At 43.5% G+C, this 144179-nt stretch overlaps 2 protein-coding genes and 1 non-coding gene across 3 annotated transcripts; 1 reads left to right on the plus strand and 2 right to left on the minus strand.

Annotated features, from left to right (window-relative positions):
- Window positions 1–50726: 50726 nt before the first annotated feature.
- Window positions 50727–50864, plus strand: LOC119937422. The gene has a single exon (XR_005454092.1). It is a non-coding gene; the product is annotated as a small nucleolar RNA SNORA7 (small nucleolar RNA).
- A 3293-nt stretch (window positions 50865–54157) lies between these two features.
- POC1B (POC1 centriolar protein B) lies at window positions 54158–115838 on the minus strand. Its single transcript, XM_038756010.1, has 12 exons — window positions 115765–115838; window positions 107487–107571; window positions 93910–94081; window positions 92629–92808; window positions 89131–89238; window positions 88859–88974; window positions 87423–87556; window positions 85086–85154; window positions 84258–84410; window positions 79518–79604; window positions 59739–59945; window positions 54158–55130 (listed from the first exon to the last, which is right to left on the minus strand). Exons 1-12 carry the CDS (start codon window positions 115777–115779, stop codon window positions 55026–55028), a joined length of 1431 nt encoding a protein of 476 aa, XP_038611938.1. The 5' UTR covers window positions 115780–115838; the 3' UTR covers window positions 54158–55025.
- Window positions 105309–107390, minus strand: GALNT4 (polypeptide N-acetylgalactosaminyltransferase 4). Its single transcript, XM_038756009.1, has one exon. The coding sequence runs from the start codon at window positions 107284–107286 to the stop codon at window positions 105580–105582; it is 1707 nt and encodes a 568-aa protein (XP_038611937.1). The 5' UTR covers window positions 107287–107390; the 3' UTR covers window positions 105309–105579.
- Window positions 115839–144179: the final 28341 nt, after the last annotated feature.

Here is a 144179-nt window from a genome sequence, read left to right on the forward strand (position 1 = left end):
CCCAAGGAAGATGGGACCAATTGTTGGTCCCATCTTGTTGCCAATTTGTACTTCCCAAGCGCTTAGTACAGTGCTCTGCACATAGTAAGCACTCAATAAATACGATTGATGATGATGATGGGACGAGACGAAAACGTTTCGAGTTTCCGAAACGTCACCGTCTAGAAAATGCGGTTTCCCATCCGCCCCCGAGACGGGGACATTTTTTCCTGAGCCATCCCAACGGGAGGCTGTCGGACTGAATGTGTATTTTTTGAAAGCTAGTTACCCATTTCTCAAGCGGTGGTTTGAAGATTTACGGCCCATTGTTAGGTGATTCCGGAAACGCCGCCCCCGCTGTCCCTGGAATAATAATAATGATAATAATGGCATTTATTAAGCGCTTACTATGTGCAAAGCACTGTTCTAAGCGCTGGGGAGGCTACAAGGTGATCAGGTTGTCCCACGGGGGGGGCTCACGGTCTTAATCCCCATCTGACAGATGTGGTAACTGAGGCCCAGAGGAGTGAAGTGACTTGCCCAAAGTCACCTTGCTGATTTGAACCCATGACCTCTCACTCCAAAGCCCGGGCTCTTTTCCACTGAGCCACGCTGCTTCTCTGTAACCCCTTGGCACAGACACACACAAACACACACGTACACACTCTCCCTCTCGTTAATCATTGCTGCCCTGAAAGAGGCGTCCTAAAAGGTTTGGTGGGGAGGGGCTGGGCTGGGGGAACACAACAGCCTCCCATGAAACGAGAGGGCCCAGGGTGCCGCGCACCTAATAACCGGCACGTTCCTCAGAATGACTGCGGTTGCTCGTAGGAGGAGCAGAGAGCCGCTACTTGAGCCAAAACTAGGGCGGTGGGGGCTGGAATCGTGACTGGAAGGAACCCCCCCACTCCCCTTCCTTCCTGCCGTCCCTCCATCTCCTCCTCTTTCTCCCCGCCTTCTCTCCGGGTCCTGCTGCTGTTGCTCTCATCTAGGAGGCTCGACTGCAGCTGCGCCCCCCAAGCCCCCTCCGGACGACCCCCCACACCAGGCTTTTGAGGAAAAGCAGCCCTTTTCCCCCTTCCTGCGTAGCCAACGGGTGGCGCCCCTGAATCCCATTCAGCCTTCCCTCTCTGGGCCCCCTCCTCTCCCTGAGCCCCCTCCTGTCTCCTCCTTCCTTCTCTGTCTTCCTCCCCTCCTCTCTCCCCCCTCTTCCTCCTTCTCCCCTTCCCTCCTCTCTCCTCTCCCCTTCCTCCTCCTCTCTCCGACCTCTTCCTCCAGCTTCCCTCCCCATCCTCTCTGACTGCATCCTCCTCCTCTCCTTCCTCCCTCCTCTCTCCAACCTCCTCCCCGTCCCCTCCTCCTCCTCCCCTCCTCTCTCCCCCTTCCTCCTTCTCCCCTCCCCTCCTCTCTCCTCTCCCCTTCCTCCTCCTCTCTCCGACCTCTTCCTCCAGCTTCCCTCCCCATCCTCTGACTGCATCCTCCTCCTCTCCTTCCTCCCTCCTCTCTCCAACCTCTTCCCCGTCCCCTCCTCCTCCTCCTCCTTCTCCTCCTCCCCTCCTCTCTCCCCCCTCTTCCTCCTTCTCCCCTCCCCTCCTCTCTCCTCTCCCCTTCCTCCTCCTCTCTCCGACCTCTTCCTCCAGCTTCCCTCCCCATCCACTCCGACTGCATCCTCCTCCTCTCCTTCCTCCCTCCTCCTCCTCCTCCTCCCTTCTCCTTGCTCCCTCTTCCCAGCGAGCTGGGGCTCGGAGGGAGGGGTCCTTGCCGGCCGCTGTTGTTATGGAAAAGGGGAAGGGGGAGAGAGGAAGGGTCCGCCGCCCCCCGGCTGCCCTTAGGCGGTAAACCACCTGGGTGGCATTTGGTGTGTGTGTCCAGACCTCCCCACCCCCAGCAACGTGATCATCTCAAAAAAACATAATCATCTTTGGAGCCTAATCTTCCCTCTCCGCAACAGCAAGAAAACCAACGGACTCCTCCTGCTGAGGGGAGCTGGGGACCCGGGGACCCCTCCCTCCCTCCCTCTGCTTTGTCTAGAATCCACGGCGGATACCCTTACATAAATACCCACTGCTCATTTGGGTGGGAGTGGGGAACCGAGCCCACGGGGATAATGATCATAATTCCCCTATCCCTAATCGATTTTCGCGTCTACCTCCCCCGGTAGGCTGGAAACTCCCTGGGATTTTCCTCACTCCCTCCCTCGGTAGGCTAGAAAGAAACTCCATGTGGGCAGAGAACATCAACTCTCTCCTAGTGTAATAATAATAACTGAAGCATTTGCTAAGCTCTTACTATGTGCCGGGCATTGTTCTAAGCGCTGGGGTGGATACAAGCAAATCAGGTTGGATACAGTCCCTGTCCCACCTGGGGCTCACAGTCTCAATCCCCATTTTCCAGATGAGGGAACTGAGGCCCAGAGAAGTGGAGTGACTTGCCCAAGGTCACACAGCAGACAAGTGGTGGAGCCGGGATTAGCACTCATGACCACCTGACCCCAGGCCCCTGCTCTATTCACCCTGCCAGTGTACTTTCCCAACTGGTTAGTACAGTGCTGTGCACACAGTAAGTGCTCAATAAATAGCTCAATTAATACCTTCTAAACTGTGAGCCCACTGTTGGGTAGGGACCATCTCTATATGTTGCCAACTTGTACTTTCCAAGCGCTTAGTACAGTGCTCTGCACACAGTAAGTGCTCAATAGATGCAATTGAATGAATGAATAAATACTACGACTTGATTGTAATTGTGTTATTTGTTGGGCTATTACTCTGTGCCCAGCACTGTATTAAGCACTGGGGCAGATACAAGATAATCAGATGCAACACAGGCTCTGATCCTGATGGGGCTAAATCTAAGAGGGAGGGAGTACACGCATTTCAACCCCATTTTGCAGATGAAGAAACCGAAGCACAGGTAAGTTAAGTGCCTGGCCCAAAGTCACACAGCAGGCAGAAATTAGAACCCTCCCCCTCCTATTAAGATGGTGAGCTCCATGTAGGACGGGGACTCTGTCCGACCTGATTAACTTGAAGCTTCCCTAGAACAAGGCTTGACACACATTAAACACTCAACAGATACTGTTATTGTTATTCTTATTACTATGATTATTATTATTATTATTAGGTGTTCTGACTCTCAGGCCTGTGTTCTTTCCACTAGGCCACGCTACTTCCCAAATGGTCAGCTTCTGCCTTCTGTCCGAAACTGGAGTAAGCAAGGCTAAGCGTCCAGCCAAGAATGCTGGGCACAGAAGAGCAGCTAAGCCTAGTCGATTCGATATAATAATGGTGATATTTGTTAAGCGCTTACTCTATGCAAAGCACTGTTCTAAGCGCTGGGGGGGATACAAGGTGATCAGGTTGTCCCACTTGGGGCTCACAGTCTTACATTTGCTAGATGAGGGAACTGAGGCACAGAGAAGTTAAGTGGCTTGCCTAAGGTCACACAGCTGACAAGTGGAGGAGTCAGGATTTGAACCCAAGACCTCTGATTCCCAAGCCCGCGCTCTTTCAACTGATCCATGCTGCTTCCCCTCCTTCCCCCTTAAACAGGGACTGTGTCCTACCTTATTATCTGCCATCTCCCCCACTGCTTAGTACAGTGACCGGTGTGGCGTAAATGCCTGACAAATACAATATTATTCATTCAATTCATTCAATCGTATTTATTGAGTGCTTACTGTGTGCAGAGCACTGTACTAGTATTAGTAGTAGTACTCAGTATCATTAAAGCAGGAGAGATGATTATTATTACTAACATTGCTAATTATAATAATAAGCCACTGATAGTAATAAAACAGTGATTTTGACCCCACAGATGAAAACTTGGGGGGCAGGGGCTCCGTGAATGGGTACCCAGGAGAGGGAGTGACGTCACTTCTTATTTTGACTTGTTGGTCAGTTGGTCGATTGTATTTATTGAGCGCTAACTGCGTCAGGGCGCTGTACTAAGCGCCTGGGAGAGTACGGTACAATGATTAACAGACACATTCGCTGCCCACGACGAGCTTCCAGTCTTAAAGGGACTTCCCCAGGGATAACCAACGATCCATAAAGTAGAAGGAGGAAAAGTAAATTCTTTCCTTATGGGAAGGTGGTGGGTAATAATGATAATGGCATTTATTAAGCGCTTACTATGTGCAAAGCACTGTTCTAAGCGCTGGGAACTGGGAGGGGGTTGAGGGGAGGGGGTCGCTGCTGGAAGAAGGGCCACAATCCCCATCCCGCAGCCCCCCCGAATGGCCGTGAGGCTCTCGACCTGCAGCCCAGGACAAGGAATGGAAGGACTCTTTTGGCTTCAGCAGGCCGTACCGTGGGCCTAGGGCACAGGCTGGCCAGATGACGGTCGCCAGCGGATCCACCTGCTATCCCGGTGATCCCGGTGTAGTTCCGGATAAGAGAAGCAGTGGGGAGGGCCTGGGACTCGGGAGGTCATGGGCTCTAATTTCGTCTCCTCCACATTCATTCGTTCAATCGTATTTATTGAGCGCTTACTGTGTGCAGAGCACTGTACTAAGCGCTTGGGAAGTACAAGCTGGCAACACATAGAGACGGTCCCTACCCAACAGTGGGCTCACAGTCTAGAAGGGGGAGACAGAGAACAAAACAAAACATATTAACAAAATAAAATAAATAGAATAAATATGTACAAATAAAATGAATAGAGTAATAAATATGTACAAACATATACAGGTGCTATGGGGAGGGGAAGGAGGTAAGGCAGGGGGGATGGAGGGGGAGGAGGGGGCTCAGTGTGGGAAGGCCTCCTGGAGGAGGTGAGCTCTCAGTAGGACCTTGAAGGGAGGAAGAGAGCTAGCTTGGCGGATGTGCGGAGGGAGGGCATTCCAGGCCAGGGGGAGGACATTCCAGGCCAGGGGGAGGACGTGGGCCGGGGGTCGATGGTGGGACAGGCGAGAACGAGGCCTAACGGTGAGGAGATTAGCGGCAGAGGAGCGGAGGGTGCGGGCTGGGCTGGAGAAGGAGAGAAGGGAGGTGAGGTAGGAGGGGGTGAGGTGATGGACAGCCTTGAAGCCGAGGGTGAGGAGTTTTTGCCTGATATCGCCACATGTCTGCTGTGTGACCCCGGGCAAGTCGCTTCGCTTCTCTGTGCCTCGGTTACCTCACCTGGAAAATGGGGATTGGGACTGTGAGCCCTGTGTGGGACAGGGACTTTGTCACTCATTCATTCATTCAATCATATTTATTGAGTGTTTACTATGTGCAGAGCACTGTACTCAGCACTTGGAAAGTCCAATACAGCGATGTCCAACCTGATTAACCTGTATCCACCCCAGGGCCCAGTACAGTGCCTAGAACATTGCACTTCCTAAGCGCTTAGTACAGTGCTCTGCACACAGTAAGTGCTCAATAAATATGATTGAACGAATGAACATAGTAAGTGCTCAACAAATACCACAGTGATTATTGTTATTATTACTGGATGGTCCCAGGGAGGCACAGGGGGCCTTTTCTGAGATGGGGGCGGGGGGTGGGGGCAAAACTGTCCCACCATCCCCACAGCTGAACCCCTTCCCTCCTGTAGGGAGCCAAGATGGGGAGGGGCGGCTGCAGGACCGGGCTTCTAACCCCCCAGTACTGTCCCCTCCTGCAGCCACAGTCTCCCTTACCCCATTGCTTTATTTTGTGGGGGGCAGAGGAGCCCTGAGCCCGAGACTCCTCTCCTACCCTGTCAGGTCATATAGGGCTCACAGTCTAAGGAGGAGGGAGAATGGATATTAAATCGCCATTTTACCGGTGAGGAAACTGAGGCACAGAAAAGTAAGGTGACTTGCCCAAGGTCACACAGCAGGCAGGTGGCCGAGCTGAGGGGTTGGAACCCACGTCCCCTGTCTCCCAAGATGGAGCTCTTTCCACTAGGTCTGAGCAGCGTACTGTGCTATGTCTCTATGTGTTGCCAATTTGTACTTCCCAAGCGCTTAGTACAGTGCTCTGCACATAGTAAGCGCTCAATAAATACGATTGATTGATTGATTGATTGATTGCTAAACACTTGGGAGGGTACGATAGAGTCGGTAGCCAAAAATCCCTGCCCTCAAGAAGTTTACAATCTAGCGGGGGAGAGGGACGCTAAAATGAATTATAACTGGAGGAAGCAATAGAGTGTTATGCCCTAGGAGAGCTTGAAGCCAGCAACTTCTGTAAAATGGCTTTTGTGATGTTATCGCAGCGCACCGTATGCCTCGTGTAACACGTCACAAGTGCGTCTCCGTGTCGGGATGCCGGCTGCTCATCTTTGGCCCCCTACCTCTGGATCCCCATACGCTGTAGGCAACAGAGGACCGACCACTCCAAATTTGTCCTTGATCAGAAATTGAAAGTTTTAAAAACTGAGTTTACAAAAACTTCCTCTCGGGATCACTTTGCTTCTGATCTCCTGCCCGGGCAGCACCACAGGAAAATCTACGCAGGAAATAGAGACTAGAGTGGTAATTACTTCACCTTGGCATTCGAATAAGCGAGCAGTGAAATGGCTGTGTTGCAGGTGCTGTGATTTGCTTTGCTCTCTGCTCCAGAGAAGGAACCTTCCTCCCCAAAGAGAAATCATTTTCCATTTGATTTGTTTTTAACTGCTGCAAGAATATCTGAACACTCCAGTGGTACAGAACAATTGTTCAAATGGAAAACTGGTGAGGGAAACCAGCACTTGAACACTGGATATTTACCCCACCCTTAGTCCTACAGCACTTATGTACACATCCTTACGCCCTATCTGTATTTTATTTTAATGTCTGTCTCTCCCTCTGGAAACTAAGCTCCTTGGAGGCCAAGGACTACATCTAACTCTATTGTATTTCCCCAAGCACTTAGTACAGTTCTCTAGACTGTACGTTCCTTGTGGGCAGGGAATGTGTCTGGTTATTGTTATATTGCATTCTCAAGCGCTGTATGCAGCGCTCTGCCCCCAGTAAGTGATCAATAAAAACGGTTGACTGATTGACTACAGTGCTCTGCACGCAGTCAGAGCTCAATCAATTGAAGAAGGAATTGTAATCATTGTCCAAGAGAAGTTATCTTGGTCCAGTTGGGGCTGCCCCATCACTGAATTATTTGCTGCCCACTATCACTACCGCAAAAACAGCTCAAGGGCACGTCCTGCAGCTGAGAGGATGTTGCTCTTCCCTTTTTTTATGGTGTTTATTATGCACTTACTATGTGACAGACACTGTACTAAGTGCTGGGGTAGCTACAAGGTAATCAGGCTTGACACCATCCCTTGTCCCACCATAGGGCTCAGAGTCTTAATCTCCATTTTACAGATGAGGTAACTGAGGCACAGAGAAGTGAAGTCACTTCCCCAAGGCCACACAGCAGACAACTGGTGGGGTTCTAATCCTGGTTCCGGAGCCCCTGGTTCCCTTTTTTAAAATAATAATAATAATAATAATAATGGCATTTATTAAGCGCTTACTATTTGCAAAGCACTGTTCTAAGCGCTGGGGAGGTTACAAGGTGATCAGGTTATCCCACGGGGGGCTCACAATAAGAATGATAATAATAATAATAATGGCATTTATTAAGCACTTACTATGTGCAAAACACTGTTCTAAGCGCTGGGGAGGTTACAAGGTGATCAGGTTATCCCACGGGGGGCTCACAATAAGAATGATAATAATAATAATAATAATGGCATTAAGCGCTTACTATGTGCAAAGCACTGTTCTAAGCTCTGGGGAGGTTACAAGGTATTTGTTAATCTTTTACTACATGCCAAGCACTGTACTAAGCACTGGGGTAGATAGAAGATAATTGGGTTAAACACAGTCTATGTCCCACATAGTGCTCACAGTCATAATCCCCATTTTCCAGATGAGGGACATGAGGCACAGAGAAGTGAAGTGATTTGCCCAAGGTCACATAGCAGACGAGTGGCAGAGCTGAGATTAGAACCCAGGTCCCCCTGACTCCCAGTCCTGTGGTCTATCCATTTGTCCAAGCCGCTTCCCTTCCCCTCAGCCCCCAAATCCCAGGTGAGGAAACAGGCCCAGATGATAGGATGGTGTCTTGGCTGGAGACAATGCTACCATCTGGCAACACTCTTAGTGTTTAAACTGCCCTAGTTAGCAATGCACTGCTCAATGGGACGCGGTAATGGGCTAGAAAATGGGCCCTGCTGTAGCTGAATGGACACAGTATGGAAGGAAAGGCCATGCCAAGCCTCAGTTGTAATCCTCCAAGCAGAAAAATCATCCTTGAATATAATGGGCCAATGCACGCACACACAAACACACCCACCCACCCACCCACATATACACACAAACTCTTCCCTGAAAATGTACCTTTTTAAATTTTAAATTCACTGGAAAATCACAGGGAAGTAACATGGCCTAGTGGAAAGAGCGGTCTGGGAGTGAGAGAACCTGGGTTCTGATCCCTGCTCCACCACTTTCTGCTGGGCCTCAGTTCCCTCACCTGTAAAATGCGGTTTAAGACTGTAAGCCCTATGTGGGACAGAGACTGTGTCCAACTTGATTATCATGCATGTACCCCAATGCTTATTATCGTGCCTGGCAAGTAGAAAACATTTAACAAACACCCCAAAAAAATTAGATTCTTGCTAACAAAGTATAGGCTTAGCCTCTATGGGCTAGATCACAGGATGTGGTATGTGGAGAGGCATATAACCATTCCTTTTGACACCATGTTGTATGGTGCCTGGGCTGGAGTGCATTGCTGGAAGAAGATGCCTGAATTTTTCCTTCTTCATCTATCCCAAAGGCTCTGGGAAAACCCACATTTGTGGAGAATTGATTGCATTTGGCCCTGGGAGTTTAGAGACCTCGGGTTTTATGAAATGCAGCTGAGACTCTCATTATATTTCACTATTTTTTTAGGGGCATTTGTTAAGCACTTTGTGCCAGGCACTGTACTAAGCTCTGGGGTAGATACAAGATAATCAGGTTGGACACAGTCCCAATCTCACATGGGGAGCACAGTCTAAGTAGGAGGGAGTAGGATTTAATCCCCATTTTATAGTTAAGGTAACTGAGGCAGAGAGAAGTCAAGTGACTTGCCCAAGGTCCCGTAGTAACAAGTGATGGAGACAAGGTTAGAACCCAGATCTTCTGAGTCCCAGTATTCTAAAGGTGATTATGATAACGGCAGCAATAATAATAATAATATTAGTTAAGTGCTTACCACTGTTATAAGATCTGTAGTAAATACGAGGTAATTAGGTTGGAATCAGTCCAGACCCATACAAGGTTTACAGTGTAAATTAGAGAGAGGAGGATTGAATCCTATTTTACAGGTGAAGTAACTAAGGCCCAGAGAAGTTAAGTGACCTGCCCAAGATTACACAGCAGACATGCGGCAAAGCTGGGATTAGTACCCTCTAGACTGTAAACTCGTTTGTGGACAGGGACGGTGTCTGTTTATTGTTATACTTTCCCAAGTGCATAGTACAGTGCTCTGCACACAGTAGCGCTCAATAAATACGATTTAAAGAGAACCCAGGTCCTCTGAGTCCCAGGCCTGGGCCCTTTCCACTAGGCTACACTGCATCCGTCGGTAATTTATTATCTCAGTAGCTACCACGGCAAAAATAAATACAGCCATCAGTCTGAATCCTTAGCCTCCAGTTTTTCAGAGTAAAGTTGGGTGTATACCCATCAGTAAATCAGTCTATCATAATTATTTAGCATTTACTTTGTGCAGAGCACTGTATTAAGGGCTGGGGAGAGTACAATACACCAATAAACAGACACATTTCCTGCCCATAAGAAGCTTACAGTCTAGAGGGGGAAGACAGATGTTAATATAGATAAATAAATTATAGATGTGTACACAAGTGTTGTGGGGCTGGGTTGGAGGGGTGAATAAAGGAAATATAACTGTTACGGAGATTGTATTATTCCTATCAGACCTGAGCAGAAATAGAATCGTTCACTGTGAAGAGACTACTTGGACCCACAGATAGCTGTAGAATCACATTCTTCCAAAGTCCTTTTTCCCTGATTGATGAACGGCCTTTGGTGAATCGATAGCTCTGCCTTATATGGTTTGGAAAGCAATCTACAAAGACGAAGTATTGAAAAAAACCCTATTTCTTTTAAAGTATAACCCATAAACTCAAGCCTTTTAATAACTCAGAATCATGAACGTATCTGCTAATTCTGTTACGTTGTACTTTTCCGAGCGCTTAGTTCAGTGCTCCGCACATAGTAAGCATTCAATAAATACCATTGATTGATCGATTCTGTAATTGCTATGGAAAAGCCATCTTATGTGTCCATTTTATTCTCATAAATGTCGAGTTAGTGTGATTTTGTCACGATGTTGACATTTGTGCGTCACAAAATAGGGATTTGATTGCTACCCATTATTTTAATCAGTTTATCCCCATCACTCCCGATGTTTAAAAACCCCAGTAGTAATCTCCTGTTTTGCATTATGAATGAGCAGTGACCTTCATATTAGATAACGTGATATTAATTCAGCTAGGCATCAGAGCCTGCAAATCTATGCCTCCATCCAGAAGATTCCCAGTTAATGTTCTTCTTTTTCCTTTGGCTCCTATCTTTGCATGCCTACTGGCTGGTGGGAGGGAGAGAGTGGTTCTTTCTATAAGATAGTGTCAGATTAACCAGAGATGAAAGGCCTGTTTGTTTTAATGTACATTAAGCATTGTACATTGTAGGGGTTCTCAGTAGAGATAAAACAATCTGTTAGGCAAATTTTAAAATTATAGCGTTCAATATCTCTGTTAGGCTTGTTCTGTGTGTAATCCTCTAATTGAATTTGCCAGTGTTGATTTGGAAGGTTGTATTTACTGATTTCATATTAAAAAATCCTGCTTGCCCATTGTATTTGAAGGGAGGATGGTTCTGTTTATCAAACATGCATCTTCTCAGAATAAGTCAACATGCTAGGAAAGGGAAAACTAAACAAGGATCAAGACAAAGTTCTGTCTTGTAGGAATGAAGAGATTGAACAAATCATCTAGAGAATGGCAGGTACCAGAGCTAATTGTTAATAACCATATGCTGCTTCCTCATTTCATTTTTTTCAAATGGTATTTGTTAAGCACGTACCAAGTGCCCGGCACTCAATTAAGAACTAGGGTGGAGACAAGCTGGTGAGGTCAGACACAGTCCCTGTCCCACATGGGGGTCACAGTCTTAATCTACATTTTAAAGAGGAGGTAACTGAGGTGCAGGGAAGTGAAATGACTTGCCCAGGGTCACACAGCAGACAAGTGGAGGACCCAGGATTAGATCCCCAAGTCCTTCTGACTTATAGGCCAGTGCTCTATCCACTGGGTCACACTGCTGACCAGACTTGGCTATTTAAGGGGTGACGCTCCCTCCCATGGACTTGTGTTTTCCAAACTTGGAATGCCTTCCCTCCTGTGGTAGTGGGAATGCCACCACTACCACCGTCTGTAAAGAAGAGTGGCCTCTCATCAGAGCCACTGAGAGCAGGGACAGCACTGGCTGGAAGCAGGCATGGCTCCACCCTGGTCTACACAGTGAATTTAGCCACATCTGCGACACTGGTTTGGAGGCGGGGAAGGATGAGGATAAGGATGAGGCCATGGGCAATAATAATAATAATAATTAATCATTATGGCATTCGTTCAGCACATACTACGTGCCAGTCACCGTACTAAGCTCTGGGGTGGATACAAACAAATTGGGTTGGACACAATCCCTGTCCCACATAGGGCTCACGGTCTAAATCTCCATTTGACGGATGAGGTAATTGAGGCACAGAGAAGTGGAATGACTTTCTCAAGGCCACACATCAGATAAGTGGTGGAGTCAGGATTAGAACCCATGACCTTCTGGCTCCCAGGCCTGATTACATCGCACTTTCCCCCATCCCCTCCCTGCGGCTCCGTCGGCATCACCCTCTGCCCAGGTGCTTCATTTGTTCATTAAGTGGTATTTATTGAGCGCTTACTGTGTGCGGAACGCTGTATTGAGTGCTTGGGAGAGTACAATATAAAAATAAACAGACACATTCCTTGCCCACAAGGAGCTTAGGTTCAGAGAAGGGCTCGTCGGAGGTCCGGCACCCTGGGAGGGGACCAGCGACCCTGGAGCAGGTGGGCTTTTCCGAAGGGAAGTCAGAATCTCCCACCTCCACCCCGGCTGGGGCACAACCAAAATAGTTTGGATAGCCCTGCTTCAAGACAGAGTCATTCAACATGTTTCAGTTCCCCAGTTGTAAAATGCAGAATAGATCTTGCTTCCAACCTACCTCAGAGGAAGGTGGTGAAAATAACATCTGCAAGTATGCTGACCTCTTTGGAGGAAAGCCTCTCTGGAAATACGGGGCCCATTTCTCACTCCAGAATGTGATTTCTATTAGGAAAGAGGAAAATTCTAATAAAACACACAGAAAAACAAAATGCAGGACCTAAGGCAGCGGCATCCAGAAATTCATATTAAGTGCGGGGTAGCCTGTTAGCTATCCAAAACTATGGATTTTTTTTTTAGCGATGATAAAAAAAGTTTAAAAGATCGTTAAAGCGGGTTTATGAGACAGACACCCACGTGGAGAAAAACAATTTTATGAGACAGACATTCAGGTGGCGATGCCCCGGAGGAAATAAAGGTTGCAAAATAGAATAACTGGAGAAAGGTTGGGGCTAGCAGGGCATATTTGGTAGTCATCTACCTGGCAGTGATCATTCGAGCCACATCAATCCATCAATCTGTGGTATTTACTGAACACTTACTGTGTAAGCTTACTGTACTAAGCACTTGGGAAAGTACAATATAACAGAGGTGGTACATATTCCCTATCCACAAGGATGAGAGCCTGGGAGAGTGAATATAAATGAAACCATTAGGGGACACGTAATTAAGGCTAAGCAGGGGAAGAGTGGCCAGTGAATCAATCAATCAATGGTATTTACTGTGTGCAGAGCACTGTACTGAGCGCTTGGGAGAGTACAATGCAGCAGAGTTGGTAGCCTCGTTCTCTGCCTGCTGAAACTGAGAAGGCATGGTCAGAGAATCAGGAAGAGAATCAGGTGAGTACTGAAGCGGGAAAATGAAGTTGAGAAGCAGCTTGGCTTAGTGGATAGAGTATGGATGTGGGTGTCAGAAGGACCTGGGTTCTAATCCTGGCTCCACCACAAGTCTGCTGTTTGACCTTGGGCAAGTCACTTAACTTCTTAACATAACTCTAGATTGGTAGCTCATTATGGCCAGGGAACCCATCCACTAATTCTGTTACACTGTACTCTCCCAAGTGCTTAGTACAGGGCTCTGCACGTAGAACATGCTCAATAAATACTCAGTTGTTTCTCTGGGCCTCAGTTACCTCATCTCTAAAATGAGGATTGAGACTCTGAATCCCATATGGGACATGGACTGATTAGCTTGTATCTACCCCAGTGCTTAGAACAGTGCTTGGCACGTAGTAAGTGCTTAACAGATACCATAAAAGAAGGATCTGAAAGTGTTTCAAGAAGGAGGAAGGGGTCCACAGTGTCCAGTGCAGCTAAGAGTCAAGAAGGGTTTGACTGAGTAAAGCTCAGTGATTCCCATTTTTACAGGTGAGAAAACCGAGGTATGAGGAACTTAAAGACTTCCCCAAGGTCACACGGCAGAACTGGGGTAAGAACTCAGTTCTTCTGACTTCCTCTGGCTGTGCCCTTTCCAGTAAGCCACGCTGCTTCTCAACCTGTTGGAGGATTGGAGAGAGAAATGGGATCAGGGAGATAATAATAATAATAATAATAATAATAATAATCATGGCATTTATTAAGTGCTTACTATGTGCAAAGCACTGTTCTGAGCACTGGGGAGGTTACAAGGTGATCAGGTTGTCCCACGGAGGGCTCACACTTTTAATCCCCATTTTCCAGAGGAGGTAACTGAGGCCCAGAGAAGTGAAGTGACTTGCCCAAAGTCACAAAGCTGACAAGTGGCGGAGTCGGGATTTGAACCCATGACCTCTGACTCCAAAGCCCGTGCTCTTTCCACTGAGCCATGCTGGAGATGTGGTATTAGCTAGTGGGAGCGCAGGGAACCAACTCTGTTCTACTGTACTCCCCCAATCACTTTGACACTCACCCCCACCCCCACGGTATTTTTGTACATCTGTTTACACTCTGCTGCTTCCCCTATCTGTAATTTATTCTATTATCTTCATTCATTCATTCGATCATATTTATTGAGAGCTAATTTTGCCTAGAGCACTGTACTAAGTGCTTGGGAGAGTACAATATAACAATAAACGGACACTTTCTCTGTCTCCCTGAATAGATTGTAAACTCCATGAGGATAGGGATCGTTGCCTATCCATTCATTTATTCATTCATTCAATCCTATTTTTTGAGCACTTACTGTGTGCAGAGCACTGTACTAAGCACTTGGGAAGTACTCTTCCTCGCACTTAATATAGTGCCCTGTGCACAGTAATTGCTCAATGGATACCATTGATTGATTGATTTTGGGCAGGGATTGCATCTACCAGCTCTGCTGTATAGTCCTTTGCCAAGAGCTTAGTACAGTGCTCTACACACAATAAGCACTCAGTAAATACCACTGAGGATTATGGCTTCCCAACGCTCAAGTCTGCTGACTTTAAATTAAAAAAAACAAACAGCTTGAGAGAGCATGATCCAGTGACCGTTTGGAAATCTGCCTATATTTGTTCAGGAAAATCACGTCATCGAGGGGCACAAACCAAAGTTTTGATCCAGTGGATTGCTTATGTGCACAACCAGTCAATCAATGGTATTTATTGAGCATGTACTGTGTGAAGAGCACTATACTAAGCAAGTGCTTGGGAGAGTACAGTGTAATAGAGCTCATAGACCAGATGCCTGCCTTTAAGAAACTTACAGTCTACAGGAAGCTTGTAGTCTACAGTGACACAGCCAGAGTGCTTACTCTTTTGGAGGCTATTTCATTTGTATTCCCCGGGAGATCAGGTAATTTTCATCCCCTGCCAGGTATACCCTTTAAAAATCAACACCCAATGAAGGGACATAAGCAGGAGGAAATGAGAAATCATTTGGAAATTCAGAAACAATTCAAAAATTTGGAAATTAATATATTCTTTCAAATGAAAACACCGTCAACCTGCTTCAATTGTTGCCCATGTGGTTGCTCTACTAGTTCATTAAATCAGAAGCAGTTGGGTAGAACTTCCCAAAATCATGAAAAGGATTAAGAGAAGATGATTACTGTGGTTGATTTTTTTATGTTTGGAAAATTAAAAGCCGAAGCAGGGAGATTTCAGTGAGAGTGTACACATCGAAGCATTCGATGACTCATACATGGTGTGGTGGGGTCTATTCCGGTGCGTGGGTGGATACAGAACAATTACATAAGTGTCAGCACAGCTAAGAACTTTTTACATTTGTGGCAGCTTAATGGAGTTCTTTTCATAGTTGAAAATGTCCTAATTGTTTTTCCCCGCGATTTAAAAATGCATGCAAGCAGTGGACTATCTGAAATCAGGGTCTGGATCATTTTTCAAGAATGCTTTGCTCAGTAAGACTCGGAAGAATGTTCGTTTTTGATCCAGTGTGTGATCTGGTGGAGATGAACTTCATCATTTGGTGAACCGACTTCAACAGCTAATGGGCAAACATCACAGGCTATCTGTTTCTGGGGACTGGAAACGTAAGTGACCGCTGATCTCTCAGGAAGTGGCCTGTCGTGGTTTCCGCCGGGACCCACAAAGCCTCTTTCTTCCGGATCTTGTTTACCTAGAAGAGTTTATCCCTGTCACCTGCACTGAGAATTGCCCAACCACACAGCTTGGCAATTGCTGCAGTCTTACAAAAGCCCTCAGCTCCAGGGAAAGTGTCTGTTTATTATTATATTGTACTCTCCCAAGTACTTAGTACAGTGCTCAGCACACAGTAAGCACTCAAGAAGTACGACTGAGTTCATGAGTGATAGAACAGGCTGGCGTTTCATTTAGCAAGTTATGTTGATCCAGGACAGTTGAAGGTTCCTAGGAGCTGAGAATATTTTGCTAATAGATGAGAGAACCCCAAAGGTATCCCCGATCTATAGAATCAGTGATGAGAGAGGTTTTGGTATTTTTGTAAACGGCATTTGTAGTGCTTACAATGTGTCAGGCACTGTTCTAAGCACTGTGGTAGATACAAGCTAATCAGATTGGACACAGTCCATGTCCCACATGGGGCATACAATCTTACGCATGAGGTAACTGAGGCTTAGAGAAGTGAAGTATCTAGTCCGAGGTCACACAGCAAACCAGTGGTGGCAGAGTCAAAATTAGAACCCAGATTCCAGGCCGAGGCTCTATCCACTAGATTATGCTGCTTCTCAACTCCACTCACTTCCTGTTCGATCGCAAGGTGGCCCAGGGGTTTGACTTTTGGGCATTCAGTCAGATGATGACAATTTGTGGCAAACAGCAAACAGGAAAAAATCCCCAGCCACTTGTACAAAACCAAACACAACTGTTCTGAAGGCATTTTTTTTTCCAGGGCAATAGGTTGCAGTTATGAAATGTTACATTATTTATGGGCTGAGAGATGTTCCTCTATGCACAGGCAATCAGATCAAACTCTGTCTTGTGAAACCCTTTGAAAAGACATTACAGTTCACCAAAATGCAACCCAGCTTCTCAGCTCCTGACGTGATTGTTCGAACCATTTACTTCTGTGTCAGAATTGAAGGGACTACTTTGAATGACCCCTGCCAATTACAGTCAGGTGTCTTGGTCAAGGATGCAATGCAACTTTCTCTGTAATGAGACAACTCCAACTGGCATTCCGTCATCACCAAGAGCATCTATCCACCAGTGGCTCTTCGGCTGCTTTCGGTCACTGGCTCAGCCTCAGAAGAGGCATCTCCCGCTCTTCCTTGGCCTAGTGGAAAGAGCACAGGCCTGGAAATCAGAATACCTGAGTTCTAATCCTGACTCCACCATTTGTCTGCTGTGTGAGCTTGGGCAAGTCACTTATCTGTGCCTCAGTTAATAAGGTGGGGATTTGGGACATGCACTCTGTCTAAACCTGATTATCTTGTATCTACCACAGTGCTTAGTACGGTGCCTGCCACACAGTAAGCACTTAACAAATACCATAAAAAAAGCGGAACTGAGGCAAGCAGAGGTTAAGTGGAATGATTGAAGTGCTAGAAAAACAGTAAAAGAAGAATTGGATTCCAGATATTTTGACCTTTTAAATAACCGGACCAGAGCTGGAAGCCAAAAGGAGAGTTATGGATTGAACATTGGCAAGGCTATCTCTTAGGAGCCAACATGCATAAGGAGACGATGTCTCCTGGGTGTTGTAAGTAAGCAAGCTCTACCCCTGTGAACTTCAATTCACTCCTCTCGGTCAGTTCTGTTCTGGTCAGTATTGTGGCAACGGACTGAATGAATGAACAAGCAGTTAAGGCGATAAGACATTGCAGCTGAAATAGCTCTCATTCCTTCTTCCCTCCTCCAGAGATTTAAACACAGTACAGGAGAGTGGAGAGGAAATCAAGCTTTTACTTGTGGAGTGCCCTTGGTCGTCATAGGGCTTCTAGGGTCAAACTACTTCCTTCCGGAGGGGAAAGAAAATTAGAGGGGTGGACTTGTTCCCTGAAGTAGTGTGAGAAAGTAGCCATAGTGGGAACCTTGATTAGTGGCAGGGCTGGAAGTAAGCCACAATGACTGGAATGCCGGTCTGGTATAAGGAAAAGTCCCTGAGCTGCCGTTCCGGTTATGGAATTGTTTGGTGGTGGCAGGAGTGGCACCCCCAGGGTGGGGAGGGGCTGCAGGACAGGTGGAGCCAGACAGGTATTGAGGAGGGTGAGGGTTAGCAATGGTCTGGGTATATAGTCAGGCTCCCCCCCTTTCCTGACCCTTCCCTCCACCCCCGCCATTCAGAGACTGGAGGGAGGTGATGAGAGAGATACTAATAATATTGATGGCATTTGTTAAGCGCTTACTATGTGCAGAGCACTGTTCTAAGTGCTGGGTGGGGGGAAGACACAAGGTGATCAAGTTGTCCCGCGTGGGGCTCACAGTCTTAATCCTCATTTTACAGATGAGGTAACTGAGGTTTAGAGAAGTTAAGTGACTTCCCAAGGTCACACAGCAGACATGTGGCGGAGTCGGGATTCAAACCCATAACCTCTGACTCCAAAGCCCGTGCTCTTTCCACTGAGCCACGCTGCTTCTCTATGCACTAGGGGTGCAGGCTTATGCAGCACCTCTGCAGTGTAATGATAATTATAATTATTATGGTATTTGTCAAGTGCTTATTATGTGCCAAGCACAGTTCTAAGCGCTGGCTTAGATACAAGGTAATCAGTTTGGACACAGTCCCTGTCCCCCATGGGGCTCATGGTCTTAATCCCCATTTTACAGATGAGGTAACTGAGGCCCAGAGAAATGAAAGGGTTTGCCCAAGGTCACACAGCAGACAAGAGGCAGAGCTGGGATTAGAACCCAGGCCCTCTGAGTCCCAAGCCCTTGTGCTTGCCATTAAGCCATGCTGCTTCTAATCCACCCAGTATAGCCCAGTCCAGCCAATTCCGCTCAGTCTAGACAGCCTGGCCCATTTCAGGCAGACTAGCCCAGTCCAGCCACCACACCCCAGGTTAGCCAGCCTGGCCCAGTTTGTTCACTGCTGTGTATATATGTGTATATGGGTATATCCAATTAAATATTCATTTATAATATATATACATATATATTATAATATATATTATATATTTGGTTTCCATTGCTTAGGGACATTTCTACATCCACTCTTTTAGAGTAAAAGCTCTCTGTGGGCAGAGAACAGGCACTTCTAATGTACAACAATCCCTCGGGATTCAATCACTCAATCAACCAATCGGATTTATTGAGTGCTTACTGTGTGCGGAGCGCTGTACTAAGAGCTTGGGAGAGTACAACGTAACAAAGTTGATAGGTGTGTTCAACTTACAGTCTAGAGGGGATTCCCAGGGGGTTGGTCAGCATTTTCAATCCCTCGAGGACAAGGTGAAATGGTGAGTACCACATGTGCTGTACAAGTGCCAGCAGCAGTTGCACTTCAAGAACTCATGGATGTCTGCGCTTCCAGAAGGGTGGCCAGCCAGCTACTGGGGAATAACAACAATAATAATTGTTATTATTATTAGTGGGATATTTGTTCAGCACATACTGTGCGCCAACCATTGGACTAAGCGTTGGTGGAGATACGAGATAATCAGGTTGGGCAAAGTTACGGTCCCCATTTTACGGATGCGGAAACTGAGGCGTAGGGAAGTTAAGTGACTTGCCCAAGGTCATCATGCTTGTATCTCGGAGTCACATTGCTTTGCTCTGGAAGCCTTACTGTCTGTGTCGTTACCACAATGTTCCTAACAGACCATTTGCTATTAAAAATCTCTCCCACATCTTGGCAAAACCCAATTCTGATATAATAATAATAATGGCATTTATTAAGCGCTTACTATGTGCAAAGCACTGTTCTAAGTGCTGGGGAGGTTACAAGATGATCAGGTTGCCCCACAGGGGGCTCACAGTCTTAATCAGCGTGGCTCAGTGGAAAGAGCATGGGCTTTGGAGTCAGAGGTCATGGGTTCAAATCCCGGCTCCGCCAATTGGCAGCTGTGTGATTTTGGGCAAGTCACTTAACTTCTCTGTGCCTCAGTTACCTCATCTGTAAAACAGGGATTAAGACTGTGAGCCCCCGGTGGGACAACCTGATCACCTTGTAACCTCCCCAGTGCTTAAAACAGTGCTTTGCACACAGTAAGTGCTTAATAAATGCTATCATTATTATTATTGTACATGTCTATTCTACTTATTTTATTTTGTTAATATGTTTGGTTTTGTTCTGTCTCCCCCTTCTAGACTGTGAGCCCACTGTTGGGTAGGGACCGTCTCTATATGTTGCCAACTTGTACTTCCCAAGCGCTTAGTACAGTGCTCTGCACACAGTAAGTGCTCAATAAATACGAGTGATTGATTATTATTATTATTATTAATCCCCATTTTACAGATGAGGGAACTGAGGCCCAGAGAAGTGAAGTGACTTGCCCAAAGTCACACGGCTGACAATTGGCATCTGTGTCACAGACACTGCAGGCCCATTCAGGTGGAACAGATTAAAGACCTTATGTGGAACAGCGATCGGCTACACCTACCTCTGGTTGGCTGCTAAGATACGGACGCAGATTCAAAGAGGAAAAGCTGCCCTAGTGCAATACGCCCTTTTATGGAAGTGATTTCGGCTAGGATTTCTGAATTCTTTATTTTTCCAAGTTTGGAACTGACGTTGCATTTTTTCTAAAAGATCACGTCCATTCTTGGATTTTTCTCTCGGTTGCTAAAAACAGCCTCGGGCATCTCTACCCTGCTTGGCTCCCAAGGGGGTGGAGCCCGGAGAATCCTGGTTCTCGTAACTTGCTCCCTTCATCCTTCAACAAACCCCAAGTGCTTTGAATTTCAGGGCACACAGCCCTGAAATGATTCAACTCAATTCAGCTAATAGCATTTACTGAGCACTTACACCGTGCACAGCCCTGGACTGAGCCCCGGGGAGAGGACAGTAAAATAATTCAGTCCACGTCTCCCCACTCCTCAAGAACCTCCAGCAGTTGTGCATCTGCCTTCACATTCATTATTCATTCATTCAATTGTATTTCTTGAGCGCTTACTGTGTGCAGAGCACTGTACTAAGCACTTGGGAGGTACAAATAGGCAACATATAGAGACGGTCCCTATCCAACAATGGGCTCACACATCAAACTTCATCTGCTCTCCACCCCCATTTTACCACACTAATTTCCTAATACAACCCAGTCCACAAGCTTCGTTCCTCTAACACCAAACTGCTCCGTGTACTTCAATCTCACCTATCTCGCCATTGATCCCTTGTCCACATCTACCCTCTGACCTGAAACTCCCTCCAGCTTCATATATGACAGACCACTACTCTCTCCACCTTCAAAGCCTTTTTAAAACCACATCTCCAAGAAGCCTTCCCCGACTAAGCCCTCCTTCCCCTTTCCCCCTTCTGTGTCAATCAATCATATTTATTGAACGTTTACTGTGTGCAGAGCACTGTACTAAGCACTTGGGAGAGTACAGTATAACTGAGTTGGTAGACACAGTCCCCTCACAAGTTTGCAATCTAGAGGGAAAGACAGACCTTAATATAAATAAATAAATAAATTACAGATTATCTATCAATCAGTGACATTTATTGAGTGCTTACTGTGTGAAGAGCACTGTACTAAGCACTTGGGACTTGAGTACTTAAGCACTTGAGTAAGCGCTCAATAAATATGATTGATTGATTTATTGGGAGAGTACAGTATAACAGAGTTGGTAGACACATTCCCCTCTCTCACAAGCTTAAAATCTAGAGGGAGAGACAGACCTTAATATAAATACATAAATTACAGATTATCTATCAATCAGTGACATTTATTGAGGGCTTACTGTATGAAGAGCACTGTGCTAAGCGCTTGGGAGAGTACAACAGGATTAGCGGACACGTTCTCTGCTCATAATGAGCTTACAATCTAGACAATATATATGCAAGTGCTGTGGGGCTGAGGGTGGAGTGAGCAAAGGATGCAAATCCAACTGTAAGGGCAACACAGAAGGGAGTGGGAGAAGAGGAAATAAGGGCTGAATTAGTGAAGATCTCTTGAAGGAGATTTGCTTTTAATAAGGTTTTGAAGGTGGTGAGAATTGATCATGTCGGAGATGAAGAGGAAGAACATTCCAGGCCAGATGTAGGTCGGGGATGAGGGATTGACATCGAGTTAGAAGAAACTGAGGTACGGTGAGTAGGTTGAAATTAGAGGAGTGAAGTGTGAGGGCTGGATTGTAGTCGGAAAGCAGGGAGGTCAGGTAGAAGTGGGTGAAGTGATTGAATGCTTTAAAGCCGATGATCAGCAGTTTCTGTCACCTATAATAATAATAATAATGGCACTTATTAAGCACTTACTATGTGCCAAGCACTGTTCTAAGCGCTGGAGGGGGGGTACAAGGTGATCAGGTTGTTCCACGTGGGGCTCCCAGTCTTAATCCCCATTTTACTGATGAGGTAACTGAAGCACAGAAAAGTTTAGTGACTTACCCAAAGTCACACAGCTGACAAGTGGCGGAGCCGGGATTTGAACCCATGACCTCTGACTTCCAAGCCCATGCTCTTTCCATTGAGCCACGTTGCTTCTCTAGGATCTAGGAACTAGGATCTGTGCCCTTTAAGCATTGGATATTCAACACACCATCAGCCAGCCCCAAAGCATTCATTTCCACTTCGGCTATTTATTTTAATGTCTGTTTTCTTCTCTAGACTGTAAGCTCCTCATAGGCAGGAAAAGGGTCTACCAACCCTGTTGTACTTTCCAGAGTTCTGTCTACAGTAAGTGCTTAATAAATACCATCGACCGATTGATTTGTAAGCACAATCCCTGCCCTCAAGGAGCTTAGAATCTACCAGGAGAGACAGACACTAAAATAAATTACAGGAAGGAGGAAGCAGTGAAGTGTAAATATATGTACGGTGGTGGGGGTTGTGAGTACCCAAGGGCTTAAGTGGTGTGGAAGCACTCAACAGGCAGTTGGAGGTGAAGTAGGGTGTGGAGATGAGCGATTAATCAGGGAAATTCTTCCGGAGATGTGATTTCAGAAGAGCCTTGAAGATAGGGAGACAGGTAGTTTGCTGACTATGAAGGAGGAGGGAGTTCCAAGCAGAAGGGAGGGTGTGGGTGAAGGAATGATTATCAAAGCTTGTCCTTTTTAGGAAATAATAGACTACTGATTGTTGTTTCACCTTGAATCAATCAATCAACTGTATTTATCGAGCACTTCCTGTGTACAGAGCACAGTACTAAGCACTTCGAAGGTACCATGCACTCAGGTAAATACATTCAGACCTTATTTATGCTTCATTGTTATCCTCACCAGTGTTCCATACAGGATTTTACACACAGGAGATGCTCAGTAAATACCATAGAATCAATGAAGCACTTCCAGTAATAGCATGTTATCATATGGCAATGATAAATAGGGATGGGGATTCCAGTTTCCTTAAATTATGGATCTGAATTTGTCTTGTTCGATTAAAACTTGTTATGCCTTAGTAAGAGCAGGGGGAAAATGTTATGCAAGTGATCTGGAGTCGTGAAAATCTGCCTAACACTAGATCAAATTACTGTTATTTCTTTAACAATGCCTAAAGTACAATGCCACAATTTGCGGGGGCTGAAGGAAGAGGAAATTTCATGACAGATGACTCCTCGACTTTCAAATATTTCTTACTGAGGAGTTTAATGGGCTTATGCCGCTTTAAATCACAAGTAATATGAGCAAAATCCAATATTACAACTCCTTTCTCCCATCAGAAATCTTTTGCTCATAACAACATAGGATCTAATCTCCTGTTTTACAGTGAGATTCCAGGTCTTTCAGAGCTTTTGTGCAAAAGAAGTCAACAGTTTTAAACCCTTGTGAGTGCGGGCTTCATTCTTTTTAAGAGTACAGCATCACTGAATGTAACCATCTATTAGTTCTTTGCAAAGCTCACGGACGTACTTCCCGGCAATCCGCTTTCCACCCCAAATGTGCCTGAAGGAATTCGGTAATATCAAACTCTTGGCTTCTAAGAGGGGCTCTGTCTTGGCAGTCTTAACTTTGGTGAGATTAATCGCACTGATCTAAAGCACCTGGGCTTCTGTAAAGTTTGGACATTATCAGTTTTTGGCACAGCCCCAAGAAACCTTGTGGGACTAGCGTTATTTATCCAGCTGGAACTACGACTTTGACTTCGAAGTACAAAGAGGTTAGCTCAGAGATTGCACAACATTTTTCTGGCAATAGGTATTTACTGAAGCCTGAAAGCCTGATTTGGGGATATCTGTGAATGGTTATGTAACATCGAGCAGCACACCGCAGTTCAGACAAAGAACAGTACAATGCTCTGCACACAGTAAGCGCTCAATAAATACGATTGAATGAATGAATGAGACTGGGAGTTTGGAAGTCTGCTGTGTGAGTGTGGGCTCATCTGTAAATGGGGGTAAAATGCCTGCTTTCCCTCGTTCTTAGATTGTGAGACAGGGACAAGTGGCGGTGTCAGGATTAGAACCCACAATCTCTGACTCCCGTGCCCGGGCTCTTTCCACTAAGCCACGCTGCTTCTCTTTAAGCGCCCCAAAATACGATTGAACGTGTCAGGCACTGTAGTAAGGACCGGGGTAACCAAGCAAATCAGGCGGGCACGGACCTTGCCCTACGTGGGGCTCACAGTCGTAATCCCCATTTTGCTGATGAAGTGACTGAGGCAACAGAGAGGGTGAGTGACTTGCCTAAGGTCACACAGCAGTCAAGTTTTTATTTACTTGTGTTGATGTGTCCACACCTCCCACCAGGAAAGACTGTGAGCTTCTTGTGGGCAGGAATTGTCTCTTTATTGCTATATTGTTCTTCCCCAAGCACTTAGTATAGTGCTCTGCACACAGTAAACCCTTGATAAATATTGTACATATTTACTATTCTATTTATTTTATTTTGTTAATATGTTTTGTTTTGTTGTCTGTCTCCCCCTTCTAGACTGTGAGCCCTCTGTTGGGTAGGGACCGTCTCTATATGTTGCCAACTTGTACTTCCCAAGCGCTTAGTACAGTGCTCTGCACACAGTAAGTGCTCAATAAATACGATTGAATGAATGAATGAATGATCATCTTATACCTTCCCCAGTGCCTAGCACAGTCTTTGGCCCGTAGAAAATATTTAATAAATACCATCATTCTCATATGACATTTTAACACTCTGCTCATACTTCACCACAGCCAACCGACTGCATGGAGCCCACAAGAGTTGCCTCAGAAAACATTTTAAGAGGTCCTCGGGACAGTTAAAAGGAAGTACAAGTAAGAGATGATGACGTGAGGGGAACCCACAGAGATGTGAGAAGCACCCACGGTCTTTTCGAATTAGCCTTTGAAGCGGAGAAAGCTTTTCATCTCTACTATCATCACCTCCCTCTTCAGCGAGCTCTATGACAGGAATGTGGGAAAACTATGTGGAGAGGTACCCAGCTCGCTCTCTCCCCAGGCTCGGTGACAACTCTGGGGAGGAAGCACAGCTGCCGTCCCTAGGGGAGAATCAGTCCGGGAGCACGTCCTAAGCCTCACTCTCCAAGGACTCCGGAAACTCACAGACAGCGGGCTTCCTGTGCAAGGGGAGTGAAGCAGGGAGAGTGGGAGAGGCCCATCTCCTCCAAGAGGCCTTCCCTGAGTAAATCAATCAATCAATCATATTTATTGAGCGCTTACTGTGTGCACAGCACTGTACTAAGCACTTGGGAAGTACAAGTTGGCAACAGTGGGCTCACAGTCTAGAAGGGAGTAAACCCTCCTTTCCTCTCCTCCCACTCCCTCCCCCTTTTAGACTGTGAGCCCACTGTTGGGTGGGGACTGTCTCTATGTGTTGCCAACTTGTACTTCCCAAGCTCTTAGTACTGTGCTCTGCACACAGTAAGCGCTCAATAAATACGATCGATGACGATTGATGATCGCTCTGACTTGTTCCCCTTATTCACCCCTCCTCCCAGCCCCACGGCACATTTCATTCATTCAATCGTATTTATTGAGCGCATACTGTGTGCAGAGCACTGTACTAAATGCTTGGGAAGTACAAGTCAGCAACATATAAAGACAGTCCCTACCCAACAACGGGCTCACAGTCTAGAAGGGGGAGACAGACAACGAAACAAAACATGTGGACAGGTGTCAAGTCGTCAGAACAAATAGAATTAAAGCTAAATGCACAGCATTAACAAAATCAATAGAATAGTAAATATGTACAAGTAAAATAAATAGAGTAATAAATCCATACAAACATATATACAGGTGCTGTAGAGAAGGGAAGGAGGTGGGGGGGGGGATGGGGAGGATCTTTAATTTATTTATTTATATTAAGGTCTGCCTCCCCCTCTAGACTGTAAGCTTATTTTGGGCAGGGAACGTATATACCAACTCAATTGTATTGCACTCTCCCAAGGGCTTAGTACAGTTTCTGCTCATAGTAAGTGCTCAATAAGTATGATTGATTGATTGATTGAGCTCTTCCTAGGTGCAGAGCACTGTACTAGGCATTTGGAAGGGTACAATACAATAGAGTTGGTCAACATGATCTCTTCCCTCATAGAGCTTGCAATAAGAATAATAATAATAATGGCATTTACTAAGCACTTACTATGTGCAAAGCACTGTTCTAAGCACTGGGGAGGTTACAAGGTGATCAGGTTGTCCCACGGGGGGGCTCACAGTCTTAATCTCCATTTTACAGATGAGGTAGCTGAGGCCCAGAAGAGTTAAGTGACTTGCCCAAAGTCACACAGCTGACAAGTGGCGGAGCTGGGATTTGAACTCGTGATCTCTGACTCCAAAGCCGGGGCTCTTTCCACTGAGCCATGCAGTTTTTCATCTATTGCAATCTATTGCTAGGATTGATTGAGGCTGTCTCTGCCCTGGTGGGGTGGCAGTGAGCTCTGGGTCCCAACCCTCCATTGTCTGCTATTATTTGGGGTGATGGAGGGCTACCAGAAAAGGTTCTCTCAGCTGTCTGAATGGTGCTAAGGGGGGGGTGTCAAAATAGCGACAACCTTGGGGGTCTCCTGTGGGTCTCCCCTCCAAACTGTAAGATGGTTGTGGGCGGGGAATGTGTCTGTTACATTGTGGTGTTGCACTCTCCCAAGCTCTTGGTACAGTGTTCAGCACACAGTAAGCGCTCAATAAATATGATTGACTGACCGACTGTGGGTCCTGCCCTACAAAATGGCATTGCTAGGGGAGAGGGAAGGGATTTAAGAGCAGAAATGACACCCCTGGCACACCCCCTCAGGGCTCTGCTCCTGCACTGGGAAAAATCCTGCATATTTGCTCCCAAAGTACAATAAAAGAGTCAGACTCCACAGAGCTTTCTCCAAGAAGGTAAATGGGACCTAGTTCTATTAACCAGCTCCCCTCCATGCCCCAATTGTCTTCTCCTCACACTGCTACCCAAACCCGATCTCACTCTCTCTCTGCCTCATCTTCTCACATGGCTGACTAAACTCCATCCCACTCTCCCTCTTGGCTTTTCCCACTGCTACCTGAATCCAGTCTCACTCCCTTTTCTTCTCATACTTTTACCTAAATCCAATCTCCCTCTCTCTCATCTTCTCCTCACACTGCTGGCTGAACCCAATCTCTCTATCTCTCTCCTCTTCCCCCCTCACACTGCTGGCTGAACCCAATCTCTCTATCTCTCTCCTCTTCCCCCCTCACACTGCTACCTAAAGTGGATCTCACCCTCTCTCCCATCTTCCCACTTACCTAAATCCAATCTCGCTCTTTCTCTCATCTTAATGCCACTTAAACCAAATTTTATTCTCTCTCTTTGCTCTTCCTGCAAACTTCAGAGGAGCCTCCTTGAAACCTGTAAGTGGGAACTACATTTTTTTTTCTGTTGTTGTTCATTGTAGTGTGTTTGTCCATGTTCTTGATAAAAGCTTCCATTCCCACGAGATTGTAAGCTCCTTGAGGGCAGGGATTGTGTCTCCTAACTCTATCATACTCTCCAAAGTCCTTAGTTCAGTGCCCTTTACAGAGTAAGCGCTCGATCAATACTGCTGAGTGGTTGATTACTGTTTTAGAAATACAGACTAGAAAATGTAGATGGCCAAACTACACTGTCTAATCTCATTGTGCCTATAAATTAATTGTTAACTCCCACTATACAAAGATTTTGCCATTGAAATCAGATTTCATTCACAGTTGGCACTCGATAAATTATATTGGTTGATGATTATCGTCTAATAGCAATTGAGTGCTCTTCATTAGAATTCCTTTCTTGTTATGGTGTGGCCAAACCTAGTAATTGTAACAGCCTTTTTCTCTAAGGAGGTAAAAATGGTTTATTCATAAAGCACTGCATTAAAACTCATGGCATCCCTTTAGGCAGATAAAAGTTTTATTATAATTATCCTTATTTTAAAATGGGAAAATAAATCCTAAAAGACGTGAGTTTAATAGGACTGAATGCAGAGCAAGTCAATAGTAGAATCGGGAAAGAACTGGGTTGCAAGAAAATTAGCTTTGGCCTCATCCTTAGTAGTAGTTGTAATAGTAGTAGCTGTAGGTTACTGCTACTGTTACTACAGTAGTGCTAGTACTATTACTACTAGAGAAGCAGCGGGAGTCAGAGGTCATGGGTTCAAATCCTGGCTCCTCCACCTGTCAGCTGTGTGACTTTGGGCAAGTCACTTAACTTCTCTGTGCCTCAGTTACTTCATCTGTAAAATGGTGATGAAGACTGTGACCCATACGGAGGACAACCTGATTACCTTGTATCTCCCCCAGTGCTTAGAATGGAGCTTGGCACATAGTAAGTGCTTAACAAATACCATCATTATTACTACTAGTAGCAGAAGTAGCAGCAGCCATAGCAGTAGCAATAATGCTATTTACTGAGCACCCCCCAAGTTCAATGCACATGTACAAAGCATTTGGGGAAATACAGTAGAAGCACGAGACTCATTCCCAGCCCACAGGGAGTTTTATCCTCAAACCTGAGAAATAGATCCAAAATCATCTTACAAATAATGATCAGAATAAATAAATGAGTGTGCAATCAGTTATCCATATATATGTGAGTACTGAAGGAGGGTAGGAATTCAGGCCAAAGCCTAAAAAAACCCCAACATTTGTTAGGAAGGAAGGGGTTGGTAGGGGGAGGGTGTCAGGTAAATAGCTGGTTGAGTAAGGGGAATCTAGGGCTCAAGGCAGCTATTCTCATCTTCCAGAGATGGAGTGAACTCTGGGAACCTCTCACTGTGCTGGACTCCCAAAGTTCAAGAGCCCAGTTCTTTCAGGGGGACCTAGTCTGGCAGGGAAAGGGTCAAAATCCGCACCTCCAATTAGGCCCCATCAATTCAAAGTTTGCAAAAGATGGATGACATTTGGAAAGATCTCTTTAGTCTTTGGCATTATTAAGCTCCTTGGTTGACTACTACGTCTGTTTTATTACAAATTACGGTTCTTCCCCCTGGCAGGTTTTGATGGTTTGCTTTTATAAGGATTAAGGTTAATTCAACAGGGAAACCGGGTAAGGACACTAAAACGGGATTGTTTTTAACAAGACAGGAACTCTGTCTGCAAACAGGATGACCTGCTGTAAAAACGGCCAGGATATCCCTGTAGAATTTTGGAAACAAATAAGCGAGGCGCCGGAGCGGGCTGAAGACAAAAACCCCACACCCAGCAATAAAACCACACGTCGGGTAAACAGGAAAGGAGCCCTCAACCCACAGAGAGGCCTGGAGGTTAAAAGGCAGGGAAGAGTTCCGATCTGAAATCCTGATAGGGGAAACCAAATGGAAAGATTTCTCAACAAGACAGCGTGCGCGAGTCCGTCTCGCCTCCCGGATCATCCTCTGAAGGGACGTTAGCTACCTACGAAAGTTCAATACGTATCTGAAATATTTGACGTTGCATCGCCTGTTGGTACTAGGCCTCAACCGCGAAGTGTATTAAAATGACACTAATAGTAGACTCTCTTTGAACTCACGATCCCGTAAAGAGCACTTATCTGAATGCATGATCACATTTTAAAAAATGAGTTACACTAAGGCTTAGAATTAGCAAAGTGTGAAGGGCCTATTTCCTAAAAGACACATTTTGGACATCCCACAAGCAATCTTTCATAAGCCAGAGCAGATTGAAGGTTATAGTTGTATCCAGAAACAATTATCACATACCTCAGGACTCCTGATGGATAGAGACCATGTCTAACTCCCACTCGCGTATTCACTCCCAGCGCTTATTACAGTGCCCTGCACAAAATGCTTAATAAATGCCTTTACTACTACTATTACTGTCAGTTAATCTGTTATTATTCGAAGTAGTGAAAGAAATTAACTCTTAGGGAACAGAATGCTATGAAACAAAAATGTACAAACCGGAAAAACTCAATGGATAATTATTCAGCAAGGGAATATTCGTGAAATAGTCTAAACTAATTCAATGCACTGATTGGGAAGAGCGCTCAGTGAACCAAAGATTTTCTGAATTTTCTCAAGGGATTTAGTGAGGCTTAGGGGAAAACCATGGAAGGCTTGGATATTAGGAAATAGGAAATTATTTAGCATGGAGAAGAAAGGACAAGGCGACTTAATTGTTTTCACCAGCAGAGAAAGTTCAAAGTTTCTCAGTGGTGGTTTTTTATGGTATTTAAGCACTTGCTATGTTTACTAAGTACTGGAATACATATAAACTAATCAGGTTGGACACAGTTCATGATCTTAATCCCCATTTTAATAATAATGTTGGCATTTATTAAGCACTTACTATGTGCAAAGCACTGTTCTAAGCGCTGGGGAGGTTACAGGGTGATCAGGTTGTCCCACGGGGGGCTCAAAGTCTTAATCCCCAGTTTACAGATGAGGTAACTGAGGCACAGAGAAGTCAAGTGACTTGCCCAAGGTCACACAGCTGACAATTGGCAGAGCCGGGATTTGAACCCATGACCTCTGACTCCAAAGCCCGGGCTCTTTCCACTGAGCCACGCTGCTTCTCAGATGAAGTATCTGGGGCCCAGAGAAGTATTTTACAGATGAAGTATCTGAGGCCCAGAGAAGTTAAGTGACTAGCTCAAGGTCACACAGCAGACACGTGGCAGAGCCGGGATTAGAAACTCCCAGGCCCATGCTTTATCCCCTGGGTCATTTATTGAGTGCTAACTGTGTGCAGAGCACTGTACTATGTACTTGGAAGAATACAGTTCAGTAGAGATGGTAGACCTGATCCCTGATGCGTACGGTGAGGCGTTTAAAACCAAGATTGGGCATTAAGACTGTGAGCCCCACGTGGGACAACCTGATCACCTTGTATCCCCCCCCGCACTTAGAACAGTGCTTTGCACATAGTAAGTGCTTAACAAATTATTATTATTATTATTATTATTATTGTTTAGAACTGTGGTGGGAGATGTTAAGCGAGGGGAGTGAGAGCTGCTCTGTTTCCTTCTGCAGGCTGAGGTGGTGGTGGGGAGCGGCACGGCTCTCTGGGCCTGTCCAAGCCAGACCCCTCATCCTGCCGGATGGAAAAGCGGGATCAGCGGGCTCTCGGGGGCTTTCTCTCTGCTCCCGTTCCCGCCCGGAGCCATCCCGGCTTGTTGTGGAGGAGGCAGGGCAGCCGGAGGTGGCCCGGCTGTTTGGCCTGCTGCGGCCTGGTCCGCGCTATGCCCGGGTCCGGGGGAGGGGGTTATGTGGGGGTTACTCTGCTCCATGGCCCTTCAAGTGACAAAATACCTCCTCCAGGAGGCCTTCCCAGACTGAGCCCCTTCCTTCCTCTCCCCCTCACCCCCCTCTCCATCCCCCTCATCTTACCTCCTTCCCTTCCCCACAGCACCTGTATATATGTATATATGTTTGTACATATTTGTTGCTCTATTTATTTTACTTGTACCTATCTATTCTATTTATTTTATTTTGTTAGTATGTTTGGTTTTGTTCTCTGTCTCCCCCTTTTAGACTGTGAGCCCACTGTTGGGTAGGGACTGTCTCTATATGTTGCCAACTTGGACTTCCCAAGCGCTTAGTACAGTGCTCTGCACACAGTAAGCGCTCAATAAATACGATTGATGATGATGATGATGAAAATAGGTGGGAGCAACTCAACTTCTCCCTGCCTTGGAGACCCCAGTTCAGAACCCTAGCCCATACTTGCCTCTCCACATCACGGATTCCCCAATCCAGAGCCCCAGCCCCCACCCAGTGTTTAGTACAGTGCCTGACACATGGTGGTGCTTACCAAATAGCATTATTATTATAATTATTATTATTACCTGCCTCTCCGCATTATGGATTCCCCAATCCAGAGACTCAGCCCACACCTAGTGTTTAGTACAGTGCCTGACACATAGTAACTGCTTACCAAATACCATTATTATTATAATTATAATTATTATTAATTGCCTCTCCATGTCATGGAGTCCCCAGGCTAGAGCCCCAGCCGACACATGCCTGACCCCTTACTATTTAAGCTGTCCTGGCTATCTTTCACTGCTGGTTTTAATGCGCGGGATTTGAGGCGATGACAAAGAAGATGAGCACCGCCACCAAACAGAAGGCCAACTCCACTTGAATTCATTGTGAAAAGAAGTGACACAGAAACTAGACAGACATCTTTTTTTTCATTCTCTTTCTTGTGGTATTTGCTTACTATGTTCCAGGCACTGTACTAAGTGCTGGGGTAAATACAAACTAATCAGGTTGGACACAGTCCATTTTCCCTCTTGGGGATCACAGTCTTAATCCCCATTTTACAGATGGTGTAATTGAGGCACAGAGATGTGAAGTGCCTTCCCCCAGGTCACACAGCAGGTAAGCGGCTGTTGCAGGATTAGAACCCAGGCCCTTTTGACTCTCAGGCCCGTGCTCTATCCGCTGAGTCTATAGAAAGTGAATGGCACAGGGAGCACAAGAAAACTCAACTTGATTCTCAGCTATCTACTCTTTTTATTGTTAATTTATGATGTTTTGAGTCATTCTCCAGGGATTTTCTTTAAAACCCCTTACAAGACTCTCATGTATATTAATTAATGATAATTATGGCATTTTTTAAGCACTTACTATGTGCCAGGCACTGCATTAAGCACTGGGGTAGATGCAAGCAAATAGGGTTGGACAGAGTCAGTGTCCCACATGGGGCTCACAGTCTCAATCCCCATTTTACAGATGAGGTAACAGAGGCACAGAGAAGTTAAGTGACTTGCCCAGGGACACACAGCAGACAAGTGGTGGAGCCAAGACTCCTAGGCCCCTGTTCTATCCACTACGCCATGCTCCTTCTTATGATATTAGCCTACCTGTTGCCTTATCAGCCAGAATTTCTCAATCCAAGTGTGTGGTGGTTTGCTGCAATCCCTCTAGATTGCAAACTCATATTTCTGTTGCATTGTACTCTCCAAAGAGCTTAGTATAGTGCACTGTACATTGTAAGTGCTCAATAAATACCATCAATTGATTGATCGATCCCAGAATCCTTTTCTGTCTTCTACGTTCCTTAAGGGAGTGGTTTCCAGCTACAGCACCTCAAGATTGTCAGATAAATTCCAGCTACATCACTGCAAGATGGTCAGGACTAATTTTAAACCCCTGAGCTAGAACAAAAATCAGCTAGGGTTCACAACCCAACACTGGGAAAGAATTTGTTTTCTGAAGCCATCACCTGGCTTCCCTTGTTTGTGAGTTTCAGTGTGGATGTGGTATCCAGAATGCAAAACAACTGGCTTTCAAGTACAGCTAAAAGATAAAGAGCATTTTACTAGGGAAAGGCTCAAGCAGTCAATCAAATCATAAACAGGAATCAATATTTAACAAGCTTTCATCACACAAGGCAGCCACAATTGGGCTAGTAATGACAAATATTAAGTGCTTACAGAATGCAGTGCATTGCACTAAGCACGAAGGGCTTCGATTCATTGGGAATCGACTGAATTGGGAGTTATTACTATTAGTAATAATTATTATTATCTGATATAATAATAACAATGGAATTTAAGTACTTATGTGCAAAGCGCTGGGGTAGATTCAAGATAATCAGGTTGGATGTAAACCTTGACTCACAAAGGGCTCACAGGAAATGGAAGGAGAACAGGTATTTTATAGATGAGGAAACTGAAGCACAGAGTCTATGCACTTCAACCTGTGACCTCAGGATATTTGATATTCACCCCACCCCAACCCCACAACACTTATGTACATATTTTTAAACGATATATTATACATTACTTATTTATTCATATTGATGCTTGTCTCCCCTTCTAGACTGTAAGTTTATTTTGGGCATGCCTGCTAATTCTGTTGTAGCATGCTCTTCCAAGTGCTTAGTATAGTGCTCTGCATAATTGTATAAATACGATTGATCTACTGATCAATTGACAGGGAAGTTGTGACAAACATACCGAGAAGACCAACGAAGTAATTCTCCTCGATGTCCCCCTGAGGTTCCTAAAGATTTTCAAAGGTCACAAGCCTCTCTCTTGTTTCTGCCTATTGCTATTCTCTCCATCTGTCCTGATCCCCAGTTCCTCTGAATTTGAGACCACCTTCCCATTTTAGGCAAAGATATCCCACTTCCTGCCCCCCTTCTCTTTTATTCACCCCAGCCCCTAGGCCCAGTTCCAGAACCCCTGCAGTAAGGACTCCAGATTCAAAGGACTTCAACTTTTCCCAATTATCCCCAACACAACCCTGCTCAGCAAGTCCATTTACCAGAGAAAAATTCTTGGAAGCCAGAAATACGCACATTTCTTGGAATTTTCACTGTCATTCTGTTCTCCTTTAAAAGGTCTTTCAGTGTCTATATCCTTGTAGACTGTAAGCTCGTTGTGGGCAGGTAACATGTCTATCAACTGCGTCTGACCTAATTAACTCGTACCTACTTCAGCAGTTAGAACAGTGTTTGACATATAGTAAGTGCTTTCAATACCACAAAAAATCACTATATTGTGCATTCCCAAGCGCTTAGTACAGTGCTCTGCCCACAGGAAGCACTCAATAAATATGATTGATCGGCTTCCCTGGAGCTTTTAGAAAGATAAGCAAAATTCTAGCCCCGAAAGACTCAGCCTTGCCTAACAAAATAATAAGGGGGACCACAAAAATCCCCAACTGTGTAGTATCCTGCAACCAGACTTGTCAGGGATATTAGCTGTGGAGGACCCAATTAATCAGTTAATATTGGACCAGGAACTGTGCCTCACTACGTTTGAGCAAGCCAACCTCCAAGGAGACGGGGAATTATTACAGTGAGGAACCCGAGGCACTCAGAAGTTAAGTGACTCCTCCCCCAAATTAATAGAAACAGAACCAAGATTAGAAGCCAAGGACCATTGACTCCCAACCTCTCGTTAGGGAAGCAGTGTGGTCAAGTGGAAAGACCATAGGCCTGGGAATCAGAGGACTTGGGTTCTAATCCCACTCCACTACTTGCCAGCTGTCGGACTTCGGGCAAGTTGCTTAATGGCTTTGTACTTCACTTTCCTCAACTGTAACATTAGGACATATCATGTCTTTTCTCCCTCCTACTTAGACGGTGAGCCATAGGTGAGACAGAGGCTATGTTCAACATGATTATCCTGTATCTACCCCAGTGCTTGGCACATAGTAAGTGCTTACTTAATAATGCCGCAATTATTATTATTATTTTCAGTCACTTGAGCCATGCAATAGACCAAAAGACACTTTGGTTATTGATGTTATAGAATTGCAGCCACACAATCACTGCAGCCACTACAAAATGTAGCAGTAAAAACTTGACTGGAACTCCATATTCATTCATTCGTTCAATAATATTTATTGAGCTCTTACTGTGTGAAAAGTACCATACTAAGCGTTGGAAGACTACAACAATAAACAGACACATTCCCTGCCCACAGCAAGCTCAGAGTCTAGAGACGAGCTCACAGTCGTGTATTTTCCATATCATGGCTCTGGCTGTCAGTAATATCTTCCCCCATTTGCGTTCTGGGGTAAGATTTCTCAATGTCAAATTTTCACGATTCGCATTTGCAAAGTCCAAAGGACAAAAAGCAGCAAGGAAGAACAAATAAAATGACAGAAAAAGCAGGTAGGACGAGCCATTCAGATATTAGCCTTTTGTAGGAAGGCCAAGTATGAGACAAAAAGCTGATCTGCTTCGCCAGAGATGGCAGATGCACTGGGAATGAAGACCCAGAAATGTGACCTTTTAACTTTGACTCTGAGAAAGCCACCAAATTAAGCCCCTTTGGCTCCGATTCACATTTTCTCCAGGTAGTACTCTTCCCACCCAGCCCTTCCAGAGAGGACTGCTGCAGCCACAGGCTCTTAACAATAGTTAATGTTTAAAAAAGTACAGTGTGTTCCGTTTAACTCCACTGCTCATTTCCTCTTCCTGATAGGGTGGTTGTTATTGCTGGGCTCAGAAGAGAGGGCTCTTCACTCCATTAAATCTAGATATTCTGCTAAAGTCGTGCTAAGGGGTTCTTGAAAGCAAAAAATAGCAGAAGTGGGTGGAATTGGAGTTTCTACCCTCAATTTACTTGCTGCACTGCTTTTGAGGGGAAATATAAAAACGATTTAAATGGAAATAACTAGTTCAGACCGAAAATGAGTGGGAAAACTGCAATCAATGGAAATCTCACAGAAATTTGCTTCGGAGAATTTGATCAAAACCTTGGGGTTGACGACGTATTCCGATTTGTTACAGAAAAAAAAAAACGTAAAACAAAGGTCACTGACTAGAATCACTGCACATTCCAACTCACCGTCTGTGAGTCACCAGACTGATCCAAGCTCATTCAGCTGGAAGGAGCCTTGGCAGGCTTAGATCCATTCTCTTAGGCAGATGAATTATTAAATCATCTGGGACACGTATTTACAATCAATCAATCAATGGTATTTACTAAGCACTTACTATCTGCAGAGCATTGTTCTAAGCATTCAGGAAAGTGCCAAACAACAAAATTGGTAGGCAGGTTCCTGCCCACAAGCCAGTTAATCCTCAATCTATCGTATTTATTGAGCGCTTACCTTGTGCTGAGAAGTGCTTTGGAGAGTACAATATAACATTATAACAGACACAACCCCTGCACACAACTAACTTCATTCAGTTGTATTCACTGAGTGCTTACTGTGAGTAGAGCACTGTACTACGTGCTTGGAAGAGTACAGTATAACAATATTCAGACACATTCTCTACCCACAACAAGCTTACAGTCTAGAGGAGGAGACAGACAAGGAGTTCACAGTCTAAAGGGAGATTACAGTCTTAAAGAGATGGAAAATCCCAAATCTCAGTTGGTAATAATAATCACTATTATTACTGCGGCCTTTTTACGTGCTTATTATATGCCAAACACTGTACTAAGCGCTGGGGTAGAGGCAAGTTCATCACGTTGAACACAATCCCTGTCCCATATGAGCCTCACAGTCTAGGAGTAGTTTGGTAGGTTGGTTTTTTTTTTTCCAGTGCTTTATCCTTGCCTAGTCAGATTTTTTCATCTGTCTAATCCAAGTATCTCATGCTTTCATTTCAGGTTATTTTGATATTTTTTTTTTAGTCCTCTGTGGTTATGGAAATTCCCTGGCCATCATCCATCTGATAAGAGCTTGTCATACTTCCGAAGTCTCATCTTCAAGCTAAACAACCCTCTAATCGGTCCTGCCTCTCTCCTCTGGACTCTCTCCAGTTTTTCCATTTCCTTTTGGAAGTCCAGTGACCTTTTTAAATGTGGTCTGGCCACTGCATTTTTTAACAGGAAGATTATTCCATAGACCTTCCGTGGCATCCTCCTCTTAGTATAGCCACAAAGCACTTGGCATTTTAAATAACAGTCCGACGCTCCTGGAAGATATTCAGTCAATGTATCAATCAATAGGATAGATTGAATGCTAACTCTGTGCATTCATTCATTCATTCAATCATATTTATTGAGTGCTTACTGTGTGCAGAGCACTGTACTAAGCGCTTGGGAAGTACAAGTTGGAAACATACAGAGACGGTCCCTACCCAACAGTGGGCTCACAGTCTAGAAGGGGGAGACAAAGAACAAAACAAAAATATTAGCAAAATAAAATAAGTAGAATAAATATGTACAAGTAAAATAGAGTGCAGAGTTTGGAGGATGATAATTGATACAGATGTGATCCCTGTCTTCAAGGAGCTTACAGCCTAGATAGGATGACAGACGTGAAAATAAATTACGGAGAGAGGTGAGCGATGTAGTATCGAGATAGCATAAAGATAACATGAAGTGTCCAAATACAAGTTAATTAAGTCAGACGCAGTCTCTGTCCCATGTGGGGACTCACAGTCTAAGTAGGAGGGAGAACTGGTATTGACTCTTCATTTTACAGTTGAGGAAACTGAAGCACAGAGAAGTTAAAGTGATTAGAACTCAGATCTTCTGATTCCCAGGCCCCGGTTCTCACCACCAGGCCATGCTGCTGAATCAATCAATTGTGTTTATTGAGCGCTTACTGTGTGCAGAGCACTGTACTAAACGCTTGGAAAGTACAAGTTGGCAACAAAAGAGGTGATTTGGGATTTTCATGGAGTAAGGACATGAAAATCAGGCCACCAAAGCGAAGGGGGCTGGGGGCAGGGGGGGTACTGTCATTACCAGGAAGTCTTAGACCACTCACTAAATATTTAGATCTGTATTCTGAGTCAGAGGTGCACAAGGCTCATCTTGTACTAAGCGTCTCTTTGGTAGTTTAAGAGTGCTGCAGTGGCTCTCACGGAGCCACCCAGAAGCTCTCCAACTCAGCGGAAGGGGGCCCGGGCTGGCCGCCCTGACACTCGGCCAGGGCTGGATGCGCTTGCATCCGGTTCTGACCTTTCCTGTTGGGATTTCACCTCTCCATTCTGGCAGGGCTTTTACTTTTCCTTTCTGAAGGGCAGGCCGGGTCAAGAGTCTCCAGGAGGCAGAGGGTTGACATCATTATACCTTCCGAAAATCCAAACTAGTCAAGACTGTGGCTCATTCAGGCAACAAAATCCCGGGATCGCTAAATGTAGCTGCATTTGGCTTACCTGAACAGACACTAATCCGATTTTGTTCAACTGATCCATCATTTTCATTGGGCATTTTCAGTCCTTTGTTAAGTGCTTTGAACAGTGCTTTGCACATAGTAAGCACTTAGTAAATGCCATTGTTATTATTAGGTGCGGAACACTGTACTAGGTGCATGGGAGAGAACAGTTGAGTCTATAAACACAATCCCTGTCCTTGAATCAATCAATCGTATTTATTGAGCGCTTACTGTGTGCAGAGCACTGTACTAAGCGCTTGGGAAGTACAAGTTGGAAACATATAGAGACAGTCCCTACCCAACAGTGGGCTCACAGTCTAAAAGAGATTACAGTCTCACAGGGGAGACAGCTATTAAACTATAGTAGGAGGAAGAACACTGTACTAGGTGCATGGGAGAGAACAGTTGAGTCCATAAACATGATCCCTGCCCTTGAAGAGATTACAGTCTCACAGGGGAGACAGCAATTAGAGTAAACTATAGCAGAGGAAGAAATTGAGTATATAAAATACAAACATAAGTGCTTCACGGAATAGTGAGAAGTAAGGGAACATAGGGAAGCAGCATGAGTCAATGGATAGAGCACAGGCCTGAGAGTCCCCTGGGTTCTAATCCTGACTCCACCACATGTCTGCGGTGTGACCTTGGGTAAGTCACTTCACTTCGCTGGGCCTCAGTTACTTCATCTGTAAAATGGGGATTAAGACTGTGAGCCCCATGTGAGACAGGGACTGTGTATCTCCCTCCAGCGCTTAGACCGGTGGTTGGTACGTAATAAGCGTTTAACAATGTCCAACATTATTATTATTAACTGAAGTGGTGCGAAAGTGCTCAGGTGGCATCCGGTGGTGATGTGGGATTCGGAGGGGTGATTTCAGAAGGGTTTTGAAGAAGGAGAGAGCTACGGACTGTTGGATATGAAGGGGGAGAGGATTCCAGGTAGGAGGGAGGATGTGAGCGAGAGCTCAGCAGTGGGAGAAGCAAGAAGGATTCACGGTAAGTCAGCTTGAGACAGGCCACTTGGGGATGAAAAAGAAAACCACAGATAAATGCTGGGGAAATTCCGGCTTGATGCAAGTTCAGCGTGAAAGGACCAAGGGGTCACAGGAAACAGAAACTGCATTTGTTCCGTAGTGTGTTGTTGTTATTTTAAAAGTCAACACCGCTCTAGGATATATTAAAAGAAGTGGAACAATGAAGGGTCAGGGGATAAACTTACAGAAACTTAGGGATGCAGAGTGACCTGGTAGAAAGATTTTGGTCCTGGGAGTCAGGGGATCTGGGATCTAATCCCAGCTCTGCCACTTGCTTGCTGTATGACCTTGGACAAGGAAATCACCCACTCTGAACCTCAGTTTCATCATCTGTAAAATGGGGATTGAATACAGGGCCTAGTGGCAAGAGCTTGGGAGCCAGAGGTTGTGGGTTCTAATCGCAGCTCTGCCTCTTGTCTGCTGTGTGAGCTTTGGCAAGTCACATCACTTCTCTGTGCCTCAGTTATCTCATCTGTAGAATGGGGATGGAGATTGTGAGTCCCACGGACGGTGTCCAACTTGATTACCTTGTATCTATCCCAGCATTGAGAACAGTGCTTGGCACAAAATAAGCACTTAACAAATACCATTATTATTATTATTATTATTGTTATTCCCCTTAGACTGTGAGCCCCATGTAATAATAATAATAATTATGATGGCATTTATTAAGTGCTTACTATGTGCAAAGCACTGTTCTAAGAGCTGGAGAGGTTACAAGGTGATCAGGTTGTCCCACTGGGGGCTCACAGTCTTAATCCCCATTATACAGATGAGGTAACTGAGGCACAGAGAGGTTAAGTGACTTGTCCAAAGTCACACAGCTGACAAGTGGCAGAGCTGGGATTTGAACCCATGACCTCTGACTCCAAAGCCCGTGCTCTTTCCATTGAGCCTCACTGCTTCGTGGGTAGCAGGGACTGTGTTTGACATCTTGAATAATAATAAAAAAAAATAATAATATTTGAAAAAGCACTGTTCTAAGCACTGGGGTAGATACAAGGTAATAGGGTTGGACACAGTCCCTGTCCCACGTGGGGCTCCCAGTCTTAATCCCCATTTTACAGGTGAGAGAACTGAGGCACAGAGAAGTTAAGTGTCTTGTCCAAGATCACACAGGAGACATGTGGCGGAGCCAGAATTAGGAACCACCCCCTCTGATTTCCAGGCCCGTGCTCTCTCCACTAGGCCACACTGCTTCTCGCTTGTCATATAGTAACAAATGCTACAATTATTACCATTGAACTCTGCAGTAATCAGATTCTTAGAATGATATTGGGCCCAGTTTTGGTCGCTGCACTTCAAAAAGGATGTAGAAAATCTGGAGACAGTCCAGACAAGTGTGAGAGAAGTGATTAAGGAATCCTACAGGGAATGGGGGCTATTTAGTCTGGAAAAGACAAGGTTAATGGGTGGGACATTCAATAATTCAACTATTTTATGGAGATGATGCTACCTCCTTCATTTCCACTTCCACTGAAGATTAAGTGAAATAGGCTTATTTTGAGGTAGGAAAAAACGTGGCAGGAACTAAGACATTTTTGACTAGGAGGGGGAAAAAAATCACTATTAGAATGGCTGACTAGGAGAGGTCGACACTGATTAGCACTGCACTGAATTACTTTGTTTCCTAAACAGGTTAGATTCCTCAGATCAAGGCTGAGGTGGAGACATCTACATTCTTTCCGTCCACATATCTGGCCTATGGGTAAACAGACCTCCACATTCCAAGGCTGATCATTTGACATCTTTCACGGTTGGCTAAATTCCTGGAAAAAAAAAAAGGGAGCAGTCCAGTAATGAAAAAGAACCAAACTAGTCTGACTAGCTGTGCAACACCAAAGCTGCTATTCAGCCTTGGTAAATACAGAGGCATCTGATTTGACCTCTCCTAATAATTGAAATGGTCAATGCCTTCCCTTATCCCTGGAAATGACAAAGAAGAAGTTTATCACAACGGGGAAGAGCAGGGTTTTCGGCCACTGAACAAGGATATTTTGAAGCTGTCAGATAGCCCTCAGGGTTCTTCGTCATTTGCCGTCCAGGGGCAGGACTTGCTCCGAGACATTTATTAGACCGCACTGACATCTAAAAAAGAAATTAAAGTTTAGTTTCAAGTTACACAACCAGAGATTTCAAACCTTGGACTCTGATGTTGTGCCCTGTGAAGCAAGCACCCAGGTCAGAGGTTCGTGCAAATCGCATTCCGAATTCCGAGATTGGAGGGGAGGGACGTTAGGAAGCACCAGAAGGTCAAAGAGCCAAGGCCTACAGGGGAAGTGGGCCGTGCATAGCTGGGACAAAACTGCTTTACTTTTTTGCATTTTCTTCCCCCAGGGTAACCAGACCCAACCTTTGAGAGGGAAGGAATCTTTATCAAATGTTCAAGTTGAATTTCCCCAGACCCAAATAGGAACAAACAGTACTAGTCTAAGTTCTGTGCTTAGCCCACGAGCAGGTGCTTCCAAAAATAAAACCCACAAAAAACCTGTTGCTAATGTATGCTATGTCATTAAAAATAATCTGCTGGATGGAAGAGAGACATTTCTCAATCGATGTTTGGTACAAGAGAGTAGTAATTAAGCTTTATAAACAAGGCAACTTTCCTAGAGACTGCTTCCTAAGTGGTCATCTTTTTAGATAGTGTGAAATTTAATAATGTCAAAATGTAGCTTCAAGACTAAGAGTGTTTTCTTTAGATAGCTGTAGATGGCTTCACATTTTTATTGCATAATAATTTCCTCCTTTTAAGGCAACATCCTGTCATTTTTACTATTGAATATCTGCAAAGACTAAGTGGAGGTTAGTAAAATGTTTTCAAAGACTTGGATATGCTATGTTATTGAAAACAGAACTAACCGTTAAATCCTGAATTCAAACAGCATATACAAATATATACTTTCTCTTTTTTATTAGCGTGAATAAGTAAACAGATTATGTTGTACCATATGCTAATTACCTCACTATATGCACTGATTCACAGTTTCTTTGTTTTTTTAAAGCTCTGATTTTATACTTAGCAACCATCTCGACAAATTTGAGGTCTGTAGCAGAATTCTTTCATTCTCATTTCTTTCATCCTGGTTTTTCTCCTTCTCAAAGCAATATTCCAAGTGAAATTGCTAAAAGATTTTAATTTGTCCCTAAATAAGACATCAGAATAGGGGATAATTCCTAAGTTTGGGTAAAAAAAAATGCAGATTCAATTAGCTACACCCTCAAGACTTCTCGGATTGATCATCTTGAGTAACCTGGATCATATAATCATGCTTCATGTCCAAACTGGACGAACTGTGCAATTTCCAACAATGCACTGAGGACATACACTAAGTTTTGCTGTAACTCCAGGGCTACATTCTTGACAAACCCTTCCATTAATGGGAACTCGCACTATAGTTCTTGCACCTTAACAGTACGGCTGATTTTTCTGACACCGCATCATGTTCTGTCCAAAAAGATGGACACTGTCAGAAGAACGTTCTCAAGCGTGTTCTAACACTAACTCCTGTACAGATATATTTGAGAAGCACTGTAGCCTAGAGGAAACAACATGGGCCTCAGAGTCAGAAGCATCTGGGTTCTGATTTCGGCTCTGCCACTTGCCGGCTGTGTGATCTCAGGCAAGCCACTTAATTTCCCTACGCCTCAGTTTTCTCAACTGTAAAATGGGGGTTAAATACCTGTTTTCCCTCTTATTTAGATGATGAGCCCTATGTGTGACAGGGACTCTGTGTCCAACCTGATTATCATTTAGCTATCCCAGTACTTAGAGCAGTGCTTGACACATAGTAAATGCTTGATAAAGATCATACTTATTAATAGTGTTCTATCTAAAAAGGGGAAAGGAAGCAAGCATTGTGGAAGTACTGAGTGTACACGGCGTACAGTGTCACCTATGTAATTTTTCGATTCTCGAACTCCTTCGTTTTTCTGTAAACAGAGTAAGACCTTGTTAGATTTAAGTACAAGGGATTGAGATAATCATGTTGCTACAAGCTTCCGACAAACAGAAGCTATCTCCAGCTATCTGCTGGAGAAGCAGCGTGGCTCAGTGGAAAGAGCACGGGCTTTGGAGTCAGAGGTCATGCGTTCGAATCCTGGCTCCGCCACTTGCCAGCTGTGGGGCCTTGGGCAAGCCACTTAACTTCTCTCTGCCTCAGTTACCTCATCTGTAAAATGGGATTAAGACTGTGAGCCCCACGTGGGACAACGTGATCACCTTGTATCCCCCAGCGCTTAGAACAGTGCTTTGCACATAGTAAGCACTTAATAAATGTCATTATTATTATTATTTAGGTCTGCAATTGCCCAAGAAATTGTAGATCAAGTCGGTGCGGAGACATTTTCTTCCCTCCCTTTCCCTTTCTGTTCTCTTTTTAAAAATCGATAGGGTAACTCCCATTCCCAGGAAAGGCCCAGGCAGGATTCCCGGGGATTCCAAGCGCTTAGTACAGTGCTCTGCACACAGTAAGCGCTCAATAAATACAATTGATGATGATTCTGAGGCAGCCTGGCAAAACCACTTGCTGCTCAAGTGATTCTCACTCCTCTCTCCCTGTTGGAGATTTCCCCAGGTAAGCGAGCCAGTCTCCGTCCTCATTTGCCCTGCTCTTTCCATCCCTTGTTCCACTGCTGCAGTTCTCCTGTCCTTTCTCCCTGCACTCCAAACTCTCCGCCCAACCCCCATCCCTATCCCTGCAGTTCATCCCTCTGGTCCTGCATCGGTCCAGCAGTCACGTTTGAAAACCTGCTTCCTTTTTAATTTAGTGGCCACGGCTACCTCCCCAACACTCTCCCTGGCTTGCAGCCCTCCCTCCTGGCCCTAGCCACAGCCAGGAGTTGGGGCAGACCAGGGTAGGAGAGGAGAGGGAGAAGAAGCAGCATGGCATAGTGGATAGAGTTTGGGCCGGGGAATCAGAAGGTCATGGGTTCAAATCCCGGCTTGGCCACTTGTCTGCTGTGTGACCTTGGGCAACTCACTTCACTTCTCTGGGCCTGTTACCTCATCTGTAAAATGAGACTGTGAGCCCCACATGGGACAGGGACTGTGTCCAACCCCATTTGCTTGTATCAACCTCAGCGCTTAGTACAGTGCCCGGCACATAGTTAAGCGCTTAACAAATACCATCATTATTATTATTATGACTGGAGATTGCCACCCAGTCCTCCTGCTCTGATCAGGCTCCAACCTGTGACTTTGTTCAGAGGAGGAAGGAGGGCACTGCACTCCAGGAGAGGAGTAGGGAGGGGGAGAAGACTGGTGGTCACTAAGTTAAAAAAATAAAATAGGGACACCATGGGGGTTAGGGGTGGGGAAGAGGGGCAGAAAAACCATTTTGGAGTTCAAAGAAGGAGGGAGGTTACTAGGAGAAGATGACACTTCTCTACACTGATAGGTATCTCTCCCAGGCCAGATTCACTTTGCTAAGAAAAATCATTCTTCCCCAATTTCCAAATGGCCGGAAAGGTAAGGCAGTCTCAATCTGGCTATTCCTCCGCTCTGCTGAGTGGACTCCATTCCGCCTGTCTTCCACCCACACTGGTGGAAGAGAAAAAGCATCTGAAGCACGAGGCCTCCAAAAAACCTTAGAATGACTGGTGGCTGCTGAAGTGGTCACCGTGGCTCTGGCTGTGCCTTGGACTCAACGCAACAATGAGCCTGAAATTCTGCTCCTCTAGTCACAGCGCCCTATTGATTAGATTTTTATTTTGTGTATTTATCCTTGAGTTTGATCCTGTTTTAGTGTTCCACCGTTCCTGTTGTACCTGACTCCAGTTCCCTTAGAGTCTGAGCACCCCTTCCACTCCTGTGCCCCCTCAAAAGGACAGGGACTGTGTCTAATTCCCACCTCTGTATTCTTTCCCAGTGTTTAGTACAGTGCTCTGCACACAGAAAGTGCTTAATAAATACTATTACTCCAACTACTACTGTTCAGGTCTCAAGTGGGATTCTGTTTATGCAAGATTTGGGCCACTGGTGGCTGAAACAACTATTAGGGTGCAGCCAGAGAGCTCTCTTTACACCAGCCAGGTGTGAAATTTGAAACAAATCAAATCAATGGTATTTATCGAGCACTTACCGTGTGTAGAGCATTGTACTAAACACTTGGAACACCATACAGACAATACAGTACAATTACATGCCCATCACCAGTCCCTCTCCCCGCTTTTATTTTTAGACTGTAAGCCTGAGGGAGGAGGAAAGTGTCTAATTCCCACCTGTGGATTCTTTCCCAGCTCTTAGTGCTCTGCACACAATAAGTGCTTAATAAATACTATTACTGCTAGAGTTGGTAGACACGATCCCCCTCAACAAGGAGTTTACAGTCCAGAGGGATGAGCGGTGAACCTCCTTTGACATGCTTAGGGAATCCCTCTCAACCTCCCGATCCCAAAGCTCAAAAGATTCCCGGGCTTACAGGGCTCTTTCCATCACCAGGACTTAACGGGCAGACCGAGTGAAGCAACGCAACCTCAGAAACCCAAACCACTTTGGCTTGCAAGGGAAGCAGCTTGGTCTAGAGGAAAGAACAAGAAAAGCAGCGTGGCTTAGTGGAAAGAGACGGGCTTGGGAGTCCGAAGATGTGAGTTCTAATTCCGGCTCTGCCACTTGTCTGCTGTGTGACCTTGGGCAAGCTACTTCTCTGTGCCTCAGTTACCTCATCTGTAAAATGGGGATGAAGACTGTGAACCCTACGTGGGATAACCTGATTACCTTGTATCTACCCCAGTGCTCAGAACAGTGCTTGACACATAGTAAGCGCTTAACAAATACCATAATTATTATTAATTATTATTATTATTTAAGACTCAGGAGACCCAGGTTGTTATCCTGGGTCTGCCACTTGCCTGAGGTGTAACTAAGGTCATGTCACAAGGTCTCTGGGCCTCAGTGTCCTCATCTTTAAAACGGGGGTGAGATACCTGTTCCACTTCCCCCTTAGACAGAGAGCTCCAAGTGGTCAGAGACTGGGTCTGATCTGATTGTCTTGTACCTTACACAGCACTTGACATGTAGTAAGTGCTTAACAAATACCACTATTATTTAGGGAGTCACCCAAGAATTCAGATCTCAGCACTGCAGTTTCACCACCTTAGTCTGTCCTGTCCCCAGTAACACAAATCTGGGAGGAAATTGAAGAGAAAGACACAACAGTGCTTTCCCTGACCTGGTCTGCCCCAGTAGCCCATGATCCAGACAAAGGAAAGGCCTGACAATGAAGCCTTTCAAATGGACCCAGAGACATAGATCATCTCCCCATTCTCCCCCCCACCAAACCCCTTGACCCTGAGAGAAGCTGCCTCTGCTTCGTGATTAAATTGAGAGAGGATGGGGGGGGCTCTCTCAAGAGTCATTTCCACAGAGGGAATCTTTCAGTCAAGGGCAACAGCCCCTGGGCCTCTTTCTCCAATAAATCTAAGAAACAAGAACAGAGAGCAATGGGGCACGGAGGTCAGAGGAATTGAATAGTTTGCCTTTTCTCCGGCATTTGTTCCAAATAAAAGCCTGCCTATATAAGTGCATCTTGGTTCAGATGAGCAGATATTATGGAACAGAAAAGACCAAAAGCTATTTTTTGTTGGTGGCTGGTAAAGGCAAGATTGATCCTTCAGTACAGGAGCTAATAACGAAAATAAAAGCTTAAACCCATACCGGTTCTTTATTTCTGTACACCTAAGTATGCTGTTGTAGATTTAGATTGGCCACGTGCTAATTCCACTACTTGTTACTGTTTTTACGCCTGCCTCCTCCACTGAAGTGCCAGCTTGTCGTGGGGAGGAAACACACCAGCAAAACCTTCGTGTAAGGCATTGCACTCACTAGGCATTCCATAAATACCATTACTACTGCTGTCTTTTGCCTTTTGCAAATTACGGTAAAATGCCTCAGCCAAATTGGCATTATTCAAATTTAGATCAGTGAAGGCTAATGCAAACTTTTTTCTAGTGAACCTTAACTACTTCCATAATATTCAGGTTACAGAAGGGTTACAGAAGGCCAAGTGATGGCTGATCATTTTTTAAAATTTAAGGCTAAATGGTGTTGGTTGCACAAAAATGTGCTTCCAGTCCAGTCGTTTGGCAATAAAATTTACAGCTTAAGCACCAGAAAAGGAAATATTGTAAATAACATCACATCCTTTACCGAATAATGTTGTGCTTTTGTAATGTATGTCTCAGACCCTTCAAACTACCACTACATTCTTATGTTCATTTGGAATGATAAAGGAGATTTATTATCTGCGTATGGGAGCTCAGGGACCCTGCATCCCCTTCTCTTCTTTCTGAAGTTCTACCTACTATTGTGGAGGCCAGACCGCTCTGCTTGGGGAAAGCTTAGTACACACAAGTGCATGAATGCGTAACTTTAAAAGTCGGTCAGTTTATTCTTCATCGAATCAGAAGTGCCGGCACGACTGTGCTAACTCCAAAGGCTATCACTACCCAATAATCAGAAGCCAGGAGAACCGATTTCTCATCCCAGTTCTGCTACTGGCCTGTCCTGTGGCTTTCCTAAACTGTCTGCCCTCTCTATCACTTAGATCATAAATCCTGGATGGGGCAGAGACTGTGTTTGATTTAATTCTAGTTAATTCTGCCAAAATGTGCATTTTCATAACGCATTTTTGTTTGAACATCGGAAGGGAATACTTGTTCAAGGAGGGCCTGTTTGGATACGGTGCGCTGTGGTGGTGGAAGAAATGGCTTGCGTGTGTAAGTACGGCATCAAAACAAATGAGTCTAACAGTTGGGTTTCCTATAGCGTGGGGTTTTGCAAGAGCACACACTGTATTCTAGAAGCCTATCTTGCATTTATCTCAGTGCTTAGGACAATGCACGGCACAAAACAAGTGCTTACTAAATACCATATCCAATTAATGAACTATAACCTATAAAGTTGAACTACTGTGTTCATATAGGTCTTTCCCCCAATGGTAAATTCTTTGAGAAACAGATTTATCTGAGTCAAGGATATATTTAATATACTCAGTATAATTAAATGCAACTCACATCCCCCACAGAAAGACTTCTGCTTAGTTTTATGCTCTTACACAGCAGCATGTGTATAGATAGAAAGTCATGGATTCTAATTCCGGCTCTGCCATTTGTCTGCTGTGTGACCTTAGGCAAGTCACTTCACTTCTCTGGGTCTCAGTTACCTCATCTGTAAAATGGGGACTGAGACTGAGAGCCCCATGTGGGACAGGGACTGTGTCCAACTCAATCTGCTTGTATCCACCCCAGCTCTTACTACAGTGTCTGGCACATAGTAAGTGCTAAACAAATACCACAATTATTACTATTATTAATTATTAATATTATTAATAATAACAATTGTTCACATTCCTTCTATACTAGATCCTGAGCAATAAGAGCCCTCTAGCGTGTAAGCATCTCATGGGCAGGGAACGTAACCTTGTTATATTGTACTCTCCCAAGCACTTAGTATGGTGCTCTTCACAGTACAATCTCAATAAATAACATTGATTTGTACTTTGACATACTATTGGGGGTAAAAAGTGAAATGAAACACAAAATCATGAAAGTATGAGACAGGTGTTCTCATGAGGAAGAGCTGCTACCTCAAACATTTGTTTTTTCTCCACTTGCGAACTGCATCTTTAACATTTCATTTTCAGAGTTATGAAAGATCTCTCTGACATAAAACAGCAGGCCTTCTCACAGGCCTATTCTGGCTTTTACCCGCTTTAAGAGCAGCAGATAGAGGATTTAACAACTTTGAACTTTCACATAATTTTCTCTCAAAGCTACTATTAGAGTATGAATAAACAATAGCCCTTTGCAAGCACACCCTCTGCTAAATGATTCATCTTCCCACAGACCTTGATATTCAATACAGGTGTAGGAATAAACACTGTAAGCCCTCAGGTTCCATCACCAGGGCTTGGAAAGGCTTCAGTGAAATTCTATAGCAAAGGGACTAGTGGTTCCTGCTACTTTCTCTTTGTTCTAATGCTTTATCTCTCTGAAAAGCATAGGGATTTCCTCCAGGGATTAAGAGGAGGAAACTATCTGAATTGGAGGTACTATTTCATCAGAAGAGAAATGCACAAAGGGACCAAAACGTTGATTTTGAAACAGGAGGTCTGTTTCCTGACCCTATGCTGCTTTCCTTTCTTGCAACCAAGAAGTAGGACTTAGCTGTAATTGTCCCCCGCGAGTCTACAAATCCCTTGGGCTTCCAAGGCTCTGGATACTCAGCTCTTCAGGACTCACGGAAAAGCAGAAATTGGTGGGTTCTTTTGGGGGAAAGTCAGGACCACACTGCACACCCTGAAGAACTTTTCTCAGAATCTGTTAGTATAAAGTGGGCAAAAAACACACTCTAGTTCGTGATTCAGCTTAAATACTAAAAGGGAGAAAATGAAGAATTTTCTAAAGGTAGACTATTTTGATGTTCTCTATAGATTGTCTTTTAATGGCATTTGTTAAGCACTGTTAACTATTCTAAGTGCTGGGGGAGGTACAATTAGGTTGGACACAGTCCTTGTTCTCCATGGGGCTCACAGTCTAAATAGGAGGGAGAACAGGTATCCTTATTTTACAGTTGAGGTAAATGAGGCACAGAGAAGTGAAGTGACTTGCCCGAGGTCATGCAGCAGACGAGTGGAGGAACCGGACTTAGAAACTTAGAACTCAGGTCCTTCTGACATCCAGGCCTGTGCTCTCTCCGCTAGGTCACACTCCTTTGTATTTGAACAAGACACCACTCGCTGGAAAATCATCTACCAGATACATCACATTTAATCCTATCTAGGTAGGTGCTTCTACTGTAGGCAAAGGCATTATGGTAGAAGGGAAAATATTTGTGATGAAAGACATCCAATAAAACCATCTATTATATTGCCTGACAACATTTAGATGAAAAAGACAACTCATTTCTATCTAAAAAATATACAAGCCACTCCCACATCTGGTGGTGAAATGCTCATTAAAAAGCTAAGTTACCTAGATGGTGTTGGCTCTTTTATTACTTTGAGTCTTTTTGAAACCAACTTCTCCTTGATGTGTTTTATGATGGAGCAGGGTATTTTCATTCATTCATTCGTATTCATTGAGCACTTACTGGGTGCCAGACAAGGAGCCTGTTAGTTCTAGGGGTGACAGGACCATGATGGGCTATTATGGTGGAGAGGGATTTAAGGATGCTAGAAGATTCATAGCCTCTCAGGATCGCACCTGGAGAATTTCCAGTACTCTACCAGTCTCGACTACGAGAGGGAGAGTCAAACAGAGGCACACCTATTCCATTCCTAGCTTGGGCAATGGCTAGCGAGTGGAAGGCAATCTGCTACAAGTCAAAACTCACTTTCCTGTGTGGAAGGAGGTAATGGCAAACCACTTCTATATTTTTTTACCAAGAAAACTCTACGGATACACTACCAGCAGGATTACAGAAGGAGAATGGGGCATTCCAGGAGAGATGTGTCCATGGGGTCGCTATGGATCAGAAACGACTCAACAGCTTAAGACAAGACAAGGAGATTCATCCATAATCATGGGGATGGATCCAGGAAGGATAATCATCACCCAAGGTGATGCAGTGAATTTGACGACAGTCATGTAATGACTGATGGCTGAGAAGCTCCAATATTTTACACATTCTTAATTCACTGCAATTAAGCAATTGATCTTGCTCTAACACGAAATATATCTCAAGAAAAATTGCAAGATTAATATTTATACACCCACAGCATGCGTGAACAGGTAAATATAGCAGTGACAAGATTAACTCTGTTTCCTTCGACAATCACTGAAAAAATTCCACCTAGTTCCTGAGTTCCCTGACCTTGTAGACAAAGTCTTCCTTTTTGCCTCAAACATTATCCCAGCAGAAATATTTTGGCCTTCAGCAGCTAAACTTTTATAATACCAATTTTCTGAGTAAAGTGTTTTATATCTGGACTTCTTCATGAACGGTAGACAGTTTCTCTGCTTTTATGGTGGAATAACTACTTCTGGTCAGTTGTCTGTCACCTGATTTTCCCTCCTAGAATAAAAACTTCTAATGATAGTACAAAGATTCCTTTTTGGACAAATTTCTATATCAATTAGACGTCTAGACTGTGAGCCCACTGTTGGGTAGGGACCGTCTCTATATGTTGCCAACTTGTACTTCCCAAGTGCTTAGTACAGTGCTCTGCACACAGTAAGCGCTCAGTAAATACTATTGATTGATTAATTAATCAATGGTATTTATTGGGCATTCACCCCAGCTCTGTCACTTATCTGCTTGGGCAAGTCACTTCACTTCTCCGTGCCTCAGTTACCTCATCTGTAAAATGGGGGCTGAGACTGTGAGCCCCAAGTGGGACAGAGACTGTGTCTTAGTAAGTGCTTAGTAAGTGTCTTAGTAAGTGTCTTAATAAGTGTCTTAGTAAGTGTCTTAGTAAGATGGTAAGTGCTTAAATACCATCATTATTATTATTTACCTTGTACAGAGGTACTAAAGTGCTTGGGAGAGTATGAGAGTACCACCTTTCTTATATTGTACCCTCCCAAACACTTAGTACAGTGCTCCGCTCGTAGTAAGTACTCAATAAATACAATTGATTGATTACAATGCAATAAAGTTGGTAAACATGATCTCTGCCTGTAAGGGGCTTATAGTCTAGAGGGGAAGACTGACATGAAGCAAAGCATTACCAAAAGAAGCAGAGGTGGATGGGCAATGATTGAGGTTTCTAGAGAAAATGCTATGTTGACTGTGGAAAAGAATCAAGCGTCTCATTTTTACAAGGCAATCCATTTAGTACCTTCCACTGGTAAAATGACTTGCTAGAATAGAAATGATATATTTTCTATCTTCCACCTCTCAAGCCAATCCACTACTAGTCACTCCCCACTTTAGGACGAGACACATTTTCAATATCTTCTTCAATATCAGTGAAGATTCAAATGTTTCTTGAAGCATAAATTGGAAGTGAATGGGACTCTTAAAAGGCAGATACTATATTTAGACACTACAGCGAAGCATAGTGGAACAAGCACAGGCCTGGGAATCGGAGGAACTGGGTTTTATTCCCGGCTCTGCCATGTCTGCTTTGTGACCTGGAACAAGTCACTAAACTGCTCTGGGCCTCGATCACTTCATCTGTAAAAACGGAATTAAGACTGTGAGCCCCGCCTGGGACATAGATTGGGTCCAATCTGATTATCTTTTACCTACCCCAGTGAGTTAGTACAGTACCTGGCACCTAGTAAGCACTTTACACATACCACAAAAATAATGTGAAGATGAATCAATTATTCACTAATTTTTCTATCTTCAACATTTTGTTGGTTCAAAAAACCTGCTTATATGGATCGGCTTTGCCGATGAGTACATTAGCATTACCATAGCATGTCAACCCAATTGTTACCTCCAACCTCGCCACCCAAGACTTCTTGGATAATCAGTGGGCCGATTGTGTTCCTTACACCCAACCCCCCAGTTACAGGTGAACCTTCTAACAACCCTACCTTTCTTTCCACTCTAGTAATCCATCCCGGACAGCTCAACCACGAAATTAATTGGCTGCCTCCTCACAACATCCCTAAAATCCACCCTTTTCTCTCCATACAAACTGCTACCACATCAATCCCAATCACTTTTGTTATCTGACCTTGATCATTGTATCTTCCTCCTTGCTGACTTCCCAGACTCCTGTCTCTCCCCATTCCAGTCCATACTTCACTCTGCTGTCCAGATAATTTTTCTAAAAAATCATTCAGTTCGTGATTCCCTTCTCAAGAGTCTCCAGTAGTTGCCCATTCACCTCCACATCAAACAGAAACTCCTCACCTTGCCTCCTTCTGCCTCACCTTATTACTCTCCTACTATAACCCAGCCTTCACACTTTGCTCCTCCAATGCTAAACTTCTCACTAAACCTCGATCTTATTTACCTCACGGCTGACCTCTTACCCATGTCCTGCCTCTGGTTTGGGACGACCTCCCTCTTCATAGCCCACAATTACTCTCCTCCCCTTCAAAGCCTAATTGAAGGCACGTCTCTTCCTTGATTAAATCCTCCTTTCCAGTTCTCTCACTATCTTCTGAATTGCCCTGACTTGCTCCTTTTATTAATTCCCCCCTCCCAGGCCCACAGCTGTAATTTAATTATTTATATTGATGCCTGACTCCCCCTCTAGACTGTAAGCTCGATGTGGGTAGGGAATGTGTCTGTTATATTTTTATACTGTACTCTCCCAAGTGCTTAGTAAAGTGCTCTGTGTACAGTACACACTCAATAAATAAGATTGACTGGCTGACTCTAGCAAGAACATGCTGTTATTTCATAAAACACATCAAGAAGTTGGTACCCACCTGCTCTATTATAATGGAAGGAAATGGTTGTTTTCTCAAAAGGAGGGGGAAACAGAAATTACGTGTTACTATTTAATCTTTGTATTCAGAAACTTTTAATGATACTTGATAGAAAGCTACTTACACAACTGCATGCAAATTCAGTTCTCGGTACAACTGTAACACAGTTGAGGGACTGTTAACAATATGGTAGTTCCCAAACAAATGACTTCAATTTACTTATGTACCTCTGTCACTGTTACTACAACCTTATCATTAAGGATACTGAAATCACACTAAGGCGATCTTTATCAACTCTTTATTACAAATTTCACTGCACTGGTGTGTTCATATTTCAAAACTTTCAGAAAAAGAATATGCTCTAGTGCTTTGATATGTATTCGTTTTCTTTCATGGCATCTCCTTTTGGAAAGTGAACACATTGGTTAGGCAGAAGACAATGAAAAGAAAAACCTGTGGTTTCATTTGACATTTTCACATGTCTGATCATGTGTAACTAAAAATTGCTTACCCTTTAAAAATCTCAGCTAGCTATAGAAATTCTAAGTGACTTGGAGGTTATTTTTATTTTGTAACTGCACTACGCAATATTTGAAAAAGGAAGTTATACTCAGCTAACCACTTGACTTGAGTGAAAAGAAATATGATGGACCGGATCCCTCCAGGTAAAGTAGTCTAATTCCCTGGAGTTGAGAATCACTTCTGGAAGTGAGTGACATCTTTCAGGTCATCAAAAATTGCTCTTTAAAGAAAAACTCTATATTTTAGCCTATGGTCAGAGAGCTCACCTCTCCAGCAAGTACCTAATTTACATCTCAAGAGTGTTTTACCCTCTTGGAAATAGCTAGACTCTAAAAGTAACTGGAAACAAATGGGGGAAAAAAGAAAAAACCTGTATTCTAATTCCTCATATTCAAATACTTCAACATTATAAACAGAGTTTCTAAATTTTAAATGGTTATATTGGCCTTTGAGTTTAAAAATGTCCTGAATGTGTGAATGGTTGGACTTTTCTTTGTGCTCAAGCATTAAAAAAATTCCAAAATGTTAAGAGTTCGTGAATGTAATGACCAAGCTAAATAACATTTTACTTCTTCCCCTGAGCATGTATATATGCTAATGCAAAAATCAGAACGTTTCTAAACATCTTTTTTACTCTTCTCCTTTGGTCTGAAGTAAAAATTTTTGTTGGAATTCGAGGCAGTCCTTTAGCTTATCTTCAGTCAAAGTCAGTCGCTGCTCCAGGATTGAAACAGTCTGTAAGAAGGAGAGTAATGTTAGCTGCAAACTATTTGATGACCAAAATCACAAAACTGCAAGCACTCGAAAGATTTTTGATAGTTCAGGGAAAAACAGAAAATGCTACCATTCATTCATTCAATCGTATTTATTGAGCGCTTACTGTGTGCAGAGCACTGTGCTAAGTGCTTGGGAAGTACAGGTTGGTAACATATAGAGACGGTCCCTACCCAACAGCGGGCTCACAGTCTAGAAGGGGGAGACGACAACGAAACAACACATATTAACAAAATAAAATAAATAGAATAGTAATACTACCATAACTCTCCTGAGTAAGGGTCTCTACCTTGGGCAATGTTTGGGGGTACACAGCAGACTGGCCCCTTCATGCCAAGTCTGCTCCAGCACTTGAACTTGGAGCGCTGGGACCGGGACAGGAAAAAGGTGGTCTTGCTTCTTATACGTGAGCCCGTTGTTGGGTAGGGACCGTCTCTATATGTTGCCGATTTGTACTTTCTAAGCACTTAGTACAGTGCTCTGCACACAGTGAGAGTTCACCTCCTCCAGGAGGCCTTCCCAGACTGAGCCCCCTCCCTCTCCCCCTCCTCCCCCTCTTCATCCCCCCCACCTTACCTCCTTCCCTTCCCCACAGCACCTGTATATATGTATATATGTATTTATTACTCTATTTATTTACTTATCTTACTTGTACATATCTACTTTATTATTTTGTTAATATGTTTTGTTTTGTTCTCTGTCTCCCCCTTCTAGCCTGTAAGCCCGCTGTTGGGTAGGGACCGTCTCTATATGTTGCCAACTTGTACTTCCCAAGCGCTTAGTACAGTGCTCTGTACACAGTAAGCGCTCAATAAATGCGATTGAATGAATGAATGAATACAATTGAATGAATGAATGAATATACATGATGATTTCAAACGGAAAGAAGGTTTCAAGCTGGCAAGAGATCTTAGGGTCAGATGAGGGTGCACCGTTCTCTCTCTGGGCACTTATTTTATCCTTAAATTAGCAATATCCTTATTGCTAGTTTTACAAATTTCATCTCTGAGCACCTTTACATTTTTGAATAGGTGAGCTTTTTTCAAAGTATTTGTCAATCAATCAATCGTATTTGAGCGCTTACTGTGTGCAGAGCACTGTACTAAGCGCTTGGGAAGTACAAGCGAGCACCTGCATTCCATGAATCAATCAATCGTATTTATTGAGCGCTTACTGTGTGCAGAGCACTGTACTAAGCGCTTGGGAAGTACAAGCTGGCAACATATAGAGACAGTCCCTACCCAACAGTGGGCTCACAGTCTAGAAGAACTGTAATAAGCACTGATGTGAATATAAAAGTAGCAAGATACTTGTTCCCTACCCTCAGGGGCTGAAGACGACAGACAAAAGTTATTCACAAATGGTGAAAGTAGAGGGAAGAAAAAGGATAAAGTAGTAGTACAGGAACATCAATAGGAATCAGCTTAATAACTGAACGTACAAGTACATAAAATAGACAAAAGTATATCTAGGCTTGGAGTGCTGCAACTGGGGTATTCTGAATTGAATTGTGGAAGGTGACTTGGAGAAGGTGGGATTTCAGGAGGGCCCTGAGGATGGGGAGAGTTGTGGTCTGGCAAATTTGGGGGTACAGAGTGCCAGGCTGGAGGGAATAGTATGAGGGAGGGATGTGAGGTAGCATAAATCAACAATGAAATACAGCTTGAGGTTAGTTAGGGAGGAGCCAAGAGTTTTAGCAGGAGAGTAGGGGTGAATAGAGCCAACATGGAGAGTGGTGAGGGTTGGTGGAGAGTGTAATGGATGATTTAAATGAATTTGTCTTGAATTCTTGAAGTTGTTTTTCATCTGAATTCTCGGGGCTTATAATCTCATGGATTCAGAAGCCTTAACCATATATCCATACAGAAACATTTTCCTCAAATGACTTCCTAGTTTGACTCCGTCTCCTTCCACTCACAAGGCTGCTCCAGGTTCTCCAGGTATGGGGGTAAGGTGGCACTTCAAGGTGGACCCAGCCAGAATGGCACTGGTCCCATGAGCGCAGTCGAGGCTAGAGGCCACTTTCCATTTTGACACAGGCCAGATTCATAATTTGGGGCAACTCTAGTTCTGTCGAAACAGCCTAGATTTAAAACAAAGCATCCATGTGACCTGGAATGAGGCTCCTATTAGTCTAAATAGTCTATTAGTCAGTTAAAATGGATAACCACTGCAATTCATTTTACTGGGACATGCCAAAAATAAATAAAAGAATACTTGGGGTAAAAGGCATATACAGCCCCTTCTAGACTGTGAGCCCGTTGTTGGGTAGGGACCGTCTCTATATGTTGCCCACCTGTACTTCCCAAGTGCTTAGTACAGTGCTCTGCACACAGTAAGCACTCAATACATACGACTGAATGAATAAATAGTAAATGATTCATTTTCAGAAGCCCAAGAAAAATAACTTTTTACCAACTGCTCAAATTTTGTTTATTCATGCTTTAGAAAATTTGGTACAGAATTTAGAATGTTGCATTAACATTCTCCAGAGAATCTCCAGTGGCCAGTGCCAGTCAACCTACGCATCAAGCTAAAACTCCTCACTCTCGGCTTCAAGGCTGTCCATCACCTCGCCCCCTCCTACCTCACCTCCCTTCTCTCCTTCTCCAGCTCAGCGCGCACCCTCCGCTCCTCTGCCACTGCTAACCTCCTCACTGTACCTCGTTCTCGCCTGTCCCACCGTCAATCCCTGGCCCACGTCCTCCCCCTGGCCTGGAATGCCCTCCCTCTGCATATCCGCCAAGCTAGCTCTCTTCCTCCCTTCAAAGCCCTACTGAGAGCTCACCTCCTCCAGGAGGCCTTCCCAGACTGAGCCCCTTCCTTCCTCTCCCCCTCCTCCCCCTCCCCACCTTACCTCCTTCCCCTTGCCTGTATATGTGTTTGTACAGATTTATTACTCTATTTATTTTACTTGTACATATTTACTATTCCATTAATTTTGTTAATGATGTGTATCTAGCTTTATTTTTATTTATTCTGGTGACTTGACACCTGTCCACATGTTTTGTTTTGTTGTTTGTCTCCCCCTTCTAGACTGTGAGCCCATTGCTGGGTAGGGATCGTCTCTATATGTTGCCAGCTTGTACTTCCCAAGCGCTTAGTCCAGTGCTCTGCACACACTAAGCGCTCAATAAATACGATTGAATGAATGAATGAAAGAAGGGGAGCTACTGAAAACCATGTTTGTAGGCATGGTGGTCTGCTCTCATCCTTCATTATTCCTGATTCAATCCTACCACCTAGCTAAACTTCCCCCTTTTTCCTCCTTTCTTTCTCACCTCTAGGCCTAAATGCAGATTGTGCCAAAAACAGGTTTATTCCATGTTGCTCAATATGCCACAGGTTCCAAAGTGAAATTGTTGCTTTGGTGAGGAGGCAGAGTTTCTGGAATGATACATCTCTAAGAAGCCAGCAGGACAGGGCCAAAGCAGCCTAATAAAAAGAAGCAATACTATCCTCCTCGAAAGAGTTCCCCCTGTTGTCTTTGGCCTTAAGAAACCAAGAAGAGTGGTCTGGCTTCCACACATCTCAGAAGATGTGCCAACACTATCATAAATAGTGTCTTCAGAGAAGCAGCAGCGTGGCCCAGTGGATAGAGCCCGGGCTTTGGAGTCAGAGGTCATGGGTTCAAACCCCGGCTCCGCCAATTGTCAGCTGTGTGACTTTGGGCAAGTCACTTAACTCCTCTGTGCCTCAGTTACCTCATCTGTAAAGTGGGGATTAAGACTAAGACTGTGAGCCTCTCGTGGGACAACCTGATCACCTTGTAACCTCCCCAGCACTTAGAACAGTGCTTTGCACTTAAGTAAGCGCTTAATAAATGCCATTATTATCAGTATTATTATTATGAGGAAGGTGACCTTCCTCAGCTTGGAAATTTGACGTCATCTAGATTCCGGGATTCCCCACCACCCTAGCAAGCCCTAGACAACACTGTCTTTCTGACTCCTATGCGGCTTCTCTGGGATCCCATACAGCAGAAAGTCAGGCCAGGCTCAGGAAACAATAATCCTTGTCCCCAGGTTGGTCACCCTTGAGCCCTCACGGTGGGTGAAGTGGCAGTCCCCCACCCATACACGATGCCTTTTGCATCTATATACTCCTGCTAAGACCGCACACCTAAAAAGTGTCAAGGCCAACTATGTACAAACTACACCTCCAACTAACTTTTACTTTCAAAGGTAACAGTGACACTGCTATCTTATCCAGGTGCACAGTTGTGGTCACAAAGATCTATCATCCGGAACTCTCTCTTTCACTTTTACTCTTTGTTCACCTAGTTCGGTTTTCTCGCCTCACATAGACACAATAATTACTGATGATTGGGATGACACTATAGCCTAAGGAAAAATCACGGTCCCTGGTACGGAAGCACTTTACGCAGAAATCCTGTTAATCCCCGGCTGTTTATATTGCATCCTACTTAGACTGTGAATTCCATGTGGACAGGGACTCTGCCCAACCTGATTATCTTAGTACACTTAGTCCAGTGCTTGGCACTTAGTAAGTCCTTAACTACCATAATAATTATTTAAAAAGTATCTGCATCGGAAGCATGCTACTCACCATTGTCAAAACGTCTAGTTGTTCTAAAATTTGTTCCAAAGCACTGCTTAGAGCTGGTGGGATACCGCTCTGATTTTCCCCGGGGGCTAAAACTGGTTCAGGGTGGTCCTCTGTTTCTCTGGTTGAGATTGCTGGGATCACAGGGTTCTGGAAATCTCCACTAATGTCTTGAGATCTATCCAGTGAAGCCCCATCAGAAGTTGTCGCCTTTAATGTCAGAGAAAAAGGGTACAACATTTTAGGTATTCCAAAGTCTCTGGGAAATTCACCATCAGTAATGTTATATTTGCAGAAAAGTATAATAATAATCCTTCACATATTTGAAGAACACTGTAAAGTGACTCTTTAGCTTTTTCTCCAGTTTCTCTTTTCTCAAGAATTATATTTTCTAATCCTCAATCTAAGACAATTTCTATACTTTATTACTTATGAAGCTATTATCTTTTCAGACAATAAATTCTACAGGAAAGTGGCCTACGTTTTTAAAAGGTCGGGTGCTAATTAGATAACTAAGAGATGGATGCTTTTCTATAAGGAAGCCTACAAATTATCCTGTAGCTCATTTCCTCAATGCATCATAGCAACTTTTCTAAGATGACAACTTCATGGCAGGTTGAATTAAAGAGGCTTCTTACACTTAGGAAAAAAGGGAAAAAAGGGCAGTCCTGATGGAATTCGTTTCTAGAGGGACAGAACTATACTTTCATGTTCTACCGAGTATCTACTCCATCATGATTTCCAGTAAAAAAAACCAAACTGCTTGATGATAATGATATTTATGAAAATGGCAATGCACCTTTCTAGTGCCTGTTTGCTTCTGGCCAGCAGCCACATATAGCACATCCTTTCTATTAACCAGGTTACAGTCAATTCTTGATAATCAATTTCAATTACCCTGAAACTGGATAATTGAAATCCCCACTGATGGTACAAACCTTCATTTGGCCAACGGCTACGGAATTGTATTCAAAACCTATAAACCAGAGTTACTGACAAATAGCCAAAATGTCTGAGTTTCAGAGGTTTGATTTTCCCTCTACTTATACTGGTACAGGTTCTAATGAGTGGTGAGATGGCTAAAAGGCAGGAAACCAGAGGGAGAAAGAGGAAATGAAAGAACTTGAAGATCTACAAATTAATTAGCACCCTGAAATAATGGGAGTACTCTATTGCAATTTGTTCAAGATTGCTCCTGAATTCCAAAGAACATTCACTTTTTAAAAAATGTTAAAAGACCATCAGAAAGGCTTCCTTTTGTTTTCATAAATCAAGAACTTTTAATGTATTTTTTTCATTCTGAATCAAAGCTTTTTACATACAAATCCCTTTTATCACTGATTTTTCCAGCAACAAACCTGAAAATATCAAGTAGTTTTAAGTGGTGTTACTACAAATGATTTAACGTCTTTTGATCATTTTAAAGAGGCACTGAGCATTTTTCCTCCAAGTTTGAGAATAACTCCCCCTTCTAGCATGGACATATTTACTTTATTCTAAAAACACACAAGAGCCTGTTGTGTGTGTGTATGTGTGTACACATATACATTTAATGGTATTTTTTAAACCCCTATGTTGCACCAGATTAAGCATGGGATAGGCACAAGATAATTGAGTTAGGTGCGCCTGCTAATTCTGTTGTACTGTACTCTCCCAAGTGTTTAGTACAGTGCTCAGAGAAGCAGCGTGGCTCAGTGGGAAGAGCCCGGGCTTTGGAGTCAGAGGTCATGGGTTCAAATCCCGGCTCCGCCAATTATCAGCTGTGTGACTTTGGGCAAGTCACTTAACTTCTCTGTGCCTCAGTAATCTCATCTGTAAAATGGGGATTAAGACTGTGAGCCCCCCGTGGGACAACCTGATCGCCTTGTAACCTCCCTAGCGCTTAGAACAGTGCTTTGCACGTAGTAAGCGCTTAGTAAATGCCATCATCATCAGCATCATCTTCACATAGTAAGTGCTCAATATGACTGATTGACACAGTCCCTGTCCCTGACACAGGGCTCACAGTCTTAATCCCATTTTACAGATGAGGAAACTGAGGCACAGAGAAGTGAAGTGTCCTGTCCAATGTCACACAGCAGACAAGTATCAAATTTGGGATGAGATCACAGGTCCACTGACTCTCAGACACATATGCTTTCTACCAGGCTTCAAGACCTTCAAAACCATTTCTTCACTGATGTAACCATTCAGCAATTCAATGTTCAACATAGACCAATTCAGGTAAATATGGCATCTAAATGTTTAAAACTATAATAGAGACTAGATGTCAAAAACTATTTTATTACAAGCAGGCAGAAGAAATACATTACAAAGACTGAAAAATAAGATATTGGTACAATTGGCAAAAAGCTATCTAGAACATATCTTTTTTCACTTATCCTAAGTGGAGAGAAAGATTAGGCTGAAATGGATTTAGGTTTTTTTTTTTAATCAGCAAAATAACACAGGAGAAAGAGGCAAGGGTCAAAGTCATTAAAGGCTCTGATTTTCCAAAAGGTGAGAAATTCCCCACCAAGTAGCGCTAAATATAACCGCTCAGGAAGGATAACATTCAAACACTTTCATAAATTACGAAAATACTTTCACAGACACCAACAGCTAAAAATAATAATCCGAAAGAAAGGAATGCAATATAGGCCAGTGTTCAATTTATCTGAAAATAGCAGCAAGCAGGAAGCTCCAAAAAAGAGGAAGTCCAACACCACTAAAGTAATTCCCACTATTTGCAATCACACAAACTTATGGATAATTACTTTACTCTCCTTATGCACACATTTCATTCAATCACTTCAGAGTCATAGAATTGATACTGGACCGGGCCATTATTCCAACCAGGACTCAGTCTTGATTGAAATACTGTTAAACTTTATCCTGAAATGAACAGTGCGGTTTCCCAATGTGAAATGGTGAATGAATGAATGAATGAGAAAAGATCAATGGTTCAGTGAAGAGTGCCATATCGTGGCTGACGTTATTATAAAAGAAATGGAACTGGGTAGCTTGAGAAGCAGCGTGGCTTAGTTGAAAGAGCACGGGCTTGGGAGTCCGAGGTCGTGAGTTCCAATCCTAGCTCCGCCACTAGTTAGCTGCGTGACTTTGCGTAAATCACTTAACTTCTCTATGCCTCAATTACCTTATCTGTAAAATGGGGATTAAGACTGTGAACCTCACCTGGGACAACCTGATAACCTTGTATCTCCCCAAGCGCTTAGAACAGTGCTTGACACATAGTAAGCGCTTAACAATAATGAAGGTATTTGTTAAGTCACCCAATGGATCCATCCACTGAATTATTCCTGAATTCATTCAATTGTATTTATTGAACACTTACTGTGTGGAGAGCACTGTACTAAGCGGATGGGAGAGTACAATGTAACAATAAACAGGCACATTCTCTGCTCACAACATGCTTACAGCCTAGAGGATTCTCCCCATCATCCAGATTTTTAGCTATTGCTTCTTGAGGTAGCAAGAAAGAGACCTCCTTCACCAAGCCAGCTCCAAGGTAATCTGTTTCCCTCCCTCCCTCTATATATTTGAAGAGAACCCCATTGTACCAGAACAGGTTGGTGGTTGGGGGTGGAAGGGGAAAGCAATATTTTAGTTGCAGGGCCCCTAATCCACTTTGATATGACAGTTTAAAGCCACACACAAACTCCTCTGGCTGAGATGAGGAAGAGCCTTGGGGTAGAAGGGCTCATTGGAACCGTAAGTGCGGTTTTTCAGCCCAAGAGTTGTTTTTGACAACAAAACAAAACCCTACAAAATCTTTTTAATTTCACAATCGCCTATAATGGGAAGGAAATTTACAGACCACATTTCCAGTTTATAATAAACAGGTTATAATAACTTTGCAATGTATTGAGTAATGTGTGCCAACACAATGCCAACACATGATCATCTGTTTGGACAGAGTCCCTGGTTTTTCCAATCTAAGGGGAAGAGAGAGAAGGTATCTTATCCCCACTTTACAGACGAGGAAACTGAGGTTTTAAGAGATTAGCAGACTATTCCAAAGTCACATAGCAAGACAATGGCAGAGAAGCAGCATGGCACAGTAAATAAAGCATGCGCCTGGGAGTCAGAGGACCTGGGTTCTAATCTTGCCTCTGCCAATTGTCTTTTGTGTGACCTTGATCAAGTCACTTCACTTCTCTGTGTCTCAGTCACCTCAACTGTAAAATGGGGAGTCAATATCTGTTTCCCTCCTACTTGGATTGTGAGTTCCATGTAGTATGGGGGACTATGTCAGGCTTGATTAACTTGTATCTACCCCAGCTCTTAGAACAGTTTCTAGCACATAGCGCTTAATAAATTCTATAATTATTATTATTACACACAGTAGAGTTGGAAGACACAAACCTGGGTCAAAAAGAGCTGGCCAGGGGGAGAAACAGCAAGGTGGCCCAAATAGAGATTTTTAGGGTCTATCATCAGTTCTCCTGCCTCTTCTTCTCTTGCTCTCAGATCACCTCTTTCACTAAGCTTCTGCCTCTCCATCTTCCTGTCCCACTACTGCAACCCCCAGTCATTTGGCACGGTCCACAGACTGATAATTTCTGGATTACCATAAAACCTGGGTTTACAAGAGTTCAATTCTGCTGTCATTTCCAGGGTTTTGTTTTTGCTTGTTTTTTTTTTTTAAGTTTGCTTTGACTTTCAAGCTTATTTCTTTAGTGTAAAACCCACGTTCAAGGAAAGAAAAGACAGGAAACACAACACTAGGTAGTAAAAAGAAGGATGAACAAAACAGCAGCCCAAACACATGATAGTTCCAAACTTTCCATCACAACTGCCTGGAAGAATATCAAAATGCCTGCGGTTAAAACTAAAAATAATAATATGTACCTTGGGATCTATATTTCATGCCTTTTATTTCCCTCAAATTATATATATGTATATATATGAATTTACATAAAACCAATACATTTATTGAGTAAACAGCATTTCAAGATCTACCTAAAATATCTCATCCTAGCAATGAAAGCATTTTCTTCTGAGTTAAAAAAAGAATTTGAAAAGAAAAATGTCCCATTTAAACTGCTTTTGAGTGAATGTCAATAAAAATATTTACGCCATTTCTAAATAAGACATGATTAACCTTCAATGGCAAACTAGTCCTTTTAGTGAATTCTCATTCATCGGAAATGTCTCTTGTGCTAAGGCATTGGTATCAGAAATGCTTGTCTTCCCTGACATCCCTATCGCTTTTCAAACAATGCCTGGAAGAGGAAACAGCAGCATCAAGGCCTTACAAATACATGAAATTAAATAAGAGATTCTTAACAAAACCTCTCACACATTGTTTCATAGATGGATAATTTGTTCACTATTGTACGCTATTAGTTTTCCAGACTGAAAAACTGTTTGTGGTTCTAAATTGTAGTTTAAAACATGTTAATCTCCATAGAAGTAAACATCTAGAGTTAATAAATGCCCTTTTAAAGTACTTCGATGCATAGGGTGCTTTACAGAAAAAAATTCCAAAGTCATCAATTGATGGCATATATTGAGTGCATACTGAGTGCAGAGCACTGTACTTAAGTGCTTGGGAGAGTACACAATACAACAGAGTGGATAGACACGCTCCCTGTCCCCAAGGAGCTTACAGTCCAGAGGGGGAGACGGACATTAAAATAAATTACCAATAGGTACGTAAATTCAGTGTGTGCAGAGCACTGTACTAAGCGCTTAATGCTGTGGGGCTCAGGGTGAGGTGAACAGCAGCAAGTGCTTATAGTAGGGTACAGATCCAAGGACATAGATGCTGCAGAAGGGAGAGGGAGTAGAATAAATGTGGGTTTAGTTGGGGGAGCCCACTTGTAGAGGAAAAATCCTGATCCCTGCCTCCCAGTAGCTTGTATTCTAAAATCACTGACATCTAAAAAATGAAACCCAACATAAAGACACTAAAAGAAACAAAGCCCACTAAATTTGGCCTAATGTATGACGGAGGAGCACCTCAGAGGGCAACTGCTGAAGAGGAACCAAGACCACGGTGACCCAAGCTGGAGAAAACAATGATAAAATTACCTAATAATACAACGCCTGGTACCCACAAACGGAAGATGTTCTGAGGCTCCTAGTCAGCTCTGGAACCGTTTCTTCATTTTGAGAAAGAAAGGGATTTTTACTGACTCACGGGGAAAGTCCAAAGCAACGATGCTCATTTTTTCTGGCTAACGATATTCCCAGTTCCACTTAAATCCCAGGGACGCATATCAAGGCAAAACAAGCCATCATTTTGGGCACTCTGGATCATTCAGGGTCTACATCCTTGGGCAATCCACCCCACCCCTGACTAGCCTAGACCCCCCCCACCACCACCTCATGATCGTCCCAAGCCCAAATGCAGTCTGAAGTGCCAAGGTGCCAGCAGCTAACCTAGCTTTCCCAGATTTGGGGATCCAGGGATGATTCAGAATCAGCCCCAAACCTTTGGGAATACTACTCTCCTGGGGAATTCCAGGCTGGATTTACATCCCAAACACACAAAAGTTTGGCTAGAACTGTATGTTCCTTGGTACTGAAACAAACTGAACACAACTCCCTGAGGCCCAGCTGAAATTTATAGGGCAGCAGGTGGTCTTGGGAAAACAGCATGATTGAATGGATTATGTTAGAAATGATTCTTGAAATTTTGCTTTAAACCTGTCACATATTTAACTGGAACAATGAAATGATTTTTGCTGGGTTTTAATGCTTACAAAGATAGAAAATGCCTAGATGCTTCATTAATCGGTTTTAGATAGGTAAATTGCATAATATCATGGAAAAGTCATGCTGTAATTCAAAATCTCAAAGTATGTAACAGACAAATCACGATGAAGGGTGTCTATTCTACAAGACATATCACTAAGAGAAATAACTACAAAAATCAGGAGAAATGCAGTGGACAGAAATGCAGTAGGATAGGCAAAAAACCTTTGCTTAACTCTTGCAGCTTTGTATACTTTGTATGCAGTTAGAAGCAGCATAAGTCATGGGTTCGAATCCCAGCTCCGCCAGATGTCTGCTGTGTGACCTTGGGCAAGTCACTTAACTTTTTAGAGCCTCAGTTACCTCATCTGTAAAATGGGGATGATGACTGTGAACCCCACGCGGGACAACCTGATCACCTTGTATCCCCCCACAGTGCTAAGAACAGTGCTTTGCACATAGTAAGTGCTTAACAAATGCCATCGTTATTACTATTATTATTATAAGGAATAGCAGTGCAATGTGCTTGTGAACTTTCTGAACAACTCACAGGCCACCTGAATCAGAGGTAGTTAGAAGATAACCAGGTCCCACATAATAATAACAATAATAATAATAATAATAATGATGGCATTTATTAAGCACTTACTATGTGCAAAGCACTGTTCTAAGCGCTGGACACTGTTCTAAGCGCTGGGACTCACAGTTTAAGTAGGAGAGGTAAGGGGCATTAAATTCCCATTTTGCAGCTGAGGGAAGTTATGTGACTTGCCCAAGTTTCCACAGCAGGTAAGTGGCAGAGCTGGAATCAGAATTCAGGCCTCCTGACTCCCATGCCTGTGCTCTTTCCAAGAGGCTACATGCTGCACATGGTATGTATTTTCAACATCTTTGGTTACTCCACTTTACAGAGGATCACAGTTAAGGGGGAGGAAAAGCTAAATTGATTATGAAAGGACCTGTTCATCCTGGCCAGATCCCAAGCAATGGTATTTATTGAGCTCCTACAATGGGCAGAATTCTGTATTAACTGCATGGGAGAATACACTCAATCAATAGTATGTATTGAGTGCTTTCTGTGTGCAGAGCATTGAACTAAGCACTTGGGAGACTACAATACAGAAGAGTCAGGGTCCCTGCCCATAAGGAGCTCACCTGAGTTAAAAGACACGAATGATGTGCTTAAAGTCTATCAAGGGAGAGAAAACACCAATTTACAGAGAATTGAGAAAAGAAAAATGAATATATAGGACACTGCTTAAACCGTAGGGGAAATGGATAATGGTATATACACTAATTCTACAGAGGAGTGCAAGTGTGCGTATCTGGCACATTCATTCATTCAATTGTATTTATTGAGCGCTTACCGTGTGCAGAAGACTGTACTAACAGCTTGGGAGAGTACGATACAATAATAAACCGACACGATTCCCGCCCACAGTGAGCTTACAGCATGGAGGGGGGAGAGATATTAATATTAAAAAAATTACAGATATGTAAATATGTGCTTTGGGTCTAGGAAGGGGAAAGAACAAAGACAGCAAGTCAGGGTGATGCAGAAGGGCATAGAAGTGCTGCTGACGGGGTAAATGATCTAAAGAGAAGAGAAATTAGAGAATTAGAATTAGAGAAGCAGTATGGCTCAGTGGAAAGAGCACGGGTTTGGGAGTCAAAGGTTATGGGTTCTAATTCCATCTCCCCAACATGTCTGCTGTGTGATCTTGGGCAAGTCACTTAACTTCTCTGAGCCTGTTACCTCATCTGTAAAATGGGGAATAAGACTGTGAGCCCCACGTGGAACAATGTCATCCCCTTGTATCCCCCCAGTACTTAGAACAGTGCTTTGCATATAGTAAGCACTTAACAAATGCCATTATTATTATTATTATTACTAATTGGGGAAGGACTTCTAGAAGTGATGCAATTCAAAAGGACTTTGAAGATCTGAAGGAGGAGGGTGTGAGGAAGGAGTCATGGCGAGAAAGATCAGAGCCCTACCTGGGGTGGGAGAAGCCAAGAGGAACAAAGAATGCGTACTAATGTTTGGTGCATGAAGGTGAAGCAGATGGAATTTTTAAAAAAATGGGTGCAGAGGGAGTAATAATAATATTTATTGAACACTTTACTGTGTGGAGAGCACTGTACTAAGCATAGGGAGAGAATACACAGTTCTGGGAATCACACACAGTTCGCTGTCCCTTGTGGATGTCATATTTTAACAGTATTAGTGGGAGAGGGGACTGGAGACCGACACATCAGGAATGATGAAATATTAAAACCCAGCATAGACAAATACGTGGAATAAATGCATTTTCTGACCGAAGTTTTGAATTGGTGTACGCCAACATAAACTTCCACACAATTTTAAGCTTTCGGCCCATCAGAATCTACTGAGGGGTAATCTACGGAGTCCCTAGAGACTAGTGACCTAACTGGCGTGTCACAAAAGGCTGCTTAGTTTTCATCTTTCTGAAAAACAATGAATGACTAGCACGTGTCCCCACCTCTTAAATCTAACCACTTCTAAAACAATAGTTACAACGAAACTAAATGGTTTTTGCAGTCAAAGTCTGTTAGCCTCCTGCAGTAATTGAAAATATCATTGACAAATAAGCACAACTTCAAGAACTGCATTGTGTAGACTATCTTCAGCATAGGGTATATTACAGCCCAGTAACAAAAAAGAAAGAAAAGTCTGCTTAGGTGTGAAAATATATACTTCTACACTAGATACTTGTTCTGTACTTCTTCAGCCGATTCATGCTTTAAAATGTATTTTTTTTCCAAAACAGCCCCTTAGTTGACATTTCTATATCCTGCAACGTATATGGTGATAGCATATAACATACTACACTAATAACTGGCTTTCTCTGTGCATGCAGAATGTGTCTCTGCTGTTTGCTAGAACTATAACCGAGGGCAACATCTCAGCCTTAACAGCTAGTCTCACTAAAACCATTTAACTTTTTTCCTCTCTCTGAGCTTTGCATTGCATTATCATAAAACCCAACGACCTCCCTGATAATTCACATACTTCAAATGATAAAAACGAGCTTGCCACTGCCACTTGGTATAAACACTGCACGTCAAAGCTAAATATGAGTAAAGCCCAACCAGCACTTTTGCAGGCAGAATCAAAAAAATTCAAAACAGGGTGGTTGTAGATTTACCGAGCTGCTGAATGGTAAGTTCTGTATTTTCCATGAAACTCAAAGTCACCCAAAAGGCATTTAGATCAGCTGTAAATCACCATGGGGTGAGCAGGAAGCTCATTATGGGCTGACAGTCCAAGTGACAGAAGCACTTTTCTGTGAGTTGCTCTATGAGCAATTTCCTGTGTGAAAAGCTCCCTGCTGTTTCTGAATTCCTTAGGGTACATTTCTTCTCCGCTCAGAGGATGTACCTCTTCCACAGGAAGAGGAAGGAACCAGTTGTTCCTGGATGTGTGTGGGTTGAGAGCTGTCGGGCATTTTCCACATGCCTCAGTATCAGCTGTGAGAACTTTGGATGCAATTTAGATTCCCGGTGCAGTGAAATTATGACTGCGGCAGACCCGAGGTCATAGTACAGTATCTCAGGAAGTCGAAAGGCTGAAATAATACCTGGAACTCCACGCCCCCGGTTCCCAGAAATACTCTTTTTTTTTCTAAAGGAAACCCTCAAATGAAATTACTCCATCTGGCCCACGAGTTACAGGACTATGAATCCCATTCAGAAATTTGCTCTATGTTTGAAAACGTTTCACTGTGAATCTGCATCTTTAGACAACCTTAAGGAAGTAGCCTGCTGAAAAAAGATACTGCATTTGATTAGTAGCAGTTTTCTATTCAAAAACCTTTAAAATGCTTTCTATACCAAGCGCTTGGTACAGTGCCTTGCACCCAGTAAACACTCAACATGACAACTGAATTAGGAACAGAAGAGAAAGTGAAAGTTATAGTGATGTTAACTTCGTAAAGCACACGAGGCATAGAAATACTACATATGGCCTCTATTAGTTTTTAATTTGTTGCCCCCAAACCTACAATCCACACTACTGCCATTTTAAATAGCAATTATGAGGCATGTTCTTATTCCTGGACAAGGAATGGGCCATTTAGATTGAATTAATGTTTCCCTTATTGCTAGCTTTCCCATTTTTCTTGTATTCCTTTAGAATAACCAAGCTTTCTTTGGAGCAATAAGCAAACAATTTAAAAAAAAAAATCTGCTGCAGGCCTCTTACAGTGACTGGAAACGTAGCATGCGTCATTTTGTAATGACTTCAAGAGTTAAGACCTGGAAGCTTTTCACATTTTTTATACAACTCCAAATGACTATAGGCATTAAACCCACAACATTACGAATATGAAAGATGCGTATTTCCAAGAGAATAGAAACTTGAATAAAATGCATTCTTTCTCCAATGCTTCCTAGATTTATTTCCTTAGTTCTCAGTTGTTTTTATTAGCGTATTTATTCAGTTCAGTTCGGTAGATTTGGGGACAAGCTAGTGTAACTATCCCTCCTTGGCGCCGGTAATGCAGTACCCATGAATATGGCCGCAAGTCTTGTTCTGGTCAAGATGATTGTGAAATAACAGAATTAACACATTTCAAAGGGCAACTGAAGCATAACTTCTCTCTTCCAGCTGAATGTAACAAACGGTTCCCAGGACAAAGGGGAAGAAGGAGCTGAATATGTATCATTTCTTAACAAAAAAATTGTCTTAACCCATTGATTGGATAGTAAAATTAGCAGCTACATTCAAACTCTTCTGCATGTGGACTATCCCTTGAGAACTGGACTAGTGTAAGGGTGAACTACAATCAACAGCGTCACTAACATCAGGATGCTTCATTCTTTCAAATCCTATTTACCTTAGCAAAGTCAGCAAATTAAGAGCAATGTAAAAAAAACCCCACTATTTTTAATTAATTCTAATTATTGTCCTAAACCAACGGCCGTATACCTTCTCATAGTTTAGGAGGTGAACACTGAACATGCAAACTCAGCCAAAGGAGAATGGGGAGCAAAGTTATCCCATTTCCCACCGCCATTCATCGGGAAGGGTGTGACCCCTATTAGCGGATTTCTCATCTTCCCTGACCATCAGTTGCTGATGATCACAATGGACGCACAGTTGTGTGGCAGCTGAGGCTGGATCAGTGGGCCCCAACCTCGGCCTAGGTTCCTCAGCAGTGCAGTTGTCCCTTTAACTAGGCGATGGGCATAGCTGGCATTTGCTTTTGTTGCCCCTCCATGGATTTTTACAAGTGATTATCGTTTTAATCAGAGCTTTGTTCCATCAAGATTTCCTAATCGACCCTGTTAGAGCCCACTGTTGGGTAGGGACCGCCTCTATGTGTTGCCAACTTGTACTTCCCAAGTGCTTAGTACAGTGCTCTGCATGCCGTAAGCGCTCAATAAATACGATTGATTGATTGATTGATTAGAGGGCGGAGGAAGGGGAGGAGGCACAAAGGGAAAACTCTGCTGGCTCAGGATAGATAGGCAGTGGGCAGTCGCTGGTAGCTCCCGTCCCTAAGCCCTGCCATATTGGGGGTGGCAGGAGAGAGGGAGAGGTGTTAGGGAGGGGTGTCAGTTCCACGTTGAACATTCATTCGTGGACTGTGGAGACCAACCAGAAGAATAGGAAAACAAACTCCATTCACTCCATTTGTGGGCAAAGAGGAGACTGAAGCTGTGGGAAGCCGGGATCGGGGCTTGAGGGGATGGGACCAAGGCCTAATACATGGGGATTGTGAAGGGAGAGAGTGGAACTCCAGCCCATTGGGCAGCTTCATCCTGCTGCTTGGGGTCTCCAGCTTGAAACCTGAAGAAGCCCACCAATGTCCTTCCAGCTGCCAGAGCAGGTATTCCCCACCCCTCTTTTCATTCATTCATTCAATCGTATTTATTGAGCACTTACTGTGTGCAGGGCACTGTACTAAGCGCTCGGGAAGTACAAGTTGCTCTTAAAATAAATATGAGCATGAACAACTGCGCAGGGAATGAGCCCACCAACTCTGTATACTGTACTCTCCCAAGCGCTTAGTACGGTGCTCTGCACACAGTTAACTGCTCAATCAACACCAGTGATTGACTCATTGGAAGGACGAAGACTTAAGGAATCGTGGGGTGGGGGCAGGAACATGGACAAGGGGCACTTAATAAACTAGGTTATTACCTAGCTTTTTTACCAGGTGTGACAGACAACTGACAACCCTTCACTGAAGGGGAAATTTGCAGGGCACTTGGACACCTCTCCAGATGTCTCCTAACAACAGACAGAGAGCTTCGCCTGGCTCAACCCCAAGATGCAGAACTAGCGTCAAAACCAGGCCTCCCCCAGAAGCAAAATGGTGCTTTGAAGAAATCAATACAGCAAACTGGGAGAAGTGGGGGTCCCAGAGGGAGGAAGAGCAGAAAATGGAGACCAGGGAGTGGGGGAGGGAGGGGAGAAGGGGCAGAGAGGGTCTGAGGCAGGTAGGAGTGACGCGTCTTTGTATCAGCTCTTTCCCTGCGCTGGGTCTCAGGGTTTAGTGTTTCTCTCATGTCTTATTCTCTACTTCTCTGCCTCCCACCTCTTGACAAATGTTCAAACTCTTAGCCACATTCCTGGACTGGAAAGAAGATTTGCCGACCTGCCTCATGGAGGCAACGCAGCCCCATCCTGTGCTCTCTCTCTACCTCCCTCCCTGCCTCCCAGTTGGCCTTCCCAGGGATAAGCAATAAAACAAGTTTGGGAACTTCTGGTTTACTAAGTGGACATTGTGGTGAGGAGCACATCTACTTTCACACTTCCCAGAAATATTACTCATCCAACGGAAATGACAAACTGAACAGTACTATACAAGTAATTATTTTTGTGAATGGTAGAAAGAACACGCTGTACCCGTTTCTCCTTTAATGCGGGGGTTATGTTCTTGCAGAATCACAGGTTAAGGAAAGCTCACACTGTACTACCCATCATGCCTGATAATAATAATAATAATAATGATGATGGCATTTGTTAAGCGCTTACTATGTGCAAAGCACTTTTCTAAGCACTGGAGAGGGATACAAGGTGATCAGGTTGTCCCACATGGGGCTCACAGTCTTAATCCCCGTTTTACAGATGAGGTAACAGGCTCAGAGAAGTTAAGTTACTTGCCCAAGGTCACACAGCAGATATGTGGTGGAGCCCGGATTCGAACCCATGACCTCTGACTCCAAAGCCCGTGCTCTTTCCACTGAGCCACGCCTGATGCTACACAATCCTATCTTCCGACACCGTATTGCGTTATAGCCAGAAAGGAGCATTTTTAGAAGAACGTTCCCTAACTGCGGCATTGCGTTCCAGCCTAATCGAAGCATGAAAAAGTGTGTTCTATCAGCATTGACTACACGTCTAAATTGAGAGCCATTTTCTTCAGTGGCAAACATGAAATTCTGACGTGTTCAGACTTGCAAATCAAATAACTTTGACTTTAATGGGAAAACAGTTACATGTGTGAAGGAAAGCTGGGAACATTTGAAGACATTAATGAGCAAAAAAGCTTTCACATTTATTTTCAGGAATAGCTATCTCAGTTTGGGGACGTTTCAGTTCCTAAACACTGTGTTCTTTCAATTAAATCTTTCCAAATCTCTGCTTACATAAGCAGTTGAGGCCCAGGACAGTCCTGAATTAGTTACGCAATGTTGTCTAGTAACCAGGATATCCTGTTGCCACAACATCTACTCAAATATTCTCTTTGTATTTTCAAGTTTGCGTTTTGTCTATAGATTTATTTTGTCAATAAATTACAATTCCTTGGGCAACGCAACCACAGGAACAGCTCGCTGAAAATTAGCCTTCCCCTAACAGAACGAGACTACATCTTTGCAAAATTAAAATCAACAGCAAACGGCTGGTATCTCAAAAAAAAAAAATCTAAATAATACGTGTCAAGGCAACTTTAGTTCATGTTTTTCCGCCATGGGAGAAAAAGGAACTATAAGTTAGGATCTACTCTAAGCATCCCTAGCTAAGCACCCTCCAATACTCCCCCAGATTATCTGGCACTGAGCCCAAACGCACCAGACTATGGTTTGGCCTCTGCTGCTAGCCGTGCAACTGGATGTGCAGCAGCTGCAATACTTTGGAAGTGCATAGCTATGGGTGCCAACTCACAGCGGCAAAAAATAGAATCTTTACTAAGACCCAGAGTCCAAATCCAGAATCCAGCTTTATCTTTTACTCTCTGGGGCTGTCAAGCTCTCGACTCAGCTCCTGAGTGGGCCGGCAGGGCCCAGAACCCGTCACAACAAGCAATCAATCAATCAATCGTATTTATTGAGCGCTTACTGTGTGCAGAGCGCTGTACTAAGCGCTTGGGAAGTACAAGTTGGCAACGTATAGAGACGGTCCCAACCCAACAGTGGGCTCACGGTCTAAAAGGACAAGCAGAGAGGCGGGCTGCTAAATTGCCAACCCCAAGTGCCCAGAACAGCCCTGCAACACCAACATCAGGACTCTGCATGTGGAAGGCTCTCAAACATGCCCATCACATGGCTCAGGGTCACTTCTGCGTGACTAATAACCTCCAGAAGTTTCCAGAATATTCCAGAAGTTTCCAGAATATTCCAGAATATTCCTCCAGAATAACTAATAACCTCCAGAAGTTTCCTTTTTTATCCAATAATAAGGCACTGAGCGAACCCCACCGACCGCAGCAGTCCCCAGCAGAGAATTCGGGAACTCTCCGTTGGGGCCGAATCCCTCCCAGTTCAGCAGCAGCCGCAGCTGCCTCTGAAACAGAGAAACGGGGGGATTCGGCTTGGGGTTTTCTGGGCGGGCTTTTGTTAACCTGATATAGACCTCCTAGGCTAAGGAAAAGTCTGGTCCATGAAGGACTATTCCATGGTGGAATAGCTCTAGCTAGCCCTTCTCAGTTTTCCCATCCTGGTCTCGTGTCTTCTTAGGAGTAGTAGACGTAGTACTATTACTACTACAAGAAGCAGCGTGGCCTAGAGTGGGGGCCTGGGTGTCGGAAGAGCTGGGTTCTCATTCTGGCTGTGAGCCCACTGTTGGGTAGGGACCGTCTCTATGTGGTGCCAACTTGTACTTCCCAAGCGCTTAGTACAGTGCTCTGCACACAGTAAGCGCTCAATAAACACGATTGAATGAATGAATGGCTCTGCCACGTATCTGCTGTGTGACCTCGGGCAAGTCAATTCACTTCTCACAGCCTCAATTACCTCATCGGTAAAACAGGGAATAAGACTGAGAGCCCCATGTGTTGTACCTACCACAGCGTTTAATATGGGGCCCGGCATAGAGTAAGCACTTAGCAAATACCATTAAGAAACAATAGCAGAAGAGCATTTACTGGGCGTCCAGATGATGGAGGTACACTGTAAAAGATGCCTGCAAAGAGCAGAATAACAAAGTGACGCACACTCTTTATCTACAGGGGTTTTACAATTTAATGGGAAAGACAAACTGAAAAATGTCACTGAAGTGGTTAAAATAAACGAGTTGCTAAGGCTTATATTGCGAGACAGCTATCTTTATCATATTTAACATCTTAACCATCCATCTCACCATCTCACCCTGTTCCCCCTGCAGTGTGGGCTAGGTGTCAGGAGATCAGGATTCTATACCCAACTTCATCCCTGTATGACTTTGGGTAAGTCACTTTACTCCAGCTTTCTCATCTGCAGAGATGCAGCATGGTATAGTGGATAGACCATGGGCCGGAAAGTCAGAAGGTCATGGGTTCTAATCCCAGCTCCGCCACTTGGCTGCTGTGTGACCTTGGGCAAGTCACTTAACTTCGTGCCTCACTTCCCTCATTTGTACAATGTGGATTAAAACTCTGAGCCCTATGCAGGACAGGGACTGTGTCAACCCGATTGTCTTGTATCTACCCCATTATATAATAATAATAATAATTGTGTCAAGCACTATATGCCAAGTGCTGACTAAGCTCTGGGATGGATACAAGAAAATCAGGTCCCATATAGAGCTTACCATCTATGCAAGAGGGAAATATATTGGAATATGGTTATTCACAATACACAATATTGAAAGTACTAAAATACTTGCATTTCTGTAGAAGGCTTTCACCCAAGAATTTCAAAATACTTTCATTTAGAAATAACCTTTGGTCCCTGGACTTAGAACTGATTTCCAATTGAAAGTCTCTGAAGATTAAAATTCACCAGTTCACGGTAGAAATTGAATACACAGCTCAACAGATTTAGTACCTTTTATTTAAATATCATCCTTCATTTTATAGTTATTAAAATTAACTTTTCCCACATTAAATGATTCCATAGATCTCACTTTTACAGTCTGTGTAATTTAAACCAGGGTAGCTGTACAATTAGTACCATTAACTGTTCTTGATGAGAATAGTTTTAGTATAGAGTTAAGAAATACAAACATATCTAAGGATGGTTCATTCTCATTTTGGGTAGTTCCAAAACTTACAAAAGAATCTGTAATGGAAAAGTTTTATCTAAAATATAGTTTGACTTTGTCATTATTAATTCTAATAGGATGAAGGGGACTGCCACAGTTCCCCTGATAAAAGTCCAACCACAAGTAAGGAATGTCCCCAGGAAAATATCAATTTTGCTTGGCTAATTATGTTCACTGGATACATTTGGTTTGCAGTGCTATGCATGTGAATAGGAAAATTGCTATGATATGCTAATCATGCTACCAAATCCTAAAAATCAAATACCAATTACACTACCTTACCTAGTTCAATATTTTTGTCAACAGTTGTGAAAAAACAAGGGGGAAACGCTGCTTAAGCTATTTGAGTGGTATTAGAAATTAGAAGGAATCAAAATCCATGATAGTATATGTTTCAATATGAAATGATGTTGTTAGATCAATGATTACTACAATACCACAATCAACTTGCTCAAATGAAACTGAGTGAATGAACAACAGAAAGCTATTTTTGATACGCTGTACTTGATCTACAATCGTGCGTAAGGTTAAATGAATTTGAGAAGGCAATATTTTCAAAATATGAAATAGTACTTATTTCTACTTCATTCTTACATCTCCTCCCTTTAGAAAACAACTTCTTACTGCCAGAACCAATTTTGAAGAAATATTCTTTAGATTGCTTTGCTAAATACAGATTATAAAATATTACGTTGTGACTTTTGGGATTAAAAAAAAGTTCTAAAAAAAAGTTCAGTCCATACGTTCTCACTCCACAAGAACCTCCAGTGGTTGCCCAAACAGAAACTCCTTACCATTGGCTTTAAAGCACTCAGCTTGCCTCCTCCTACCTAATCTTGCTGCTCTCCTACTTCAGCCCAGCCCATAAACCTAGCTCCTCTAGAGTTAGTTTGCTCACTGTACCCCAGTCTCCTCTATCTCACTGACAACCCCTTTCCCACATCCTTGTTACTGCCTCGCCTACCATATTCACCAGAACACCACTCCCCCCATCTTTAAAGCCTTAATAAGCCCAAGCACTTCATATGGTGCTCTGCCCGCAGTAATGCTCCAAATATGCTGTTGATTGGTTAATAAAGAGAACAGCAATCAAGTCTGCTTGGGCAGAAAAGAGATAAACCCGAAAAGAATACCTTGAAATAGTATTAAACCAGGTCAGAGAAAATTACATTGAACCACTTCTTGGTCTCCGTAGTACCGGGGACAAACTAGAGAAAAAAATCTAACAGAAATTAAGTTCTGAATGGCTATCCCTTTTTACCTTACCTTGATGAAATCCATTTCTGAGTAAACCACTTTTGTTCTCCAAAAAGCCATTTTAAACACTGCCCTTGTTGGTCTCCCATATGCTTCTGTGTAATTAGATTCGCCTGCACATTATCACCCGAAGTATCACATCCCATTTTTGATTACACAAAAAGTACATTTTCCTTTAGAAGTATCAGAAAGTGTTTACTAGGGGAGCAGGAGAAAAGCCGCCTTAAGAGGGAGGTGAAATAAGAAGCATGTTAGGCTCCTTAAGGATTTCATTTTTATTGGTTTCTCATTCATTAATAAAATATGCACTGTGATCGATTAAAAGTTAAAAAGCAAAGCAGCTTTGTCAACAAACATGCAACTTTATTGGACCACAGACGTTTTTACCTGCCTGGCCTTCCTAAGGAGCATGCTAATATCAGCATTCTTTATTTCTTATCTCACACAGATTATACAATCCCTGAGAGAGGTCAAGAAACTGTTTACCGGCTGCTATACACCAGTGGTTGGTCTCAATTAAGAATGGACAATTTGACTCAATCCCCACCCAGATAACGCTAAAAGGGTACAATTCAACATTCCCGTACACAGGTAGTTTATGATAAGTATGTGCACAGGAGCTCCACGTTTCGTTCGGGCAGTCTAATTGATTTGGAGCCCATATATATGCAATTTGTGACTGGAATGGCACCTAATGAAATGCTGCTTCCTCTCTTGGGGATAAAAATAAGAGAAAAATGATTGATTGGGAACGAAGCGTCCCCAGAGTGGTTAGGGAGGAAACAGAGATGAGGCAGGCACCTTCTAGAGGTCATTAAAATCAATAAAGTTGTATCAGAATATTTGGTAATAAGCCACAATGCGGGCACCTAAGTCGGCAGCAGTGAAGTATTCTGCACATTAACTGTTATAAATATTAAAGTTGTTTAACAGCGTGGCTCAATGGGAAGAGCATGGGCTTTGGAGTCAGAGGTCATGGGTTCAAATCCCGGCCCCGCCACTTGTCAGCAGTGTGACTTTGGGCAAGTCACTTAACTTTTCTGGGCCTTAGTTACCTCATCTGTAAAATGGGGATTAAGACTGTGAGCCCCCTTGGGACAACCTGATCACCTTGTAACCACCCCAACGCTTAGAACAGTGCTTTGCACATAGTAAGTGCTTAATAAATGCCATTATTATTATTATTATTATTATTATTATTAACACTAATATTGCTCCCTCTGGTGGCTAAAAAAAAGATACGCTTCCCCCCTACTAAGTTTCCAGTAAAACTTTTTTCTAGGAGGGCTACAAATAATATTCATTTCATAAAACTGGGCCGACATTTTGTGTTTTTATAAAAAAAAGAAATAACGATGTCTGGCAATAGTCTCAAACCACAGTTAACTTACCACTGAACCAGAAGGCGCCAAGGAGCAAATATTCACAATAGGGAGTTCGGTATTTTGCAAATTTCGCACTTCAAGCTTTGGATCAATCTAAAAAGAAAAAAAAAGGAAGAGACATCAATTTAAACAGGTAGGAAAAAAAATCCACTGTGTTTATTTAATATGTTTTACAAAAACCAGGACATCCAGATCATGAAGTCGTGGCTCAGTGAGTCAGAGGTCATGGGTTCGAATCCCGGCTCCGCCACATGTCTGCTGTGTGACCTTGGGCAAGTCACTTAACTTCTCTGAGCCTCAGTTACCTCATCTGTAAAATGGGGATTAAGACTGAGCCCCACGTCGGACAACTTGATCACCTTGTATCCCCCCCAGCGCTTGGAACAATGCTTGGCACATAGTAAGTGCTTAACAAATGCCATTATTATCATTATTATTATTATTATTATTATTATCATTATTATTATATGCAGAAACAGCATGGCCTAATGGATAGAGTGCAGGCCTGGAAATCAGATGGTCATGAGTTCTAATCCCAGCTCCTCCACCTGTCTACTGAGTGACCTTGGGCACCATTTCTCTGTGCCTCAGTCCCCTCATCTGGAAAATGGGGATTGAGACTGTGAGCCTCGTGTAGAACAGGGACTGTGTCCAACCTGATTCGTTTGAATCTACCCCAGCGCTTAGTATAGTGCCTGGTACATAGTAACTACTTAACAAATACCATAATTATTATTATTATAGAGATTATAAAGATTGATTAATTTCCTAAAAAATTAATCAAAGCATGTTGGGCATATATGTGTTATGGCAGAGCTGAGTATAGAATGAATACCCATCAGAAGCAGCGTGGGTCAGTGGAAAGAGCCCGGGCTTTGGAGTCAGAGGTCATGGGTTCAAATCCCAGCTCCGTCACTTGTCAGCTGCGTGACTTTGGGCAAGTCGCTTAACTTCTCTGTGCCTCAGTTACCTCATCTGGAAAATGGGGATTAAGATTGTGAGCCCCACGTGGGACAACCTGATCACCTTTCATTCATTCCATCGTATTTATTGAGCGCTTACTGTGTGCAGAGCACTGTACTAAGCGCTTGGGAAGTACAAGTTGGCAACATATGGAGATGGTCCCTACCCAAGAACGGGCTCACCTTGTAACCTCCCCAGCATTTAGAACAGTGCTTTGCACATAGTAAACACTTAATAAATGCCATTATTATTATTATCTAAAATCACTGACTAACACAGTTACTCTGGATTTTTTTTAAGTAGATGAAACATACTTATGGTTTTCTAAGCAATAAAAATATTTGCTAGATATCCGTCTCTATACAGGGATTTTCCCTCGTGTGGTGGCACAGTCCTGCTATGCTTGCCCAGAACTCTAGCCTATTCGAGCTAGCAGGATCTAAGTGGGAATGTAATAACAATAATAATAATAATAATGGTATTAGATAAGTGGTTACTATGTGTCAAGCACCATACTAAGCGCTGTAGTAGAAGATAATCATGTCCCACAGGGAGCTTACAGTCTAAGTGTACAGTGCTCTGCACACAGTAAATGCTCAATAAATATGATTGAATGATTGAATGACTAAGTAGGAAGGAGAATAGGTATTGAATCCCCATTCTGCGGATGAGGGAACTGAGTCACAGAGAAGCTAAGTGACTTGCCCAAGGTCACACAGTGGGTATGTGACGGAGCCGAGGTTAGGACCCAGGTCCTCTGGTATGTGGGGGTCAGTCCATGCCAGCTTCTCCGTTCCAAGATAATCAATCGTATTTATTGAGCGCTTACTGTGTGCAGAGCACTGTACTAAGCGCTTGGGAAGTACAAGTTGGCAACATATAGAGACGGTCCCTACTCAACAATGGGCTCCCCGTGGCTCAGTGGAAAGAGCCCGGGCTTTGGAGTCAGAGGTCATGGGTTCAAATCCCGGCTCCGCCAATTGTCAGCTGTGTGACTTTGGGCAAGTCACTTCACTTCTCTGGGCCTCAATTCCCTCATCTGGAAAATAGGGATTAAGACTGTGAGACCCCGTGGGACAACCCGATCACCTTGTAACCTCCCCAGTGCTTAGAACAGTGCTTTGCACATAGTAAGCTCTTAATAAATGCCATTACTATTATTAAGATCTAAACTGACCAGACCAACAAGGTGGGTTGGGCCTGAAACCTAAAAATCAGGCTTAGTCTGGGGGTGTGGGGGGGGGTCTTCATTCCCCTCTCCTTTAGCAGTCAGCGCATCTGCCTTTTAGACTGTGAGCCCACTGTTGGGTAGGGACTGTCTCTATATGTTGCCAATTTGTACTTCCCAAGCGCTTAGTACAGTGCTCTGCACATAGTAAGTGCTCAATAAATACGATTGATGATGATCTGCCTTTCCAGTCCGATCAGAAGGTGGGGACTGGAGGAAAGACAGAAACTGGAAGGCAGGTCATCTCTCCTGTTTCTAAAGGGGAGATACCCAGCACTTAGAACAGTGCTTTGCACATAGTAAGTGCTTAACAAATACCACCATTATTATCAGGTTGTCCCACGGGGGGCTCACAGTCTTCATCCCCATTTGATGGATGAGGAAACTGAGGTCCGGAGAAGGGAAGTGACTTGCCCAAAGTCACCCAGCTGACAATTGGCAGAGCCGGGATTTGAACCCACGACCTCTGACTCCAAAGCCTGGGCTCTTTCCACTGAGCCACGCTGCTTCAAAACAAAATTTCTTGCCAAACTAAGCCCTTGGTCCCGTACTCTAAGCGTGTGTCCGAGCAGGTCGTATTTATTGAGCACTCACTGTGCTCAGAGCACTGGACTAAGCACTTGAAAAGTACAGTTATTACTGTTTGCAACAGAAGAAAACAGGCAAGGACTCACACAACCGCTTAGTCCGGTGCAGAGCACTCAGTTAATACCATTATTTTCAGAAGAGCATTTTCGAAGAACGTTCCCCAAATGACCGTGAGCCCGTTGTGGGCAGGGATCGTCTCTATCTGTTGTTGAATTGTGCTTCCCAAGCGCTTAGTACAGTGTGCGTTTAGCTATAATTTTATTTGTTCTGACGATTCTGACACCCGTCTACATGTTTTATTTTGCCATCCGTCTCCCCCTTCTAGACTGGGAGCCCGCTGTTGGGTAGGGACCGTCTCTATATATAGCTGCCAACTTGTACTTCCCAAGCGCTTAGTACAGTGCTCGGCACACAGTAAGCGCTCAATAAGTACGATTGAATGAATGAATATATATATAGCAGACACTATTTCATTCTCTTTTATCTACTGCCATCTACTGTAGATGAGGGCCCAGGCTTCAAGTTACACTGAAACCTACCACTGTACTACACATTTGAATAACAAATGTATTTTTATATAGAAACCACCACTACTTGAAGAAAAGTAAAAATAATTTCAGGCAATAGCGCTTGGTACAGTGCTCTGCACACAGTAAGCACTCAATAAATATGATTGAATAATAGGACTGGGTCAATAATAATAATAATAATGATGATGTCATTAATTCAATCGTATTTATTGAGCACTTACTGCATGCAGAGCAATGTACTAAGCACTTGGGAAGTAAGCGCTTCCCATGTGCAAAGCACTGTTCTAAGCACTGGGGACGTTACAAGGTGATCAAGTCGTCCCACAGGGACTCACAGTCTTCATCCCCATTTTACAGATGAGGAACCGAGGCACAGAGAAGTGAAGTGACTTGCCCAAAGTCACACAGCTGACAAGTGGCAGAGATGGGATTTGAACCCATGACCTCTGACTCCAAAGCCCAGGCTCCTTCCACTGAGCCACGCTGCCAATGAAGCACTGGTATGTTTTTAAATTTTTAATCCAACTTTTTATGTTTGTTTTTTTTTTAGAAATCGCGTTTCCAAAGACAGTGTCTTTTGGAAAACTTTTGGAACTGCTAAGAGTTCTAGAGCTCTGCTCTAATATTAATTCACATACTGGCTACAACATAACAGTAAAAACTATGAATAAATTCAGTTTACAATATTTGTAACTTTGTAATCTGTGAAGAAATAATTCACCGATGCACAAAGACCAGAAACACAAACTCCATAACAAGGACTAAGGTGAAATTACACTCAGTTCTCCCAAAACACGTCTTTTCATTATGCATTTTGGCTAGAGCGTGATGGCGAGATTACAGGACGTACTTCCACGTGCGGAAGTTTGGCTGGATTCGGTACAGTGACCAAAGTGATGGTTGTACGCAGGGCAACAGACACCTTAAGTAAAACAATCAATCAAGCAATCATATTTATTGAGCGCTTACTGTGTGCAGAGTACTGTACTAAGCACTTGGGAAGTACAAGTTGGCAACAATGACAGTCCTTAACGTGGGGTTCTGCAAGAATATAACTGCTTTGTCGTAGAACAACATTTGTGCAATTTGTTTTCTCTCCATAGGAATAAAATGCTCTCCCTTCTGTGTCATCTATGCACTTGGATATCTGGGCATCTGATAGCCACTTCACCCTAAGCTCCGCAGCACTTATGTACACATCTTTATATCATGTATTACAAATTATTTCTTTATATTACCGTCTGTCTCCCCCTCTAGCGTGTAAGATCATTGTCGGCAGGGAGGGTGCTTGCTAACTCTGTTGTTTTGTACTCCCCCCCAAGCACTTAGTACCGAGCTCTATGCATAGTAGACACTAAAAAAAAAAAAATAATAATGATGGTATTTGTTAAGCGCTTACAAATACCACTCGGTGATTGACTCATCTTTAGCACTTACCTCAATTGACTGTGGTTTCCCATCATGGAGATGAGGAACTCTGGGGTAAATATCAAGAAGGTGAGGTGGGTCATCCAATGTCATTCGTGCAATGTGCTTTTTAAGAAGGTCTTTATAATTATACGCATCAAAATTTGTCTTCCACAATAGAACCTGCCAAAATAATCACACTGCTCTAAGAGAAACCGCTGAAGAGATAAACAAGTTCCGTAAAAAGCAAAAATCACAAGTCAATTGGTTTTCGTGCAGAAGATGAAACTGCTTTTCAAAATGCGAGCCATGGTTTTTCACTGCACAAAAAGCGTGGGGCTAAAAATGTGACACATATTCAGTTTGCTATTATATTCCACCCAGTTGGGTTCACGTTGCGCCCTGGCAACTTTAATATATACCTTTTACACAACAGAATAAGTACTGTAGTACTGGTACTATTCCTATACTGTTAGAGTAAAATCAAATCATCACACAACAAATCATTATAGGCAGCCTCAAAACTAACCAAATAAATCGCAAGAAAAATAGCCCAGCATAATCACCTCCATGAAAAGTTTGCTTTGACCTTTTTAATATATAATGCCAGTTTTATCCCATTTAAAAAAGTTTTAAAACTGATACTAATGAGTCTGGGCCTCCAGGATTGGACATCCACATCTTGAGGGTGAATCTGCAGGACCATAGGGTGACCAGAAGTTTTGGGCCCATTTTTTCCCGAGGAAAAACAAATACCCACTGCCCCCACCCAACTCCATACACACACACAAACACAAGCTACTGTGTTGATCGAATCCCAAGATGGTGTCTTTTTTGGAGTAAGGATATATGACTAACCTGAGCATCGGCACCTCCAGAAGCAAACTGTTCTCCACCTTTAGAAAAGGAAACAGCGAGAACTGGGCCCTTTAAAGAAAAAAAAAAGTTAAAACATTTAGTTATTCCTTAAGTTGATTTCCATGTGTTCCATATTTTGAGTAAAATAATTACAAAACGTAACAATCACGCATACCACCAGCTGACTTTTTATCCTTCAGAGATTATCCATGCACTAAACCAATTCCTACCCTGTTAGAGTAAAACCAAATCATCACATAAAAGTAGTAAGAAAGAAACCCATGGACTAGCCCTATAACCGTCTACTAGTCTTAAAAGCTATCCTAAGACCTTAGGTGGGTTTCTAGTATTTAGTACTGATGTTATTTCCATTCTTCTCCCAGTTTTCATTTGATTATTCCCATAGTTAAAGGAGCTAAACTACCATAACCTACTGGAAAGAGCATGGAGGTGGGAGTCAGGAGACCTGGGTTCTAATCCCACCTCTGCCACTGGCTTGCTGTGTGATCCTGGGTGCTTAATATAATAATAATAATAAAAATGGCATTTATTAAGCGCTTACTATGTGCAAAGCACTGTTCTCCCCCTGGGTCTCAACTTCCTTGTCTGTAAAATGGGGGTAAGAGACTAGTGGGTCCCACTGGGGACAAGAATTGTGTCTGCTTTGACAAACCTAATAATAATAATAATTCATTCATTCATTCAATCGTATTGAGCGCTTACTGTGTGCAGAGCACTGTACTAAGCGCTTGGGAAGTACAAGTTGGCAACATATAGAGACGGTCCCTACCCAATAATAATTAAGGTATTTGTTAAGTGCTTACTATGTGCCATGCACTGTTCTAAGCACTGGGGTAGACCCGGGTTGGACACAGTCCAACTTTGATCTATTTCATGAAATAAGTATCTATGTACTCACCAGATAGTACCAATAGTTGTTTTCCTTCCCCCTTAGACTGTGACCTCCATGTGAGAGGCTGTGTCTTATTGCCTCTTCCCCAGCATTTAACACAGTGCTTAACCCATGATAAGCATTTAACAAATACTGTTACCTTGTTTTTATAGTAAGTACTTCATAAATGTCATGCTTATTCCTAAATTCTTGACGATGATCATCTAGTTAAGTTAAAAATTCACCTTACTATAGAAGTCCAAGTGGCCATTCCCTTTACAAAAGTAATCTGATGTAAAAAGTGCCTTCTAGACTATAAACTGCATTTTAATGCACCTTCTAAGTTGGAAAAAAAGAGAAGAGTCCAACAAGTTCACTTTGAATGGTATTTTTCTCCCCCCAAAGAATCTTGTTTCTGTCCAGGCGGAGTGTTTAGGGCTTTCCCTAGGCATTGAAGTGGGATCCACCCTGATCTCTCCACTGCAGCACAGTGAGAGCATAGAAGTAGGCCAATGCCTCCACTCCCTCTCGATATCAGAGCCCTCCTGTTCGCTCCACCTTAGCAGTGTGGCAGCCTGCTGTCTTCTGAACTTTCAGAATACTGCTGCTGTGGCTATTTTGAGGGGTGGACTCTAAACACCCCTAGTTTGGCAGTGAGGAGCATGAAACCACAGCTCCTACTCATTACGGGCAGGGAATGTGTCAACCAACTCTGCTATATTGTGTTCTCCCAAAAGGGTCTCTGCATATGGTAAGTGCTCAGCCAGTACCATAGACTGACTGATGGATTGAGTAAATTAGGTCCTGTGAGAGGCAGAGTGGTGAAGTGGAGAGAGTGTAGGTGTGGAAGTTTGAGGACTCAAATTCAAGGACTAAATCTGCCACTCAGCTGCTGAGTGTCCTCAAGAAAATCTCTTACCTCTTTACGCCTCAGTTTCCTCATCTACAATGGGGACAGGAATATCTCATTCTTTCTACCTCACAGGGATAGTGCGAATAAACGAATAAAATGAAAACGGGCTGGTAATAAAAGCACCATAATACGTTAATTTTCTTGTCCTTACCTCTTTCCTCTTTTTATTGTTTCACCGGCCCTCCCCCTTATCTACTACGAGGACCAGTGTTTGGTGCGGTGTCATGCCCACAGTGGGCACTTGAATGTTATTATTCATTCAATCGCATTTATTGAGCGCTTACTTACTGCCACTAACAATCTTTCTCACTGATCCTTTCAAGATGACTATTTCTTATATTTGTGAAGTCACATTACTGAGGGTTGCTTCCATTAGGTAGGAATGATGTTCAAAGTATAGAATTTTGTTTCCTTTGATAATACACACACACACACACACACACACAAATACACACAAACACCATGGTTAAAAAGATGAGTCAATTTTACTAAACACGTACTTGAGAAAAAATTGTAACAGCTACTACCCTACCGTATGTCCATGAAGTGTGTATATGAGTCTTCCTTCTAAGAGATCCAAAATCTTAAGGGTACCATCAGAGGAAGCAGTGATGAGATAGTTACCAGAAGGATGAAAGGATATACAATTAACTGCACCACTGTGAACTGATTTACAGAAAATAAAGATATAATTTAGAAATCAATCGTAAATTTGGAAAATTTACAGAGGTATTTTAGAATCCTAAAATAGAATATCTGTACCATTAATAAAGAGCAGAGAAGAAAAGGAGGGAAGATAAAGTTACATTGTTCCAAAGAGGAACAGAAACAATAGCATCAAACCATACTGACTTCCTTCAAGAGGCATTTTCTGATTAATCTACTGTTAAGTCATTCCCATCCTCCCCTTCAATATTCAAGTTTTACCTGTTCATTCATTTGTACCTACTCACTTGTAGCTATTATATTTTCTTACCCCTACCTATATACAGCCATTAAATTTATACCTACTTCTCCCCCGTTGAACTGCAAGTTCTTTGAGGTCAGAGAACATAAGACCTTTTATTTCTTTTATATAATCCTCAAATGTCTAGTACAGTGCCCTCCCCACAATATGCACTCGATAAATATTAATGTGACTGATACAGAGGAAGCTTGATTACACGGCAAAGCACTACATTCTCACCAAGGTTTACAACTGATATAACAGAGAAACAGGAAAGAAGAAACACAATCTACTATCTGCCTTCTTGAATATTATTCTCCAAATCATTAAAAAAATACACACAAATCAGACACTAACAGTTTATACTCAGTGCAGGATGCATATAAACAAGAAAATAGAATAATGTTCTACCTCAAGTTAGTTAGAAGTTATACCTCAAAAGTAATGTGGATTGAGTTCAGAATTTGAAGGTCCAAAACTCTGGACTCTTCCCTCACCACTGGCTTTCACTGTGGCCTTGTCACTAACATTATTTCAGTGAACCTCATTTTATTCATATATAAAGCAGAGCCAGAAATAAATGGAAACTGGGGTGTCAGCTATTCTCCCTCTATGCCCCATAGCTTCTATCATACTTAACAGTATCAAAGCTTACCAGCTCGTCCCAATCTTTGTGAGCCAATAAAAAACAAGAGTATACTCCTAGAGAACATGGATGAATAGGATATGAACATTCATATTTACACTGAATACATCTGCATCTGCATTTACAGATTTACATCTGCATTCCTATCTCTTTTAGTCAATTAGTCTCAATAGGATGTTGTACAGATCAACTCGAAAAATAGTGTTTGACCCCTCGAGAAAGTCGTTTTTAAGCTAGTGTTTAGTTTGCTCCAATAGAGACAGGAGCATTGTCATCAGTGCTCTTAAAAGAACTTAGAGACATAATCAGAGGTGGTTAGTGGGGAGTTGGGAGAAAACTATAAACCACTGGGTTATAATACTGAAGACAACTTCACCTTGGTAATGCTGAAGTAACTTATTCGTTCTTAAATCCCAGAGTCTTACTGTATGATCAGACCCCGCTGAAGCTACACATGTGCCATTAGGGTTAAAAGAAACATAGTTGGCAAACCTAAAAGAAAGAATAGAAAAATGCCATGACATTTCAACTTATTTTAGAAAATTTCATGACGATAATACACAACCTACTTGTGAAACCACCCTCCCCTAGTAAACATACAAAAAGGGATCCATATGTCACACATCCATTGGTTTTACTGAGCCTTACCCTTCATAATCTGTAAAATTGTTAACACACAGTTTAGTAGCTGTGTCCCAAATTTTAACGGTTTTATCGTCACTGCAAGACACTATTAGTCTTCCATCCGGTGAAAATCTGGAAAGTACAAAAGAGGAATTCTAATAAAAGTATCTGTGAAAAAACAATGATGCCATTTCAATAAGATCAGGGTCCATAAAACCAATATTTATGTATCAAACTGTGAATAGATATTTTTAGCCCATAGTTTCTAATTAAAAACCACACTCAGGGAAAAGAACTTCCATAATCTGTCAGATAAGGTAAACCTTTCTACATCCCAACTCCCTGGAGATAAATACCGAAGAGGTGAAGTGAAAGATTGCGATTGCGATTTCAGATTGCCTTTTCTTCTTACTCATTCTTCCTCACCTAAGGCCATCACTATGAAGCTTTCTATTTAGTGTATGGATTTCAGTTAGACGGTTCCTGGATAAAAACTTTGATTCTAGGATGCCGTGATTCAAATGGTCAATTTGGGAGCAGGTGTTCAAACTGAAGATATGCCAAAGCCCACATTAATTAGATCCTGCCTTAAGCGCTACCTTTTTTTAAATCCTGTCCCAGTTCTGTGCTACCTTATGCCAAATTCAGACACTCTCCCTCGGCCGCTCTGCTTAAGAGGGGATCGATCATGTGAGTCCCTGTTTTAGAGCCTGGGGGCGGGGGGAGATGACATGGACTTTAAAATAAATAAATATATAAATAAATAATGGATATCATTCCACCTGAACACTTAAGTACTCACTAATCCTTGGAGAATTTCTGCATGTCTTTATATGCTGTTGCTTGATTATTATTTTAAGTATTAATTGAATGACTTTACTTGTTAAGTGCTTACTAGGTGTCAAGCACTGTTCTAAGCGCTAGGATAGAGACAAGTTAATATACAATAGAGTTGGTAGACACTCCCTGCCCACGAGGAGCTTGCAGTGCTCTGCACACAGAAGATGCTCAATAAATACAATTGACTGGTTGACTGAATACATGCATCACTCTGCCATAGAAGGATACTAGGTTGCTCTGCTGGGACTAGAACCGTGACTCTCCCAAGTGCTTAGTACACCCAGCGCCTAGAACTATGCGCTTTGCACATAGTAAGTGCTTAATAAATGCCATCATTATTATTATTACAGTGCTCTGCCCACAGTGAGCGCTCAATAAATATGATTGACGGGGCTTTGCCTATTATTGCCTCTTACAGGCAGTCCTGCCAAATACAGGTTCCTTATTAAGCATTCAGGACAGATTGTGAAGCAAAACTGAGAAACGTTCTTCCGACAACGCATCTCTGTTGGAATACAATGTGACACGTGTCAGAGGGAAGAGTTCTGTGGTATTGGATGCCATGTGTGTACTACGGCATAAGTTTTCTATCAATCATTCAATCAGTCGTATTTATCGAGCGCATACTGAGCGCAATGTATAGTTGCTAAGTGTTTGGGAGACCACTATACAACAGAGTTGGTGGATATGTCCCCCGCCCACATTGAGTTTACCGTAGAGAGGTTAAACGAAATTGAGTACTTATTTGATTTGATCGTTTTCAGTTAGTGTATATTAGATGTAGATTCAGTTATGGGGTCTTTACGTAGCCACATTTGAATCTCACAATATTTAGGCTTATTATTCACTTCAATTTATTAAAGCAATGGCTTTAATTGTTAAAACTCTAGAGTTGAATTTAGAGTAACTGCGGCTGCAAAATAGGGAGAGACAATCAAATCCACACCAATTGCTTGTGATGTGTTTAGAACGGAGTCGGTCAATCTGCTCTTGCTAATCGACGATCAAATCTTAAATCGTGTGTTGTTGTGGGTAAGGAACAGGTCTCCCAACTCTGTTGTAACGTACTCACCCGAGTGCTTGGTACAATCCCCTTCACACAGTAAACTCTCAGTATATCAATCAATCGTATTTATTGAGCGCTTACTGTGTGCAGAGCACCGTACTAAGCGCTTGGGAAGTACAAGTTGGCAACATATAGAGACAGTCCCTACCCAACAGTGGGCTCACAGTCTGTTTGCCTGATAACTTTTTTTTTGAAAAGTTAGCACGTAAAGACCACTTATTGGATAAAAAGAGATGAAAGAGTAAGATAATTACAAAAAGATTTATATGTGGAAAATTCAAAAATTGTTTTTTCCTAGAGTCCCCCAAATTGAAGGTCAGATGGTCCTTCCTCACAGGGTTCCAGCCCAAAGAAACCTTCCACACAAGCCTTCCATACCTGCTGAGACTAGAAAAATGGCAGCCACATCCTTCTCCTCCTCCTCCTCCTGCCACAAAGGGACAAGATGACAGTTCCCCCTGGATTTTGCAAATAGTTCTTAACTGCATCCGACTCTAAGTGACTTCCACAGTGTGGCCTTCCTTGGGTTAACACAAGGTGAGCAAAAAGGCCCTCTCGTTTATGTATACCTCCTAGACACTTTGCCACGTCCTTCATTCAAAGCATACCAAACCCAGCCCACAACGCAAATAGGCAAAATTTAGGGGCAGGACACTTTACTACAAAAATCGCCCTAAATTTTTGAGATGTTCGAGGAAGTGAGGCAGTGAATGACTGTGACGTCACCAATGCCTGAGCAATTTTCTGCATGACCTGGGCATAATACGCTTATGCAAGTAAAGAATACAGGCGGGAGGAAGAGAAATACATTTTCTTCTCCTCTGGTGTGTGTTTTATAATGCCAACTGGACCATCAATCAATGGTAATTACTGAGGACTTCCTGTGTGCAGAGGGCTGTACTCAGTGCCTGGGAGGGTACAATACAGTTGACAGACACAACTACCTGCCCACATCTAGTACATCTAGTGGGGGAGACAGATGATTGAATAACTGCAGACAGGGGAAGAAACTGAATATACGGGTAGTACCTACGTGTTCTTGGTCAGGGGGAGATATCAAAGTGCTAGGATATACAAATGGAAGTGCACAGGCGGTACAGAAGAGAGAATACAGAAGGGAGGTGAGAGGTTGGTCAGAGAAGGCTTCTTGGAGGAGGTACGACTTTAGTAGGGCTTCAAAGGTGGAGAGAGTGGTGGTCTGTTGGATATGAAGGGGAAGGGAGTTCCAGGCATAGGGGAGGGCGCGAGCAAGAAGTCGACAGCAAGAGAGATGAGACCACGGCCCAGTAAATAGATCAGTGTTAGAGGAGAGGAGCGCAAGCTGGATTGTAGTGGGAGATGAGCAAGGTTAGGCAGGAGGGAAGTTCAGCTCCTACTGTAACCGATGCCTATAGTTTGTTTTGCCATTCTGCACTTCACCTTCCCAACTGCTTGGACACATCAGAAACCGAGATCTCCATCACTCTAATCTCCAAAATATGGAGTAGATCACCAAACGCTTTTCCTGCCATTTTTGCATTTCATACCAAACTCAGTTTTGAAAAGCTTCAAGTGTATGGAACATGATGAGGCAGCAGACAGGTAGAAATCGACCGATGCAAATCTTTCGAACTCACTTGGCACAGCGAACCCAGTTGGTGTGCTGGAACAAGGAATATAAAAAGCGCTGGCGGTGCATGCTCCATACTTTGATCGATTTGTCCTCAGAGGCCGTGGCTAGAAACTGGCCGTCGTGCGAAAAGTTCACGCTGCGAACAGGGGCGGTGTGCGTCTTGAATTCGGAAAATTTTCCTTTCCTGGGGGTACAGGTCACAAGGTTAAATGGTGTGAGGATTATACATTCAACCTAAAAATATGACAAATATAATTAGTACCCTTAAACAACTGTTTGGGAAAATAACAGAATTTCATGTTTTTCTACACTACCATTGACACTGTGCATTCTACATTAAATTTCCAACATAAGGAACCAGAGATAGCAAAAGAGAGCACCTAAATTTGTAGTAATGCATCTTCAGTTTTACAGTAAAGTGGTGGAAATAACATTTTGAAGGACACTGGCTACTCTTTTTGGATGCTTGCATTTTCCACTAGGCAAAAAAGCGTAGTAAGTCTTACCAAGGTGTTAAAAGTGTTAATGAATTAACTGTAGTTCTGTGATCTTCCCCAACACAGTCATAATTAAATTGAACTGGGTATTAATGAATTTTCTCTTCAAAAAATTGAGATAAGCCCACCTGTTTCATGTTTCAGTTGGGAGAATCAGATATTGACCATAATCCCAGGTAGAAAAGGCAAGCAAATCAAACTTATTCCGCACAGCACAGCAGCCTCAAAACTGTGATGCTTGTGAAAGTCAACGTTTTTTTTGAAAAATAAGAACTGAGGTACCGCTGAAGCCTAATTTTACTCTGTGAGACTGTGAACATTATATTTTCTGCTTTTTGGCATTGTTTTCAATTAGACAAAGGAGGTAGACATCCTGCAGAGGCAACAGAGCTAGTCCACAATTTCTATGCACACAGTTTATTTGCCCTTCGAAAGAGACCAAATGATCTTAAATATATTTTAATTTAAAGCCTGGCATACAGGCTGGGATGCAAAATTTCAAGAAAAAACTGAACTCTACGAAGCATATTGTTTTGTAATTGATTATTTCTATACGTAGTTTCAAGGTATCTCATTCTCCCCTGTGAATGAGGACTTTTACCCCAGGACTTACTACTTAGAACCACTGGGTTCCTGGGCCTCAACAGGGAAGCAAAAACTTGGGTCTATCCTCGACCCCCTTGAGAATCCCCAGTTTGCACCAAGTCCAAGTTGGAGCCTACAGACCGAGGAATGATCACCATCAGATTTGAAGTACCCTGTTCTCCCAAAGCCCCCAGGCTACTTACATTTTAGGTATCCAAAGTCTAACTGTTCTGTCACGTGAAGCAGATGCTACTACGTTTCCAATGGGTGAAAAGTGCACACTGGTCAGGGCATCCTTGTGACCGACGTATCTGAATGCTCTAGCCTGAGGCTTAAAATTCCATATCATGAGAAAGGTGTCACATGAAGCTGAGGCTAGCAGGAAAAAAAAAACAAAAAAACAGCTATTAAGACTCAGTGTAGATGGCCACCCCCACACTAAGTTAATTCCCCATTAGGAACGTTGTCAGTTGAAGAGATCAGAGGGTCAATACTGGGAATGCAGGCAGGGTCAGAGCAGCTGGAATTTGCAAGTACAGACCCCGCCATCCAAATAATACAAGCTGCGCCTGGGCCTGCTTCAAGAAGGGAAGTATTTACATTTAATTTTGTATACACAGAACTAAAAGAAATACCCATCTTTGCCTGGGCTGCCTCTCTACCTCGTGGGTCATACATGCCACTTCCCCTCTTCCCTCAGCCACAAAGATATACACTCACTTAGCCGCAAGTACGCACTAATCACTCACAACCCAGGCCATTGCCGGAAAACCACAATACTAAGACCAGAGCACCCCTTATCACCAAGAGAAGTCAGGTGAAACATAGCTGCTGGCTCACTGGTATCGCTGCCACCTTTAGGGATGGGTCCTTCAGATATTCAATCAGTCAGCAGGAAAGGCCCAGGCATGCTCTGGATTCTGCAGTAGAATCCCTAGTATAAAAGATGCTAAATTTTAGACTGTGAGCCCGCTGCGGGACAGGGACTGTGTCTCATTCCCCCTCTGTCGGTTTTTTTTCCAGTATTTGGTACAGTGCTTTGCACACAGCAAGCACTTAACAGATGCTATTACTACTACTTCTAAATAGTACGCTCCCCGCCCCCCGCAAACGCACAATTAACAGGCCAACTTCCTGATGGCTACAAGATATTCACTGGAATTGCAGTCCAGCCAGCGGCAATAGCCGAAGAACCAACTGCCTGAAACCTTGTTTTCTCTTGCCACTAAAGCTTCTGGGATCTCTCTGCAGATACATTTTTCTACCTCTGCAACTGTGTTAAGAAAATATTTAACTCGGTTAGGGGAACTATGAATGAAAGGTGGGGAAAAAAGGGGTGTTGGCACAGCTTATAGTCAGCAAACAGAAAGGGGAAGACCTAGGTTGACATCTACCCATCCTCCCAAAACACAGCAGCCACTGGGAGTCATTTTTTCTTTTTTATAGTATGCGTTATTAATTCATTCATCTTTATTGAGCACTTACTGTGTGGCGAGCACTGTACTTAGTGCTTGGGAGAGTATACACTATAACAATAAACAAACACATTCCCTGCCCATAATGAGCTTACCGTCTAGAGGGGGAGGAAGACATTAATATAAGTACATTACAGATAAACATTTATATAAATTACAGATATGTTCCTAAGTGCTGAGGGAGAGGTGAATAGAGGGTGCTTTGAAGTCTATGGTAGAGATTTTCTGCTTGATGCAGAGATGAACTGAGCCCACTGTTGGGTAGGGACTGTCTCTATATGTTACCAATTTGTACTTCCCAAGCGTAGTACAGTGCTCTGCACATAGTAAGCGCTCAATAAATACGATTGATGATGATGATGAACTGGGCAACCAGTGGAGGTTCTTGAGGAGTGGAGAAACAAACCTGGCCTGAATGCTTTTGTAAAATAAATAAATAATAATAATAATAATAATAATAATAGCATTTGTTAAGCGCTTACTATGTGCAAAGCACTGTTCTAAGAGCTTGGGGGATGCAAGGTGATCAAGTTGTCCCATGTAGGGCTCACATATGGACTAGAGTGGGGAGAAACAGGAGGTGGGGAGGCCAGCAAGGAGACTGATGCAGTAATCAAGGCGGGATAGTATAAGTGCCTGGATTAATCTGGGCGTAGTTTGAATAGAAAGATTTTACTGTAACTTTTCAATGCTATAATTAGAACCCAGGTCCTTCTGACCCCCAAGCCTGTGGTCTATCTTCTTGGCCATGCTGCTTCTCCGTGATCCATCCAATTTGGGGCTTGAGGAATTGGGGACAATCCAGACAACCCCTCTCCCTTGCCTAAAAATGAACTGTTTCGGGTCATTGAAAAAGAACAGAAGTGCCTTCAGATTCCAATGTAATAATAATAATGATGATGGTATTTGTTAAGCACTTACCATGTGCAAAGCACTGTTCTAAGCGCTGGGGAGGTTACAAGGTGATCAGGTTGTCCCACTGGGGGCTCACAGTTTTAATCCCCATTTTACAGATGAGGTAACTGCGGCACAGAGAAGTTAAGTGACTTGCCCAGAGTCACACAGCTGACAATTGGTGGCGCCGGGGCTTGAACCCACGACCTCTGACTCCAAAGCCCGGGCTCTTTCCATTGACCCACGCTGCTTCTCTGGTAATATCATGCCTACATCTCAAATTTCCACTTTACAACTCAAAGTGCAGATTTAGCCAAGGTCTCTAGACCTGCAATCCAAATCGGAATAAATTGCACAATAAGAGATTTTTTTTAAAAAGTCATACCTCAGAAAGATACTAATTTAAGAAAAGATACACAACTATTCATCCTTTATTTTCAAATTAATGTAGATGACCACAATAGACAGTTAATGCTGTAATCTCACTGAGCTAAATTGCATAAAGAACGTTTCAAGGTAGTAGACACTGCAATTATGTAGTCTCTTCTTTCCTATCTTTCCAAATGCTGTGAAAGAGGAGAAAATTAGGAGGGTGGGGCAGATACATTTACTATCCTTTTTAATTGCTAAGAGCTGTGAAACATCAATGTCTTATTTCCTCACCCTATGCTACGCCAAACCCTCCCGTATTTAAAATAAAAGTTATTTCATTACCAATGACCTGAACGAACTGTGTCAACGTGGAATTTGCTTTCAATATTTACTTTCCAAAACACACCCAAGACAAACACCGGCACATAATTAGGAAATGCCAAAGTTCTATGTAATTTATCACCTCACTAATCCGTTTTGAGAGGTAAGGTGAAATGGAAAAATTTGAAAGCGAAGTTGACTGTGTAACTGCATTGAGAAAATTATTTTTAAACTAGTAGAGGGTGAGTTACCAAAGAAACTCGACCTTTTGAAATCCCTCTGGTGATTAAGAAAAAGGTTAACCGGCTCTAAAATGGTCCAAACCAAGGCTTTTCAGATGCACTAGGCCCTCTCTCAAGGTCTCTTCCTTCTTTCAGTCTGTGAAAAATGATGCTGTTAATCGTAACTAATTTCTGCACATCGAAAAGAGATATCGGTCTGCGATATTTAAGTGAAGCCCCATTTAGTAAGTGGTGACACATTCTCCATCTGGTAAACAGGAAAACTAGCTTCCTAATGCAATTAGGGTCTCTGAGGAAGCTGGTTTATTTGATCATGCCAACAACCTGCAGAAAACGTGCCGGAACGATCACTGTTCCCCGGGGATGGACCTTACCATTTCTTAGCACTCAGTGTCCATGTTCCAGGTCATCATAATTCCCCGTGCATTCATTATCGTTTTCTCTGAAGACAGATTTGCAGGCTTTGAGGCAAGGACCTATGAGCCCGTTGTTGGGTAGGGATTGTCTCTTATCTGTTACCGAATTGTACTTTCCAAGTCCTTAGTGCAGTGCGCTGCACACAGTAAGCACTCAATAAATACGATTGAATGAATCAATGATCTACTATACATATTCTTCAAGGCCTTATTCATTTAAGAGCATATCAGGGAAATAGTATACTGTTTTCAACCTAATGAAAATATTTGTGAGGCAAAAATGAAATAATTGTGACTTTGGAAAATAAAATCTCAATATACTATTCAATACTGGATTAGAGCTCTCCAAATATGCAGTTTTTTTTGGGGGGGGGTTATTTTTTAAAAAGGGTGGGGGCAAAAAGGAGCAGCCACACTGGCAGTCAAAAAGAGTCATTACTAGATCACGCTTCCTTATTTTTGTCTTAGCTAGCGCTGACAAACTCTATGAATCAAAACATTCCTGAGCTGCAGGACGCTGGCTTTCTGGGTCGCTTCCATCTGTTGCTTATTTCAAGAGGAAGTTGGGAATACCAGCGAACACATACTGAGGGCACGTCTCTCTCCATTCCTACCCTTCACTTCCAAAAACCCACCTAACTGGGTCTTGGGGCTCCTTTCGCTATTACCCCCAGCGCTTAGAACATAGTAAGCGCTTAACAAATACCATCATTATTATTACTTCCCACACCCGTCACAACCCAGATCCCTGGAGAATGAGAGTGTGAAGTTTTAGGTGCTTAAATGAAAGTTCTAGCTTGTGGATTATCTGTGATTCGGTTCCCCCTGACGAACGCGGATGTGGGCAGCAGCTGCCCGTATTGCATCACCAGCACGACTAGCAAAACCAGTTGGAAGGTTTTGCTGTTTAAGAGGCTGATTTCCTCCCTTTAGAACCAGTAGTTCTAGTGAATGCATGAACTCCTGCAGATGGTTTTAACAGGAACCACAGGCAAAGACACATGAATTGTACATTTTTATTATGCTTCACAGAGGAACACAATTTAAGAATAACCCATCTTATTGTAATTTTACTGAAGGCACTCTAGATATGGCACAGTGAACATGTGTTGCTCTTTCCCGCACACCTTCCCCCACCTCCTTATTAAAAAAAAATCAATTCAGCCAGCTACATACATAAAGAATTCAACTAATCATTTATGGAGTGCTTGCTGTGTGTTGAGCACCGTACTAAATGCTCAAATTCACTCACATCACTTCGAAGACATCTAATATCCCCGAGGTCTTCGAATTGAGGTCTAGTCATGTTTTGGGTGCCTTACCCTCCCACCCTCACTCATCTTTCTCCCGCAGTGAGGTGATTTGGCATGAATGACAGAGGATTGGTACAACTACAGAAAAGGCCAAAAAGGCAGACAAGAAAGAATCACCTCAAGGGTAACAAAATTCAATTTTAGCTGTGAAGTCCAAAGCAAATGCATTCAAAACCCAGCATGGCGTGCATTTACATCGAGGATATCACGTATCTGAGCAGCACTAGCCTTCTAGCCTTGAGCTAGTCTGGAGGGTTGTTTTCAAATCTCGGTTTGAGCACTCATCCGTTCTTTGACTTGGGCAGGTCACCTGGCTTCGTTCTCTTAAAATGAGGATAATAGCACCTGCCTCTCCCTAACTCCAAGGATATTCTGAGGATGAACTACGGTGTAAAATGGGATCTGGAAAATGAAAAAAGCCCAACAGATCAGAAAATCCTGATGGAAACCACTGTAGTATCTTAATGCAACAGTGGAATCTCTTGAGTAAGATGTAGAACTAGTACCTGAAGAGAGTGATTGGCTATCATACTGTCCAGGAAGAATCAAAGAGGTTGCCGGGCACACACCCTTTAGAAGCTGAGCAAGAAATGTCAGAGCACAGTGCATACCAGCCAGGTAATAGCAATAAAAGGGCACCCCTTTCAAGCCACTAATTTCAGTTCAGCCTGTGAAAAATATTTCTCGTCAGAAGGGTGGTATTTATTAAGTGCTTACTACACGTCAAACACTGCGCTCAACTCTTTGAAAAGGGACTCTCACGAGTCCCACCTAACCGAGAGGAAATCTGAGAATAGAAATGTTGTGAGGAGAGAAATCAATAAAAAAAAGGTCATTAAAAGCCTGAGGGGGGTTGGGGTTTCTGTGTGCTCCAAAATGCTAAGTAATTTGGTGAGCCACGACATCCCTTGAAGGTAAGGCAGGAACAGTGCGAAGTAGGTGCTATATAATAATAATAATAGCATTTATTAAGTGCTTACTATGTGCAAAGCACCGTTCTAAGTGCTGGGGAAGTTACAAGGTGATCAGGTTGTCCCACGGGGGGGCTCACAGTCTTAATCCCCATGTTACAGATGAGGTAACTGAGGCACAGAGAAGTGAACTGACTTGCCCGAAGTCAGCTGGCAATTGGCGGAGCCGGGATTTGAACCCATGACCTCTGACTCCAAAGCCTGGGTTCTTTCCACTGAGCCACGCTGCTATATGGCATTCTCTTCCTGGCCCAGCCGATACCCATGTTCTGTGTCTCCTGGACCTCATATTCTTGACGAGAAGCAAGTTCCTTTAGCCACAGTGGAGACTATGGGGTTATACAGTCTTGAACCTGACTCTGGTCTCCCCTTTCAGCGACACACGTTTTCAAGGATTACTAAAGTGGAAGGAAGACTGAACCTGTCAAAGAGAAACAAGCATCTGTCCTTCCCTTCTGGGCTTCTGAGCCTCTCCTCTAGCTACCCGATTAATTCCTTCATGCTGCCAACCCCAAATAAAAGGAATCTGTTAAGGCCGAGTTGCGAATCTACGCCCCTGCCAATTTGCCATAGGGAGGGAGAAAGCCAGAGCCCTTTTGTGGCATTCCTTCCTTAGCCAAATGTACCTCAGTTAATCAACGGTAATTATTGAGCGCTTCCTGTGTGTACAGCACTGGGCAAAATATGACAGAGTCGGTAGACACGGCAGATACAGTCTTTAAAGGGAAGGGGATAACGTGGGTCTAGAGGAGGCATATACAAACACAGCAAGAGCGGGTGAAATCAGGAAAAAAGGAAGAGCAAAAAATGAGCATCTAAAGCACACAGGGAGATGAGGGAGAAGGGGGTTAAGAAACAGAAAGAGGAAGAGAAGGAATAGAAGCGGAATAGTTCAAGAATAGAAAAAAATGTTTAAAAAGATGCCCTTGCCTAAGGGACCAAGTCATGATGGGGAACAGGATGGGCACTAAGGGCTCTCTCACTAGCCTCCTACTACCAGATTCGGGTCCTGCCCCAGGGCTTTGACAGTCATGGAGGCAGAAGCTCAGAGCTGGGGCAAAAATACATTTTTTTTTTAAAGTAGCCCTAGGCATGGGAGTGGAGGTGAGAGAGGCTAGGGATTTAGGAAGTGAGTTTTAACAAGAGGTGGGGAACAACGGGCAGTTTTACTCCAGGTGAGAGTAAAAACTGGCCTAGCTTTCACCTACCTGGTTAAAAGAATAGAAGAGAAGAATCACAGCAGAAGGGTGAAAACAAAGTCAGAGACCTTGATTGGCAGAACTGAAGAGGAAAGTTATCTAAAGAGGCAGAAGATTGTGATCCCCAAATGGTGAGGAGACTGTATCCGATCTCATTATCTGGTTTCTAGGCCAGTGCTTGGCTTTACACTGCCATCCTTAGAAACAGGACTTCAAGGACACAGAGAGGACTGGAGAAGAGAACAAAATACACCAACCGAGCAAAGGGAACAGGAGAGTGACAGGAGAAGGCAAGGTGATGGAAAGATTTCGAGGAAAAGGGAAAGGGGGAAGAGAGAGAGAGAAGGGTAAAGACAACGTATGTCTACTAATGCTCTGCATAAATAATCTTTCGGTCAATTGTACAACAACATCAGATTTTTCAGGGCTAGCTTTCCAGACAGCCTACGGCAGCTACTTTCCCCTTCCCTTTCCGTCCAGTTTTAAAGTGAGGCAAGTTGAAATAAAAACAGTGACATAATAAGCTTGGTACAAAAAATACTCTCTCTTCTCGTTCAAAATATTTTTCCATCCTACAAAGTTTTTTCACTACACTCTCACCAACTGGAATGAGACATCCAACGATAAAGGAAGTAGCATGGCCTAGTGGATAAAGCACAGGCCTGGGAGCCAGAGGACCTGGGTTCTAATCCCTGCTCCGCCCTTTGTCTGCTGTGTGACCTTGGGCAAGTCACTTAGCTGTGCCTCAGTTTCCTTGATGGCCAAATAATGATAGCATTTATTAAGCGCTTACAATGTGCAAAGCACTGTTCTAAGTGCTGGGGAGGTTACAAGGTGATGAGGTTGTCCCACGGGGACAATCACAGTCTTAATCCCCATTTTAAAGATGAGGGACTGAGGCCCAGAGAATTTAAGTGACTTGCCCAAAGTCACACAGCTGACAAGTGGTGGAGCTGGGATTTGAACCCATGACCTCTGACTCCAAAGCCCGTGCCCTTTCCACTGAGCCAAGCTAATGGGGATTTAATACCTGTTCTCCTTCCTACTTAGACACAGTGCTAAGCACTTAGTACAGTGCTCTGCACACAGTAAGCGCTAAATAAATACGATTGAATGAATGAAGGACAGGAACAGTATCCAGCCTATCTTTTACCTACCCCGGCGCTCAGAACGGTGCTTGACACATAGTAAGCGCTTAACAACTACCATAAAAAAAATGACACCACTATTAGTAGTCTGGATAAGGTTTCATTTTTTGTTAAACATTTGTTAAACATTCTTCCTCCTTTAGATCCAATCTAACAGACTCTAATGAGTATGACTGTCCACTAGGTTCCCTATGGATCATATTGCTCCTTTCCAAAAAACTTCTCAAGAGTAAAGTAAACCGGTATCTCGGAATATCTCAGACGTACTTTTTATATCTGCTGGCTTTTTCAACTTTTACGATGAACAATTAATGTTACGGTTATTCCAACTGAGTTACCAATCCAAGAATTGGAGACACACTTCATTCAAGAATCAATCTGCCCACTTAAATTTGATCAATAGCAACAAAATGTGCTCCGAAAAAGACAGTTCTTCAACAGCAGATAAAAATATCTGAATTAGGGGAAAAAACCAGGTGGATTTATTTTGTTTTTCCTCACACAAAAATCAGGAACGGAATTGATCCTCCTCTCATAAATACAAAAGACTTTCCGTTCACAAAGTAGATGGAATTCAATCCCTGCATTGCACTTGTCAGCATTCCAAAGGACTCTGAAAACCCACATTAAATTTTCACGAATTGCAACTCTGCCACTCGAGAAATGTATGTTTGTCAGTTTATGACAGGTCCCTATGAACCTGCTCATACGAGGGGCTCAAAATTGTAATCAATCAATGGTATCTATTGAGCGTTTCCTGTGCGCCGGGCACTGTACTGAGCACCTGGGAGAGTACCACACAACAGGGTTGGAAGACACATTCCCTACCCAGAAGGAACTTTTAATAACCCATAGGATTTACTGAGTTCCTATCGTTTGCTGAGCACTGCTCCAAGCACTCGAGCGAGTATGGTAGGAGACGCGATCCCACGTCCCCCCGGATTTCAAAATCTAGCAGAGCCAAGAAAGGGAGGAATAATGAAAATTCACAGATAATCCAAAAGCTTAAGAATTTTGTTTCAACCATACTGCCCCACCAACCCTTTTATCAAAGCTATAAATGAGCAGAAAAATCCTTGGGAGTTTCACCTTATTCTACCCTTGCAAACAATCCGCCCAATGGCCAAAAAGGCAGGGAGCAAGAGGAAACAGCAGCAAGATTCTTGGATAATCTGCAACTGATCAGTCAGACCCTAACAAAGGATCGGTTGTAGGTCAAAAATAATTTGACAGAGACAACATACAATTGAATGAATTCACCAGGTAGAAGCTGCATTTATAAGAAGTTGGCATTGTTAGCCAGTGTGCAAAAACAGACAACTATTTTTACTTCAAGAGGCAGAAAACAAAATCATCAACTGACCTTTTTCTTGTAAAGTTTTGTCAGTTTTCTCAAATCAAGATCCATATAATCTCCCTCCCCTCCCCCATTAATTAGTATTACAGTACACTTTAAATATAATTCCATGGGTTAATTTTTCAGCATTTGATTTTTCCATATGTCTATGTAAAGTAACCAGGAACAACGTTTACTCTGACTTTAGCTTTAGAATACGAGTAAAACTGGATTTGTACCTGAGTCGGTTGTTAACATTTTAAATGTTATTTTCAACCAGCTGTTACCAGTCAATTTTATTTGGGATAATAATAATAATAATGATGGCATTTGTTAAGCGCTTAATATGTGCAAAGCACTGTATAAAATTCCTTGGTCATAACCTAAAAGGTTCATTCAGGTAAAAATTTGCCCCCATTAAATAACTAACTAAAAAATGTCCATTATCACTGGTCAAAAAATGTGAGTCGAAAACACAACTAAATCCTATTCTGTCCCAAATTAAACTCACATATTTAATTGAGCTTAGCTCACAGGGGAAAAGAAAAAGGGAAAAAAGCTGAGCAGACACACACATACGCACATGCGCTCTCAGACACACACTCTTTCATTTTCATTTTCAACAGCAGCTGGCTTGTATGTTGTTCAACAACAGTGTTACCTAGGCCAGGCTGAAAAATTATTGAAAATTCCACAGTGCATGACAAATACTTCATTTTCTTAAATGATTACTCCTCCCTTTCGCTGAAGCCGGGTGGGCCTTGAAACTCACAGTCTGGAAGTAAATAAAACTGGGACAAACCTTCTCTACAACTCAACTGTGTCGACTTCAAATGACTGACCGTTACATCTTCCAATACACCTGTTCAACATCCTCATCAACAGTATTTATGGAGTGCCTGCCTGACTGCTGGGCAATGCGTTAAGCCCTCGAATATATCTAGATTAAGGAAGGGTAAGGAGAAAATTGTGCCCCTAGCAATTTAGGCACTGCGATAAAATCTACGATTTTCTTCCCCACTGAAACGCCAACCTGCATTTAAGAGCATAAGGTCTGTTCGATGTCTTGACAGGGAATTTCGAGACCCACTGACGCAAGCACTGGTACGTTCTTCAAACTACCTACCCTTTAGATTAGAAACAGAAATTCCATACAAAATATCAAAAGTGTCTTCCCGGTGATTACATTTCAGCTAGCGTCCTACGGTAATGACCTACCTAGCCATTTCGGTATTTCAGTCTACTTTACTACACTCACTTGACTTCCTTATTCGATTTAAAAGGTAAGATATAAAATGCTTAGAAAAGAAAAGAACCAGCTCAGATGATTGTATAAATGTGCTGTTCTCGAGCGGGCACTTCTCAGTAAGAGCTGAAGGATCTTAGTTCTTACATTTCAACCTTTAGGCACCTTCAGGATTTGCAGACACGTTTTTCAGACAGGGTCAGAGAAAGACACGGGTGGTGCAATCGATTACGAGGTCACACCTCTTACAAAAATAAAACCTCAGTCAGTTCATAAGGCACTTTTAAAAGGCGGCCCCGGTCCACCCACTTTCAGTGTAAAAAAGGTCACCGAGCACGGCGTTTAAAAGAGATGCTTCCGTTGAAATCCGGTCTTAAAGATCTGTCAGATGTCAGAGGGGACAAAGGGGGGGCATAAGGGTGACGGGCGGCGATGAGATGAGGAACGGCGCAGCGGCGGTGACCGGCTATGGGTGGGAGATAACCCGAGAGAGAGGGTTTGGGGGCCACGGGGCTAGTGAGTGAACTAGCCACTCCAAAGGAACCGGCTCCGCTAGCCTCTGCCCAATTATACATTTGCTGCTCCTTGGGCCATTTGCCAGCCTTCTCTCCCTTCCCGTTCTGCTCCTGGATGGGAAGGGGCGGAGGGCGGTGGGGGAGAGATGGAGGACTGGGATGTGGGAGGGGGCAGGGAGAGAGAGAGGGGACTAGGGTAAAGCGAGGCAGCAGCGGGGAAGGAGGCAAGGAAGAATGCAGAGGGTGGCAAATAGTGACCGGGCACGAATTATCCGGTCAAACGCCCATCGATCGGTTGCCGGAGTTTCAGACGACGGACCTCCTCGCCGGGAGGAGGGTCTGTAGAACAGCCGGGGCCTGTCAGTGAGGTTGCTCTGTAGTCCTCCGGGTCGCCGTCCACCCACGCGACCGCGGCGCCGCCTGGTTTACTTTTCAAACTTCCAGATCTGGTTTTTATCCGCCGAGTCACAAGTCCTCATCTCTACGTCGGCCCGACCCTCGGCGTTGCGGTAGGCACTGAGGCACAGTCCCGAATGGGGATGATAGATAGTTCCGTCCTCTTTAAAACGCCAGACGATGTTTTCCGGGACCGAGGACCCGTCCGTGGGACAGGCCTGCATCCCGACGAAAGTCTTCTGCCGGGGGACCTCCGCGCACAGTTCGGTCACGGAATTGAAGCGGATCTCTCCGCGGGACGTGTACTCGAAGAACTGGTTGCCTCCTTGCCCGTGGCACCCGAACAGGGACAGGTGAGCTCCGGTGGGATTGCGCTCGGGGGAATTGTAGTCTAGGCATTCGGACGCTATCCCCAGGCTGCGGATGGCTCCGTGCCAGCCGGGCCGATCCTCCGGGACGTGGAGATTGGGGAAGACGTTGCTGAGGTACCACTGGAAGCTCTTGCAGCTCAGCTTCTCCCGCAGCAGCTTCCTTTCGGACAGATCCCCGTAGGTCTCCTTCCTGGCCGGCGGGTTTCGGTTATAGAAGTGCTCTTTGTAGCCGTCCATCCACACCTCGGCCGCCCGGGCGGTGTTCCGTAGGAAGCTGGGCCTGGCGTACGGGGCCCGCTTCGGAAACACGTGCCCCACGTGGGAGCAGGGGTGGATCTCCAGCGTGCCGCCGCACTGCCACACCCGGAAGGACAGCTCCAGGTTCTCGCCCCCCCACACCTCCATCCCCATGTCGTAGGTCCCGAGGTACTCGAAGTACTTCTTGCTGACGGCGAACAACCCGCCGGCCATGGTCGGGGACCGGATGGGGTCGGTCCTGGACCCCCGCCTCCGGCGCTCCCGCTCGGGGACGGCCTGCCACTGGAAGGTTAAGCGCCAGTCGAAGCCCCCGATCATGGGCTCCCCGGTCTGCATGTAGAACTCGAAGGTGTTCCAGTCGATGGTGTCGATGACGGGGCAGACGACGGCCGTCTCGTTCTGGCCGATCCGCTCCAGGAGCGGTTCCAGCCAGCCGGCGTTGCACTCGCAGTGGCAGTCCAGGAAGGTGAGCACCTCGCCGGTGGCGAAGGTGGCGCCGATCAGGCGGGCCCGGACCAGCCCCTCCCGCCTGCGGGTCCGGATCAGCCGGACCCTCCGCAGGCCGCTGACGTACCGCTCCAGCTCGGCCTTCAGGTAGGCCTCCTCGCTCAGGTCGTCCACCAGGATGACCTCCCTCAGCAGGACGGCCGGGGCCGTCTCCAGCACGCTGTGGACCGTCCGCAGCAGCGTCGACCAGGCCTCGTTGTAGAAGGCGATGACCACCGAGGTGGTGGGCAGCCGCCGGTAGTCGTAGGCCTTGGCCTTGCACTCGGGCATCCGGCCGTCCCGGATGTGGCGGTGCAGGGAGATCCGGTCGCTCAGGTGGATGTTGATGGCGTACTTCTCCACGAGGGCTTCGGCCCGCTTCTTCTGGTCGCCCCGCGGCTGGAGGCGGCTGGCCGTGCCCCACTCGCCCAGGGCCTGGGGGTCGGGGGGGGCCTTCTGGTAGAGCGGCCGGGCCGGATCCCGGGCGGGTTCCCGGGGCCGACGCTGGGTCCGGTCCTGGGCCTGGGCGGCGGGCCCGGCCCTCTGGACCAGCACGTAGGCCGCTGCCAGCAGCAGGAGGGCGAGTGGCAAGCAGCCCCTGCCCGGCCGGGCCCACCTCATCTTCCTGGCCGACGTGGCGATGGCATGGACGAGGGGCCCCCTGGGCACTTCTTCTTCAGGGAGGCCCGGGGACCGACTCCTCCTGCCCCTCTCTCTGAGCGCTTCCTCCTCCCGACAACTTTGCCCCCGCCCTCTCTCCCGGACACACACACCGACACACAAACACAACGGACACACAAGCTCCGCCCCCGGACACTCACCGAGCTGCTTGGTGTCCGGGCTGAAGTCCAGGCTGCAGACGGCCGCGCTGTGTCCTTTCAGGTGCCGCCCCAACGCGGGGTCCTCCTGGTACACACACACACACAAAAAAAGCAACAACAACAGTCTTGAGCCTCGCCCGAGCGCTTAGTACAGTGCTCTGCACAATCCGGACGATTGATTTGAACGAAGGAACCAATTCCCTCCCTTCTTCGTTCGTTCATTCATTCAGTCGTGGGCTGGTGTGCTGAGCACTGTACTAAGCGCTTGGGAAGTACAAGTTGGCAACATATAGAGGCGGCCCCTACCCAACAGCGGGCTCACATTCATTCATTCATTCAATCGTATTTATTGAGCGCTCGCGGTGTGCTGAGCACTGTACTAAGCGCTTGGGAAGTACAAGTTGGCAACATACAGAGACGGCCCCCACCCAACAGCGGGCTCACATTCATTCCTTCATTCATTCAATCACTGTGTGTAGAGCACTGTACTAAGCGCTTGGGAAGTACAAGTTGGCAACATATTTCATTCATTCATTCAATCGTATTTACTGAGCGCTCACGGTGTGCAGAGCACTGCACTAAGCGCTTGGGAAGTACAAGTTGGCAACATATTTCATTCATTCATTCAATCGTATTTATTGAGAGCTTTCTGTGTGCAGAGCACTGTACTAAGCGCTTGGGAAGTACAAGTTGGCAACATATTTCATTCATTCAATCGTATTTATTGAGCGCTCACGGTGTGCAGAGCACTGCACTAAGCGCTTGGGAAGTACAAGTTGGCAACATATTTCATTCATTCATTCAATCGTATTTATTGAGCGCTCACGGTGTGCAGAGCACTGCACTAAGCGCTTGGGAAGTACAAGTTGGCAACATATTTCATTCATTCAATCGTATTTATTGAGCGCTCACTGTGTGCAGAGCACTGGACTAAGCGCTTGGGAAGTACAAGTTGGCAACATATTTCATTTATTCATTCATTCAATCGTATTTATTGAGAGCTTTCTGTGTGCAGAGCACTGTACTAAGCGCTTGGGAAGTACAAGTTGGCAACGTATTTCATTCATTCAATCGTATTTATTGAGCGCTTACTGCGTGCAGAGCACTGGACTAAGCGCTTGGGAAGTACAAATTGGCAACGTATTTCATTCATTCATTCATTCAATCGTATTTATTGAGCGCTCACTATGTGCACAGCACTGTACTAAGCGCTTGGGAAGTACAATCAATCAATCAATTGTATTAATTTGAGCGCTTACTGTGTGCAGAGCACTGGACTAAGCGCTTGGGAAGTACAAGTTGGCAACATATAGAGACGGTCCCTACCCGACAGTGGGCTCACAGTCTAGAAGGGGAGACAGACGACAAAACACAATATATTAACAAAATAAACTAAATACAATATGCACAAGTAAAATAAATAGAGTAATAAATCTGTACAAACATAAATACATATATACAGGAGCTGTGGGGAGGGGACGGAGGTAAGGCGAGGGGGATGGGGAGTCTAGTCACAGTCGAGAAGTAGGAACCAGACAACAAAACAAAACTTAGTAACAAAGTAAAATATATAGAATAAATACGTACAAGTAAAATAAATAAAACAGAGTAATAAATATGTACATACATATATACATATATACAGGTGCTGTGGGGAGGGGAAGGAGGTAAGGCCGGGGGGGATGGGGAGTCTAGTCACAGTCGAGAAGGGGGAGACAGTCAACAAAACAAAACATATTAACAAAATAAAAATAAATTGAAGAAATATGCACAGGTAAAATAAATTAATAGAGTAATAAATATGTACAAACACATATACAGGTGCTGTGGGGAGGGGAAGGAGGTAAGGCGGGGGGGATGGGGAGTCCAGTCACAGTCTAGAAGGGGGAGACAGACAACAAAACATATTGACAAAATAAAATGAATAGAATAAATACGTACAAGCAAAATAAATAAGTAAATAAATAAATAAATAAATAAATGGAGTAATAAATATGTACAAACATATATACAGGTGCTGTGGGGAGGGGAAGGAGGTAAGGCCGGGGGGATGGGGAGTCTAGTCACAGTCTAGAAGGGGGAGACAGACAACAAAACAAAACGTATTAAACAAAATAAAATAAATAGAATAGATATGTACAAGTAAAATAGAGTAATAAATATGTACAAACACATATACAGGTGCTGTGGGGAGGGGAAGGAGGTAAGGGGAGGGGAAGGAGGTAAGGCGAGGGGGATGGGGAGTCTAGTCACAGTCGAGAAGGGGGAGACAAGACAACAAAACAAAACGTATTAAACAAAATAAAATAAATAGAATATGTACGAGTAAAATAAATAGAGTAATAAATATGTACAAACATATATACATGTATACAGGTGCTGTGGGGAGGGGAAGGAGGTAAAGCGAGGGGGATGGGGAGTCTAGTCACAGTCGAGAAGGGGGAGACAGTCAACAAAACAAAACGTATTAACAAAATAAAATAAATAGAATAAATATGCGCAAGTAAAATTAATAAATAGAGTAATAAATATGTACAAACATATAAACATATATACAGGTGCTGTGGGGAGGGGAAGGAGGTAAGGTGGGGGGGATGGGGAGTCTAGTCACAGTCTAGAAGGGGGAGACGGAGAACTAAACAAAACGTATTAACAAAATAAAATAGAATAAGTATGCACAAGTAAAATTAATAAATAGAGTAATAAATATGTACAAACATATATACATATATACAGGTGCTGTGGGGAGGGGAAGGAGGTAAGGCGGGGGATGGGGAGTCTAGTCACAGTCTAGAAGGGGGAGAGACAACAAAACATATTAACAAAATAAAATAGAATAAATATGTACAAGTAAAATAAATAAGTAGAGTAACAAATCTGTACAAACATATATCCATATATACAGGTGCTGTGGGGAGGGGAAGGAGGTAAGGCTTGGGGGGGATGGGGAGTCTAGTCACAGTCTAGAAGGGGGAGACAGACAACAAAACAAAACGTCTTAACAAAATAAAATAAATCGAATAGTAAATATGTACAAGTCGTTCAGTCCCTCCCCTTTCTCCAGCGCTCACTGTGTGCGAAACGCTTGGTCCCGACTGCCCTCCCTCCACACATCCAAGTTAGCTCTCTTCCTCCCTTCAAGGCCCTACTGAGAGCTCACCTCCTCCAGGAGGCCTTCCCACACTCAGCCCCCTTTTTCCTCTCCTCCTCCCCATCCTCCTTCCCCTCCCCACAGCACTTGTAGAATAATAACAATAACAACAATAATGGCATTTATTAAGCGCTTACTATGGGCAAAACACCGCTCTAAGCGCTGGGGAGGTTATAAGGTGATCAGGTTGTCCCACGGGGGGCTCACAGTCTTCATCCCCATTTTAATAATAATAATAATAACAATAATGGCATTTATTAAGTGCTATGTGCAAAGCACCGTTCTAAGCGCAGGGGAGGTTACAAGGGGATCAGGTTGTCCCACGGGGGGCTCACAGTCTTCATCCCCATTTTAATAATAATAATAATAATAATAATAATGATGGCATTTATTAAGCACTTACTATGTGTAAAGCACTGCTCTAAGCGCTGGGGAGGTTACAAGGGGATGAGGTTGTCCCACGGGGGGCTCACAGTTTTCATCCCCATCCCGATTTTATCCCCATTTTATTATTATTATTATTAATTATTATTATTATTATTAATAGCATTTATTAAGCGCTTACCATGTGCAAAGCACCGCTCTAAGCGCTGGGGAGGTTACAAGGGGATCAGATTGTCCCAAGGGGGGCTCACAGTCTTCATCCCCATTTAAATAATAATAATAATAATAATAATAATAATAATGGCATTTATTAAGTGCTTACTATGTGTAAAGCACTGATCTAAGCGCTGGGGAGGATACAAGGGGATCAGGTTGTCCCACGGGGGGCTCACAGTCTTCATCCCCATTTTATTAACAATAATTATAATAATGGCATTTATTAAGTGCTTACTATGTGTAAAGCACTGATCTAAGCGCTGGGGAGGATACAAGGGGATCAGGTTGTCCCACGGGGGGCTCACAGTCTTCATCCCCATTTTATTAACAATAATTATAATAATGGCATTTATTAAACGCTTACTATGTGCAAAGCACCGCTCTGAGCGCAGGGGAGGTTACAAGGGGATCAGGTTGTCCCACGGGGGGCTCACAGTCTTCATCCCCATTTTAATAATAATAATATTAACAATAATGGCATTTATTAAGCGCTTACTATGTGCAAAGCACCGCTCTAAGCGCTGGGGAGGTTACAAGGTGATCAGGTTGCCCCAAGGGGGGCTCACAGTCTTCATCCCCATTTTAATAATAATAATAATAATGATGGCATTTATTAAGCACTTACTATGTGTAAAGCACTGATCTAAGCGCTGGGGAGGATACAAGGGGATCAGGTTGTCCCACGGGGGGCTCACAGCCTTCACCCCCATTTTATTAATAACAATAATAATAATAATAATGGCATTTATTAAGTGCTTACTATGTGCAAAGCACCGTTCTAAGCGCTGGGGAGGTTACAAGGGGATCAGGTTGTCCCACGGGGGGCTCACGGTCTTCCATCCCCATTTTAATAATAATAATGATAATAATGACATTTATTAAGCGCTTACTATGTGCAAAGCCCCGTTCTAAGCGCTGGGGAGGTTACAAGGGGGTCGGGTTGCCCCACGTGGGGCTCCCAGTCTTCATCCCCATTTTCCAGATGAGGTCACTGAGGCCCAGAGAAGGGAAGTGACTTGCCCAAAGTCACACAGCTGACGAGTGGGGGAGTCGGGATTTGAACCCACGACCTCTGATTCCCAAGCCCAGGCTCTTTCCCCTGAGCCACTGTACTTCCATCAGCCACACACCCTCCAAACTAGCTCTCTTCCTCCCTTCAAAGCCCTACTGAGAGCTCACCTCCTCCAGGAGGCCTTCCCACGCTCAGCCCCCTTATTCCTCTCCTCCTCCCCATCCCCCTCCCCACAGCACTTGTATCTATATTCGTACAGATTTAGTGTCAGCTGTGTGACTCTGGGCTAGTCACTTCACTTCTCTGGGCCTCAGTTACCTCATCTGGAAAATGGGGATTAAAACTGTGAGCCCCGTGTGGGACAACCTGATCAACTTGTATCCTCCCCAGCGCTTAGAATGGTGCTTTGCACATAGTAAGATCTTGATAAATGGAAGTCAGAGGTCATGGTTTCAAATCCCTGTTCCACCGCTTGCCAGCTGTATTATAATAATAATAATAATAACATGTATTAAGCACTTACTATGTGCAGAGCACTGTTCTAAGCGCTGGGGGGATACAAGGTGATCAAGCTGTCCCACGTGGCGCTCACAGTCTTAATCCCCATTTTCCAGATGAGGTAACTGAGGCTCAGAGAAGTTAAGTGACTTGCCCAAGGTCACACAGCAGACACGTGGTGGAGTCGGCATTCGAACCCATGACCTCTGACTCCAAAGCCCGGGCTCTTGCCACTGAGCCACGCTGCTTCCCAGCTGTATGACTCTGGGCAAGTCATTTCACTTCTCTGTGCCTCAGTGACCTCATCTGTAAAATGGGGATGAAGACTGTGAGCCCCCCGTGGGACAGCCTGATCACCTTGTAACCTCCCCAGCGCTTAGAACGGTGTTTTGCACATAGTAAGCGCTTAATAAATGCCATCATTATTATTATTGTCTGAGCCTCACTGACCTCATCTGTAAAATGGGGATGAAGACTGTGAGCCCCCCGTGGGACAACCTGATCACCTTGTATCCCCCCAGCGCTTAGAACAGTGCTTTGCACATAGTAAGCACTTAACAAATGCCATCATTATTATTATTATTATTGCAGAAAGTAAACGCTTAACAAATACCATTACTATTGTTTCACAGAGCAAGTGCTTAACAAATACCATGATCATTATTATCATTATTTCCCAGAGCAAGCGCTTAACTTACTATCATTACTATTATGATATTATTGCACAAAATAATCGCTTAACAAATACCATGATTGTTTCACAGAGCAAGTGCTTAACAAATACCATGATTATTATTATTATTATTATTATTATTATTATTTCACAGAGCAAGCGCTTATATTACTATTATTATATTATTGCAGAAAGTAAACGCTTAACAAATACCACGATTATTGTTTCACAGAGCAAGTGCTTAACAAATACCGTGATTATTATTATTATTTCCCAGAGCAAGCGCTTAACTTACTATCGTTACTATTATATTATTGCACAAAGTAATCGCTTAACAAATACCATGATTGTTTCACAGAGCAAGTGCTTAATACCATGATTATTATTATTATTATTTCCCAGAGCAAGAGCTTAACTTACTATCATTACTATTATGATATTATTGCACAAAGTAATTGCTTAACAAATACCACGATTATTGTTTCACAGAGCAATTGCTTAACAAATACCGTGATTATTATTATTATTTCCCAGAGCAAGCGCTTAACTTACTATCATTACTATTATGATATTATTGCACAAAGTAATCGCTTAACAAATACCATGATTATTGTTTCACAGAGCAAGTGCTTAACAAATACCATGATTACTATTATTTCACAGAGCAAGTGCTTAATTTACTATCATTGCTATTATTATATTATTGCACAAAGTAAACTATTAACAAATACCATGATTATTGTTTCACAGAGCAATTGCTTAACAAATACCGTGATTATTATTATTATTTCCCAGAGCAAGCGCTTAACTTACTATCATTACTATTATGATATTATTGCACAAAGTAATCGCTTAACAAATACCATGATTATTGTTTCACAGAGCAAGTGCTTAACAAATACCGTGATTACTATTATTTCACAGAGCAAGTGCTTAATTTACTATCATTGCTATTATTATATTATTGCACAAAGTAAACTATTAACAAATACCATGATTATTGTTTCACAGAGCAATTGCTTAACAAATACCATGATTATTATTATTATTTCCCAGAGCAAGCGCTTAACTTACTATCATTACTATTATGATATTATTGCACAAAGTAATCGCTTAACAAATACCATGATTATTGTTTCACAGAGCAAGTGCTTAACAAATACCATGATTACTATTATTTCACAGAGCAAGTGCTTAATTTACTATCATTACCATTATTATATTATTGCACAAAGTAAACGCTTAACAAATACCATGATTATTGTTTCACAGAGCAATTGCTTAACAAATACCATGATTATTATTATTATTATTATTTCCCAGAGCAAGCGCTTAACTTACTATCATTACTATTATTATATTATTGCACAAAGTAAACTATTAGCAAATACCATGATTATTGTTTCACAGAGCAAGTGCTTAACAAATACCATGATTATTATTATTTCACAGAGCAAGTGCTTAATTTACTATCATTACTAGTATTATATTATTGCACAAAGTAAACTATTAACAAATACATGATTATTGTTTCACAGAGCAATTGCTTAACAAATACCATGATTATTATTATTTCCCAGAGCAAGCGCTTAACTTACTATCATTACTATTATGATATTATTGAACAAAGTAAACGCTTAACAAATACCATGATTATTGTTTCACAGAGCAAGTGCTTAACAAATACCATGATTATTATTATTTCACAGAGCAAGTGCTTAATTTACTATCATTACCATTATTATATTATTGCACAAAGTAAACTATTAACAAATACCATGATTATTGTTTCACAGAGCAAGTGCTTAACAATTATTATTATTATTATTATTATTATTATTTCCCAGGGCAAGCGCTTAACTTACTATCATTATTATTATGATATTATTGCACAAAGTAAACGCTTAACAAATACCATGATTATTGTTTCACAGAGCAAGTGCTTAACAAATACCATTATTATTATTATTATTATTTCCCATAGCAAGTACTTAACTTATTATATTATTGCACAAAGTAAACGCTTAACAAATATTATTATTATTATTATTATTATTATGGAGAGAAGGCCGCCCTGCGCTGCCCCTCCTGGGCTGCAGTGTCGCGGCCGTCCGGGAGAGGGCGCCCCCACCTCCACCCCGAGCCCCGACGGGGCGCCCGCCGCGTCGCCATGGCAACGCCCCGACGGGTGACGTCGAGTTAGGGCCTGAATCCACCCCGGTTGGGGATTCCAAGGGGGTAAAACGATTCCATTCTGGGTGAATCGCAGCGGTGCAGGATGAGGGCCTAGGCACGCGTACGAACAGAAACACACAGCCCGCGGACAGGCCCTCCCCATCCTTACCGGGGCGGTAGCCATGGGCGACGGCTCTTTCCCGGGCCTCGACGGGCGGCCCAATCAAACGGCCCGCGCTCCAGGCACGACCGGAAGAGCCCCGAGCACACCCGGAAGTGGCGCCGCCGCCCTCGTAACCCTTGGCGACGATCGATTCCATCGGCGCTCTGTTAAAGCCACAGCCGCGCGCCCCGCCCCCTAGAGGGGAGGGGGGAAACGAACACTACGGGTCGCGGGATGGTCAATCTTCTCCGCCTGCGACCGGGGAAAAAAAAGGGAGGGGAGGGGCAGCGTGGCTCAAGCGGGAAAGAGCCCGGGCTTTGGAGTTAGAGGTTGCGGGTTCGAATCCGGCCTCCTCCACTTAATAATAATAATCATAATTATTATATTGTTGTATATATGATTGTATTATTATAATATAATACTTATATTATTAATATATTATAATATAATTATATAATGTAATAATTATAATATGTTATATATTGTGTCTATTATATTGTTATATTGTAATAATGATGGCATTTATTAAACGCTTACTATGTGCTAATAATAATAACGGCATTTGTTAAGCGCTTACTATGTGCAAAGCACTGTTCTAAGCGCTGGGCATGTTACAAGGTGATCAGGTTGTGTCTATTATATTGTTATATTATAATAATGATGGTATTTATTAAGTGCTATGTGCATCAAGGAAATGTGTCTATTATATTATGTTGTAATGATGATGGCATTTATTAAGCGCTTACTATGTGCTAATAATAATAATAATAACGGCATTTGTTAAGTGCTTACTATGTGCAGAGCACTGTTGTAAGCGCTGGGAGGTTACAAGGTGATCAGTTTGTGGGTCTATTATATTGTTATATTATAATAATGATGGTATTTATTAAGCGCTATGTCCATCAAGGGAATGTGTCTATTATATTGTTATATTGTAATAATAATGATGGCATTTATTAAACGCTTACTATGTGCTAATAATAATAATAACGGCATTTGTTAAGCGCTTACTATGTGCAAAGCACTGTTCTAAGCGCTGGGGAGGTTACAAGGTGATCAGGTTGTGGGTCTATTATATTGTTATAATAATGATGGTATTTATTAAGCGCTTACTATGTGCATCAAGGGAATGTGTCTATTATATTGTTATATTGTAATAATAATGATGGCATTTATTAAGCGCTTACTATGTGCTAATAATAATAATAATAACGGCATTTGTTAAGTGCTTACTATGTGCAGAGCACTGTTGTAAGCGCTGGGAGGTTACAAGGTGATCAGTTTGTGGGTCTATTATATTGTTATATTATAATAATGATGGTATTTATTAAGCGCTATGTGCATCAAGGGAATGTGTCTATTATATTGTTATATTGTAATACTAATGATGGCATTTATTAAGCGCTTACTATGTGCTAATAATAATAATAATAATAATAATGGCATTTGTTAAGCGCTTACTCTGTGCAGAGCACTGTTGTAAGTGCTGGGGAGGTTACAAGGTGATCAGGTTGTGGGTCTATTATAGTGTTATATTGTAATAATGATGGTATTTATTAAGCACTTCTCTACTTACTACGTGCCAGGCCCAGAGCAGCGTGGCTCAGTGGGTAGAGCCCGGGTTTGGGAGTCAGAGGTCGTGGGTTCCAATCCCACCTCTGCCACTTGTCAACTGTGTGATGGTGGGTGAGTCACTTTGCTCCTCTGTGCCTCAGTCACCTCATCTGTAAAATGGGGATGAAGACTGGGAGCCCCACGGAGGACTACCTGATTACCTCGTATCTACCCCAGTGCTTAGAACAGTGCTTGGCACATAGTAAGTGCTTAACAAATACCATTACCATCATCAATCATATTTAGTGAGCGCTTACTGTGTGCAGAGCACTGGACTAAGCGCTTGGGAAGTCCAAGTTGGCAACATATAGAGACGGTCCCTACCCAACAGCGGGCTCACAGTCTAAAAGGGGGAGACGGACAACAAAACCAAACATACTAACAAAATAAAATAAATCGAATAATGCCATCCAACCCCCCACCACAATACAAGCTGCCCCCTCGTTGCAGCGCTGCGACTGCATCCTCTAGCCCGTATGTGCGTGACTCCCGTGTATATATATACATATATATGTATATATGGTTGTACATATTTATTACTCTATTTATTTTACTTGTACATATCTATCCTATTTATTTTATTTTGTTGGTATGTTTGGTTTTGTTCTGTCTCACCCTTTTAGACTGTGAGCCCACTGTTGGGTAGGGACTGTCTCTATGTGTTGCCAATTTGTACTTCCCAAGCGCTTAGGACAGTGCTCTGCACATAGTAAGCGCTCAATAAATACGATTGAGGATGATGATGATGATGAAAGCCAACTGGGACTCGCACGCCTGCGTGGCTTTCAGAAAAGAGACTGTTGTTTCCAGAGAACTCAATGGCCTGTGGTAACGTGATCCATCATGAGATCCTGCAGGAGACTGACATTTTCCCCATGTAAATCCTGCACTTTGCAATGTAAGAGCAATCACTTTTATGAACAAAATCTTTCCAATCCACCATTTCAAACCCTTGTCTTGCCATGTCATAGTCAAAACATCTGTCCATTAGAGCCAATGAAAAAGTGTGCTAAATCATTATTATGATTATTATTATTAACAGACATGTTCCCTGCCCGTAAGGAGCTTATATATAAGACAACATCAGATATTGCAAGGAGAAGAGGTCCCTGACGAGGTTCTGGACCCCGACATTTTATTTTGTTAGTATGTTTGGTTTTGTTCTCTGTCTCCCCCTGTTCGACTGTGAGCCCATTGTTGGGTAGGGACTGTCTCTATATGTTGCCAATTTGTACTTCCCAAGCGCCTAGTACAGTGCTCTGCACATAGTAAGCGCTCAATAAATACGATTGATGATGATGATGACACCTTCGTGACCCTGCCCGGTTCAGCTCAGATAACCTGTGGGCCCAAAACCTAGAGTCACCGTGTGCAGAGCACTGTATTTATTGATTGATGGCATTTATTAAGCGCTTACTATGTGCAAAGCACTGTTCTAAGCCCTGGGGAGGTTACACGGTGATCAGGCTGTCCCACGGGGGGCTCACAGTCTTCATCCCCATTTTACAGATGAGGGAACTGAGGCCCAGGGAAGTGAAGTGACCGGCCCAAAGTCACACAGCTGACAGTTGGCGGAGCCGGGATTTGAACCCATGACCTCTGACTCCAAAGCCCGGGCTCTTGCCACTGAGCCACGCTGCTTCTCTATAATAATAACTATGTGCCAAGCGCTGTTCCAAGCGCCGGGGGGATACAATGTGATCAAGTTGTCCCACCTGGGGCTCACAATCTTAATCCCCATTTTTTACAGATGAGGGAACTGAGGCTCAGAGAAGTTAAGTGACTTGCCCAAGGTCACACAGCAGACTTGTGGTGGAGCCGGGATTCGAACCCATGACCTCTGACTCCAAAGGCCGTGCTCTTTCCACTGAGCCATGATGCTTCTTCACTGTACTACTCCCCGTCCCCCCTGCCCTTCCTCCTTCCCCTCCCTACAGCACCTGTATATGTGTCTATACAGATTTATTACTCTATTTATTTTACTTGCACATATTTACTATTCTATTGATTTTGTTAATGATGTGCATTTAGCTTTAATTCTATTTGTTCTGACGACTTGACGCCCCTCCACATGTTTGGTTTTGTTGTCTGTCTCCCCCTTCTAGACTGCAATCCCGTTGTTGGGTAGGGACCGTCTCTCTATGTTGCCAACTTGGACTTCCCAAGCGCTTAGTCCAGTGCTCTGCACACAGTAAGCGCTCAATAAATACGATCGAATGAATGAATGAACATAACGCAGCCACCACCACTTATTCAATAAGTGGAAAAGTGGCAAAAGGGATAGTCTAAAGCTCAATCAACCAACAGTAATTCTCCAGCACTTCTTCTATGCAGGGGACTATTCTAAGCACTCGAGGAGTTGCATGAAAGATAGAAGACGTGACCTCCGAAGCAATGACACGCCAAGGACAAAATTTATGCAGAATTTTATTTTGCTTTATAGTCAATTTTACCAATAATAAGACCGAAAGGCTAGAGTAACACCTCCTTTTCATTCACTATACCGTCTGCTTCTTTCTCTGAATACTGCAAAATAAAGTTTTAATTCCCAGGAAAAAGAAAACAAAACCATCACATGGGAGAAAACCATCTTTAATATGCGGGTTTACTTCATCATCATCATCATCATCAATCGTATTTATTGAGCGCTTACTATGTGCAGAGCACTGTACTAAGCGCTTGGGAAGTACAAATTGGCAACATATAGAGACAGTCCCTACCCAAGCAGTGATAATTTTCATTAGTTGAAGAATACAAATTGCACACTAATGTTATCAATCAATCAATCGTATTTATTGAGCGCTTCCTGTGTGCAGAGCACTGTACTAAGCGCTTGGGAAGGACAAGTTGGCAACATATAGAGACGGTCCCGACCCAACAGTGGGCTCACAGTCTAGAAGGGGGAGACAGAGAACAAAACCAAACATACTAACAAAATAAAATAAATAGAATAGATATGTACAAGTAAGATAACTAAATAAATGTTAGTAATTAATAATTATGATCGTGGTATTTTTTAAAGCACTTCCTATATGCCAATAATAATAATAATGGCATTTATTAAGCGCTTACTACGTACAGAGCACTGTTCTAAGCGCTGAAAGTGCTGGGGTAGATTCAAGCGCTTAGTACAGTGCTCTGCACACAATAAGCACTCAATAAATATAATTGAATGAATGAATACACGTTAATCAGTTGGTAAACGGTCCCAACTCCCACATGGGACTCACAGCCTGGAGGATGAAAATGTTGATGAAAAAAAAGTCTTCATCATCCGTTAATACCCCCAGGGTAACAGGCATTAATTTCACGAGTTCCTTTTCTCTATCTACCAGACTCAGAGTCGAATTAATTATCTCTTGGACAGTTCAATGAACCAGTCGACTTTAACAATACAATAGAAGGAGCACTGCGTGGTACTTTTAAAAACTGGAAAATGAATTTACGGTACTAGGTTGCCATCTGCTGTTGCCGTTGGCTTCCGGGAATCCAAAGTGCCGAATGTTAGGAAATCCACACTTTTACACACTCAGCTCTAAAATTTCGGGAACTAATTCTGCGAAAAGAGGAAAAAAAAGTTGAATTTTTAAGAGTTGATAATAAGCTCTACCTTATAATGTGACTGTTTCAAGCGTGAACCAAAAAAGTGGTCAGAAACCTGAACGGAAAGTCTTATTCTAGTTTTGCTTCTTAATTATATTACTTCGGTTAGCCTAGTTAAAGTGAAATGCATGACAATTTAGAGCTTTCGGATTCTAGGTTTTCTCGAGAACAGCAACCAATTGGTCCCAACCTGATGGATCATCATCAATCGTATTTATTGAGCGCTTACTATGTGCAGAGCACTGTACTAAGCGCTTGGGAAATACAAATTGGCAACACATAGAGACAGTCCCTACCCAACAGTGGGCTCACAGTGTAAAAGGGATATGTACAAGTAAAATAAATAAATAAATAAATAGAGTAACAAATATGTACAAACATATATACATATATACAGGTATACATATATACAGGTAGACATGGATGTGGGGAGGGAGGGCGATGCGGATAGATCCTTCAAAACACTTTAATCCGCTAAACATTTAAAATATTTTAATCCCACTAAACTGTAAAATCCTTGTGGGCAGGGAACACATCTGCTAATTCTGTTGTATTGTGCTCTCCTGAGTGCTTACTATAATGCTATAGTACATATTTATTACTCTATTTATTTATTTATTTATTTTACATATTTATTACTCTATTTATTTATTTATTTTACCTGTACATATCTATCCTGTTTATTTTATTTTGTTGGTATGTTTGGTTTTGTTCTCTGTCTCCCCCTTTTAGACTGCGAGCCCACTGTTGGGTAGGGACTGTCTCTATGTGTTGCCAATTTGTACTTCCCAAGCGCTTAGTACAGTGCTCTGCACATAGTAAGCGCTCAATAAATACGATTGATGATGATGATGATGATGAATGCTCCACATGGTAAGTGCTCAATAAATACAACTGATTGATTGAAAGCATGATTGACTTAATGAGCATCATTAAAAATGTAGCCTCTTTTGGTCATTCAGTCGTATTTATTGAGCGCTTACTGTGTGCAGAGCACTGTACTAAGCGCTTGGGAAGTTGGCAACATATAGAGACGGTCCCTACCCACAACGGGCTCACAGTCTAGGAGGGGGAGACAGACAACGAAACAAAACATGTGGACAGGTGTCATCACAATAAATAGAAATAAAGCTAGATGCACATCATTTGGTCAATTTCCCAATTTAACACTCTGTGGCAGGTACCGTGCTGAGGTAGGGACCATCTCTCCATGTTGCCAACTTGTACTTCCCAAGCGCTTAGTACAGTGCTCCGCACACAGTAAGCGCTCAAGAAATGCAACTGAATGAATGAATGAAACAAGCTAATAATAATGGCATTTGGTAATAATAATAATAATGATGGTATTTGTTAATACCATCAAATATTATATAAAATAATAGCACTCAATAAATACGATTGATTGATTGATTAAGCACTTACTATGGGCAAAGCACCGTTCTAAGCGCTGGCAAGCACTTGCTCAGTGGAAAGAGCCCGGGCTTTGGAGTCAGAGGTCATGGGTTCGAATCCCAGCCCCACCACATGTCTGCTGTGTGACCTCGGGCAAGTCACTTAACTTCTCGGAGCCTCAGTTACCTCATCTGTAAAATGGGGATGAAGACTGTGAGCCCCATGCGGGACAACCCGATCACCTTGTATCCTCCCCAGCGCTTAGAACAGCGTGGTTCAGTGGAAAGAGCCCGGGCTTTGGAGTCAGAGGTCCGGGGTTCAAATCCCGGCTCCGCCACATGTCTGCTGTGTGACCTTGGGCAAGTCACTTAACTTCTCTGAGCCTCAGTTACCTCATCTGTAAAATGGGGATTGACTGTGAGCCCCACGTGGGACAACTTAAACACCTTATATCCTCCCCAGCGCTTAGAACAGTGCTTTGCACATAGTAAGGGCTTAACAAATGCCATCATCATCCAGCGCTTAGAACAGTGCTTTGCACATAGTAAGCGCTTAACAAATGCCATTATTATTATTATTATTATTATTATTATGTGCAAAGCACTATTCTAAGCACTGGCAAGCACTTCTTATGTGAAAAGCACTGTTCGTAATCAGAAACAATATAATCAGAGGTGGTCCAGGGCTGTGGGTTGGTGGTATGACATCCACAAAGGGATACTAGACTGTGAGCCCACTGTTGGGTAGGGACCGTCTCTATATGTTGCCAACTTGTACTTCCCAAGCGCTTAGTACAGTGCTCTGCACACAGTAAGCGCTCAATAAATACGATTGATTGATTGATTGATTGAAACAGAGCGAGAGAATTGAGTTCAGTTGAGAGGGTAGTGTTGAGACTTTTAGACTGTGAGCCCACTGTTGGGTAGGGACTGTCTCTATATGTTGCCAACTTGTACTTCCCAAGCGCTTAGTACAGTGCTCTGCACACAGTAAGCGCTCAATAAATACGATTGATTGATTGAGAGTGTAGATTTGGTCATCAAGGGAATGTATGTTGGATAGGGAGGCTAAACGGGGGGTGATGCCTGGAGAAAACTTGATGGCGTCCAAAGATGGGAGGTCTCTGCGGGGGAACTTGGACTTCCCCAGCGCTTAGTACAGTGCTCTGCACACAGTAAGCGCTCAATAAATACGATTGATTGATTGATTTTACTTGTACATATCTATTCTATTTATTTTATTTTGTTAGTATATTTGGTTTTGTTCTCTGTCTCTCCCTTTTAGACTGTGAGCCCACTGTTGGGTAGGGACCGTCTCTATATGTTGCCGACTTGTACTTCCCAAGCGCTTAGTACAGTGCTCTGCACACAGTAAGCGCTCAATAAATACGATTGATTGATTGATTGATTGAAGGAGGTGTGTGGAAGAGAAGGCAGGTTAGAGGGATGAACTCGAGCGAGCCAACTCTTTCCGGGCCATACCTCCAAGGTATACTTCAAAAAAACAGAGAGGCCTAGTGGATCGAGCATGGGCTTGGGAGTCGGAAGGACCTGGGTTCAAATCCCGGCTCTGCCACTTGTCTGCTGGGTGACCAGAGGCAAGTCACTTCAATCAATCAATCAATCAATCGTATTTATTGAGCGCTTACTGTGTGCAGAACACTGGACTAAGCGCTTGGGAAGTACAAGTTGGCAACATATAGAGACAGTCCCTACCCAACAGTGGGCTCACAGTCTAGAAGAGGGAGACAGACAACGAAACCAAACACACTAACAAAATAAAATAAATAGAATAGATATGTACAAGTAAAATAAATAAAGAAATAAATAGAGTAATAAATATGTACAAACATATATACATATATACAGGTGCTGTGGGGAAGGGAAGGAGGTAAGATGGGGGGATGGAGAGGGGGACGAGGGAGAGAGGAAGGAAGGGGCTCAGGCTGGGAAGGCCTCCCCTGGAGACACTTCTCTGTGCCTCAGTTCCCTCATCTGTAAAATAGGCAGAGCGGTGCCCACTGGATCTCCTGAGGCAGCGTGGCTCGGTGGAAAAAGCCCAGGCTTTGAAGTCAGAGGTCATGGGTTCAAATCCCAGCTCTGCCACTTGTCATCTGGGTGACTTTGGGCAAGTCACTTCGCTTCTCAGTTCCCTCATCTGTAAAATGAGGGTTAACGCTTACTGTGTGCAGAGCATTCGTTCGTTCACTCAATTGTATTTACTGAGTGCTGTGTACTAAGCGCTTGGGAAGTACAATTCAGCAACAAATAGAGACGGTCCCTACCCAACAACAGGCTCGCAATCAAGAAGGGCAGTGTACTAAGAGAAGCGGGGTGGCCCAATGGAAAGAGCCCGGGCTTGGGAGTCAGAGTCGTGGGTTCAAATCCCGTCATCAACTGGGTAACTTTGGGCAAGTCACTTCACGTCTCTGAGCCTCAGTGACCCCATCTGTAAAATGGGGATGAAGACTGTGAGCCCCCCGTGAGGCAGCCTGATCGCCTTGTAACCTCCCCAGCGCTTAGAACGTGCTTTGCACATAGTAATCGCTTAATAAATGGGAGTCAGAGGTCATGGGTTCAAATCCCAGCTCCACCGCTTGTCAGCTGTATTCATTCATTCATTCAATCGCATCTATTGAGCGCTTACTGTGTGCAGAGCACTGTACTAAGCGCTTGGGAAGTACAAGCTGTATGACTTTGGGCAAGTCACTTCACTGGGCCTCAGTGACCTCATCTGTAAAACGGGATGAAGATTGTGAGCCCCCCGTGGGACAACCTGATCCCCTTGTAACCTCCCCAGCACTTAGAACAGTGCTTTGCACATAGTAAGCACTCAGTAAATGCCATTATTATTATTATTATTATTATTATTCACTGACAGCCAAAATCTGGACCCTAATAATAATAACTGTGGTATTTGTTAAGCACTTACTGTATACCAGGCACTGTACTAAGTGCTGGGGAGGATACAAGCAAATCGGGTTGGACACAGTCCCTGTCCCACATGGGGCTCCCAGTCTCAATCCCCATTTTACAGATGAGGTAACTGAGGCACAGAGAAGTGAAGTGACTTACCCGAGGTCACACAGCAGAAAAGTGGCAGAGCCCGGATTAGAACTCACGACCTTCTGACTCCCAACCCATGCTCTGTCCACTACACCATCTTGGCGGAGCCATTCTGGTTGTCAGGATGGAGCCCTAAAATCCATAATGGTCTGGTGTAAAACCGCAAATCTAGACCCACTAAAGCAGGCTATCCGCTCTCATTGGTGACAGATTTCAGAAAGGTGCTTTTTAAACAGGATAATTTGTCAATACTAAGGATCTCTAAGCAAAGTTTAGTGTTATGCGCCTCCCTTTCGCAAATGCTTTCCTTTATAAATTGGCCTGAGCATCAGGGTTTTGCGCCCTGAATTGAAATGTGATTAATCCAGAAATTTTTACTGAACAGTTCCATCGGCAATCATAATAATTATCACTATGTTATGTGTTAAGTACTCACTATGTGTCAAGCACTGGGGGTAGATACAAATTAATCAGGCCAGACACAGTCCCTGCCCCTCAAGGGGTTCACAGCCTAACTAGGTGAAGGGAACAGGCATGGCAACTGCTCCCATTCACTTCCTAGCGAATGAGGAGTGTAATATGTAACCGAAATTATTTTTAGTGAAAAGATTGTTTTGGGTAATCATGAGCGGTCTACAGCTTGGAGCTGTTAGAAGTGGCATGGCCTAGAGGGAAAGAGTCAGAGGACTTGGATTCTAATTTAATAATAATTTTGGTATTTGTTAAGCGCTTACTATGTGCAAAGCAGTGTTCTAAGCGCTGGGGAGGATACAAGGTGATCAGGTTGTCCCACGGGGGGCTCACAGTCTTCATCCCCATTTTACAGATGAGGTCACTGAGGCCCAGAGAAGGGGACTTGCCCAAAGTCACACAGCTGACAATGGGCGGAGGCGGGATTTGAACCCAGGACCTCTGACTCCAAAGCCCGGGCTCTTTTCCACTGAGCCACGCTGCTTCTCTAATCTAATTCTAATCTGCCGCTGGTCTACTAGGTGGCCTCCCTCAGTTACCTCATGAGTAAAATGGAGATTAAATCCCAGTTTCCCTCCCACTTAAACAGTGAGCCCGTATGGGATAGGGACTGTGTCCAAACTGCTTATGTTGCATCCTTCCAGCGTGGCTCAGTGGAAAGAGCTTGGGAATCAGAGGTCATGGGTTCGAATCCCCGCTCTGCCACTTTTCAGCTGTGTGACCTTGGGCAAGTCACTTAACTTCTCTGTGCCTCAGTTACCTCATCTGTAAAATGGGGATGAAGACTGTGAGCCCCACGTGGGACAACCTGATCTCCTTGTAATAATAATAATAATGATGATGGCATTTATTAAGCGCTTACTATGTGCAAAGCACTGTTCTAAGCGCTGGGGAGGTTACAAGATGATCAGGTTGTCCCACATGAGGCTCACAGTCTTAATCCCCATTTTACAGATGAGGTAACTGTGGCACAGAGAAGTGAAGTGACTTGCCCAAGTCACACAACCGACAATTGGTGGAGCCCGGATTTGAACCCATGACCTATGACTCCAAAGCCCATGCTCTTCCCACTGTGCCTCGCTGCTTCTCTATCCCCCCCAGTACTTAGAACAGTGCTTTGCACATAGTAAGCGCTTAACAAATGCCATCATTATTATTATTAGTCCAGTCTTTATCATATAGTAAGTGCTTAACAAATACCACCTTTATTATTATGATTGTTATCATTATTATCATCTTTTCAATGCTACAACGTTGTTATTATGTTTGGTTTTGTTCTCTGTCTCCCCCTTCTAGACTGTGAGCCCACTGTTGGGTAGGGACTGTTCGTATATGTTGCCAACTTGTACTTCCCAAGCGCTTAGTACAGTGCTCTGCACACAGTAAGTGCTCAATAAATATGATTGATTGATTAATCAGAAAAAAAAATTAAGAACAGCCTGCTGCCTCAGCAGTTGTTTTTGAGTAGTCACTAATAAGGTGCACAAGCGAAGTTCCACAAAGCGTTAATGAAACTAGCTGCCTAGAGGCAATTTCCAAGCCACCATAAAGATTTCCTTTCCAGGAGTCAGCTGTTAGATGGTGTTAATCAGCAGAGCTGAATAACTTCTTGTAATTACATTCCCGTTCCACGGACTGACTGTAACATCAGGGTTTCTCCTGATGTCCTTAAGGACGATTTTTTAAAAATAGTATTTGTTAAGTGCTTACTATGTCCCAGACACCATACTAAGCGCTGTGGTAGATACAGACTAATCAGGTTGGACAGAATCCCTGTCCCACTTGGGGCTCACAGTCTTAATCCCCAGTTGACAGATGAGGGAACTGAGGCGCAGAGAAGTTAGGTGTCTTGCACAATGTCACACAGCAGATAAGTGGTGAGGTCCTTCTGACTCCCAAACTCATGCTCTATCCACTAGGCCATACTACTTTAATCCCACCACCATCACTTGTCTGCTGTGTGACCTCAGCCAAGTCACTTAACTTCTCCGTGCCTCGGTTTCCTCATCTATAAAAAAGGGGGTTAAATACTACTCCCTCCTACTTAGCCTGTGAGCCTCATGAGGGACCTGATGTATGTTGTATAGACTGTGAGCCCACTGTTGGGTAGGGACTGTCTCTATATGTTGCCAACTTGTACTTCCCAAGCGCTTAGTACAGTGCTCTGCACACAGTAAGCACTCAATAAATACGATTGATTGATTGATTGTATCTTCCCCATCCCTTAGTACAGTGCATGGCACATATTAAGCGCTTAGTGAATATCGTGATTATAACAATAACTGTGGTATTTGTTAAGCGCTTACTATGTGCCAGGCACTGTACTAAGTGCTGGGGTGAATACAAGCAAATCAGGTTGGACACAGTCCCTGCCCCACATGAGGTTCACACTCTCAATACCCATTTGTACATATTTTTTTACTCTATTTATTTATTGTACTTGTACATATCTATTCCATTTGTTTTATTTTGTTAGTATGTTTGGTTTTGTTCTCTGTCTCCCCCTTTTAGACTGTGAGCCCACTGTTGGGTAGTGACTGTCTCTATATGTTGCCAACTTGTACTTCCCAAGCGCTTAGTACAGTGCTCTGCACACAGTAAGTGCTCAATAAATACGATTGATGATGATGATGATGATAATGAATATCGTGATTATAACAATAACTGGTATTTGTTAAGCGCTTACTATGTGCCAGGCACTGTACTAAGTGCTGGGGTGAATACAAGCAAATCAGGTTGGACACAGTCCCTGCCCCACATGAGGCTCACAGTCTCAATACCCATTTCACAGATGAGGTAACTGAGGTCCAGAGCAGTGAAGTGACTTGCCCAAGGTCACCCAGCAGACAAGTGGCAGAGCTGGGATTAGAACCTTTGACTCCTCTTCCCATGTTTGATCCACTAGGCCATCACTATCCTCAGCCCACGCAGGCTTCCCAGGAATTTCACTGGCTCTCTCCATTAGTCCCGAGTCACAGTGCTTCTTTCCTCCTCTAAGGGCAGGGACCACTTCCGAGCCTGGCACTCAGAGGTAGGAATCAAATTGGAAGGAAATTCCAGTCGGTCAGTCAGTCGATCACATGTATTGAGTGCCTACTGCGTGCAGAGCACCATACTGAGCGAGCAGGAGAGTAGACTACAACAAAAAACAGACACATTCCCTGCCCACAATGACCTTATGGTCTAGAAGGGGAGAGGGGGGAAATTTCAGACGTGAAGGTGTCCCGTGAGTGCTGTATTCGAAGTGGGCAAGAGGCAGAACAGTTGAAAAATGGGCGTCTGGGAAGAAACACGATTAATATCAATGTGCTCATTATGGCACTGGTGCCCATCTTGTAGACCGTAAGCTGGTTGTGGGCAGGGATCTTGTTTGTTTATTGTTCTACTGTACTCTCCCAAGCAAGTAATAATAATAATGATGATAGCATTTATTAAGCGCTTACTATGTGCAAAGCAGTGTTCTAAGCGTTGGGGAGGTTACAAGGTGATGAGGTTGCCCCAAGGCGGGCTCACAGTCTTCATCCCCGTTTTCCAGATGAGGGAACTGAGGCTCAGAGAAGTTAAGTGACTTGCCCAAAGTCACCCCGCTGACCGGAGCCGGGATTTGAACCCGTGAGCTCTGCCTCCAAAGCCCGGGCTCTTTCCACTGAGCCACACTGCTGCACACGGTAAGTGCTCAGGAAGTACAACTGAATGAATTTCGTGACGATTCTGACTTTTTAAAAAGACACACCTTTTAGATTGTAAGGTCATTGTGGGCTGGGAACGTGTCTACCAACTGTTACATTGTAGTCTCCAAAGTGCTTAGTACAGTGCTCTGCACACAGTAAGTGCTCAATAAATGCAACTGATGGATTTATTGTATTACGAGGATTTTAACAGCAGACCCCCATTTCAAAGTTTGTGCATCTGTTTTAACTGAATCTTCAGCCTTTCTTAAATGAACACTGGAATAATAATAATAATAATGATAATAATACCCCTTCTAGACTGTGAGCCCACTGTTGGGTAAGGACCGTCTCTATATGTTGCCAACTTGTACTTCCCAAGCGCTTAGTACAGTGCTCTGCACACAGTAAATACGATTGAATGAATGAATGAATAATAAAATCAAGGTCTAGCACACACTGAAGCCAAGCAGACAAACCAGTTTAGCAGAATACTACACTGTGCAGAAGAAACTCTGTCCTGTGATTTAATGCTATGGAGTATGTTGAGATGTGAGATCAAAAAATGGAGACGAAATTACATATGGGCAAAAGGTTAAAGAAAATTAGAAAGGGGCGGCAGCAGTGAAAAGGCGAAGGAGGAGATAAGCGAAAATGAGAGCAAGCTTTTAAAATATCAGAGTTCTAGCCTCTGTTCGTAGGTAGATTTTGTTTCCGTCTCAAGGGTAGGCTTTTGTGAACCCAAATTTTAGCATTTTGTAGCAGGCTTATGAGTCTGGTAAATGGAAAAAGTCAGATTCCTAGCTGAGAATTACCCTGGATTTAAGACAAGTACTGTGAATTTTCTCATTTTCAAAATCCCTCTGAACTTGCCCAGTAAAACTTTCTCTAGTCCTTTATGACATCCAAAGCTTTTTAAAAAAAATTCTGCCTTTCACTTTTTATTGCAGCACTACAGATGGTTTAGGGTAAAACATAAGTCTGTAAAACTGAGTCTTTAGGGTTTTTCTCTTTCTTTCTTCCTTTTTTCTGGCCTTTTAAAATATTTCACATGATTCCATGATAGCCTCACATTATCCACCCACTCTTACTTTTTTTTCTTCCTCCTGGCATTAATGGGGCCTAACATTTGGTGAGATAGGAAATCTGGAGTAACGAACTGCATCCCACCAGTCCCCTGCATGCTACAGGATTCAATTTTTTTTTAAAAAAAGAGAGAGAATACATTAATCAAGATGGCATGCAAATAAAAACAACCAAGTCTAGCTGTTTACTTGACTCTTCTCAATTTACCCGGGGTAGCAAGCAGCTAAGTCATTGTACTGCACTATTTAATGTTACGTTTGTTTATTATGAGCCATCGGGAAACCTGAGTCACTTTGCCGCTCTGAATAGATAACTGAGTGGGTAAGACAGACTATCAGAAAGTTAATGGTTTAGTCCCAACTTTATTGTTTGAGCAAACAAGGAGGACATTCAAACCTTAATGGCGGCAATTCAGTCAGCGGGACAAAGGAGACATGCTATATTTTTAATCAGCTTGCCTGCATCATGTTCCAACTCCAAACTCCTTCTCTAGAAGCAATTCACTCAGGCCTGCCCCTAGCTGAATGGCCGGACTGAACAAAACTTTACCATCTGACAATAATAATAATAATAATAATAATGACATTTGTTAAGCACTTACTATGTGCAAAGTACTGTTCTAAGCGACTATTATATTATATTATAATAATAATAATAGTTGCGATATTTAAGCTCTTACAATAAATATGATTGATTGATATATGCCGAGCAACCGCTCTAAGTGATGGGATAGATACATGATAATTAGGTCCCATATGGGGCTCACAGGCTAAGTAGGAGGGAGAACAGGTATTGAATCCTCATTTTACAGGTGCGGAAACTGAGGCACAGAGAAGTTAAGTTACTTGCCCAAGGTCACACGGCAGAAATCCACCTGGTGCTCCTCAGCTTGTGCAGAGGGAGCAGAGTGCCCTATTTCTGTAGGTTTCAATGGTGAATTTGGGTTCGCTCTGGAATTCAGCAAAGGTAGGGATCAGAAAGACAGGTAGAGAAAAGGATACCCCACGATAAATTTTGTCTCCCAACTACTGAAACTGCCTTATACGTATATAAAAAAAGACACAGGCTTTTTGCCCCAAAACAAAATACTCATGTATCGTATTGGGTCCCAGAAGTTCTAACTCCAAGTATGCAAACAATCTCAATCAACTGCAAGACCCTAAAACAAACAACAAGGCACATGAAATACATAACAACTTTTTCAACCAATCATGCAACACTGAGTAGTGTAGCAGGAGTAGTGTTCATTCATTCACTCATTCCATCATATTTATTCATTCATTCATTCAATCGTATTTATTGAGCGCTTACTGTGTGCAGAGCACTGTACTAAGTGCTTGGGAAGTCCAAGTCGGCAAAATATAGAGACGGTCCCAACCCAACAGCGGGCTCACAGTCTAGAAGGGGGAGACAGAGAACAAAACAAAACATATTAACAAATTAAAATAAATAGAATAAATATGTACAAACAAAATAGAGTAATAAATGCGTACAAACGTATATACATAGGAGTTACTGTGTGCAGAGTAACCCCGTCTTACCTCCTTCCCTTCCCCACAGCACCTGTATATGAGAAGCAGCGTGGCTCAGTGGAAAGAGCCCGGGCTTTGGAGTCAGAGGTCATGGGTTCGAATTCCGACTCTGCCACATGTCTGCTGTGTGACCTTGGGCAAGTCACTTAACTTCTCTGAGCCTCAGTTACCTCATCTGTAAAATGGAGATTAAGACTGTCAGCCCCACGTGGGACAACTTGATCACCTTGTATCCCCCCCCCAGCGCTTAGAACAGTGCTCTGCACATAGTAAGCACTTAACAAATGCCATTATTATTATTATTATTATATATTTGTACATATTTGTTACTCTATTTATTTTACTTGTACATATCTATTCTATTTATTTTGTTTTGTTAATATGTTTGCTTTTGTTCTCTGTCTCCTCCTTCTAGACTGTGAGTCCACTGTTGGGTAGGGACTGTCTCTATATGTTGCCAACTTGTACTTCCCAAGCGCTTAATACAGTGCTGTGCACACAGTAAGCGCTCAATAAATACGATTGATTGATTGATTGCAGAGCACTGTAATAAACGTTTGTGTTCTGTAGGCACTTTTTGTGTGCAGAGTTCTGTGCTAAGCCCTGGGAAAGAATTCCCAGGTGGGAATCAGACACGGTGCCCAGTCCTCAGGAGTGGGGCTCACAATCTAAAAATAAAAAGGGAAAGAGGGGACTGGTGACAGACACACGAAGAGAAACTTGTAAATGCACTCTGCCTCCTTACCCCTTCCTGCCTCGGAGATTGTAGTAGCAACCTGGTTAGATACTCAAGTCGTTTGATAGCAAAACAAGATATCATGTCCCCTGCAAGGGCCTGACTCATTTTGTGGCTTATATAGAGGTTTGTGGCATCGAAGCTGAACAACAACAGAAAAAGAGTCATTGGAAGAAGTCTACAGCAGCTGTCCTCTGCTTCAAATCCTGCCCTCTGTCTCCTCCAGACCTAGCTCCCAAGGGCCCAAGAAAATGTCTGCCATCTTATTCTCTTTGCCTCCTCAGCCTTATTCTTCACACAGATAATAATAATAATAATGGCATTTATTAAGTGCTTACTATGGGCAAAGCACTGTTCTAAGCGCTGGGGAGGTTACAAGGTGATCAGGTTGTTCCACGGGGGGCTCACAGTCTTCATCCCCATTTGACAGATTTGGGAACTGAGGCCCAGAGAATAATAATAATAATGGCATTTATCAATCAATCAATCAATCGTATTTATTGAGCGCTTACTGTGTGCAGAGCACTGTACTAAGCGCTTGGGAAGTCGGCAACACATAGAGACAGTCCCTACCCAACAGCAGGCTCACAGTCTAGAAGGGGGAGACAGAGAACAAAACCAAACATACTAACAAAATAAAATAAATAGAATAGATATGTACAAGTAAATAAATAGAGTAATAAATATGTACAAACATATATACATATATACAGGTGCTGTGGGGAAGGGAAGGAGGTAAGATGGGGGGGATGGAGAGGGGGACGAGGGGGAGAGGAAGGAAGGGGCTCAGTCTGGGAAGGCCTCCTGGAGGAGGTGAGCTCTCAGTATCAAGTTCAAACCTGGTTTTGATCCCAGTGCTCTTAACCTCCTTACGTCAGTGCTCTCTTTCCTGCTACAAAACTGGTATCGAGGTCCTAGCAGTGTGGCAGGAGAGTTTAGTCCTCCGGACCGCAAGCTCTGTTACGTTGTACTCTCTGAAGAGCCTAGTACAGTGCTGGGCATATGGTAAGCGCTCAATAAATAATGCTGATTATAAGGGGGTGGCTGCTTAGAGGACCTAGTGACTGAAGATATTTCTCTGAAGTGGATTGATGTGGTGTTTGGCCAGGGACAAGGACTGGAGGAAGACCCTTGGCCAGGGGTGGGGGGATCCCTGCCTCTAGACTGTAATCTCATTGTGGGCAGGAAATGTTTCTGTTATATTGTTCTTTCCCAAGAAGGTAGTACAGTGCTCTGCACACAGTAAGCGCTTAGTAAATACGATTGACTGACTGCCAAACTAGATTAATAAGGGGATTTGGGGGCTAGAATCCAAGGCTGAAAGGGGAAGAAGACTAGATTGTAAACACATTAAGGGCAGGGAACCTGTCCACTAACTGTTGAACTGTCCTCTCCTTAGCCCTTTGTGCAGTGCTCCACACTGTGCTCAGTAAACACTATTGATTGATTCTGAGCATCCACAATCAATCAATCAATTGTATTTATTGAGCGCTTACTGTATGCAGAGCACTGTACTAAGCACTTGGGAAGTACAAGTTGGCAACATATAGAGACAGTCCCTATCCAACAGTGGGCTCACAGTCTAAAAGGGGGAGACAGAGAACACAACCAAACATACTAACAAAATAAAATAGAATAGATCTGTACGAGTAAAATAGAGTAATAAATATGTACAAACATATATACATATATACAGGTGCTGTGAGGAAGGGAAGGAGGTAAGGCGGGGGGGATGGGGAGGGGGACGAGGGGGAGAGGAAGGAAGGGGCTCAGTCTGGGAAGGCCTCCTGGAGGAGGTGAGGTGTCAGTAGGGCCTGAATCAGGATGAATCAGGATCACAATGAATCAGGAATGGGTCCTTTCTGCTTGCCACAGTTCGAATCTGCCTCCCTCCGGTCTCTAAGGGTTGGGAGCCCCGGTTCCATCTCCCAGTGTCCCGGTGCTGGTTGGCCAGAGCTGGATGGGTGGCAGTGCCCCAGGCAGGGAGGAAGCAGGTAACAGATACCGGTAAAGCAGCAGGATGTAATGGATAGAGCACAGACCTAGGAATCAGAAGGTCACGGGCTCTAATCCTGGCTCATTCCCGGCCCACAACGAGCTTACAGTCTACAGTCTTTCCAATGGGCCATGCTGCTTCCCAATTGCATTTCAGTCAGATCACTGGAGTAATGTTTAAGGAAGAGAGGAGGGGGCAATGGCAAGCAGTGGGAAGGGCCAGAGCAATCATATTTATTGAGCGCTCACCGTACGCAATAGCATCATACTAAGCTCTTGAGAGAGCAATCAATCAATCAATCGTATTTATTGAGCGCTTACTGTGTGCAGAGCACTGTACTAAGCGCTTGGGAAATACAAGTTGTAACATATAGAGACAGTCCCTACCCAACAGTGGGCTCACAGTCTAGAAGGGGGAGACAGAAGACAAAAACCAAACATATTAACAAAATAAAATAAATAGATATGTACAAGTAAAATAAATAAATAGAGTAATAAATATGCACAAACATATATACATATATACAGGTGCTGTGGGGAAGGGAAGGAGGTAAGACGGGGGATGGAGAGGGGGACGAGGGGGAGAGGAAGGGGGGGACGAGGGGGAGAGGAAGGAGGGGACTCAGTCTGGGAAGGCACAATATAATAGAGTTGGTAGACACGTTCCCTGCCAGCAGTGAGCTTACAGTCTAGAAGGGGAGACGGATATTAATTAAAGTAGACAAATTAAATGATGGATATGTATATATCTGTTAAGGGGCTGAGGGAGGGGTGAATTAAGGTTGCGCATCCTAGTGCAACGGTGACGCAGAAAGGAGTGGGAGAAGAGGAAATGAGGGCTTCACTGGGGAAGGTCTCTTGAAGGAGGTGTGTTTTTAGAGCAGCAAGGACATTCCAGTTCTCCAGGGGAGAGACAACAAGGGGAATTCCAAGACTACATCCTGGAGAAGGAGAGGAAGTGCTTCAAGAGAAACTCTGGAGGAACAATTTGGCATTTGACATGGGGTAAGGCCATAGGAAAGACAAGAGTGAAACCCAAAGTTCCAGCCAGAGAGATGGAGAAGGTGGATTTGGTAAATAAGAGAAAGGTTGGCTGTGCAAGGAGAGGTCAGTATTATCATCATCCATCCTATTTACAAACCTGTACTCTCTGCTGCTCAGGTGGCAGATCTGCCTTATTCTGCTTCTATCTCCAGGATTTAGCTGGACACCCTAGTGCTCAGATGTCTTCAAGTTGATAAGATAAGTAGATCTGCAGCAATTTTCCCACCCCCGAAAGTTCTTGGAAGAGGGTTCGATGGATCTCAAAATGGGATAATTTCAGAATGGTTTGTGAAGTATAATTTGGATAATTCAGGATTTATAGGCTGGAGAAGCTACGTGGCTTAGTGGAAAAAGCGTGGGCCTGGGAATCAGAGGACCTGGGTTCTAATCCCAGCTCCGCCTCTTGTCTGCTGTGTGACCTTGGACAAGTCACTTAACTTCTCTGTGCCTCAGTTACCTCATCTGTCAAATGGGGATTAAATGTTCCTCCTTCTGATTTAGACTGTGAGTCCCATATGGGACAAGGACTGTACCCAACCCGGTTATCATTTTATCTACCCCAGGGCTTAGAACAGTGTTTGATGCATAGTAAATGCTTAACAGATATCATCTATATATATGCATACATATATATATACATACATATATAACCATATACATGATGTATGTATATACCAGATATTTATATATTTCAGTTTTTGATCCTCAAAGTTCATATTGGTTTCCTCAAGAGAGTTTACTGCTATCACTGCCAACTTCCCAAGTGACAAATCTCATCCCCAGAACATTTGACTCAATTACAAAGATGATTTTAGCCTCCAAGGAGATAGAGCATGATTTATTAACTGCTTCAGTTAATACCTCCTCTTTCTTAGTCAAAGCTAGGTAATTTGATCAGGAATAGCTCCCAGGCCTTTTTTCACTCTGCCAGGTTTACTGAGGGAAATGATTACTGTCTCCAAACTGTTTGAACTTGCGAGATGGCATTTAATCAGTTTAGAAATCTATTAAGTAATATGAAAATAAAAAATAAATGTGTTCTGGATGGCCAAAGACTCTATATCTCTCTGTTGCCATTGATGAAACAGATAATAGGTCAGACACCCCACAAGCCTTATTCATACTCCGTGTTGCTTCACAAACTGAAACCCATCAAAGATGGGGTGAACTAGTGGAAAAAGCATGGACTGGTTGTCAGGAGTCCCAAGTTGGAGTCCCAGTTTTGCTACTGGCCTACTCTGTGGCCTTGGTCAAGTCACTTAACCTCTCTGGGCCGCAGTTTCTTCATCCTGTGAAATAGGAATATGATAGACTGTGAGCCCATCTGGGACAGGGTTTTTGCCTGATTTCACATCCTTGTATTTGCTCCAGCACTTAGCACACTGGTAGCCCTTAGGGAAAGCCTACTGAGCACCAATTTGACCTGGAGGACCAACTTTGTGTCCCATTCTGAAATGAAAGGAGCACTTTTGCAGCACATTTGGGGTCGGGGGTGGGCTGGGTGCGGCCAGGGCAGCCTCCAAGCCTGGCTTGGTCGGTCCTCCCATGGTTAGGGGGACTTCTGGGATTTGGGTCAGGCCTTATTCAGCATGCCTTGTCTCTATATGTTGTAAAACCAGATCCTAGGGCAGGCGAAATCACCAGACCCCAGGCTGGACCTGCTTGAATCACCCTGGAACATCCAGAACTCCTATAACAGCCACAGTTTGGGACGGGGAGAAATTTATTGAGCTGATACTATTGACTATGACATTATCAATTCACGCCCTTTCCAACCCTCTTTCCTCCCGTGTCCTCTTTACCCCTGCACCCTTTACCCTCTTATCCATTTTTCTTCGGTTACCCGTCCTCCTACCCTTTCTGTGCCTCATCTCATTCTGTCTCTCTCTTCCTTTACTTCACCCCTCTCTTTGTCCCCTTCCTTCTCTGTTCTAGGTTGGCCTTTCGTCTGGCTATACGAGAGAGTCCCATTTTCAGCTGGTTTGTCCCCTAAGTAGTACTGAGTGGCACCAGTTGCCTTTTTGATGCTGGCAGTTTGAAACACTTACTACGTGCCAAGCACTGTGCCTAGAACTGGGGTATATATAGGATATAGTCAGATGAGACTTAATCACTGTTCCACACAGGGTTCACAGCCAGAGAGATGGGGAGAACATGCGCTCATCCCCATTTTACAGATGAGGAAACTGAGGCACAGAGAAGTTTAGTGATTTGCCCACAGTCACCCAGCCATCCAGCTGGAACTAGAACCTGGGTCTCCTTACTTCCCGTCCCGGTTTTTTCCCACTGAACTACACTGCCTCTTAAGCTACTTTTAATCAATCAATCATATTTATTGAGCGCTTACTGTGTGCAGAGCACTGTACTAAGTGCTTAAGCGCTTGGGAAGTACTTTTAAGGGCTCGCCCTCCTGCTGCGGTCCACGCCTGGAAGCCACCAACGTGTTCAGAGGGCCTGGGAGAAGAACACAACGGCTCTGGAGCAATTAAAGAAGTCAGAAATTATCTCAGAAAAACACTCTAGATTTGGGCAGCCTTCTGCAAAATATCACGTTCTTCATCATCATGCAAGGCTGTGTGGCCAGTACGTCTAGGCGTTGGGTATTAAGAGGTCTGATTGTGGCTTCTTTCATTCCTTCAATCAATCAGTGCTATTTATTGAGCGCTAACTGTGTGCAGAGCACACTACTAGGAATTTGGGAGAATACTATCCAAGTTGGTAGACCCAAACTTTGCTCTCAAAGGAGGTAATGGAACTTTCTTTTCTCTCTTTGGCTTTCTAACTTTCTGTCATTCCTGTCTCTTTTTTTTTTTGGCATTTGTTAAATTCATTCAATCGTATTTATTGAGCTCTTACTGGGTGCAGAGCACTGTGCTAAGCGCTTAATGCTTACCATGTGCCAGGCATAGCACTAAATGCTGAGGCGGTTACAAGGGAATGAGGTTGGACACAGTCCATGTCCTATGTGGCGCTCACAGTCTTAATCCCCATTTTACAGATGAGGGAACTGAGGCACGGAGAAATGAGTGACTTGACCAAGGTCACGCAACAAGTGGTGGAGCAGATATTAGAGCAGCATGGCCTTCAGCACTTAGAACAGTGCTTTGCACATAGTAAGCGCTTAATAAATGCCATTATTATTATTATTATTATTATTAGTGGGTAGAGCATGGGACTGGGATTCAAAAGGTCATGGGTTCTAATCCCAGTTCCGCCACATGTCTGCTGTGTGACCTTGGGCAGGTCACTTTAGTTCTCTGTGCCTCAGTTACTTCATCTGTAAAATCATCTGTAAAATGGGGTTTGAGACTGTGAGCCCCACGTGGGACAGGGACTGTGCCCAATCCGACTTGCTTGTATCTACCCCAGAGTTTAGTACAGTGCCTGGCACATAGTGAGTGCTTAACAAATACCCTAATTATTAATTATTATTATTATTTTTAGCTCTAGAGGGCTTCAACACTTGGGTCCACCTGCTGCTTTTATCGATAACAACAATTACATTTGTTACGGGCCTACTATGTGTCAAGAACTGTTCTATTCAGTCATTCATTCAATCGTATTTATTGAGCACTTACTGTGTGCAGAACACTGTACTACGCGCTTTGGAAGTACAAGGCCTTCCCAGACTGAGCTCCCTCTTTCCTCTCCCCATCCTTCCCCTCCCCACAGCACCTGTATATATGTATATATGTTTGTACATATCACTCGATTGATTTATTTTACTTGTACATATTTATTCTATTTATTTTAGTTGGTTAATATGTTTTGTTTTGTTGTCCGTCTCCCCCTTCTAGACTGTGAGCCTGCAGTTGGGTAGGGACCGTCTCTATATGTTGCCAACTTGTACTTCCCAAGCGCTTAGTACAGTGCTCTGCACACAGTTAGCGCTCAATAAATATGATTGAATGAATGAATATAAGTCGGCAACATATAGAGATGGTCCCTACCCAACAACGGGCTCAGAGTCTAGAAGGGGGAGAGAGACAACAAAACAAAACATGTGAACAGGTGTCAAGTCCAAGTTCTAAGCACTAGAGTAGATGCATGTTAATTAGGCTGGATACAGTCCTAGCATTTACACATTTACTCTGTGCCAAGCACTGTGTTAAGCGCTAAGGTAGGTACCCAATAATCAGGTTGGACACAGTCCCTGCCTTACATGGGGCTCACAGTTGAAGGGGAAGGGAGAACAAGTTTTCAATTCTCATTTTACACTGTGAGCCCACTGTTGGGTAGGGACTGTCTCTATATGTTGCCAATTTGTACTTCCCAAGCGCTTAGTACAGTGCTCTGCACATAGTAAGCGCTCAATAAATACGATTGATGATGATTTTACGGATGAGGAAACAGGCCAAGGTACCTAACAGAACCAGATTAGAACCCAGATACTCTGACTTCCAGCTCCGTGCTCTTTCCACTAGGCCACACTGCCGTCCCTGTTGGAGTTTCCAAAAATATGGAAACCTGACCCGTTCAATCAGTCCACTTTATTGAGCACTTTCCGCGTGCGAAGCATTCTTCCTCTCAGCAGCACAGGACAGAAGAAGAGCGTTGCTTAGCCATGTTGGCTTGAAAATCCAAGACAGTTCCTCTATCTCAGCAGCTCCCGCACACCTGGTTCCTTAACCCAACCTATCCTTCTGCTGCTAGGAAGAAAGGAAAGGGAAACGGCCTATTTCCTCTCAGTCTAGGTGTGAGGAGAAGGGTTGGGCTTAGCACAGAGTCATGTCTTTTTAGTTCCCTGGCAACCCGCTTCTTTCCACGTTTAGAGGTGCCTTGTGGTGAGGAGGAGGAAGATGGGGCTGAGAAGTCAGGGTTTCTCCCATCACCGCGGATGACTATGCGAAGAGGAAACGGCAACAAAAGCTACCGTGACTCACAGCACCCAGGCTCCACTTTCTGAAGGGGAGGAAGACGGGAGCCTTGAAATAGCAGTGCATTTTCATCCAGTTGGGTGTTCATGGAAAAGTTTCCTCCTGTCAGCAGTCAAGAGCCACTTAAAAGCGACCCCATCTCCATTAAAAGTCAACGCTAAACAGCACGGATTCTTGCAGAGATTTGGTAATTGCTGTTGTCAGCTCTTCCAGGGGAACTTAACAGTGGTTGTTTCTAAGAACTGTAATGAAACTGTAAATTTGACAATTATCAAAATCTCAGTCTGGATGGGAGTTTGCACAGATAAAGCCAATTCTCTTGTCTGAAATGATAAATCTCGCTCCAGTAATTTAACTCACACTCTCCGTTGCCGTAGGGTTTCTTGGCCCGGGTGGGTAGTCAGATGTTTCGGAGGGAACAGACACTGGCATCACATCCCAAGAAACGATTAAAGATAGCTTCTCTGTAGGAGTTTGGATTGGTTCGCTCTCAATTAATCATCTTAAATGGAAACAGGAGGCCTCGGAGGGGAAAGGATGGAGAGACAAAAATGGTTTGTGACTTACAGACAACTTGAATTTAAAATATGGAGTCAAATGCTACCTCTGCGATTTACAAAACTGACTTCAAGGCGAAGCCATAGCGTGTAATGAAAGGGCTTGAGGTCAGCGTAATCATGAAACGATTTGCATTAAGCAATGAGCCAAACTCCACGGAGTTGGGAGTGTCGGCGTTTAAATCAGAGGAAATTTTCACCTTTACTCTGAATGGGAAATTCGGCATCAAGAGGTATCACATTCCAGTTGAGGGGCTTGGTTTCAAGATCAAGTACCTTTGTGTCCATCTACGTAAACCACCATTTACTGGGAAATTCCAGTCATTCCTCCGTTCTGTAGTATTCATTCATTCATTCATTCAATCATATTTATTGAGAGCTTACTGAGTGCAGAGCACTGTACTAGCACTGTAGTAGCCCGAGGAACATAAAATATTAACGTCCAGCACAATATTTTCACAAACCTCCAGCCCTCAGTGCTGCCTTGGTTCACTGGAACCACTCCCATTTGAATATCACCAAAGATCAATAATAATAATAATAGTATTTGTGAAGTACCTACTATGTGCCAAGCACTGTTCTAAGCGCTGGGGTAGATACAAGGCTATCAGGTTGTCCCACATGGGGCTCACAGTCTTAATCCTCATTTTACAGATAACTGAGGCACAGAGAAGTGAAGTGATTTGCCTAAAGTCACACAGCTGACAAGTGGCGGAGCTGGAATTCGAACTCACAACCTCTGACTCTGAAGCCTGTGCTCTTTCGACTGAGCCATGCTGCTCAAAGACACCATCAAGCAATGGTATCTATTGAGCACTGTTTGTGTGTAAAGCACTGTACTAAGCAGCAGCGTGCCGTAGTGGATCGAGCACGGGCCTCGGCGTCAGAAAGTAATACGTACTGATCCCGGCTCCACCACTTGTCTGCTGTGTGACCATGGGCAAGTCATTTGACTTTTTTCTGCCTCAGTTATGTCATCTGTAAAATGGGGATTGAAACGGTGAGCCCCACATGGGACAGGGATCGGGTCCAATCCGATTTGCTTGTATCTACCCCAGCACTCACAACAGTGCCTAGCAAATAGTAAGCACTTAAGAAATACCATAATTATTATTATCATTATTAAGTGCTTAGGACAATATAATACAGCAGTTTTGGTAGTCGTCATCCCCGTCCACAGGGAGCTTACAGTCTAAATTCATGGCATTGCAATCATGCCAAAATGACTAACACTATCATCTGCTTTCCCCCAGTATGTCAGAGCTAAATTCACTTCATCAAATCCATAAGGAGAGCTAAAAATATTACATTTTCCATGTGTTCTATACCCAGAAGAATATTTGAAGAACCACAAACTCCCATCTGAAGCAGCGTGGTTCAGTGGAAAGAGCACAGGCTTGGGAGTCAGAGGTCATGGGTTCTAATCCCGGCTCCGCCACTTGTCAGCTGTGTGACTTTGGGCAAGTCACTTCACTTCTCTGTGCCTCAGTTAACTCATCTGTAAAATGGGGATTAAGACTGTGAGCCCCATATGGGACAACCTGATTACCCTCTATCTACCCCAGTGCTTAGAACAGTGCTTGGCACATAGTAAGCACTTAACAAATGCCATTATTATTATTATCTTTTTTTCTTTTCTTTTTTTAATGGCATTTGTTAAGTGCTTACTACGTGCTAGGCACTGTTCTAAGCACTGGGGTACATTCATTCAATCATATTTATTGAGCGCTTACTGTGTGAAGAGCACTGTACTAAGCACTTGGGAAGTACAAATCGGCAACATATAGAAATGGTCCCTCCCCAGCAACAGGGTACATACAAACTTATCAGGTTGGACACAGTCCCTGTCCCATATGGGGCTCACAATCTTAATCCCCATTTTCCAGATGAGATAACTGAGACATAGAGAAGTGAAGTGATTTGCCCAAGGTCACACAGCAGACAAGTGATGGAACTTTGAAACACCAAGTCTAGGCCAGTAGTTTCCAACTTAAAAATCATGTGAAAATCTGTAAACAAGGATTCTTTGCTTTTTGAGTCACTAAAATTTTGCTGGGCTATTTTGAAAATAAAAATATTCAAACGAAGTCAAACAGGTTTTCGATTTGGGGATCCACAGCACAATCTCCATATCTTTCAGTTTAAAACCAATTGCATAGATATTAGTGCTTACAACAGCAGTTGGCACACTGCAAGCGCTCAAGAAGTACCACAGTACTAAACAAATTTCTTGGACAAATGATGCCATTTCTGGTACCAAGCTGTGTCTTCCCTGAGATACAAAGCAATCACTACAGGTTTTATAAGGCACATAATTCAATCAAGCTTGTTGTGGGCAAGGAATGGATCTACCAACTCTGTTATCTTGTGCTCTTCCAAGGGCTTAGTACAGTACAGTGGTTGGTTGATCCATCCATCAGTGGCTTTTATTGAGCACTTAACTGTGTGCAAAGCACTGGACTAAGCTCTTGGGAAAGTACAGTACAATAGAGTTATTAGACATGATATATGCCCACAAAGAGTTGACTTTCTACTGTTTCTAGGGGGAGACAATTAAAATAATTGAGAATATTAAAATTAAAGAGTGGCAGCGTGGCTTAGTGGCCAGAGCCCGGGCTTGGGAGCCAGAGGTCATGGGTTCTAATCCCGGCTCCGCCACTTGTCAGCTGTGTGACTTTGGACAAATCACTTAACTTCTCTGGGCCTCAGTTACCTCATCTGTTAAACGGGGATCAAGACTGTGAGCCCCAAGTGGGACTAACTTTGTAGCCATCCCAGCGC

This window comes from Tachyglossus aculeatus, chromosome 14 (assembly GCF_015852505.1).
Source record: "Tachyglossus aculeatus isolate mTacAcu1 chromosome 14, mTacAcu1.pri, whole genome shotgun sequence".
In the NCBI taxonomy this organism is placed as follows: domain Eukaryota; kingdom Metazoa; phylum Chordata; class Mammalia; order Monotremata; family Tachyglossidae; genus Tachyglossus; species Tachyglossus aculeatus.

What these genes read in the sequence shown, in the direction of transcription:
- GALNT4 (XM_038756009.1), bottom strand. Translation starts at nt 107,286, where the DNA reads ATGAGGTGGGCCCGGCCGGGCAGGGGCTGCTTGCCACTCGCCCTCCTG.
- POC1B (XM_038756010.1), bottom strand. An exon ending in ACACACTTCATGGACATACG is followed by an intron (nt 85,155 to 87,422) that starts GTAGGGTAGTAG and finishes TTTTCTTTAAAG; the next exon opens with GGCCCAGTTCTCGCTGTTTC. An exon ending in AACTAGACGTTTTGACAATG is followed by an intron (nt 55,131 to 59,738) that starts GTGAGTAGCATG and finishes TCCTTCTTACAG; the next exon opens with ACTGTTTCAATCCTGGAGCA.